The sequence below is a fragment of the Protopterus annectens genome, chromosome 3.part1 (genome assembly GCF_019279795.1).
Source record: "Protopterus annectens isolate FY-2018-M chromosome 3.part1, PAN1.0, whole genome shotgun sequence".
Lineage (NCBI taxonomy): Eukaryota > Metazoa > Chordata > Ceratodontiformes > Protopteridae > Protopterus > Protopterus annectens.
The window spans coordinates 613,434,495-613,578,673 of NC_056732.1; the positions used below are offsets into that span (position 1 = coordinate 613,434,495).

General features: G+C 40.3%; 1 protein-coding gene across 3 annotated transcripts in view; it reads left to right on the forward strand.

Moving 5' to 3' along the window:
- Window positions 1–138,900: 138,900 nt before the first annotated feature.
- Window positions 138,901–144,179, forward strand: part of CTDP1 (CTD phosphatase subunit 1) — a 2,700,378-nt gene continuing 2,695,099 nt past the window's right edge. For 2 of the 3 annotated variants that reach the window (XM_044066995.1, XM_044066996.1), the window contains exon 1: window positions 138,901–139,519. In XM_044066995.1, the coding sequence (XP_043922930.1) occupies window positions 139,182–139,519 (338 nt within the window). In that variant the 5' untranslated portion in view covers window positions 138,901–139,181. The remainder of the gene's footprint in view (window positions 139,520–144,179) is intronic. The other variant, XM_044066997.1, reaches the window with a different exon arrangement.

The following is a 144,179-nucleotide window of genomic DNA, read 5'->3' on the forward strand; positions in this document are numbered from 1 at the left end:
TTTTTGTTGCATGCACACACTATTTGGCAGGTTGAACTTTTATACAGTTGTTTCTTGTCATATCCATTTCAGCCTATGTCACATCTTACAAAACTTTTTGTTTTACTGAAAAGACCTCAAACAAAAAAACAAACACATCCCCAATACCCCCTAAAACCTATTAATAATAACATACAAAACTATGTACATCTTCAAATACTGAAGTTTTACCCTCCTAATAGGAACCAATGTCGTACACTGACAGCCACACTCACTGATTTGAGTTAACCTAAAAGAAAGGTTATCCATGATAAGACACATGGTGCAGCATGTGCTTCTACTAAGTGCTTTCTGCTTTTTTGTTATCTTTATAGCTCTCCCAGCTGGGAAAATAATGGAATGCTTCCACAGAACATTATCTCCTACCCAGTTTCTCTTTATCTAATTGTCTCCAAGGAGACATGAGGGCCAGATACAGAACTGCTAGAAAAAAGCCTTATAATATTCAATATTCTTTTTTATTTACTTGCTTTCTCTTAAAACTCATTACTAGATCAAGATAAGGGCCTTAATCCAGTCTTTCCCCCATGCAAGAATGAAATAAAGCATGTCATTTTTTTCTTTTGTCATGCTCTTTTAACCAGATTTTTTTTATATTGCAGTGCCTACATTTCTTAAAACTGAATAAGAAGAAAGAGAGAAGAAGGGAGAAAAAGAAAAGAAGAGAAAAAAAAGAAGCACCTGTTTACAACAGTATTCTCATTACTCAAAAACAAGTGAGGAAACTTTACTTTATAGCATGTAAAGAAAATAATACACTATAAAAATAGTACTATTAAGAAAAAAATAGGTTTACTTACAGTTAAATTTTTCCCTCCTCTAAGTATTTTTCTGAAAATTAATGACATGAATTAATGCATATACGTTAGAGTAGTTTACACTGAAAGCCTTGAAACTGCACTGGTTGATTATGATGTGGTTTATTTGCAGTTTTCAAGTCAGCAGAATGTTGAACACAACTGTATCAACTATACTAAAGTGAACAGGTAGTGTAATTCAATCATTTGGGTTCAACATTGTGCAGGAAGATCACAGTTCAGTGAGGAACAGGGAATTAGCCCATTTCCTCACTGTAGTGTGATCCTGGGGTTGGTATATTTAATGTGTAGGGGTTGTGGGGGGCACAGGGTGCATAGCCCCCCTGCAAAATAGTAGAATGAATGTACCATTGACTGTAGAGTTTAACAGTACATTAATGTGCATAGCAGGAGGTCAGTGATGTCACCTCCTGCTATGTTGAATACATCTTTTCCACTGTTATCGATGTATTCATTTTCACTTTGGTTTACTTTTTGGCACTCCAGATTCAGCATTTCAGGTCAACATTCTAAAAGGCGGACCGAAGCGGATTCAAAATGCCAATAGTAAACCCTTTAGAGTCCCTCACAAGTCCAACAAAGTCCAAAAAAAGACAAATATTTCCAGATTGTTTTGTTCTATCATATTTTACAAATACAATTATTGTTTTATAATCCCACATTTGTCAATTTTCAAGTTATTGGCTTTATTCCTGTTCATCTCTGTCTCCCACATCCTGTCTCTGCTTTACTTCCAATGTACTCTTGATTCTTCTAGTCAACTCTTCTGCTCCCTTCCTTTTCTCTAGCATCTTCTGTTGAAACATAGGTTCATAGGTGTGTACTAGGCTAATGGCCTTGGAGCCTTTACAAGCCTAGCCCATAGGATTACCCTGGCATCATGCCACCCAACCTTAGTTCCCAGTGCCTCTGTCGAGTAGAGCCACTGGAGTGATCCCCGGGGTGAACTTTCTATTTCCCATCCACTCATCAAGATTTCTCTTGAAGAGGGCAAGTGAGCTGCTCTGTTTGACATGTATGGGAAGTCTATTCCATAGCATGGGCAGTCTCTGGGTTACGAGCCTGTCCTTCCAGCATGTTCGGTTGATTCTGGTAATGAGGTAGAGGTCTCTTTGTGGTGCAGAGGGATTGGGATTTCTTTATATGTAGCATTTCTAACAGCTGGGCAGACATGGCTTTGTATGTCAAGCAGAGATCGCCTCTAAAGTAGGTGATATGAGACAGAGAATAGTTGGAGTTTTTTGAGTCTGTCCATATAGGACATTTAATTACGTGTGATTTTCTTTATGTCATTTCCTGCCTAATTTTTTTTAGGCTAGGTGTTTGCTGTTTCATTTGTATTTCCTCTGATGAAGCTGCAAGTGTCTTGTAGCGAAAACACTTGATGTTAAACTAATAAACTTGTGTTCAGCTTTTTTACACGGACTGTTTGGTGCCAAGGTTGCAGTGGATTTTGTTCTGTTCATATAGGACAAGTGCTTAAGACCTAGGATCCTCTTTGTGAATTACTTTTGTGGCCTCTCCAGTTGTTGCAGGTGTCTAGTGAGGTACATGCTAAATGGGGCACTGTACTTGATGATTGGCCTAATGAGGGAACAGTAGAGGGAGACAATGACCTCTTTCCTTCCTGGATGCAAAACCCTTAGTAATGAGATGTGCCACATAGAAGGATTTTCTGACCACAGTGGCAATGCGGTGGTCAAAAGAGAGGTTGGTGTCAGCCTGTGTTCCCAGATCTCTTATAATGTCTTCTGTGTTCACTGGACTACCATTTATGTGGTAATTCATGGGAACTGGGTTTTTCTCAAAGGAGATGACAACACATTTTTTGGCATTGAGCTTAAGGCCATGGTTCTGACACCAGTCGTTGGTCTCAGTGAGGCCTTTCTGTAGGATTGGAAAGGTTTCTCTGGCACACTGTCTGTGGTCTTTGTTACCAGAAGAACACGAAGCAGAATCTCCTTCTGTTTCACAGCTCACTTTTTGTTGGCCAAACTTTTGTATTTTCTCCTTATGTATGTCATTAAAAAAATTATTTTGTCCTTCCAGGGAAGAATATTTTGAATATAGCTGGGTTAAGAAGTGTGAATTTCATGCCTGCTTCTTGACATTCCCTGAATAGTGGAAAACATTTACTCCTCTTCTGCCTTGTGTACAATGAGTAATCATTCTCCACAAACACTCAGGTGTCTCCCATTATTAGTATGTTGTCTTCTGCTACAGGTTGTCTTCTGCTACAGTTTTGTCAGAATCAACTCTTTCTGCTGGTAGGATTGCATCTTTAATAGTAAAGTCTAGGTTGCTTTCTCATAGACAGGTTTGGAGCATACAAACAATGCGCCCTTTTAATTAACAACTCCTGCTGTGGAATACCAGTCCAGTTGCTTATTTGTGCTTTCATAAAATGAGTACAGTCTGGTACAGCTGAAAATCTCAGGTTTTTCCCTATATGCTCTGCCCTCTATATTATTTTTTGACATGTCTCTTCTTAGGCAATTTCATATTCAGCTAGCCTTTTCTTCATTTCAACCTCTGATTTTTGCAGCTTTATCACCTCAACTGAATATCTGTTTAAAGGTTCTTCCATTTTCCAGCCTTTTGTTGCTTGAGTTGATATAATCCATCAGTGTTTCATTTATATTAACCAGATGTGTGTGCAGTTCTCGTATGCTATCCTCTAGGTTACTGGAAGTAATGTCTGGAGCTTGCACTGCTTTTTGCTGAAAAGATGCAGCAATTTTCCCAGTCAGTGTTTTTTCCTCACCTTTTATAGCTGATTTTCCTTCAGGTCCACCATATGTCTTTTTTCATGGTATCCAGGCAGTGCACTTACTAGCCAGTTACTGAAATTTACCCAGAAACACAAAAGTCCACCGTCCTTCTCTGCTGAGTTTTTGTTTTCACCTTGAGAAAGCTAGAATTAAGCTGCTACTCAATGTGCAGCCATTTTGGAAGTCTCCCCATTAAAAAAGAACCTTGAGTAAACTCTAGGAACTCTTTGTTTCATGGGAATTCCTGGATGGGTCTTCTTGATAGGCTTGTACCTGTGATTTTGCCACTTGTCTTTAATGGGGGTGGGATGTCTGGAATTAAGGATGCTTCCCTTAATGGGATTATAAAGGGAATTTAGTAGGCTCTGGATGCTGTCTCCCTGATCCACTTGTCCTGTAGGGTGGCATTCCATGCAAGAAAGGTGTGGAATGCTCTGACCCCCCCCCCCTCCCAAATGTGTCTAGAGAGGGACAGCTGAGCAAATTCTCATGAATTCTATGACTGCTTCTAAAAGAAAGGGCTGCAGAATCCCTGGTTTTGCAGACTGTCTTTTTTTCTCTAGGTTGGCAACCATTCTGGATCATTTACTATACTGGTTCCTTTTTAGAACACTGCTCAAATGATAGCTGTTGGTTCTTTTTTACAGCATATTGGTTAAAGGGGCCACAAGGAAATTCATTTCATATGTAAGTTCTCATGGAGCACCTTGTAAAGTGTCTCTAGGTGTTTTTTCAGCTAGACTGTGCAGAAGCCTAATCATGTTTATCAAGTAATTCAGACTCTGAAAAAAGGTACCTCATGTCTACAACAAAGTGGTCCAACACCTTAAACTCCTTGTTGGGGAGATGAACTGCAGGCCTCTCCTCAAAGAGCTCTTTTTTGAGGGTGGTAGTCAATGCTATTTAGTTAGTTAAAAAGTTTACTCCAGCATTCATGATCTTTGGCGAGGGCTGGAGGATCTTGTCTGGTCTTAAAGGGATAGGTGCCACCACATCTGGTTCTTTCCAAGCCCTCTGTACAACTAGAAAGTATGTGGTTTGCAGGAGAAGTCATGTAGGAGATCAGTGGGGTGGACTGCAGAATTTCCTCACCTGGGAAGATCACTAAACATCAATTAGAAAAAAAAAACAAAGGTTCCTAACCAAAAATATCACAGGCCTAAAGTTCATGAGTTAACAAGAGAGACTGGAAGCTCTATCCATTTTAGCGTCTTATAGACTTTTTTTTGGGGGGGGGGATTTCCATCTCACTTACAAGGCTATTAGAGATGAGATTCCCCTGGAACTCCTGTTTCTCTACAAGTCCAATATGTCCACCAATACTAGAAAATGGGATCTAAATATTTACCAAAAGATGATAAATAAAATATGTTGAAGAGTCAGATCAGCAACAGCATTTCCCAAGCTTCTGGAATAAACTTCCCTAGCTGAATGTTAAGCAGTGTGACTCAAATTACATGGCTAGATGGAAGATTTCATCTTCCAACAATACAATCATTAATCCAGAAACTCACACAAAGCTCCTAGGTGTCATCATTGATGATGAACTCAAATTCAACCTACATATACTACAATGCATAAAAAGAACACATCAAAAACTAGGTTTGCTATACCACAACAAAAAAAAAAATTAACTTGTACTGCTAGACTCTTTCTAGCACAAGCATTACTCCTCCCCTCCCTCCCTCACTTATGCTGCCCCTATTCTAACCAACATTCAGACCACAACCTTGAATAAATTTCAACAAACATACCATAAAATAGCTAGGTTTATTACAGACTCTCCATACAACTCACACCACTGCCTGTCCCTAAACTCTCTACAATGGCTTAACCTCCCCCAACAACTCCTTCTATCACAATTTCTAATATTACACTCTATTCTATGCAAACCTTCTTCCTGCCCAACCCTCTCATCCATAGTCTACACCTACACCCCACCTCGGACCCTTCGCACCTCTAACCAGCAACTCCTCGATATCTACCAGCCAAAGAAAAATGTAGGTAAACTTCTATATAAATGCTCTGTAGCCCAAGCCTGGAACAAACTGCCCCTACACATACATTCCATCACTCACCCTCCACACTTTAAAAAAGAACTGAAACTTCATCTACTTAATACCAAAATTTGCCCCTGTCAAGACCCAACTTAGCCCACCTTACCCCTGTATATGTATCGAATATAACCCCCCTCCAATTTCTCTTTGTAAATCACAAGGTGCCTACCTACTATACAAAATCAACAATACTAAAAGAAATCTAATATTACATAACTCTATCTTTATCTTGTAAATAATACTATGTGTATATTAGTATGTGCATGCTTTCTACTATGTATATACTTGCTACAATGGGTATGCTTTCTACTTAAGTGTATGCTTTCTACTTTGCATCTTAGACATGTTGTTTTTTCAATTTTACTTTTATTTTTGAACTTCTTAAACACTGTAAATTGTAAGTGGAGCTTTTCTCCTCTGGTCTCCACTGAAAACGGGCCACAAGCCCAGCTGGACCAACCCGGTTAACAAATGTCAATAAATAAATAAATATCCACAAATGTACTTCAGGATTGACTGGTATGGCCCTCCTTAAAAAGGAAGTGTGGCCTAAGGGAGGATACTGGCAAGGCGAGAATAATCATGAGAGTCAGTAGCCTTGGAATATCTATGAATCCTTAAGTCCACTGGCTATGACCCTCATTTATACCTCAACCCCTCAGCACACTAAATCTCAACAAAGCCAAAAACAATGGGTGGACAAAGGCCAAAAATTTGGACACATTATAAATACTGTTCTTATAAATTTAGAAAGTTAATAGAATAACAAGATTTGTGTTAGCATGCATTTTTCTGGGCCTTTGTCCCTCCATTATTTTAGACTTTGTCCAGATTTCTTGTGCTAAGAAGTTCAGAGTCCTCCAAAACACTTAGTGCTAGTACAGTGCCTGAAAAAGGAGCAGAAGATGATGAAGGGAGGAATCCTTCTCTTGCTACCCTAGGAGCAGCAGGGAAAGAGATGAAGCCCATATCTATCTAAACTTTAATCAGCACCCTCATAATTCTACCCTAGTTTATTTGAACAGAGGGACTGCTGTAAGTCCTAAAGGAACAGATGGCCATAGAAGAAGATGCCTTGGACTAAGTATCTAGATACTTATTTTTTTAAAGATAAACTACTTCCCAGCTCTTCTTAGCTGGAGAAGTAGGAATGACAATATACTTCAAGCTGCAAGACCCAAGTCCCCAGTGGTTTATCCTGAGAATCAGAAAGTGAAGTGCCCTAGGGAATGGCAGCCTCCATCTGTGGTGCATTTAATGTCAAGGGAGCACCTATCACAACCTCTGGGCTAACCCTATCCTCATGCTTCCTCTTTTGGAGCCAGAAGACTCAGGATAACTATCCCTTCAAGACAGACTTTGTTTTTCTTTTGTGCAACATCCTGGAGACAAAGGTCTCACATATTTCACATGCAGCATCTATATTTTCTACCCTTAGGCACCACAAAAAAGGACTGGGTAGTTTGAGTGGAAATGTCATGCCCAAATTTTGTGCATTTATGAAAAAATAGAACATTTATCCATACTACCAAAAATACACTTAAACTTCAAAATACACCGACACCAAAATAGAACCGCACCTAAGAATTGTTTGAAGAATACAAATCTAAACTCAACTTTAATTTATCAAATAAAAACAAGATGGCAACTAGAATGTGGGAGGAATTAAAAACTGTCTAAACTAACTATCCATTAACTATATATGTAGAAAACCTAAATTATCTGACCGGAGTAATGAGGAATACGTTCTGAAAGGAAATCTCTCCAAAAAACTGCCTATTTATGCTACCAAGCCTTGAAGCACTTCTTGATGTAGACTTGAAAGTGTCAAATAAAGATATGGGGAGAAGAGGAAGTGTGGTGCATTATGGGAGCTAGTTAAAGAATATTAGAGTCTGGGAGAGTCTTATAGTGATGAAAAAATGCTGCCTGTGGCTAACTGGTCCTGAGGTTAAAGTGGATCATATTAAGATCGTAGAAATACTACAGTAACAGGTAATTATGAAAACAGTGGTTAAATGGAGAAAGAGAAACATATGTAAGGAAAATGTAAGCCAGAGGATAAAGAAGAATAATGACAGAAGGGAAATACTGCAGATCTGGTAGCACAAATAAAGGTGAAACGTGGGGTTCCTGGTGTGAAGTAGTTGTATGTAGACTCCTAGAAATGGGTCAGTGGGACATATTAAGTGACATGATAAAAGCAGATAACACAGAAATTATTCTGAGATCACGGTGAACAGTTACATATTCTCCATTTTCTGGGACATAAGCATATTCAGTTTAAAAATATAATAAGTCTTAGTACAGTTGTTTACTCGTCTACTAGGTGGGAGCATCAATGACTTAGTCCAGGAGAGATAGAGGTCAGACTCGAGGAAGGGAAGAAAAAACAATCATACAACAGTAATTTTATGCTGGAAGAAAGGAAATGGGTTAAAAAACACTGATTTTTTTTTTTAAACTAGAGATACCAAGGACTCCAGTACTGTAAATATCTAAAACTATAAATTACCATTCTACAAGCATTAAAAATACTGAAGTAATACATTAATTTCAAATGTTTTTGATGGTGAGATGCACCTCCCTGTGCCCACTTGTGTAGAGGATTTTGTTTCCACACCCCTAAACTCTAAATATATCAGATCTTTGGTCACACAACCTTGGAGTAAAAGGAAGATTTGGTTTTATGCTGCCACCTTTAAACCCTTTACAGCTCCCATCCTCAAGACTACGACTGTGTATACTATATAGTGACAATTATTTGGAGGTTGTATCCAATACATCAAATCTTTTTATGTCCATAATGATTTGCTGTCATTTCTGGGCCAAGAGTCAGCTGCTGTTAAATTTTGTTGTCATTATCTAAGGAATATTATCTCAGTTAATAACTATTCCAGCTGCGGGTTTTGCCTACAGTCATTTATGCATCAATTATAGACCATCCAAGCAACACCCTTTACTTGGGGCTACCTAGCTCTGAGCCTTGAGAGGTTGGAGTTAAAGCAAAATTTCACAGCCCTGCTATTTGCTAGTCTCTATGTACTCCCATGTTATGACAGTACTGCAGTCTTTCCACTGCTCATTTGTGAAAGCACATAATCTATAAGGTATTCGTGCTTGCTCTTAAGACTACACATTACCAGGGTCTTTCTTCTCTATAGGAACTTCTTGTACCTTACTGGACATTCCTGAACCTGTGTTTGCCTACACTGATGTTGCTGGCAATCCTTAGGATGAAACCAAATACCTCCAGCTTTCATGTTTTTGTATCAGGCTCCACACCTGTGGAATTTGCTACCATGGCAGCTCTGGGAATGTACAAGTAAGGACAGCTTTAGAATGTGTTTAAAAACAAATCTCTGCCATAAGACCTACAGTGATCCTTTTTTACTTTGGTCTTATACTTTCTATGCATCCTAAAGTGTTCACAGTGCAACTTGTGTTTCATGTAACTTTAATTTGTATCCTATTTCATCCATCTGCGTGCTTATTGGTATGTGCTTAGTACAATAAGCACATTAATAAAAGCCATACTTTTCAACCTCTATGATCAAGAAATCTGGACAGAGCCAAAAATATCAGGGGGGGGGGGGGGGGGCAAAGGTTCAAAATCAGAGACACATTTTAAATATTGCTCTTACAGACTCAGAATGCTTCTAGAATAACAGGTTTTACACTATCATGTGTTTTCTGAAAGGATATGAAGTTAAATGTCTGATATTTAGTGACGTCACTCCTCAAAGATTGGCCAGACAAATTTTACGAGGAAACAACCAATAATATGAGACAAAAATCTGGGCATTCTGCAAAAATTTAGACAGCTGAGAGGAATGATAAATGCTGACTGATGTGAGAGACAATTATATTAAGCCTAAAGAAAGGGACACTAAAAGTCCTGCAGGAAGCAGAGACAGGGATATAGATGAAGCTGGTAGAAAATATCAAGAGTGGAGTAAACTGATATTTCAAGTATGTGAGCAAGAGAAGGTAAAGAAAACAAGCCACTGTTTCACAGCAGAAATTAAGATTTCAGGAGCAAGTAGAGGTGTTGAATGAGCATTTTACCCTTAACTTTATCAAGGAGCATCTGCAGGATGTGCTGAGCTGGTAGGAAGAAGTGAGAGAAGGTGAAGCAAGGACAGAGAAGAGATGGATGGTGCTGCCTCACAAAAAGAAAAATGGGGTTATTTCCTTCTGGTAACCAGATAAATGTTACTGACGTTTTGCAACTACTGCTTCAGAACTGACACAGACTATTAATGTGCAAAGAGGATAAGAAGTTCCTGTAGGACATATCAACAAACAGAAAACAGCAACTTGAGCCACACATTCAATGCATATCTTATATCACTGCTACACTGGCTGTAAATAATACATTAGATAGTGTGTGTATATGTATGCATAAGTATAACTTTCAGTTGTAATGGTCCCAAATTTAACTAAGCACCGATAAATATGACCTCCTAAGCAGGGAAAGCTACTTCAAAAGAAAGGAGAATGGAGCAAGCACATTAATATATTATGTTAATCACATCAGAGTCTGGTACATGATAAAAGTAAATACATTAAGAGCTCACCAGCAGAAGCATACAGACTGACTCTTTTCTAGTCAGCATCCCTTCGGGAAAGGATGGGGTTCACACTTCTTAGTACTAAGCTAAAGGAAAACTATGTGCTGAAAATGAAATATATATATATATATATTTTATCTTGCTATGAAGCTCAGTACAATCCAAACCTGCCAGCAACACAATAACTACTTTTAACAAATTGTATTTTTTTTTACCCGGAAGGCCATCATGAGAGCAGACAAGCTGACATGATCTTGTTTTTCTGGAAAGGTAATTATTGGCCATAATACTTTGTGAGGGCACAGCTGATGAGAGTACAGTGCCCTAGTCAGCCTCTAGATCACAGCCCCATTCACTTAGACTAGAAACAGTGAAAATACTATATGAAGTTTGAAGATCCTCAGAAAAATCTGTGATTTTTTTTTTTTTTGGTGGGATTTTCACATATTTACTTCATACATACCTATTATGCCAACTGTTTAAACAATGTTGCTGAATAAAATAAAGAATTAGGTGAGATAATGTAGCATTTTTAAACAATAATAATGCTTAGTGAGTTTAGGATCCTGCCTTCTTAACTTCTTCCTTTTTCATGTCAGCCAACAGAAGGTCATATCTCCTAAGTTGCAAAAGTCAGCTAATCAGCAGAGAAGTTGCTCTAAGTCATTATCATGTTTATTCACTTTCAAATATAAGACTCAATAGAGTTTTGGCCCCAGGGAAAAGAAAGAATGAGCTTTATATGACAGTATACAATGAAAAAGCTGTGAACTTTGAGCCTGCACAACTTTATGACCTCAGTATATTTAAAATATCAATAAATAAAAATCTACAGGTACCTTGCTGTGCATGTGTTTTCATTGGAAAAAAATCAGATCTGATGGGCAAAATGATGCAAAAGCAAGGGCAACAAATTCCTGAAGAAAATGTCATCAGATATTATTCAGCCCCAACATGATGTGTAATGAGGAAGGTGACCAGGATAGAAATTCTACAGTGGGGAAGGAACTGCTAAGTCATGCTTTTTTAATATACTTGTATTATCTTCTAGGGAGGAAAATATACTCTAGGAAAAGTAAATGTGTTTATGGCAAACCTGTCCTTTAATTGACCAATATGTATTTTCATTGTACCAGCCAATCTTTGAGAATGCCATTTGCAATAAGTAACCTGCAAATAATCTGCAGACACTGCTTCCCAGTGTTACTCGACATGACTCGAGTTCTCAGGCAATGGACCTGAAGATAAATAATCCCACTGGCTTGGGCTGGCCACTGTCACTGTGGGTAAGTTATTTAGAGAGTGTACACTTCTAAATATGCCATATTTTTCAATGTTTCATATAGGAACTACATTTAAAATACTACAGCAAATGATTCACAGAAGTACAACAATGTTTAGCCTCATTTTACTTTTCCAGCTAGCAGTACAGACACAAGTGCTGTTTGACTGGAAAAATAAGGGGGCACAGAATCCAGTAAATCTTACAGAAGGCTCTGTCAAAGATTTAAAAAGATAATAAGTACTTATAAAAGAGTTCCACTTTATTTTTGAGAAGTGCTCTACTTACATAAAGAATTATACTGTGTGCTCAATGAAAGTGATCACTTGAAAACATGTGTGAAAGCTCATGTTTTATGTTATTTTATACTAAAATCCTTTGACGTCCATTAGATCCTTGAATGTTTTTTTTGCATACTTTTTATATTATAAGACTAGTGGGATTCACATGAATGACCGCTTTATGTTTTCTTTTTTTTGTTACTTCAGCTCCTATTCTGTCTGTCAAGCTTACACTGTCACTCAATTGGCCTGTTCATTCCTCTTGGGGAAAAATCTCTAATGGCCCTTTCTCTCCCTAGAAGTTGGGGGTCAAGCTAGCTGAGGTACCTTCATCCATAAATCAGATAATTTTTCCATCAACAATGCCCTAACTCCCAGACATGTTGGCTCACTTCCATGAAGTGCATATGGGTGGGTAAAGAGTTGCTGCCAATGGACTGCTCTGACTCTGTGGTGACACTTCCCTAATGTAGGTCCCATCCACCTGCCTTCCCAGAGGGTAATCTTCTGCACTGTCTAGTTTTACTACTGCCAACACCCAGCAATGGCCTACATTCCCAATATACTCTCCCCTACCGCAAAGTAAGGAAAGGAGGCATCAGCATCTTCATTCCTTCTCACCCTACACAAGATCATTTTTTCAGTTGGACAGATACTGCACAGCCATTGACTGATATGTATTGTCCACAAAGAGAATCAGAATAAATGCATGGGCTCTCTATACTGGTGGATGCCAAGGTTTGTGCACTACTTACTGTCAGGATAAATGCATTGTCTCTGTATACTGGTGCATACTAAGGTTTTTGTACTACATACTATCATGATAAATACATGGGCTCTCTATACTGGTGGGAACTAAGGTATGTGTACTACTTACTATCAGGATAAATGCACAGGCTCTCTATACTGGTGGATACTAAAGGTTTGTGTACTACTTACTAGTAGGATAAATGCATGGGCTCTCTATACTGGTGGATGCCAAAGTTTGCGTACTAGTTACTGTCAGGATAAATGCATGGGCTCTCTATACTGGTGGATGCCAAGGTTTGTGTACTAGTTACCGTCAGGATAAATGCATGGGCTCTCTATACTGGTGGATGCCAAGGTTTGTGTACTACTTACTGTCAGGCTAAATGCACGGGCTCTCTATATTGGTGGATACTAAGGTTTGTGTACTACCTACTATACCAGCACATTAACATTCCAAGACAAACAGAAGCCTGCAGAATACTGAAAATATTTTTCTATATATGTGGATGAGCATATCTCTACACCACAGCAGGGAAGAGAATCACCACCATGCATGACTTCTATGATATCACGCACCTCAAACTGCAGGGGGCTCACTATTTAAATCTCAAGACTTGAATTGCCAAGTCCTGTAAGACTGAAAAAGACCAAAAATACAACAGAAGAGCAAATATCAAACATCACTCTTCGCCTTTAAGTTTTTTAGGATGTGGGTGGGAGTGTTTTGGGGGGGGAGGCACAAGCCCTCTATACCTCCAAGATCACCATACCTCAATGAAAAGGGAGTATTCTGAGAAATGGCAGTCTTGGACTTGGCAAATGTAAGTCCAGATTTTTGACTATTCCATCTCCATATTTCAGGACTCAGCAAAGCAGGTTCCAAGATTCTGAATGGTTACCTTGCAGTGTGCTATAGATTGCACACATATAGCAACAAGGGTACCGCCTGGTATCCAGGATTGTGTTATGCCAATAGGAAGGGCTACCAGTCTGTCAGCTGCCTGACAGTATGCAAATTACTGGGGTTTAGAATCAATGTGTCTGCATAGCACCCTAACAATGACAACAATTGCCACATTTGCTATACAAGCAATCTTGACTACATTGCTGGGGACCAAGCTCTGCTGGGCCAATAAAAAGTGATCTGTAGCATCCTTGACTAGTATAGGAGGAATGATTGGTAGGCATATGCATATGGAACAATCACTTCTCACCTTATGGAGAAAATGCCAAGCACCAATTTCACCTTTGTTCTGCTGGACAAAGCAAAAGAAGGGACGGGAAGACTCAACTTCCTTAAACTAGAAATGAGGCTGCTCTTTCTTGACCATCAGTGATTGAAGTAGAAGAGTTACTCTTGGCTTCTTAACCCATGATCAAGAAGGGACTGGGACAACATCTGGTCAGTCATAACTCAGTCCTGTACCTGGGTTACCACCCTGTTGGGGGGATTATGAATTAGTTCTGCAGTACCTGTTCAAGTGTCACACTACTGGCTGATTGTTCAGCTTGATATATATCACCTTCAGACTTGTGTGGCATTCCCAACAGCTAACTCCCTCCCTCATCAGTAACTTGCGACTTCTGCAACAGCTGCTTGTAATCGACGCATTTGTGTTAATACTGCTGCGTGCAGCACAGAGCCACATTGACCCATTCCGCTCAGATCATACACTGGCACTACTGTAGGTGTCTGCAAAGCAGCAAATGGAATCCCCCCAAATGTGTGAGCCAATGTTGGACACACATTTCAATCCTCCCCTTTCCAGTCTCTCCAGTATCTGTTCTGCTAATTGAACAAATTTGTCTAGGTCATAGTTAGCATATGCTTCCTGTATGCTCAGAAACTAGGCTAGAAATTGGAACATTTAGAGCAGAGACTCCCTAACCAATTCTTTTTTCAGTTTTTGTGACAGCTACACTATTTTGTATATGAAGACAGAAAGAAAGGTGGAAGGGGTGACAAGCAAACAGGGTGAGAAAACGTGGAGTAGGGTGATCAGCAGAGGAACACAAACAAAAAAAAAAAAGAGAAGTGGACATGCACACTAGGAGTGGGGAAGCATGGGATGTTCATAGACAAACAGAAGGTAGAAAATTGTTATGGGGAGGCATATGAATAATGTATAAGAGATGGGCAGTGGACATAGCAGGATGGAGTTGCATCTGTCTGGGGATGCTGAGGCATGGGCAGCATGCTGGCTGTATACTGGTCCAGTGGGATGTTAAAGGGTCTACCAGATGGCACAGATGGTTCAAGGTGGCAGGTGCCAAACCCTCCTTTGGTGCCCTAATAGCAAGAGCCCACCAGTCCAGTGAATCTGCTCTAGAAGGGTCAAAGCAATGGCTTCCCCGTAGGCTAATGCCCTGTCAATTATTTCCTCCACCACCTGCTCCACAGAAGGCTTAGCTGCAATAGACAGTTGAGCCAGGCTACGTACCTGAGAGAACTTGGAAACAACCCCCACATGACCACCAAGTCAAGTCACTCTCAGCCTTCTTACTCACCACAGCCATAGCTAAAGGTGTAAAATAAACACAAACCAGCGAAAAAGGCTCCGGACCACGAGGAACACCAAAACCAGATCGTACCTTAACGCAGATTTTATTGAATGCACAAAATTACAGCAGCGTTTTCGCTACTCACACAAGGTAGCTTCATCAGAGGATTTAAAAACCACTTACAGCACACTCTTTTTATAAAGGTGTTGCTAATTGTATAAGTACATGATTACATCACTTCCTGGTGCTGTTAATTCGCAAAAGCTTTTTGTGTGCAAAATAGTAGTCAGTAAACCAAAGACTGTCAATTGAACTACTAGTAAACACCATAATAAAAAGGCACAAATCTGTTAACCTACACACATTTAACAATGTATAACAATATAAAAGCTGTTAAGCTAAAAAATGTCCTAAAAAATGTCTACGCCTTTTAAAACAAGTAGTCGGTGAGAACAGCAAAAGAGTCACTTAAAGTTTAAGGAAGGCATAAAAGCCAACTAGAAAAGTGATGAAGTGTATGTGTATATAATAAACAAGATAAAGCATATGTTCAACATATGCTTACATACGTATGCTAAAAATATTTATGTCCATAAAAATGTATTTGTTTTACACTCAGTAAAAACAAAAAACAAACCAATTGTCAACTCATCACTTCTTATAGTTAGAAGTGAGACAACAAATTTTAAATAAAATAAAATCAATTAGAATGAAATAAAATACAATAAACATAAGGTGAGAGTGTAAATCAACATGAAATTAGTTAAAAAACATTAATAAATGTTGGCTTAAACATCAAAAACTTTCATCTCAAATAAGATTTATACTTGAGGAACGGAGCTATATTACAGCTTTCATTAAGTCCTGGTGCATTAAAAGCATCCAGTTTCAGTTGCCATAAAAGCTCACGTGTTTCCAGTAAGAGTGAAATAGGGCCACCCCTGATAGATGTAGGCAAGTGGTCTATGCCCATAAACAGAAACGCGTGGCCAGGATGATTAACTATATGCTTAGCCAAAGCATTTTCACATTTATTGTTCTTAATGGCATAACAGTGCTGATAAATACGTTCCTTAAACTTTCTATCCGTCTTGCCGACGTAGAAAGCGGAACAGCATGTGCAGGAAGCCACATAAATTATTGATTTTGTATCACAGCTAATTCTATGATGGATAAAAATTTTTTTATCCAAAATGTCAAATGAACTACCTGTCTTTATGTGAATGCACCAATTGCACAAACCACATGCAAATGAACCCTTAGTCCTGTTAAACGCACCTACTGATGATCCACTTTGAAGCAAGTCCTTCATATTTCTACCCCTCTTAAAAACTGTGCGTGGTTTATCGCCCAATTTGCCAGCTAACATAGAGTGAGTAGAAATAAAGTACCAGTTCTTAGTCAGGATTCCTTGAATAACATCAGAATTAAGATTGTATGTCATGATAAAGCTGCAAGGATATTCCTCTAATGCAGGTTCAACAGTAGGATTAGAAACATCTACAGTTGCAAGGTTCAATACAGCACTAGATGGCGAAGCCATACCATCAACAGCTATAGGTAGCTCAGTAAGTAGGGGTTTATAAAAATCATTCCTTCTCTTATTAACTACTTCATTCGTCGTCATCCAACAAACTCTGTGGGTAACCACGATGAAGAAAAAGCTCCTTTAAGTGTGCACCTTCCAGTAAGAAATCATTCAACTCACTACACATTCTTACCGCCCTCACCAATTGTCCTTTCACTATAGCTCTTTTTTGTTTAAATGGATGTGAGCTCGTGAAATGGAGGAAAGAATTAACATGTGTGTCCTTCCTAAAAATGACAGATTTAGGTTTACAGGACAATGGTACTCTTGACAATCTGACATCAAGGTTATCAATCAAGTCAGTGTCAAAGTGGTAAGTGAATTTCAAAAATGTTGTTGTCGAATTCAAATATTCAACAAATGAGTGTGCAAGTGTGGAATCACCTTTGAAAAGTATAAAGACATCTAAAAAACGTGTGTAATAAATCAACTTCTCATCCCATTCCTTATTACTGAATACAAAATGTCTTTCCCAATAGGCCATGAATAAGTTGGCCACCACGGCCCCACAAGGTGAGCCCATAGCTACACCTTGTTGCTGTCTTTTTGGAACATAAAAAAGTTAGAAGACAGAATAATGTCTAACAATTCAGTTACATTATTGATGTCATTTTTTGGAGCCCCGAGCTCTATTAAAAGAAGTTCAATCCATTCCAATGCCTCCTGGTGAGGGATGGATGTATATAAATGGACGACGTCGATGGTAAGAAAATTTGTAGTCTCTTCCAAATTTACATCATTCAGATTGGATAAAAAAGACCAGGAGTCTTTGCAAATGCTAGGGATGATTTCGATGTACTTAGCGAGCAAGGAGTCAATGTATTTAGAACATGGGTAAGAAATTGATGATCTACCATCAATTAAAGCCCTCATAGGGGGGTTGTCCAAGTTTTTGTGAACTTTAGGTATGCCAAACATGACAGGTGTTTTTGGATTCAGGATGTCAATGTATTTAAGAGTGTCTAGGTCTATTCTACCACCAATGAAGAGGTCTCTAAAGTAACCCCTGATTCTGTTGGAACAGACATTCATTTCATTGATAGAAGAGGCCACATAGGCTGGGGAATCCAGGACTTTATACATTCTCTCAACATAGTCAGTTTGTTCGAAAATGGCTAAACCACCCCCCTTGTCTGGTTTAATAATTCTAACTGCGGATGCACGCAATTTGTTGAGGGCTAACAATTGTTCTTTAGAAATATTAAAGTGATTAGACATCAGAATAAATGCCTTATCCATATGTCTAATGTCTAATTCACATGCACACTCAAACATTTTTAAAGCCTCATGTAAAGGCAGATTGAACACGCTTGGAAGTTTTAATTTCATAGTGTTACATCTTGTCGGAACATTGAATAATAATTTTAAATTAAGCTTCCTTACGTAACATTTCAAGTCCAACAGTACTCTAGCCATATCACATCTTCTAGATGGTACAAACGTGTTACCTAAAGCTAAAAGTTCTACAAGTTCTGGCTCTAAGGAAAGGGAAGAGAAATTGTAAATCTTAAAATCGCCACGTTCGTTTAAAATAATGGTAGGTGAGCAATTAATAGGATCACCTTCATTCAAACTCAGTGGTTCCAATTCCTGTTCCCCCTCCGACGGGATTGATTGTTCCTGTTCCCTAAAAAAGAATGGTCCAAATTCGAACTACTAGTTGTTCCTGAGTTGTTACTAGCAGAAGGTGGATCGTTATGCCCACCCTTATTAACCTGCCTGTCCCTGTTTCTATTACTTCTCCTAAGAGGATGTTGACCTTCAGGGTTAGAAGTGTGAGCGTTATTGTTAGAAAGAGTTACAGTGTCTTCACTGTCAGTGTGTGTAGGCACATCATCTCCAGTTTCAACCCGATTGTTGCCACACAATTTAGGATAGGCCCTATCATGAGAATATGCCAGCCTATCCCTATATAATTTGTTTTGATTTATTTGTTTTAATTTTGACCAAGTAAGTGTCAATACTGGAGAAGATACGTGCATAATCAAATGTGAACTTAGAAAAAGAAGCATTAATTTTAATATCTTCATCTAAAGCACACACATCTTTAATCAAATTATCTATACAGATAGAGTAATTCTTCACTAACAGTTCTATCAGTTGCATGCCCTGTTTTTGGAAAAGGCTCTTTAAGTCAGACAAAAAGTCACTACTATCAATGAGATTAGTTGGAGAAAAAACATTTCTTAGACCTTTCGGTACCAGTCCTTCATTCAAGCATTGCTTGAAGTAAGCTACTTCAAGCTGCAGTTTCCTTAGTTTGAAAGTCTTAATGTCTAGTAATTTCAATTTGTCCGACAACGACTCTGGACAGTTCAATAGATTAGTACTGTCAGGCACCGGCGAAGCATCTTATAGTGGTTTAATAAAAGTTAAAAAGTCACCTGTATTCTGGATCCATTCGGATATGGATGCGACGCCCATAAGTGCATCTTCATGTCCAGCACTAACATTTTGTCTGCCAACCGACACGCTAGAAGCTCCAGCCGCCAAAGGTTTTGCTGCAAGTACAGTCATTCTTAACGGTTGTGCTGCAGGTATAAAACCTTGCGAGCCGCTAGACTCTCCAGTCATGCCAGCCGCCAACTAGTTAGTTTCCAGATTAACGGAACCACATGGAGAGTGATTCCTTTCGAAAGACTCAAGCCGTTCATTCATTGAGTCAATTTTCTGTGTTAGCACCAGCAGCAGTTTAGATATGTCCAAATTATCAGGTTTGCTCGACCCGAAAATATTAGGGCTGGTAGGGCTCTCTATAGGTTCCGAGGCCATACAAGACTGACGAAAAAGCAGAAAAGTAAACACAAACCAGCGAAAAAGGCTCCGGACCACGAGGAACACCAAAACCAGATAGTACCTTAACGCAGATTTTATTGAATGCACAAAATTACAGCAGCGTTTTCGCTACTCACACAAGGTAGCTTCATCAGAGGATTTAAAAACCACTTGCAGCACACTCTTTTTATAAAGGTGTTGCTAATTGTATAAGTACATGATTACATCACTTCCTGGTGCTGTTAATTCGCAAAAGCTTTTTGTGTGCAAAATAGTAGTCAGTAAACCAAAGACTGTCAATTGAACTACTAGTAAACACCATAATAAAAAGGCACAAATCTGTTAACCTACACACATTTAACAATGTATAACAATATAAAAGCTGTTAAGCTAAAAAATGTCCTAAAAAATGTCTACGCCTTTTGAAACAAGTAGTCGGTGAGAACAGCAAAAGCAGTCACTTAAAGTTTAAGGAAGGCATAAAAGCCATCTAGTGCTGTACTGAACCTTGCAACTGTAGATGTTTCTAATCCTACTGTTGAACCTGCATTAGAGGAATATCCTTGCAGCTTTATCACGACATACAATCTTAATTCTGATGTTATTCAAGGAATCCTGACTAAGAACTGGTACTTTATTTCTACTCACTCTATGTTAGCCACACAGTTTTTAAGAGGGGTAGAAATATGAAGGACTTGCTTCAAAGTGGATCATCAGTAGGTGTGTTTAACAGGACTAAGGGTTCATTTGCATGTGGTTTGTGCAATTGGTGCATTCACATAAAGACAGGTAGTTCATTTGACATTTTGGATAAAAATTTTTTTATCCATCATAGAATTAGCTGCGATACAAAATCAATCATTTATGTGGCTTCCTGCACATGCTGTTCCGCTTTCTACGTCGGCAAGACGGATAGAAAGTTTAAGGAACGTATTTATCAGCACTGTTATGCCATTAAGAACAATAAATGTGAAAATGCTTTGGCTAAGCATATAGTTAATCATCCTGGCCACGCGTTTCTGTTTATGGGCATAGACCACTTGCCTACATCCATCAGGGGTGGCCCTATTTCACTCTTACTGGAAACACGTGAGCTTTTATGGCAACTGAAACTGGATGCTTTTAATGCACCAGGACTTAATGAAAGCTGTAATATAGCTCCGTTCCTCAAGTATAAATCTTATTTGAGATGAAAGTTTTTGATGTTTAAGCCAACATTTATTAATGTTTAACTAATTTCATGTTGATTTACACTCTCACCTTATGTTTATTGTATTTTATTTCATTCTAATTGATTTTATTTTATTTAAAATTTGTTGTCTCACTTCTAACTATAAGAAGTGATGAGTTGACAATTGGTTTGTTTTTTGTTTTTACTGAGTGTAAAACAAATACAAATACATTTTTATGGACATAAATATTTTTAGCATACATATGTAAGCATATGTTGAACATATGCTTTATCTTGTTTATTATATACACATACACCATCACTTTTCTAGTTGGCTTTTATGCCTTCCTTAAACTTTGTTAAGTGACTGCTTTTGCTGTTCTCACCGACTACTTGTTTTAAAAGGCGTAGACATTTTTAGGACATTTTTTAGCTTAACAGCTTTTATATTGTTATACATTGTTAAATGTGTGTAGGTTAACAGATTTGTGCCTTTTTATTATGGTGTTTACTAGTAGTTCAATTGACAGTCTTTGGTTTACTGACTACTATTTTGCACACAAAAAGCTTTTGCGAATTAACAGCACCAGGAAGTGATGTAATCATGTACTTATACAATTAGCAACACCTTTATAAAAAGAGTGTGCTGTAAGTGGTTTTTAAATCCTCTGATGAAGCTACCTTGTGTGAGTAGCGAAAATGCTGCTGTAATTTTGTGCATTCAATAAAATCTGCGTTAAGGTACTATCTGGTTTTGGTGTTCCTCGTGGTCCGGAGCCTTTTTCGCTGGTTTATAGCTAAAGGTGTGGCAGGGTGGGCAATGGCTACATCACACTGGCATTTCTATGGTCTGTAAGAGGCAGATCTAATGGGAAGGTTGACAAAAGAAAGGATGTCCTACAAATGGTACAATGTTTATAGCAAACCAAATAATTGTAGCAAACTGGTGAAAATAAAAACTGAAAACCACAAATTCACCAGTAGACACAAGTTTAGTTTTCAGGTTAAGCGCTTTCATCAAAGTAAAACTTGAAATAAAATTAAAATAAAAGTAAAACTGACTTCCTCAGAAACTTCTGAGGAAGTCAATTTTACTTTGATGAAAGCGCTTAACCTGAAAAATAAACTTGTGTCTACTAGTCCTACTGGTGAATTTGTGGTTTTTACAATGTTTATAATACAATGCAGTAGATAATATGCAAACTTTCTCTTTCTCATTCCTGTGGTGTGTGCTCTAATTCACCATATTTCTGGAAAATTGTTTTGATTAAGGTTGTAAGCCCTGGTCAAGAAAAAAAAACAGATAAAAACTCTTGTTCACTTCCTACCAGCTTGGCACAATTAAGCTCCTGCATAAATATCCACTACAGTTCTGCCAAACTGCAGTAGTAAGTAAATTTTGTAAGCCCTGGTCAAGAAAAAAAAAAATAAACAAAACCAGATGAGAACTGTTCTTTACTTCCTACCAGCTTGGCACTTTTAACCTCCTGCATAAATATCCACTATGTTTCAGCCAATCTGCAGTAGTCAGTTAATGTTGTAAGCCCTGGTCAAGAAAAAAAAAAAAATAAACAAAACTGGATAAGAACTCTTGCTCACTTCCTACCAGCTTGGCACCTTTATCCTCCTGCATAAATATCCACTACGATTCTGCCAAACTGCAGTAGTCAATTAATGTTGTAAGCCCTACTCAAGAAAAAAAATAAAACCAGATAAGAACTCTTGTTCACTTCCTACCAGCTTGGCACCTTTAACCTCCTGCATAAATATCCATTATGGTTCTGCCAAACTGCGATAGTCACTTAATGTATGTCAATCATTTAGACATTCTCCTGCAATTTGTCTGTTATTCTTAGGCTGCTTGCACACCACCAACCTCTTCCATTGCTCTCACTGCTCCTGTTTTCCCCTGCCTCTACTTAATTGTACCTTCCCCCCTTAATTCCTTACTTTTTACCCGCTCTCTTTGCTAGTGTTTGCTCTGTGCTTACTAGTAAACTCTTTTCTGTATTACAGTCCAGCTTGCTTTCCTTGCCTTTAATCATCTCCTTCACACAATTTGATTACATTTATTTTACAGAAGTATTACTTCTTGCTAGTAAAATATTGCTTCAAAGACTTTACTTACAGTTTCAGAGAGAATTTTTTGCAGTTAGCTGTGATCTGGTTAACCACATGCGGATGTTTACCATACACAGCCTTTCAGCATGACCTGCTGTATTTCATTTTCAGTTCTTACTCCCATAATGCCTTGCAGCATTTAAACTGTCCGTGTTGGCATTCTGTGCCATCATTTACACTTTGGATTAACTTGCTTCAGCCTTCTCATTCGGGTGGTGTGCATGATCTGTTTCTACTCTAATTCACCATATTTCTGGAAAATTGTTTTGATTAAGGTATGTTTTTTTCCTGTGTTTCCTGGGGCAAATATTTAGCTAACTCATTCAATTTCACTTCACTGTATGCAGTTTAGCATATTAGCAGTGCTGCAGTGACTTTTACCTGTACACCAATCAACTCTTTACTCAAGTGACTCAGTTTATGTGCAATATTGTGATATTTTGCTTGTTCATTGGTGTCTTTCATATCACTACAGTTACTCATTGACTGGCAGGTAAATGTAATGCAGTTTTGACTGCAACGCTTCACTACAGCAGTGAGTTGTGATTTTTGATAGTTGTCCTTTATTTTGACTGTGTGTACTGCACACATACGTGTCGGTTTACCTCTGCCTTGTGTAATACTTTATGTTTGGTTCTTTGCTAACATTTCTCAGCTTAGTAAGCAAGGTTACATTTCACCTTTGTTTTGCATACCTATTATTTTAATTATTCTGTTAATAGATACGTATTGTGTACATAGGTGCAGGTCATCTCTGTAGTTACTATTTCTAACTTGATAAAGTGTACCTGTAGTACTGCATTCTGTTTAACAGTTACATTGTATTTGAATGCCTGCTGTTACAAGTGCTTGCTGTTATGAATGACCTTTAATATTATGTCTGCGTTTACTAACATTCTCACTCTATTCCTTACATTCTGCTAGCTACCCTATCAATCTTACAGCCCTTCTTTCCTTATCTGTCATATTTGGTCTATTCACTAACCCATAGTGATAGTAGCTTTCTCCTTACTTTTATAACAATTTATTTAACATTATGTTTATTGGGAAAGTTGACTTGGAATGAGGCAATTTTCAGCAGAGGCCCAGAGAGAAATGTTCCAGATGCATGTCTTTGTAATGTGGGAGGAAAGTGGAGTACCCAGAAGAAACCCACATGAATGCCGGGAGGACATGCAGACTCCACACAGAAGGCACCTCAGCCAAGAATCGAACCAGAGAACCTCTTTCTGTGAGGCGACAACACAAAGTGATGCATCAGTGTGCCTACCTGTAGCCTTTTTATTTCTTTCTGTGACTTACTCTACATCTATTTAGACTAATAGTTATTGGTTGTTTGACTCAACCAATTCACCTCTTCTTTCTTCCTTTTTTTCCCCTAGGTTGTAAGCTCTGGTAAAAAAAAAAAATATAAACAAAACCAGACAAGACCGCTTGTTCACTTCCTACCAGCTTGGCACCTTTAACCTCCTGCATAAATATCTACTACATTTCTGCCAAACTGTAGCAGTCACTTAATGTATGTCAATTATTTAGACATTCTCCTGCAATTTATCTGTTATTGTTAGGCTACCTGCACACCACTGACCCCTTCCATTGCTCTCACCCCTACTGTTTTCCCCTGCCTCTACTTAATTGTACCTTCCTTCCTTTAATTCCTTACTATTTACCCACTCTCTTTGCCAGTGTTTGCTTCGTGCTTATTAGTAAACTCTTTTCTGTACTACAGTCCATTTTGCTTTCCTTCCCTTTAAACATCTCCTTCACACAATTTGATTACATTTATTTTGCAGTTTTGGCAGTTAGCTGTGATCTGGTTAATCACATGCGAATGTTTACCATATGCAGCCTTTCTGCATAATCTGCTGTATTTCACTTTCAGTTCTTACTCCCATAATGACTTGCAGCATTTAAACTCAGTGCGGGTATTCCATGCCATCTTTTACACTTTGGTTTAACTTGCATTATCGTTCTCATTCTGGTGGTGTGCATGAACCATTTCTGATCTAAATCACTGTATTTCTGGAAAATTGTTTTTATTAAGGGTTTTTTGTGTGTTTCATGGGACAAATATTTAGCTAACTCATTCAGTTTCATTCCACTGTATGCAGTTTAGCATATTAGCAGAGCTGCAGTGACTTTTACCTGTACTCCAACGGTTTACTCAAGCGACTCAATTTATGTGCAGTATTATGGGCTTGTTCGTTGGTGTCTTTCATACCACTACAGTTGCTCTTTGACTGACAGGTAAATGTAATACAGTTTGACTGACAGGTAAATGTAATACAGTTTGACTGCACCACTTCACTACAGGAGTGAGTTGTGATTTTTGATAGTTGTTCCTTATTTTTGACTCCATGTACTGCACACGTGTCACTTTACCTCTGCCTTATGTAATAGTTTATGTTTGGTTCTTTGCTGACATTTTTCAGCTTAGTAAGCAAGGCTATATTTCACCTTTGTTTTGCATACCTATTATTTTAATTATCTTGTTAATAGATGCGTATTGCGCACATAGGTATAGGTCATCTCTGTAGTTACTATTTCTAACTTAATAAGGTGTACCTGTAGTACTGCATGCTGTTTAACACTTACACTGCATTTGAATGTCTGCTGTTACAAGTGCTTGTTTTATTTATTGTTTATTAACATTTACTTACCAGAGAAGTCTGACTTGGAACTAAGCCAATTTTCAGTGGAGGACCAGGGAGAAACACTCCAGCTGCATGTCTTTGAAGCATATGAGGAAAGTGCAGCAACCGAAGGAAACCCACAAACGCAGGAAGGACATGCAGACTCTGCACAGAAGGCACTCCAGCCGAGAATCGAACCAGAGAACCTCTTGCTGTGAGGCAACAATGCTACTGCTGCATCAGTGCACCATTCAAAGTGCTACTTGTTGTTATGAATGACCTTTAATATTATGTCTGCATTTACTAACTAACATTTTCACTCTATTCCTTACATACTTCTAGATACCCTACCAATCTTACAGCCCTCGTTTCCTTATCAGTCATTTCTGGTCTATTCACTAACCACCGACTACCCTACAGCCCCTCCTTTCCTCATCAGTCATATCTAGTCTGTTCACTAACCCATAGTAATAATAACTTTCTCCTTACTGTTATAACTCTAGTCTTTTATTTCTTTCTGTGTGTCTTATTCTACATCTATTTATTCTAATAGTTATTGGGCAGTTGACTCAACTAATTCACCTCTTCTTTCTTCCATTTTTCCCCAAGATTGTAAGCCCTGGTCAAGAAAAAAAAAACAAATCCAGACAAGAACTCTTGTTCATTTCCTACCAGCTTGGCACCTTTAACTTCCTGCATAAATATCCACTACAGTTCTGCCAAACTGCAGTAGTCAGTTAATGTATGTCAACCATTTATACATTCTCCTGCAATTTATTTGTTATTCTTAGGCAGACTCCATACCAGCACCCCCTTCCATTGTCCTCACCCCTCCTGTTTTCCTCTGCCTCTACTTGAGTGTACCTTCCTCCCCTTAATTTCTTACTTTTTACCCACTCTCTTTGCCAGTCTTTGCTCTGTGCTTACTAGTAAACTCTTTTCTGTATTAGAGTCCACCTTGCTTTCCTTCACTTTAATCATCTCCTTCACACAATTTGATTACATTTATTCTGCAAAAGTACTACTACTTGCTAATAAAATATTGCTTCACAAATTTTACTTACAGTTTCAGAGATAGTTTTTGACAGTTAGCTGTGATCTGGTTGAGCCCCACTCCATTCACCCTCAATGCGCTTGGGCTCACTCAGCTCCACTACCCTATCCCATTTCCCATACACCCCAGCTACACCTAAACATACATCTCTTAACTCCTCCAACCTACTTAACCAGTCAGCTTCTACACCCAGTTAACCAATCCACAGCCTAACCTGCTAAGCTTACCAAACCAGTCCCCCAACAAACTCTTACCACACACCTCTTCTCCTCCCACACCAACACTCTCATCTGCAACTAACTTCTCCTACCCTCAGCACTCTATAATCTTACTGCTGCATCCCTGTCCACCATAAATAATCCCATTACTTATTATTTTCACCTCACCATCAATTCTCTTTATAACTCTTCCACTCTCATAGTCACATCATTCAATATCATGCTTTTCATTTACCTAATTACCCCATTAATTATCTTTCTCAACTACATATCACACTAAACTACAATACTTAAAACCATCACCTAAACTTACCCTTTACAGCAATGACACTATGCCATCATATTGACTCTCCCTCTTTATATTACTTCTCCTACACACACCTCCTCAAAATCAGACTATCTCACATCTCTCTCTCTCTCTCCGAAACATAAGCTAGAATTCTACAGCTATTACCCTTACTCTCCTCAGCTTACTCTATTTGCAAGAATTCTTCTGCTTACTGGAGGACATTTACCCCAACCCTGGTCCCTTCACCTCTCTGCCCAGTCCCAACAGCCCTCTACCCTTATCTATCCCCCTACCTCCTTACCCCATCCTTCCCTCCTGTCCTCTTCAATCCCAAAAACTTAACCATCCTTTCAATGAACATTCAAAGCATACTCAACAAAACCACTGAAATCCATTCATGGATAGCCCACAACACTCCACACATCTTAACTTTATCTGAGACCTGGCTAAAACCCCATATCTCAAATAATGAAATCTCACCTCACTGATATAACATCTACTGGCTGGATAGAATAAAAAAAAAGGGGGGAGGTGTTCCTATTCTCTATTTTGAACAACTTAACATCTTCCCTTTATCTACACCTCTCCCAAACTTCCACCTGGCAGAACTGTTAATACTAAACGGTCATTTAAAGTCACACAAAGAATTTGCTATTGCTTCCATTTATATCTCACCAGGTAAAAACATCCCCATCCTTGAATACATACTGTCACTCGTCTAGTCAGGATGTAATAGACGAGTCTTTGTGGGTTCTGTTCAAGCAACTTTATAAACATACACAAACTAGCCATTACATTCATACATGCTCACTCTTTAGCTGCACTCTTAAAATGACACAGAGTATAGCATGTGTTTGCTATTTATACATGCACGTTCAGTACTTAAAATGTTTTTTAAAGATACCACACACACACACACACACACACACACACACACACACACACACACACACACACACACACACACACACACTCTGCTCTACATCCTCCCTCTTTGCAAAATAGATCATGAAATACTAATATCAGCTGACATGCAAACAATGCAAATATTTTTTTGTCATGCAACTATACAGAACTAGATACATATATACAAACATGCCCAGGTCACTGTGTGTTTCACACTCGGTCTGGAAATATGACCAAATCATGTGACATAAAATTTAGAATTAGACTTAGCAACTGGGACTCTCTCTGCTGAATGTTCAGCCTTAGGGAAATCAGGAACATCAACAGGAATGGAAGTAGAAGTTAAGACGCATTCTGGAACAGGAACATTGTCTGGATTGCTCTGAGCTCTAGAGTCTGTATCACAGAAACAATGCTGTGATAATGATTCTGGTACAAAAAGAAGATGTCTACGATTTCTCCTGTACTCCACATCCTCAGATTCTACAAAGCAGGATCTCAGCTTGGTACATATATCTGTTACTTGACCAATCCAGTCAAAACCTTTAGCTATTTGTATCCTGTCTCTCCTTCTTTCAATGGATAAAGAAATCTGCTCAATTTATCAAAACTGGACTTCTGGAAAGATCACTGCATGAATAATTGGTTTCTGATGGTTCTGTTCTTAGCTTTAGGCCTCAATAAACTGGAACTAATAGGCAGTGTCATACTGTTTTGCCTGGATAGACGTCTCTAAGCAGGCAAGCCAAGTATATCATCACAGGGTATGTTTCTGAAATAAATAAATTCAAAATGACATTGTTATTATCATGCTTTGCCTTTTCAAGTAATTGCTTTGCACTCTGCACTGCACATTCAGCTAGTTCATTTGACTCTGGATATTCTGGACTACTAGTAACATGTACAAACTCCCATTCTCTTGCAAATTTCCGAAACAACTGACTAGATTGAGTACCATTGTCAGAAATAACTGTGTGGACTACCATGGACTGAGAAATGACGTTTCAACTTAGTAATAACAGCAGTGGGCATTAGATTATGTAGTAAATCAATCTCAAACCAGTTCAAATAAGAGTCTACCAATACTGAGTAATGCTGATTGTTCTACTCAAATACGTCAGTGGCTACTGTTGACAAGGGTAGTTCAGGAAGTTGATTAGCTGAAGTGGTTTTCTTTGCAAATGCAATTTAATACTATTGCATACTGAAGAAGAATGTACTTTATCAATGTATTTTACTAGTGAAGACCAAAACACTAGTTCTCTCACCCTTCTGTTGGTAGATTCAGAACCTGTGTAACCACAATGCAAAATATGGATATAGTCATGTTGTAAAGAAGCAGGAACAACAATTTAATGACCTTTGAAAATAATGCCATCTTCCATCAACATATTATCTCTGTAAGGAAAATAGGTTTGCACTTCAGGTTGTACACTAGATTGTTTTGGCAGCCATCCAGCACTAATGTAGTGGTTGAGCTTTTGCAAAATTAGACCAGTCTTTGTATGGTTTGTCAGCTCATCTAGTCTTGTGGTAGAAAAATTATGCACTTCCATTATGTCAAAGTCAAAATTCTCTGCATCAAGCTGTTCCACTGTATTTCTGGAAGATCCAGATAAGATATCAGCCAGATAAAGAAGTTTGCATTTTGTATAGACCATTTTGAAGCTGTACTTTTGCGATTTGAGCATCATTCTTTGTAATCTTGCTGGAGCTGAATGCATAGGCTTCTTTGGAATAGTAACTAGAGGTTGGTGATCAGTTTCAATCTGAATAGCTCGACCATAGATATAATCATGAAACTTTGAACATGCAAATACTATTGCCAAAAGTTCTCTCAATTTGAGCATAATGCATTTCAGTTTGGGTAAATGTTCTAGATGCATAGGCTACTGGTCTGCCTTCCTGAAGAATAACTGTACCAAGACCAAATTTTGAAGCATCACAGGAAAGAGTGACTGGTTTATTGACATAATAGTATCTTAATGTAGGTGGGGTGGCAATTTTATGCTTAAGGTCTTCAAATGTTTTCTGGTGCTGTTCCAACCAAGACCATGCAACACTTTTGCACGTCAGCTCTCTTAAAAGTGCTGTCAATTCACTGAAGTCTAGTATAAACTTGCCTAAATAGTTGACCATGCCTAGGAAACACTGTAGAGCTTGAATATTATTTGGTGCTGACATCTCAAGAATAGCTGCTTGCTTGGTTAGGTCTGTTCTCAAGCCAGTATTAGTAAATAAATGAGCTACATGGGTAACTTCTGGTAGTCTGAATTTACACTTCAGAGGACTGAGCTTTACGTTCACTTCACATGCTCTGTCTAGACCTCTTAAGTTTTCTGTCATGCTCTGCTTCACTATTGCCTCCAACCAATAAATCATCTACTATTGTGACACAAGGATAACCTGAAACAATTTACTCAATTGCATGCTGGAAGACTTTACTTGCAGAATTTATTCCAAATGGCATCCTTAGGAATTTATATCTGCTAAACAGGGTACTGAAAGTGGTCAGTAATGAAGATTTGCAATCAATCATCACTTGCAAAAATGAACTTTTTTGCATCCAAGACAGAAAAAACAGTGGCATTCGGTATTAGAGCTGCAACCTCTTCAACTGTACGCATTGGATGATGCGGTCTCTTCAATGCTTTGTTCAAATCTCTTGGGTCAATGCATATTCTGATTTTGTCTGAGCCTTTTTTGTGAATGCCTACCATGGACGACACCCATTCAGTTGGTTCTATAACTGGACAAATTACACCTTGCTGCAGTATTTTATTCAGTTGAGCTTTGACTTTATCCTGCATAGCTATCAGAACTTTTCTTGCTGGTCTGACTACTGGCCTGACAATGGGTCTAACTGGAAGTTTGCCCAACTTGTCATTGAAAATATCAGCAAACTCTATGGCTTCAGAAAAATTGGAACTAGGATATGTGCTTATATGATGAACTTCTTTGGTAAAAGAAAGCAGATTCATTCTGACAGTCTCTGAGACCCAGTAATGACTGCACAGGTCTACAAACTACATAGAATAACTAGCTGCAACAGTTCCTAGCCAAATAACATGAATGCACTACTGAGCCTTTGCTTTGAATTTTTCACCTCCATAAGCAACAAGTTTCACACATTGAGTTGTTCATTAGTTCCCACCTTAGCAAATGTGGCTGTTGATATAACATTACACTCTGAACCAGTATCTAGTTTGAGCTCGGTGGATTTACCATTTATCTGGACAGTACAAAACACATTGTTCTTCACCAACAGATTCACTGCATCAACCTTTTCACCAATTATTGATATGTCATCTGCATGGAAAGTAGAGTTGCAGTCTACTTGATCAATTTGTTTTTTTGAGCGACCCTTCTTTATAACTGCGTGAGGTTTACTTGATTTGCAAAATTTTTGAAAATGGTTTCATTTTTTACACTTGTGACATTGCTGATCAAATGCTAAGCATTTCTCTCTTTTAGACTTATGACTGGCACCACAATTGCGATGGTTAACAATAAATCTGGACATGGTTTTGCTGATTCACACTTGTACTGCACTGAGCATGCTCCTTTCTTAGAACTTGCTGGAAAACTACATAGTTTCTCTTGAGAACTAGCAGGGGCTGTGGCTGCCATGTGCTTAGGCCTGCTTCTGTTTGCCACATGTTATATGCTGTCTATATTTGCTCTGGTGCCTGCTGAAATCATGCTCTTATCACTTGCAAGCATACTTGTGTGCCTTTCTGTAACTTTGTGGATCTGACAATTCTCAATAGCTTTACTCAATATTAAAATCACTGTCACGAAGCAAAATCTTTCTCACAGCAGCACTATTAATACCACACACAAGCATGTCCTTTATTAACACATCTTTTAAGCCACCAAACTGACACATTTTAGCTTTGTTTCTCAGGTCAGTAATATAAGCTGCAAAAGTTTCCTCTGGTTTCTGATCTCGTGTAAAACAAATGCCTTTCTAATGTAATATTTGTCTGGGGGTTGCACATTTCTCTGAATTTGATTCAAACACCCAGGGGTCTTCTCTTGATTCAGCCTGTACAACAATATGATAATTTTCACCTTCTTCCTCATATACTGCTGGCGCATACACAAATGAACGTTCTCTTTCAATGGCCTCTGACCCAGCTAGGTTTAGCAAAATGAATGTGCATCTTTGTCAAAATAAGCTGCTTCTATAAAAATATTGTATTCTTGCTCAAATATTCTCCAATTATCTGCAATATTCTGATCAAATACAAGTGGTGAGGGCTTTCGAAGTCCATCTGCCATAGTAACACATGCCAGCGAAGGGTTTTACAATTATGCATGAACACACATACACATACATATGCCAGAAATGTATGCCAGTATTTGTAATTTTGCCCAATGGCACAACAAGCCTCTGAATAATTGAACTTTGCAAAATAAGTCTCTCGGGCACTGTAATACTCTTGAAATTACTGGACTGCAAGAAATCACCCCTTATCAGTGTAAGAAGCACTTCAAAATAACTGCACTGTGTGAATGAACTGGGCAGAAGAAGCTCAGAGTAAGAAACATTTTGAAGTAACTGCACTTTGTGAATAAACAGTACACAGGACACTGAAACTTTCCCAAAATGGCAGTATCCTGCTAGATAATTCTTTGCAGTTCAAGAAACACTCGGTAATGGTGGCACTTCGCGAATAGACACACTCAGCACAAGAAACTTTTTTAAATGGCCGTACTTTGACTGTACTTCAAGAAATAGTTGTACTTTGCACACAAATATACTCTTTGGAATACATGCACAGTAATAATCACACACTGTAAACACTTTTACACACTTTGAGATTATTCAAATAACTCTAGTTATGCCTTTGATACAATACAAAGTAGTAGTTATGCCAAAACACAGTACTTTGCCAAAAACATGCAGTCTCCTTGCTTTATTGATGCCTAACGTGTCCTCTTTTGCCCTTATTATATTCGTTTTGCTCATTTAATCTCTTTTCATGCCCATGGCACTTTTCTTGTGCTCATTTTACTCTAAACATGCCTGTTTTATTTTAAACATAATCGTTTTGCAATTTTTAGGTAATTCCAAACACCGTATGTGCTTTGCCGATAATTATTTTCTCAAATATCTTAATTTTAAACATTTTAATTAATAAACCTTTTGTGCCTCTCACTTGTTTGTGCCCTTTGTAATGCTCCATTTTATCTTTTTTATAAATAAATTGTTCATGCAAGTTTTCATTAACTTTGGTTCTTTTCTGGCCCTTTTTTCATGCTTGTTTCTCTTAGTTTACCTTCAATGTCATCTCTGCACCCCATAGCTCTGAATATATCAGTCTCTGTAAACCCGGTTCTGACACCATGTTGCTCGTCTAGTCAGAATGTAATAGACGAGTCTTTGTGGGTTCTGTTCAAGCAGCTTTATTATGTACAAACACATCACCACTGAAGCTTAATAACTTTAACTTAGGTAAACGTATATACAAACTAGCTATTACATTCATACATGCTCAATCTCTGGCTGCACTCTCAAAACGGCACTGAGTATAGAACATGCTTGCTATTTACATATGTACATTCAGTCCTTGAAATGTTTTTTAAAGATACAGCACACACACTCTGTTCTACACATATTATCTTGGATTTCACACAACATTCACTATGAAAAAGTTATCCTTGGCAATGTAAATATTGACTGAAAAATACTCGGTACAGCCTCGCCTAACCTCAGCAAAAAACTTCATGGCTTCAATCAACTTACTACAACCCCCACACGTGTGAATAAAAACTTAGATACTAGCTCTATCCTTGATTGGATCCTCACAACTGATCCTAATCTCTATCACAGTCCCTGTACTCTACCCGATACCATAAGTGACTATCTGCCCACCCACATCCAAAGACATTCTCTCCAACTGTACAAGTCTCACATATACAAACACTGGCACAAACTCTCTGGTTTTAATTCTGTTACATTTAATAACAGGGTCTCCGCTATCAGCTGGTCCTGTCTCTGTCACCTTCCCCTCAGTGATGCAGTACTATAATTCAACCACATCATTCTAGATATTCTCAACTCCATAGCACCCCTAAGGAAAATTAGGATAAAATCAAACTATGCCCCTGGCTTCCAAAAGACACTCACTCCCTTATGCATAAAAGTGATAGTGCTTGGAAATCCTGGCTAAAAAACAAATCCCCTGTACACCTTCAAAACTGCAAGGAACTCAGAAACCACACCAAAAAAAACAAATTAACAAGAGCAAGAAAAAATTCTACAATAATGCCCAAACAAATCACTACTCAAATTCCAAAAATTCTGGAGTACCATCAACAAACTTCTTCACCCAGGAAGTCCTATCAGCCCAAACCCCTGCCCAAACAACATAGCACAAGAAACTGCCACCTTTCTCAACTGCCACTTTATTGACTCCTTTGGCAAGCTAACTCATATAGACCCTAACACCTATCGCCATCAATATACCAACAAAACCCCATTTTCACTTAAACCAGTCTCCACCACCTACATAAAATCACTCCTCCATAAAATAAAATGAGAAGTTATGTACCTACCATAACGTTCCATGTTAGTTGTCTTCTCTCGCCTTCTTTCTTGCTTGATGGGTTTGGAGCCGATCCTCGGCTCCGACTCAGCACTTTGCTAAGCTCGAGAGTCACTTTTACCAGCTCGAGGCAGCCCCATATCCCATGATGCAAGGCGGTAAGTACCCAGATCTCGTTTGTTGTCTATAGGCAATAACACCTAGCATAAATAACTTCCAAAAGGAAGAAAGAAGGAGAGAAAAAACCTGAAGGATGGTTGGAGGACCAGCACTGTATGGTCTTCAGAAGCATGCTTCCATGTAGAGAGAAAGGTCTGTCCAGGCCAGGGGGAAGGAGGGAGGGTCGTAAGAAAGAAGGCGAGAGAAGACAACTAACATGGAACGTTATGGTAGGTACATAACTTCTCAATGTTAAGTTGTCAATCTCGCCTTCATTCTTGCTTGATGGGACCGTCCTAGCACCTCTATCCTGGGTGGCTCAATGGAACAGACTCTTGAGAACTGTAGAGCCAAAACTGGCTCTGTCCCTGGAGGCCAAATCCAATTTGTAATGGGAAACAAAGGTATGAGGAGTGGCCCAAGTGGCTGCTGCACAAATAGTATCTAATGGAAGTCTAGCTTGAAAGGCTGTGGAAGTGGCTAAGCTTCTGGTTGAATGCGCTTTAGGTTTCGAGCACAGCTGTTTTCCCCTGAGCTGATAAATTTCAGAGATGACAGAAGAAAGCCATCTAGATAAGGTCACTTTTGAGACAGGAAGGCCTTTCTTGTTATCAGCATAAGAAACAAAGAGCTGATCGGATTTCCTGAATTGTTTTGTTCTGTCCAAATAATATCTGAGTTGGCGGTGAACATCAAGATAATGTAATTTTTGTTCCGATCTGTTTGAGTAGTTTGGGAAAAATACAGGAAGATCAATAGCCGGATTCAAATTAGTCTTTGAGGCGACCTTAAGCAAAAAGGTCGGATTAGTTCTCAATGATACTCTGTCTTTGTGGAAGACTAAATAGGGGGGGGCGAACCGATAGAGCATGAAGTTCAGACACCCTCCTAGCTGATGTAATAGCAACCAGGAATAAGGTTTTCCATGAAAGAAATTTCAGGGAACATGAAACAGCTGGCTCGAAAGGAGGAAGAATCAAGGATGTCAGCACTAAATTTAGGTCCCATTGAGGAGGAGGACTCCTGACTGGAGGCTTCAGGAGAAAAATTCCTTTTAAGAAGGCTCTACAAAGCCTGTGGAACATAATGTTGTGGTCTGCGAACCAGACATGAAAGTTAGAGATAGCGGCCAACTGAACTTTGACCGTGGAAGAAGAGGAGCCCGCGTGAAAGATTTCCGCTAAGAAATCCAAAACTGCTTGTACTGGAGCAGTAAAGGCATCAATATTTTTAGCTTTTGCCCAACAAGAAAAGCGTTTCCATTTGCTAGTATAAATCCTCCTAGTGGAGGATTTTAGGGAAGCTACTATGATGTCTCTAACAGGATTAGAGATCATAGGAAGCCTGGCTAAGGAAGGAAGTGGAGCAACCATGCTGTGAGGTTGAGAGAAGGGATAGACCTGTGCAGCTGACCCGATTGGTGAATCAGAAGGTCCGGCAATGGGTCCAGATGCCACGGCTGCACCAAAAGGTGACGATGGAGGAACGGAAACCAAATTTGTCGAGGCCAATAAGGAGCAATGAGAATCATTTTGGCTCTCAAAACGGTGGCTTTCTGGATTACTTGTGGAATCAGCGGAAAGGGAGGAAAGGCATAAAGAAGTCCCTGGGGCCAATCCTGGATCAGAGCGTCTCTGGGGGGATGGCCTGGCAGTGGGAAGAGAGAAGAAGAAGTCTGGGCATTTGCTGTTTTGGGGGAGTAGCAAAAAGATCGCAACATGGGCGGCCCCATTCTAGAAAAATCTCCTCCACTACAGATTGTTTGAGAGACCACTCGTGAGGCATGAGAATAGCTCTGCTCAATCTGTCCGCTAAAATGTTGGTTTTCCCAGGGATATGCGTTGCTACCAGAAACCGATGAGAGGAGATCGCCCATTGCCAAAGTCTGAGCGCTTCTCGACACAAGGGGTAGGACTTGGTTCCGCCCTGTTTGTTGATATACCATACTACAGACATGTTGTCTGTGTGGACTGCAATTGTCCCCAAGGGAAGAAAGTCGTTGAGGGCTTGCAACGTTAAAAGCACTGCTCATCTCTAGGACATTTATGTGCAGGTGGTATTCGAACGGTTGCCACGTCCCATGAACCATCCTGCCCTGATAATGACCCCCCCACCCGATCAGGGAGGCGTCCGTAGTGACAGTGGCTACCGGGGCTGGGGGTACAAAGGGTCTGCCTTGGTGAATCTGAGGAGAAGTAATCCACCATGAAAGATGATTCTTGCAAATCTGTGTCACCAATATTTGGTGACGCATCGGAAGTTGTTGGTAAGACCACTGAGTGAACAACATCCACTGAAGCAGGCGCATATAGAAGCGGGCCAGGGGAAGAAGGGTAATGGCCGCAGCCATGAGGCCCAACACCTTTAGAACCATTCTGGCCTGTACTTTCTTGCTGGCTAGAATGATCCTCACGTGACTTTGAATGTCTGAGATTCTTTGTTCTGTGAGGGTAGCTGACATCCGAACAGTGTTTAAGTTTGCGCCTATGAAAGTAATAGACTGGCAGGGCAATAAGGAGGATTTTTCGTAGTTGATCGAAATTCCCAATTGAGTGCAAAGATTTATTGTGTAATCCCTGGCTTGAAGAAGTTGATGCCTGGTGGTGGCTGAAAGGAGCCAGTCGTCTAGATACGGAAACACCTGGAATCCCTGACCACTGCCATACATTTGGTTAACACTCTGGGGGCTGTAGTGAGACCAAAGGGCAGGGCTCTGAATTGGAAGTGACTGGACCCCAGCCGAAAGCGGAGAAACCTTCTGGAGCGCCTGTGAATTTTTATGTGATAGTACGCATCCTGAAGATCTATTGAGCACATCCAGTTGTCCTTCTCTAGGAAGGGCAGAATTGACTGAAGTGTGACCATTCGGAATCTTGTCTTTCTCACAGACTTGTTGAGTCTGCTGAGATCCAATATTGGTCTCCAGTCTCCTGTCTTTTTGGGGACCAAAAAGAACCTTGAGTAGATTCCGGCTCTGAATGGTCTGTTGTAACTGGCTGAATGGCTCTTTTTGTAGAAGTTTGAATACTTCTAACTCTGCAATTTCCTTAGACCGGGTGGTACATCTGGAAGGGAATTTGAGTGAGAAAAGGACTTTCCTCGAAAGGAATTTTGTAACCCTCGGATATGATCGACTGTACCCATCTGTCTTGAGTGAGGGAACGCCAGGCTTCTGGGTACAGCGATAGTCTTCCCCCGACTGCCTCCAAGGATGGACAGTCGGGCAACATCTCAGGGATGCTGAAAGGGCTTGTCAGAGAGAGGCTCTCTGCTTCCCTGGTTTTGTGGACCCCCTCTGCCTCTAGAGCGGCGTCTGTTATTGTTACCCCCTCTGCCTCTAGGGGTAAACTGACCACGTGTATCCGGTGTGACTCCTTGGGATTTGCGGGACCACATTTTGCCACCCTTCTGTCCTTTAGGGTAAGGTCTAGAAGGGGTGGAAAAACGGACCCCTACGGCAGAAAGAGTCTTGCCGTCCTGCTCACACCTGGTCAATGTGTCCTTCACTTGAGGGCCAAACAAAGCTGCCCCATCAAAGGGAGAGTTTGTGAAGGACGCCTTAAAGGGATCTGCAAAATTACAGAGCCGCATCCAGGCTTGGCGTCTAAGAGCCACACCTGTACCTGTGGCCCCACTCGCTCCATCTGCTGCATATGATATCAGTCGCATGGAGGAGTTAGCAATAGAAGTAAGGGTTCCTAGCTGCGAAGCAATTTTTTCTTGAGCCCCTGCAGCTGTGGGATCCTGTACTACTTCACCTAGCTCCTTAAGGATGTCCCTTTGGAGTCTGGTGAAGTGACATAAGTAGTTCAGCGAGTGCATAGCAAAGGTCGCTGAAGAAAACATCCGCTTACCATACCTATCCATGGTCCTGGAGTCCTTATTAGGAGGATGGACAGGTACGGAAGGATCTGCAAGTTCCTTCTTAGTGGCAGCCGCCACCACCATGGCATCAGCAGGGACACCTTTCGTAAGGAATTGCTTGTCCGAAGGGGCAGTAATAAATTTAGAAGGCCTCCTAGGAACTGGCTCTACAGAGTCAGGAGCAGCCCACGCCTTTCGAGCAATAACCTGCATAAGGGGGTCGAAAGGCGGAGACACCCAGGAGGTGGAAGGCCGAGATCCAAACGCCTCCAGGTATACCGACTCATCCTCAGAGGGTCGATTGAGGGCCAGTTTCCCCTCCGTTTAAGGAGTTCTAGGATGTCTGAAAATGAGACATCCTCAGAGGGGGATCTTGGGGATCCCTCAGACTCATCTAAGTCGGTATCTGAAGTGATAGACTCGGGGGAGTCTACGTGTTTCCTCTTACAAGTCCTCTTGCGCGGAGGTTCCCCTGACTGATCAGGAGAATCCTCGGAAGAGGGGGTTCTTCCCAGTGGGGAAACCTGAGGCGGAGGATCTCTGGGTCCAGGAGCAAGAGAGATGGCAGAGATATCGACAGGCACCGTAGAGGGAGGAGCTAAGGGAACAGACTGCTGACTGAGTCCAGTGGCCAGCACACTCTTCATCACCTCGAAGGCTCCCCTCCCAGGGAGGTCCGAGAGAACCCGTTCCGAAGAAACAGGAACTCCAGGGCCCACTGAAAGGGAAGGCTCCGAGGCAGATGTCGGGGCCGAGCTCACCAAGGCCGAGGCTCCAAGGGGAAGAGTTGAGTCGGACAAGGGTCCGATGCCACTCACCCCCTCGGAGGAGACCAGGGAAGCCCGACCACCGAATCCCTCTAAGGAAGGTCTCGAAGAGGAGATAAGAGTAGAGGCTGAGGGAGCAGAAGGGGGGGGGTATCTGTCCCTCAGCCATAGCAGAAACTATTCCCGAGGACTCCAGCTCCAAACTCTGAGGTAGAGTCGAAGGAGGAACTGCAAGGGGGTGTGGACTAATAGTCTGTTGAGACGGACTATGTAGCATCTGGGCCAGTGCCTGTGATTTTAATAATCTACTGACCACCCTCTCTAAATCATGGTCAGAAAGCCTGGATGACCTAGATGATCGGCTCCGATGGCTCCGTTCCGAGAGGAGAGGTGAGGCCGGAGCCGAGAGTATCTGTTCCAAGGAAGGGGACCTGGACCTCTTCCTCGAAGGAACCATCGGAGCCGACGAAACCATGGATGCAGTCGGAGCCAAAGACTTTTCGGCACCGACAGAAGGTCTTGATGCATCGGCTCCGGCCGGAGCAGATACAGACGTAAAGGTAAGGGTGTCGGAGCTGGTCGGCGCCGACACCGAAGCCTGAGCCACATGGTGGTCGGAACCAATCGGAGCCGACACCGATGTGACCGAACCAGTATCGGCACTGATAGCCATCGGTGCCGAAGGTTTGTGCAAACCAGGATCGGCTCCAGCCGGAGCCGATCTCGACTCTGAAAGAGTCGGAACCGAGGCCGCAGGCTTAGACACAGAAGCCTGGGCGTTGGAAGACTTGGAAGTCTTACTCGGAGCCGACTTAGCCGGAGAGCCCTCCGGTTTAAGTAGGCCCCTTAAAATCAATTTGTTTCTCCTCTCCTGCAGGACTCTCTGGCTAAAGGAATGACAAATTGCACAGGAGTCCTGCAGGTGGAGAGGTCCCAGGCAGTATAAGCAAGAAGTGTGACCGTCTGTCAGAGACATCTTCTGACAGCACGAGTCACACTTCTTAAAGCCTGAGACCCTTTCCTTGGACATGGTTGCAAAAAACACACAACACAGTCCCAAGAACCAGGTATCCCAAAAAAAATAATAAGATAACTAACCTCTCACACACACACACACACACACACACACACACACACACACACACACACACACACACACACACACACACACCCTAACAAGGGCGGGGGGGTGGGCGCGGAGCACGCCTGACTAAAAAAATTAAGGAGTGCGCGCATTTCTAGTCACAAAGGGACTTAATCTAAACTAAAACGTTAAATATAAAGTTTTAAGGTAAAAAAGGGGCAAAAAAAGTATTATTTTAAACACTTACCAGGAGCTGGCAAAAGGAGGACCTCATCAGCGAAGCGGCAAACGAGATCTGGGTACTTACCGCCTTGCATCATGGGATATGGGGCTGCCTCGAGCTGGTAAAAGTGACTCTCGAGCTTAGCAAAGTGCCGAGTCGGAGCCGAGGATCGGCTCCGAACCCATCAAGCAAGAATGAAGGCGAGATTGACAACTTAACATCCATGTTCTCCCTCTACCGATAATTTACCACCTCTCTTTCACCGCAGGCTGAATACCCTATTCAATTTCTATACTAATAAATAAATTAATCCAAGAATCAATAGTCCCCGACATCTGGAAATCTTTCTATACTGTACCTCTACACAAGGGAGGGAACTCTACTGACCCTTCCAAATACAGACCCACAGCTATTCTTTCCCCACTTTCAGAAATCCTCAAAAATGTATACACATTCAGGTTCTCAACTTTCTAATCAAAGAAAACCTTCTGACAACTACCCAGCATGGCTTTTGACCAACCCACAGCACTGCTACTGCCCTTATATCTTTTACTAAGATTGTTGCCGAGGCAAGAGACAACCAGCTTGTCTCTTGTCTGTTCCAAGACCTCTCAAAAGCCTTCGATACAGTATCACACTCTAAGCTTCTAACTAAACTGTCTGATCTCAACCTCTCATCTTCCACTCTTGAATGGTTCTCCAGCTACCTTACCAACAGGCTACAGTCTGTCAGATGGCACACTTTTGCTTCCCCTTTCTACCCATCCAAACAGGAGTCCCCAGGGCTCCATTCTTGGACCCCTATTACTCAACATTTTTACTAACAATCTACACACATCCTGTAGCCACTCCTCTGCTATTCAATATGCAGATGACTCTACTTTTATCTTCTGCACTGACAAGATCTCTCAACTTCACACACTTACCCAAAACTCATTCCTTTCTGTTGAAAGATGGCTTACAGAAAACCAGCTCATCTTAAATCCAAATAAAACCAAACTTTTCTTCCTTCCCAAACCTCTTTCATCACAAGTCCACCTTTATCATTTTGTCACTTAATAACACGATCATTAAAGCAGAATCCCACACAAAGCTCCTTGCTATCATAATTATGATCAATTAAAATTTGACCTTCACATTCGACAGTGTATCAAAAAAAAAAAACGGACCAAAAATTTGGTTTATTTATAGGAACAGAAAATTCCTTACTTTAGACTCTAAACTTTCTCTGGCTCAGGCATTCCTCCTCCCTAGCCTACACTCTATGCCTCCCCAATCCTAATGAACTTACAACCCACATTAATTACTAAGCTCGAACAAACATAACAAAATTGCAAGATTTGCCACAAATCAACCTTACACCTCTCACCACTGCCTAACACTAAAGAAACTACAGTGGCTAGAATTCCCCCCAAAACTACTACGTTTGTAGCTACACATAACACACTCCATACTCAACAAACCCAACCCCCTCACTCTTCTCTGGTGTTCAACTACATCTCAAATCGTTCACTCCATAGCTCTGACAAACATCTCCTAGATATTTACAAGTCCAATAAAACCACTGGCAAAGTTTTATAAAAATATTCTGCATCTCAAGCCTCAGGAAACCAAATATCAGCGTGTAACAAAAACTCCGTAACCAAAAACCACACTGAAAAAACCCTCAGGTCTTGGCAGGCAAACAATACCAATAAATAGCTGAGAAAGAGCGTTGACTAAGTTCACAACAATAAAAGTTTGTTAAAATAAAAACGTGTTTAATCCACAAACCGATAACAGTTTAGCGCTTTCACTCATATAAATTGAGCTTCTTCAGAACTAATCACCATTTTAGAAAAAACAGTTTAAATGCACTTTTTGGCGCCAAAAAAATTTTTTGAAACTCTTTAAAGACACAGTATTCAAAATGAACACAGTATTCAAAGAACTGTGTAAATTAATAATACATAAATAAATTAAATGCCAGCAAATAACTACTAATATATCTAAACTACATATCAATTATACATATAAATATTGTATGAACATGACACTATTAAAATTGTTCTATTATTAACTTATTATTAACTTTAAAATAACATCAAATATCACAACATATATTTGATAGATATTGAGTCATTTAAACCTGGTTCATGTGCAGGATCTGTATACAATTGCCACCAGGTTTCCTTGTACAACAGTTGTTCCTTAAAATTCCCACCCCTGTTATTTATCTCAACACAGTCTATAATACCAAATTTAAAAGAATGAGTCAAATCAAATTTACTAACATGTCTAAACAGCGCATTATTCTCATTTCTAGTTTTTATACAGTACAAATGTGAATATATTCTTTTACTGAACTTTTGCTCAGTTTTTCCTATATAAAAACTTGGGCATCTTTCACATTTAGCTAAATAAACCACCCCCTTAGTATTACAATTTCCTGATTTAAATCTAATGATGGTATTGTTTACATTTCTCAATTTAATTTTTTCTTCTTCAGTAATATTATTACACTGACGACACATACCACATTTCTTAGTATGGTCACCTTCACTATGTTTGATGTCAATTCTTCTCTCCAACAACTTCTTCAAGTTGTTCCCCATTTTATAAACAAAAGATGGTGTACTACCCAGTGTTTGTGTAATACTGTCACCTGCTTGAATAATACTCCAATTATTAATAATAATGTTTTTTATTTTAGCTACGTGTGGACCATACTGTAATACACATACCCTTCCTGAATGTTTTGTTGGTAAACTTTTTTCCCTTTCAATGTTATTGTTACGTGTACCATACACACATTCCCCTAACAAGGGTTTATATTTGATACCCCAGTCTTTAATCAAACTTGTTGAAATTTTCTTAAGCGTTTGACACTCATAACCTCTACTTTTAAATAGGTCAGTGATATAGGAAACTTCATCCAACATATCATGGAAATTCGAAGTCATTCTTATGGCTCTAATAATCTGCCCTTTGAAAATGTTGTTGAACATTTTCCTAGGGTGATTACTTGAAAATTCCAAATAATTGTTGGAAAATGTATTTTTTCTGTACAATTTAGACTCAAAACAATTGTTACCCTTGAACACGTACGTGTCCAGATAGGCCAAACCCTGGTAATCACAAGTTGAAGTGAATTTTAAATAATCACTACTGTCACGAATGTATGCAAGAAATTCATCCAATAATGTCTTGGTGCCTTCCCACTAGATGTACACATCGTCCAAATACCTTGAATAATATTTAATGTGTTTATTATATTCACTAGGAAGAATGACCCTTTCTTCCCAGTCTAACATCACTAGGTTGGCAAATATGGGAGCACATGATGCTCCCATAGCCACACCTCGTGTCTGTTTGAAAAATTCTCCCTCGTGTTCAATATAATTATGTTCTAGCACCAAAGACATTTTAAGGAATTTTAAGGAACAATTGTTGTACAAGGAAACCTGGTGGCAATTGTATACAGATGCTGCACATGAACCAGGTTTAAATGACTCAATATCTATCAAATATATGTTGTGATATTTGATGTTATTTTAAAGTTAATAATAAGTTAATAATAGAACAATTTTAATAGTGTCATGTTCATACAATATTTATATGTATAATTGATATGTAGTTTAGATATATTAGTAGTTATTTGCTGGCATTTAATTTATTTATGTATTATTAATTTACACAGTTCTTTGAATACTGTGTTAATTTTGAATACTGTGTCTTTAAAGAGTTTCAAAAAATTTTTTTGGCGCCAAAAAGTGCATTTAAACTGTTTTTTCTAAAATGGTGATTAGTTCTGAAGAAGCTGAATTTATATGAGTGAAAGCGCTAAACTGTTATCGGTTTGTGGATTAAACACGTTTTTATTTTAACAAACTTTTATTGTTGTGAACTTAGTCAACGCTCTTTCTCAGCTATTTATTGGTATTGTTTGCCTGCCAAGACCTGAGGGGTTTTTCAGTGTGGTTTTTGGTTACGGAGTTTTTGTTACACGCTGATATTTGGTTTCCTGAGGTTCAGTTTTACCCCATGGCATCTGTTAGCGGAGCAACACCACCGCTGAGTCCATCTATTTCACGCAGTGAGTGGAACAGCGTTCAGGCTGAATTAGCCACGCTGAGGAGCGAAATACAAAACATTACGTGTTTACTCAAAGAAATTGGGCGAACCCCTTTTTGTCGCCCAGATTACATTGGTAACATTCAGCCAGCATTGGAAGGTGATTCCCTTCCTATTTTACAAGCAACGCACCCTGCTACAAATGATATTAATGAGAACAATCTCAACAAGTCTAATCTCTCTAGTGTGGAATCTGATGTTATACCCAATGGACAGAGAGGTGAGCGGAATTTTTCAAACTTGATTGACTTGCCAGCAACCCACCAGCAGCAGAGCAGTAGTAGGTTGGGGTTGTCTGATTTCACTTTTGATTTTGTATTTACTGAGAATGAGGATGAATTTCAACGAACGGGTACAAAACCTAAGAGACAGGTACCCGTACGAACATATGCTAATTGCACTAAGGTTAATGGTCGAGAGTGTTGCCCAGAAGTTAACACTAACAGAACAGTACGTACAGGTCAACACCAGTCCCAAGTAGATGAACGTTTGCAAAAGTTTTTACATTATACCTGTGATTTCAACACTAAAAAAGGTACTGAATCATTACATGACAATTCTATGGCTAAATGTGGTTCTTTACGTGACATTATTTACTTGCTTGGGAAGAAATTGCAACTCATTAACAACTTAAAAATGGACAATGCATATTTTTCTAAATGTATTGAATCTAATATAGTCCCGATGGGGCTGAGATTTTTCAAAGTTCCCATGGGATTAGAGTTAACAGAGTCTGTGATGTCAGATTTCAATATTCTGTTTGATTCATTTGGTATTCAATTTATGAAATATTTGATAAAATACAATGATGGTTATCTTTGTAAGTTGTTAACGGAAGTGGAGAATATCAATAATATAATACAATGTGACACACTTTTTCCACAGTGGGAAAAGTTGTATCAAAAACAATTTCAGAATGTTGAAATGTTTTCTAAGAAGGTTTATAATAGAAAGACGCAAAAGTTGTTAAGAGATATTACTCAATACCAAAAAAATGTAGCATATAAATGGAATAGGATTAATCAAAATTTCCAAACACACAATCAAGTGTTGAATAGGGAAAAAGGTAGTTTTTCTAACAATAGTGTTGGACATGCTGGTAAAGGGGATTATTTTTTGGGGGAAGGGAATACCTACAAGCCGAAGAGGTACAAGAGAAGGGAAGAACAATACCCCAGACACCAGCAATGGTAATTATGGATAATAATCCATTGGTTAGTTATGTTACTAACGTGTTAGAAAGGAATGACGATAAAATAAATGATTGTTGTAAATTTAGTTTTACAGTTCAGGGTCGGGATACCTTTTCAGATTTCGTAGATCCTGAAACCTTGATTGATACTTCTGTGTACAACGTAACAGAAGAAGAGGATATATTGAGGGTTGGCAATGTTTTTTCTTACAAAAATTTCAATATTTATAACTATACAGATAAGGACATTGACAAAATTTACTTTAAATTGTTTTCGAAAGGTTTGAAGTTCATTCCCACTGCAAAACCTAAATTAGTGGATACGTTGATTGAATTTAAAAAATACACACGTAAATTAAATCTAGCTATTTTATTTAAAGACGGTGCTGAGACACTGAGTACATCTCAAAATACTACAGGACAGTGTAAGTTATTAAAAAAGAAAAGTAAATTTATTCCGCCCACACATCCTACAGTGTCTGTTTTTGATAGAGTAGTCACTAGACATATATATAAGTTATTCAACAAGATCTATGTCAGTAAACCGGATGTTAATTTGACTACAGCAGAGATTGAGTTATTAGAAGAACTTCGACAGAGTGAAACAGTACGGGTAATGAAACCCGACAAGGGAGGGGGAATAGTTATTTATGACAGCAATGCATATTTTAATAAAATAAATGACATCCTATATAATACAGATAATTATCAGATAATATCTTATAATGAAATCCAGACTTCATATAGGCAAATAGATTACCATATTGAAGAATTTTTGATAGATCATAGAATCTCTGATGAGATATATGGATTCATTAAAGTGGAATATCCATTGTTGGCTAGGATCTTTGGTATTCCAAAAATTCATAAGTGTACTATTGACCCTCCCTTTAGACCTATTATCTCGGGAAGTCACTCAAAGACCTTTCCTATGGGTGTTATGATTGACCAACAATTAAAGCATATCTATGAAATTGTACCCCACATGGTCAAGGACTCTTGGGAGTTTTTAAGAAAATATCCCATAAATATATGGAAATCAGATCTGCTATTTGTCACCGTGGATGTTGTGGATTTGTTTAGTTGTATACCTAAAGCCTCAGGTTTAGAAGCATTTTTGAATAGTGTAAGAAAGTACAGTGGCTTATCTTGGGACAACATATGTCTGATTATGGAATTAATGTCTTTGGTGCTAGAACATAATTATATTGAACACGAGGGAGAATTTTTCAAACAGACACGAGGTGTGGCTATGGGAGCATCATGTGCTCCCATATTTGCCAACCTAGTGATGTTAGACTGGGAAGAAAGGGTCATTTTTCCTAGTGAATATAATAAACACATTAAATATTATTCAAGGTATTTGGACGATGTGTACATTTTGTGGGAAGGCACCAAGACATTATTGGATGAATTTCTTGCATACATTCGTGACAGTAGTGATTATTTAAAATTCACTTCAACTTGTGATTATCAGGGTTTGGCCTATTTGGACACGTACGTGTTCAAGGGTAACAATTGTTTTGAGTCTAAATTGTACAGAAAAAATACATTTTCCAACAATTATTTGGAATTTTCAAGTAATCACCCTAGGAAAATGTTCAACAACATTTTCAAAGGGCAGATTATTAGAGCCATAAGAATGACTTCGAATTTCCATGATATGTTGGATGAAGTTTCCTATATCACTGACCTATTTAAAAGTAGAGGTTATGAGTGTCAAACGCTTAAGAAAATTTCAACAAGTTTGATTAAAGACTGGGGTATCAAATATAAACCCTTGTTAGGGGAATGTGTGTATGGTACACGTAACAATAACATTGAAAGGGAAAAATGTTTACCAACAAAACATTCAGGAAGGGTATGTGTATTACAGTATGGTCCACACGTAGCTAAAATAAAAAACATTATTATTAATAATTGGAGTATTATTCAAGCAGACGACAGTATTACACAAACACTGGGTAGTACACCATCTTTTGTTTATAAAATGGGGAACAACTTGAAGAAGTTGTTGGAGAGAAGAATTGACATCAAACATAGTGAAGGTGACCATACTAAGAAATGTGGTATGTGTCGTCAGTGTAATAATATTACTGAAGAAGAAAAAATTAAATTGAGAAATGTAAACAATACCATCATTAGATTTAAATCAGGAAATTGTAATACTAAGGGGGTGGTTTATTTAGCTAAATGTGAAAGATGCCCAAGTTTTTATATAGGAAAAACTGAGCAAAAGTTCAGTAAAAGAATATATTCACATTTGTACTGTATAAAAACTAGAAATGAGAATAATGCGCTGTTTAGACATGTTAGTAAATTTGATTTGACTCATTCTTTTAAATTTGGTATTATAGACTGTGTTGAGATAAATAACAGGGGTGGGAATTTTAAGGAACAATTGTTGTACAAGGAAACCTGGTGGCAATTGTATACAGATGCTGCACATGAACCAGGTTTAAATGACTCAATATCTATCAAATATATGTTGTGATATTTGATGTTATTTTAAAGTTAATAATAAGTTAATAATAGAACAATTTTAATAGTGTCATGTTCATACAATATTTATATGTATAATTGATATGTAGTTTAGATATATTAGTAGTTATTTGCTGGCATTTAATTTATTTATGTATTATTAATTTACACAGTTCTTTGAATACTGTGTTCATTTTGAATACTGTGTCTTTAAAGAGTTTCAAAAAATTTTTTTGGCGCCAAAAAGTGCATTTAAACTGTTTTTTCTAAAATGGTGATTAGTTCTGAAGAAGCTCAATTTATATGAGTGAAAGTGCTAAACTGTTTTCGGTTTGTGGATTAAACACGTTTTTATTTTAACAAACTTTTATTGTTGTGAACTTAGTCAACGCTCTTTCTCAGCTATTTATTGGTATTGTTTGCCTGCCAAGACCTGAGGGTTTTTTCAGTGTGGTTTTTGCATCTCAAGCCTGGAACAAACTCCTTTTTAATGTAAGAAACATCATGCACATTAAGTCGATTAAAAACAGAACTAATAAACTTCCTATCTAACTCTCGGATCTACCCCTGCCAGGACCCTACATAACTCTCCCCTTCTTTACTTCTAAGAAAATTCTTTTTTTTTTTTTACAACTCTAACTCGCACGAATTCTCAACTATGGGGTATCTCTGTCACTCAAATGTACGATATACCAACCTACAGTTCAATTTAATGTTTCATTCTCTGCTACAATCTATGTAAAAATTGTTTCAATTTTGTATTTCTTCCTTGTTATGTAACAACATATCTCTTAAGTTATGTTTCAATTTTGTATTTCATTGTATTTTTTCTATGCTATGTAACAACATATCTCATCTCTGTTTTATATCATGTCACCAGCTTCTTACTGTTTATTTAGCTTTTCTCCTTGGGTCTCTACTGAAAATGGGCTTTTAGCTCAGATGGACCAACCCAGTTAACAAATGTCAACTAAAGAAATAAATAAATAATCCCCATAGTACTGAAAGTCTCTGCTGCATCATTTAGCAGTCAGTACAGTTGGCCTTTCACTCTACCTGTCCTGGAAGACAAAAAGAGACACAACAGCCTCATCCATATGGTAGGTGAAATGCAGACAAAAGTTCAAAGCTACACTTCCAGATTTACATGCAAGATACAAGAAGTATGGAAAGGTGCCCACATCCTAACAATTAAGCCATAGTCTCAAATTAAAGTACATAACAGCAGAAGCATGAAGATTTTACTCATAGTCTCTTAACAAAACAATAGTCCCACAACTAAATGCTGCATAGCAAACCCTGACATCATAACCCAGTAGCCCACTGTGAAACCCATAGGTTTCCTTACCCATACTGCCTGTGAAGCCTGCCTTTCACTTATATACCCCCTGTGGGACTCTGTGTCATAGCTGCTACAGTTATATACATACATGTCTGTCCTTTCCACTGCTACTATGACACCTGCACAGTGAGTCAATAAAGGTTTGATGATGATACTAAAATACAAAGTGAGTCACCGTAAAATGACATGGGGCTCTATCTCCCTCATGTGTGGTCCTCCAACCATTATTCAATGTATAGTCTCCCCCATACCAGAGCTAGAGATAGTACAGCATGAGTGCTTATCATACTCATCAGGGGGATCTCCTGTGGCTGCCAGTGCCAGCAGTTCTCCTGTGTGCCTGTAACAACGAATAAGCACTCTGCATCCAAAGTTTTATAACTACAATACAGTAGCCCAGAAAGAGTGCCCAGTGCCATCACATGTCACAGTCAGCCCATGACATGCAGGCAGTACTTGGGTCAATCAGCAAATATGCAGGGCTATCATCCATGCACAGTCTGCTGTTATCCATGTTAATGAGGGGGTGACTGGTATGGTGCATGGCATCTGCAAGGATGTCACCCAGCACTGACAATGCCTTGATGAAATCATGGAGTCCACTGATGATGCCATTCTAGGTCTCATGAGTACTGTAGTGGCGCACATTAGTGCCATATCTACCTCCATGCAGGGGACAGCAAGTGTCACCATCATTGCCTTTTCCAGAAGTGTCTGTGATCAGGCAAAGGTACATGCATGTTGAAAAGCTGTTGTGGGGTACACAGTTAACACCTACAAGTCTAGGAGTATCTCACTTTATCATTCCACATCAAGGACAGCAACAACTGCCAGACAACAGGAGTAGTACACATCTCCAGCAAATTCCATACAATAGAGAGCCCATGCATTTATCCTGATAGTAAGTAGTACACAAAACTTAGTATCCACCAGTATAGAGCCAATGCATTTATCCTGATAGTAAGTAGTACCCAAACATTAGCATCCTCCAGTATAGAGAGCACATGCATTTACCCTGATAGTAAGTAGTACCCAAACCTTAGCATCCACCATTATAGACAGCCAGTGCATTTATCGTGATAGATAGTACACAAACCTTAGTATCCACCACTAAAGACAGCCCATGCATTTATCTTAATAGTTAGTACACAAACCTTAGTATCTACCAGTATAGAGAGTCCGTGCATTATCCTGATAGTAAGTAGTACACAAACTCTAGTATCCACCAGTACAGAGAGCCCATGCATTTATCCTGATAGTAAGTAGCACACAGACCTTAGTATCCACCAGTATAGAGAGCCCATGCATTTAGCCTGATAGTAAGTAGTACACAGACCTTAGTATCCACCAGTATGGATAGCCCATGCATTTATCCTGGTAGTAAGTAGCACACAAATCTTAGTATCCTCCAGTATGAAAAGCCCATGCATTTATCCTGGTAGTAGTACCCAAACATTAGCATCCTCCAGCATAGAGAACACATGCATTTATCCTGACAGTAAGTAGTACACAACTCATAGTATCCACCAGTATAGAGCACCCATGCATTTATACAGATTTTGATTGTGGGCAATACATATCAGTCAATACTGTACAGTATCTGTTCAACTGAAAAATGATCTGTCAGCTGCTGGTCAGTTAGCTGGTGATAAGTAATATGCGGCCAGTACTGTTTCCATTTACAACACCTGCCAATGTGTTGTACCACTGGGTGAAAGGTAGCAACACTTAAAGACTGCTAGTGCTGATGTGATGCACAAATTCTGCTGATGCTCTCAGCAGCTTTATTTGTTGCAAATCAGTGAATTCACTTCTGCAGTTCGATCTTCTAGTGAGGTACAACCTGCGACATGCCTATTGTGACCTATGTTTCTTGTTTTTTTTTTTTTTAAACACCTTTACTGAACTATCAGTTGTGACATATGCAAACTTACATTTATATAAAAGTGATCAAACCATATTAAGTTGACAATTACCAACATTGTACATCACATATATTTTATATATCCTATAATGTAAGTAACATTACATAAAGTATTCAGTCCCTGCCTTCTCTTAAACCTGATTTCGCCTCTTCCAAAATATTTTTGTGCATGCATTTTCCCAGTTTCCATTTTTTTTTCCTGTGTAATTTACTCCTACCCTATTCTAAAGATCCCACTCCCTGTTCTTTTGTCCTGTTAAAATATTCAGTACTTCAAGTATAGTTGATGCAGATTTTGATTTCCATTTCCTGCTATTTGCTTTTTGGCAGCCCCTAGAATCAAATGTAATAACACGTCACTGTGTCTCGACAATTCAAATCCTGTATCCCAGCTCAAAAAATAAATAAATAAATAATGACTTTAGTTACACTCATTTGTATTGAGACTGACAAAGTACTCTGTAGGAAATTTTTTAAAGTCTGCCAATTCATTACACTTCCAAAACATATGTTCCCAGTTATCTCTTTCTTCCCCATCACACCTCCAACATTTGCCATCTACCCAAGGAAAAATTCTTTGGAGTATGCTTGTGAACTGCTGACCTATATTTCTTAAGCAGGATCTGTTTTCAGAGGTGCTCATTTGCATATCACTATGTGCTCATTAAACTATGCACGTTCATTTAAATATATGCTTAATTACAAACACCTATTCCCACTCTGTTTTCCTCACTCCTCAGTAGCATGAACTGGTACTATGAATTGCAATACACCTGCTTGTAATCACTTCCTCCTCAACAGTGCACTTTGTACTATTCATGTTCACTATAAATATTTACCACTGTGTAATTCATCTGTTAGTTTTTTTCCGTTATTGATATTTATTTTTAGTAATAAGTTCCCCAAACTGGTGTCATCTCCTACAGTGATGTGCTCCAAGCACAAACTTTCAGACAGAACAGATCAGCTATTACATTCATAGCCAGGTAGAAGTCACCTGTAATAAGCAAAGTGTAAGAAAGCAAATATAATCACAGTTCCTGAAACCCTTCTGAACAGTTGATTTTCAGTTTTAGGATTTTTTTTCTATTAAGGAATTACTGAACCTTTTCAAGTTGTTTCAGGTGGCTTGTTTGAAGGCTATAGCAGCACTCTATTCAATAATAAGTCAAATCAGTGAGGTATGAAAAAGTGCAGTGTTCTCCCTGGAGTATCTGGATATCCACTCTACAATTAGATGGCCACAGAATACGCTTGACTGGCTTTGGTAAGTACACAAATACTGGTCAAAGTTCAAACTGCTGCTGCCCAGTATTATTCCTAGATCTTTAATGATGATGTCACTTTTATGATTATACATCAGTTATTATTATAAAATGAATGCTGTATTTTGAAAAAAACTCTTTTATTGATAGTAAAAGTGAGGTTTTAACTACTGTACCAGGTACCCATTTTTTTTTTTTTGCAGACTATTGTGAAGAACCTTTGCATCTTTACTGAATTAATTATATTACCCAGTTTGCAATCATAGGAGGTTACTAAGCTAATGGCCCTAAAGCCTTTTTTAAACCTAGCCATTCACGCCCCAATTTTCCCAATTATCACTGCCCAAGAGCTAGAATGGCTTTAGTATATGCCTGTACCTTAGGACTTCTACAAATTATCCCTGCCCAAAAGGACCACAGACTACAAGCCAAGTGAATTTGTGATTTCCCATCCATTCGTAAATTGCATTTGAATAGGCTTAGGGAAGAGCTCTGTTTCACATGAATGGTAGGATTCTTCCATAGAATGGGTAATCTTCTGAGATGCACACCTGTCACTCCAACATGTTTTGTTTATGTTATCAGCATATTTGACTATCCAGAGCCCATTTCCTACTTTTATATGTGAGAAGAACAGTTTGGAGTAATGGTCCCAACAGAAAAAGTCCTATGGGAGACAGTGCCCACAACATTGCATGCCAACACCTTCCACACTGCAGAATCAACAGCTGACATGACATCACCTCTATGAGAGAGGCACAGTTGATCACTGCCATGTGGACAAAGACGTCATATGAAAGCTAGTAGACATTTGCTGTCCTCATACTGGATCAAGTGGATGTATGGATTTCTTATCTCAGTAGACACAAAAGTTTATTTAGCATTAACCATCTTTGCTATGGGAGCCTTTCCGCATCCGATAGGGGACATTCTAAGAATTCTTCAAGTCTTGGTCTCAAAAATCCTATGGCAGTTCCTAGTTATGATGTCAATGCATGTGGTGGAGCATATTTAATTTGTATAGCTAGGAAAGAAGAAAATCAGCATTATGAAGGTATTCTACAGCACAGCCCATTTTCTTGAGATTTTGCACCCGCATTGCTATCAAGGCCCCTCCTGTTCCCCATGGTAACAACTATAAACAAGTGGAAGGGCTTCCACTCCATCAACTGCCAGGTGTTGTGCAGTGCAAAAGTGTATTACATACAGTATTTCTGTACACCATCTAGGCAGTTCCTATGATTCTCACATATGGCATACATACAGTCTATACCAATTTTTATGTTGGGGAAGACTTTCCACAGGGTCATCTATTGCATAAATGCAATATTGCTAACCACAGAGACCAGGAAGGCTCAGTCCCATGTACACAATGCAGTGGAACTCTTGTAATGGTGTTTGCAGTTGTGAGTAGCAGATGATACAGCATATGCCTTGAAGCTATGGCTGATGATCCCCCATCCACACCCCTCAGACTGTGGCAGAGACGACGTACAACACTGCACTGTTGCAGACATGAAACATCATTGAACAAGAAGTCATGTACTCACCATAACGTTTGATGTATGTAGTCCATCTCGCCTCACATTCTTACTAAGCTGTATAGGGATCAATCTGCCTTTCATGAGCCCAAATGGAGAATCTCTTCCACCTACTGGAATAAATCTTCCTAGTAGAAGGCTTGTGGGAGGAAGACAGAATATGAACCACCTCTGGTGAAAAATCATGAAGCCTGACTAGGGACGGAACTGGATCAGCCAAGCTGTCAACCTGAGGGTCTGAATGGAGGGGTGGAACTGCCCTGACATACGAGTCAACAGATCTGGCTCTGGGTCCAGAATCCACGGCTCGTCCATTAGATAAGGGTGAATAAAGGAAACCAGATCTGACAAGGCCAGTGTGGTGCAATCAGTATCATTTTGCTTCCCAAGGACTGTGCTTTCTGAATAACCTTCGTTATCAGGGAAATTGGAGGGAAGGCATAGAGAAGACCGGAGGGCCAATCATGAACTAGAACATCCCTGGCTGCTTCCCCCTCTGGGGGAATAAGGGTGAAGTAGCTGCTGCATTTGGCATTTAGGGGGCTGGCAAATAGATTGTAGCAAGGCTGACCCCCATCTATGGAAAATCTGTTCCGCCACTTGTTTGTTCAGGGACCACTCGTGAGGCATCAGAATAGCTCTGCTCAGCCTGTCAGCAATCATGTTGGACTTCCCCAGTATGTGCATTGCCACTAGAAAGCACCGGGAAGATACTGCCCACTGCCACACTCGAAGAGTCTCTCTGCAAAAGGGATACGACCTGGTTCCTCCCTGTTTGTTCAGATACTAGACCACTGACATGTCTGAGTGGACTGCAATTGTCAAATGAGGAAGAAAGCTTTGAAGTGCTTGCAATGCTAATAGCACTGCTCTCATCTCTAAGATGTTTATATGCAAATGGATCTCGTGTTCCTCCCATGTGCCTTGGACAGTCCTGCAGAGATAATGCCCCCCCCACCTGATCTGGGAGGCATCCGTGGTCACATTGGCAATCAGAGAAGGAAGAACGAAAGGCATACCCGCGTTGAGATTGCTGGTCTGAAGCCACCACTGCAGATCCTGCTTGCACCTGTCGGTTATTGCCATAAGGTGGGAGAGCGGGAGGTGCTGAAGAGACCATTGGGCAAAAAGTAGCCACTGAAGAAGCCTCGTGTGAAGTCTTGCAAGAGGCACTAGCATAATCGTGGCAGCCATGCTCCCTAACAACTTGAGGACCACTTTTGCCTTGACCTTCTTCAGTGGTAGTACAGTGTAGACTTGCTGCTGTAAAACCTGAATTCTCTCTTCTGGCAGGAAAATCCTCATGAGCACTGTGCATTGTTGCCCTCGCAGCGTGTTACCTTTATTGGCGCTGAATTAGACAGACTTTTCCCAATTCAAGGTGATTCCCAGACTTTGGTACAGTGCAGTAGTGGCGTCCCTGGTCTGTAGTAGTAGATGCCTGGTGGTGGCAGACAGGAGCCAGTCATCCAGGTACGGAAACACTTGGAATCCCAGACGTCTCAAGTGAGCCGTTACCACTGCCATGCATTTGGTGAACATCCTGGGGGCTGTGGTGAGGCCAAAGGGCAGGGAGTGAAACTGAAAATGACTGGCTCCCAGCTGGAAGCGTAGGTGACTTGTGGATGCCCTGTCCATTTTTATATGGTAGTAAGCATCCTTGAGGTCGATGGAGCACATCCACACATCTTTCCCTAATAACGGGAGAACTGACTGCAACGTGACCATGCGGAACTTGGACTTCTCTACATGAAGGTTCAAATGGCTGAGATCCAAAATGGGTCTCAAGTCCCCTGTTCTTTTCAGCACCAAAAAGAATCTGGAATAAGTCCCTAATCCTGCTTGGTCTAAGGGGACGGGCTGGATGGCTCCTTTTAACAGCAACTTTTGAACTTCTAAGGTTACGGAATCCCTTTGACTGGGTGGGACGTCTGGGATTCTTTTGTTTGGGGGGGGGGGGGAGAGAGAAAGAAGGGGAATATGATAACCTCTGGATATTATCTCTAATATCCACTCGTCTTGGGTGAGGTCTCGCCAGGCTTCTGGGTATAGAGAAATACAACCCCCAACTGGCTCCAGAGATGCACAGTCGAGCCTCCTCTCAGGAACGCTGTTAGGGAGAGCCACAAAAGGAATTGCGGTGCCCCTGACTATGTGAGCCTCCTCTGCCTCTAGGGTGGTGTCTACCTGAATTTCCACCCCCTCCTCTGCCACTGGAGGGGGAATCACTCTGTGCATCGTGAAAAAAACCTCTGCGATTTTCTGAACCACATTTTTCCACCTTTCTGGCCCTTGGGATAAGGTCTAGAAGGCATGGAAAAATGGACTCCCATGGCAGACAGGGTTTTTCCTTCCTGCTCGCACCTAGTGAGAGTATCCTTCACCTTGGTTCCAAATAAGGATGAACCGTCAAAGGGTGTGTTGGTGAAGGTAGACTTGAAGACCTCTGTGAAGTTACACAGGCGCATTCAGGAGTGTCTCCGGAACCTGCAGCCCTGCTCACTCCATCGGCTGCATATGAGATCAGCCTCATGGAGGAGTTGGCAATAGAATTTAGGGTAGACATCTGAGCATTGACTTTGAGCCACAGCATCAGAAACGTTACCCTGTAGAGAATCTCCCAACTCCTTTAGGAGATCTCTTTGGAGCCATGTAAAATGTGATAAGTAGTTCAGCGACCACAGTGTAAAGGCCGCTGAAGAGAACACATGCTTCCCATACCTGTCCACAGCCCTGGACTCCTTGTTAGGGGGATGGATGGTAGATGAAGTTTCTGCAAGTTCTTTCTTAGTGGCTGCTGCCACCACCATGGCATCTACTGGAATGCCTTTTGTAAGAAATTCTCTATCAGGGGGGAGTGGACAAAACTTGTTGGGTCTCCTAGGGACCGGTTCTACAGTGTCTGGAGTTTCCCACACCTTTTGACAAATGAGGTCCAGCAGCTCGAATGGGGGAGAAACCCAAGAGGCGGAGGGTTGGAACCCAAAAGCCTTCAGGAACACCGACTCCTCCTTAGAAGCGGCTTTAGATGGCCAGTCATCTCTCTGTCTCAGTATTTCCAAGATATCTGAAAAAGAGATATTAGAAGATGACTTAGGGGACCCCTCTGACTTCTCAAGGTCGGTGTCAGACATGAGGGACTCATCTTGGGAGACAATGTGCTTCCTCTTGCACACTCTCTTTCTGGATGGCTCCTCAGGTAAAAAACCCGGGGTGGCCTCAAAGCTGGGGACCACTCATGGAGGTATCCTGAAGCCTTACGTCTCTGCTGGCCCTAGATAGAAGGGGGAAGAGTGTCAGTACCGTAAGCTGCAGCTGACGACCTGGCCAGCACACTCCTCATGACCTCAAAATCTGATCCCCCAGGCTCCGAAGGTCGACTAACCGCAGAAGACACCCTCAGAGCTGAGGAAATAAGGTCCAAAGCCGATGTCGGGTCCACGGTCACCCAAGCTGAAGCGCCAAGAGGAAGTTGGCAGACTCCAGGTGGTGAGGTTGTGCTTAACCTGTTTACCAAAGCAGTGAGTCTATTTTTTCCTTTTAATATTTAGCCATTGCTTAGATGGTCCTTGGCTTCGTAGAGCGGATTTTTCTCCATTTACTGTCCTATACTCTAAACTGTTCCAGTTGAACTTGTATTTCCTGTTATTGCATAACTGTACTTAACTTGTTTACCACAGCACTGAGTAGTTGTATTGTTTATGTATTTTAATGTTTCATCATTGGTTAATTTCTGCTTGCCCTTGTAAAGAAGTTTCATTCTAGGTACTGTGCTATTGTCCCAGTTGCATCTGCTTGGTGTCCTCTAGTCTCATCATCTGTTGCATACAAGTGTCACTAGTTGCCACTGTTTTACGTTCCTTTGCTGCATGTTGTCTCTCCTTGCAGGTCCTGTTTAGATAATTGTGTACAAAATCACACAGACCATTATATTTGTGCCTTGATTTGGTTTCTTTTGTATTCCATTTTAAATATGTTTACTTTGATGTTTTGCTTTTCTCAGTTTATTTTCCTTTTTCTATTGGACTGGCAATGGAGGAGGAAAAAGTAAGGCAGTAACCATCATGTTCTGCACTGATCACCGTAAAAACCTTGGGGTACCCTGCAGTCCAAAGTCTGCCTCTTTGTAGGGTGATGAAAATCCCAAAACCTCTGCTGAAAAAGGTGCAGTCCAAGTCACTCTTTCTTGGTAAACAAAACTAAACACAAAAATAATGATGGTCAGTTTGTGGAAAATGATCTGGAGGACTCACTGCTGGCCTCTGTTGTTGCTTCTTTGGTGAATGGTGTAGCTCCTCATTGTAGAGTGACAGGAGTTGGCCTCCAGGATCATCCATTGTGAGGTTGCTAGCTGGTAAGGGCTAAGGTCGATCAGTGGCTCTATGCTCACATTGATTACCTGGAGCATCCCTTAATATAGCTGGTAGAGTCATGTAGCCAGACACTCCTGACCATCAGGCTATCAGAAGCAGATTCTGCCCATGATATCAGCCACAGAGTTGATTGACACCTTGGTCAGTTCTAATCTGGGGTGGCCGGGCAGGGCATCCTCACCCCACACTATCTCCATCATGGTGTTCCCCTTTCTTGTGTGTCACTCCCCATCACCTTTTTCCTACCCAGTTTTAGTCTGTGTATCACCACTGTGGATCCCATTTTTCTGTCACTACATCCCCTGTCATTCTTTACATTTTATGCTTGTGTGTTTGCCCCTGCTTCCATCTCTATACCCTCCTTCCTCCTCTCCTCACCATCATCAGAACAAGGCACCTAACTCATAAAAAATGTAATTGTCTTCTACACCACAATATGCTTCTTGCCTTCTTATTGTCCTTGTGTGTGTTCCTATGCAGTTATATCATCACGTCCCCCTTTCTGACTGCCCTATCACCTCCTCTTCTTCTCCTTTTGGTTTTTCCCATTAGGGGTTAGCACATCAAAACAATGGCCCGCAGAACGATTGGCGGTAGAGTTTTACAGTGTCGAGTTGCCAGCCCAGTGCCCACTCACACCTAGGGCCAATTTAGAGTGTCCAGTCCACCTGCAGCATGTCTTTGGGATGTGGGAAGAAACCGGAGCACCTAGAGGAAACCCATGCCACTGCAAGGAGGACATGCAGAATCCGCACAGAGGGGGACCTAGCTGAGAATCAAACCAAAGAACCTTTTGCTGTGAAGTGGCAATGCTAACTGTTGCACCACAGCAGCCACCCTTCCTATCCCCTCCTCTCCTTCCCATTTATACAATAAAATGGGTGTCATGTTACTGTGTAACCTTTGTATAAGCTCCCAACTGTACCACTATAACAGCTATATGGCATTTTGATGCACATGTTAATGTGATTAGTGTCAGGCACCTACTTGCATGGCAATGTTCCTAAGATCACATGACCACACATAACATGCTCCACACCATTTACATGACTGCAAAGCTTCATTATGCAGCACTATCACTGACATGTCTGTGCTACTCTCCACTTCTGCATATATAATCCCAGTCAGACTGCATCATGCAGTTTGGGTCACAGTATCTATCACAGCTTGTATACCCCCCCATGGTTTGGAATCTGAAATGCTTATACCAAGATGCAGTTTAAAGTTATAAATCAGCTGAATATGTAAGGCTAGTGTGCACAGAAACAGACTGTCAAATAGAAATAATTATGCACCCTGAAAAGCTGCTAACATCAGAAAGAATGCATAGGTAGCTAACCGATACAAACAACACTTTCCGACACTGTGATGACCCCTCTCTGGGCTAGTAATCAAGGAGTCTGAATCCCCAACAATGACACTGGAGAGGGACGTTCACTTGGAATACAAATGGATACACCAGGTATTTCCAGATGCAGCTCTCTGCACCAAATACAATTTCCCTTAAGAGCACACAGGGCACACAATGAGCCCGGGGGTCTGAATTTCTTTACAGGACTCCCTCCAGGTCCCCAATAAGACTCCCCACTGGTACAGCTGTGCGGTTAGGTCGTCAGCTGTGTGTCCAAGCTAAGTCCTCCAGCACCCTCTCTGTGAAACTAGTGCTTTGTATCCCTGCTCCAAGTAGCTGACACACACAAATACTGTGGGATTTGATTTTTTACACACACACACACACACACACACACACACACACACACACACACACACACACACCTGGGAAAGGCTGTCATAGATTTACCTGCTGTTCCCCCTTCTGATCAGAGTATAAGGTAGTTATCACTGCCACCAGACACGCTACAATCAGCTACTCCAAGGTCTTTAACAAAGGGGTGTCCAATTATACTGTGTAATATTAATACTAATACAAATGGTAGTAGCTGACCAAGACAGCTAGGCCTTCGGAAATGGCCCACACAGTGTCACCAAATAAACATAAGTACTCTCAAAGGTTAAATACTTTCTAAAAGGACCAGCCACAATAAAAGGTTTAAATATATTTAATAATAAATAATAAAAGAACATGAAAATACTGAATATATATTTACAGTAAACCACAGAGTTTAAATCACAGGAAATATTGAAAATAACATGAATGGACAGATGCAAACAAAAAAATATCTAAACTAAGCTCCATTATATTTTCATGACTGAATCTAGGAGAATTACTATTATAATGGTCCTTCTTGTTGTCAGGCCCAAGACAGAATACTCAATACTGAGAGATTTCTCTTTGCAATATCTAAACTTTCCAAGATGGCTGGCAGAATGACCTCATCTGGTCACCTGACTCTAGGTTCTCACACTATTCCCCTTTGAAGCTTGAGACAAGATGTTAGCATATATATGTGATAAGATGCATATCTAAAGTTTTGCTAATGTTTATGGCAGTGCCTGGGGCTTTTCCTCTTTTTACTGAGCAAAGACTTCTTCCAGACATGCCATATCTGGTCCTATTCAGAGCTGAGAGATAAGCACTTCCATAGCCCAACAGGTGCTCCAATTAACAGTATTTTTCTTAAAGTAAGTAGTAAGCTGTTTAACCCCTTCTATTCCATTGTCCTTTGTCAACATATATACATAGAGTCTCACATGTATTCCTTTTCTGTCCAGCAGGACTCACTGTTGATGCATTTTTTTAACACTAGCAACTTTACGAACACATTTTGATTTTCAAATCATTTGTACCATAAGCATCTGTACAAATCAGTTTGATATTCAAATTCCATACAGTTCTAATACATTTGCAACACAAGCATCTTGTATAAATCAGTTTGATATTCAAAGGACATATCATTCTTTACAGAACTCCAGCTAGCTATGCTGGCACTAGCCAATATCATCACAGACATAGTGTAGAAAAGTAAATTAAACTGCACTTTTTTTAATACAAAACTTGGTTGGTATAGGACTAATGTGCAGAAATCACTGACTAGTGAACTGCCAGTTTTTAACACACCTGTATAACTAAAATACCACGGAATGTAATGTAGCTGAAATCAAGTTAATCCTCCATGTTTTTTAAGACTCCAACTCTCTTCCCTTTCCACAAACAGCTCATTCTTTAAAATCAGCCTGCTTTTTCAAAGACAAACATACCACTGAAATTTAAATATATGCAAATTCAGTATAATGGTGACAGCAGCAGGCATTAGGGAACAAACAGATGGTCACAGATAGCTACTATCTGCTGATCTCCAGCACAAGTATATGTCAATAAACTGCTTGTGTGATGCCCTTTCTATTAACAACAACAGAACATTTACATGTGAAGATAAATGTAGCAGTCTTATACTATGGAAAATTCCCTTTCCTACTTTAACCTGCAGTGACAGTCTTCACATACATATAAGACGCACTAAAAAGCAGACCACCAAATTCTGTGAGGCTTTGTAACCAAGAGAAAAAGCTAATTTATGCATTCATGTATTCACTATCTTTTAATCTGATTAATCCAATTCACTGTTGGGGACAACAGAGCATCTTCTGACGTGAAAGGTACAAAGCAGAGAAACTAATCATGGATGAGAGCCAGACCATCTCACGACACACACGCATTCATATGTAGCATGCACATCCATGGGCAGTTTTGAAAGTTCACCAATTCACCTTTGGGATGTTGGAGAAAACTGAAGCATCTAGTGAAACACACATGAACATGGGAGAGGGGAGCTATGCAGGCTCCACAAAGAACCCCAGCCAAGAAATGAAATAAAGACCCAAGCACTGTGAGTCAACAAAGTCAACTGCTGTGCCACTATATCACTCTGTTAAGTAACAATGCATATATAAAACAAACCAAAGAAATACTGGCATAATACAAAAAAGCTACTTAACCTTACAGTAACTTTTTAAATATGATATGAAAGATTCCTCTAGCTAGTCAAAGGAAAACAAAATTGAGCAGGAACTTACCATAGTAGTAAATGGTCAAGTAAGTTCTTTCTTGCCCAGGAAGTAGCAGGGGTCTGGTAGAAGCCAAAGCATTGGCCACTTAGGGGGCAAATATTTCCAAGGGATGACAGTCTAAACTCAGTGCCAAGAAATATATAATAGTACAGTTTGGGAAGTCAGTCACCCTAGAAAATTACCTCATCAACAGCACACCCTTAAGAGTAGAACCAGTAGTCAGAGATGTTGGTACACATGTAGATAGTAACCTGTCTTTTGACCAAAATGTGTCTAAGCTAGTAAGGAAATTATTCTGTTACTCAACTTATAAGCAAGGGCATGGCATAAATGTCCAAGGAAGTCATTGTTCCACTGTATCTGGCCCTCTTCCGACCCATCATTAAGTACAATGCTGCTTTTGGTGTGTACCTGACCAGGTGCGGGCAACAAGTGGAACATCCACAGAGGTACCTCACAAGAAGAATGCAAGGTGTAAACATGTCTTATGCAGATCATCTCAAAGTCCTATCTCTCTATAGTTGTTTTCTACTGGCTGTTGAGAGGCGATCTATGCCTGCCATACAAGGCACCCTTGGATCTCACTCTGGTGGACCTTTTGCAAATCCGCAAAATAAAATGCATCAGAATTACTCAATCTAGGGATTTAACATTTGCTTGCAACATAAACAGGATACGTTGGAAGGACAGGTATGTGTCTCAAGAGAATTCCTCTTCTTGGGAGCAGACTTATCTATGTGAGGTAGAGCTCATCTCTAACCCTGTTTAGGAAAAATCTGGACGAGTGGAGGGGAAATTGGAAATACACCCATGCATCTCACATCAATGAGAAGATGCAAAGATGCATTTAGTGTCTGTGTGTTAAGAATGTTAGGAGTGTTGGATAGCGGTAAGGCTGAATTATTTTGTTTGTTTAGGGTATGGATGAAATGTATTCATTCTGTTTAGAGGATTTGCTGAACTATGGCTTCTTGCTTAGGTGTTCAAATTGTCTAATGTTGGATTTTACTGTCTTAGGTTGGGATATGGATGTGGGTATTTGTAAAAAAAAAAAAAAAAAAAAAAAAAAAAAAAGTGTAAATTGTAAAGAGATTGTTAGTGAAAGTGTGGGATGCCAGGTTGATGAGGATATTGTTTTTAATCACAGTTTCCTGTAGTTAAAGACTTGAAGAACTAGGAAATGCAAACCTCCAAGTATAAAAGTGTATGTAAGCATTTATTCAGTGCAGTTGGGGATCAGGTTTGTGAGTGTAATTCAAGTACTAAGCAAAAGGTTTCCACTATTGATACACAAACTCCTTTGCCCTTTGTTATGAATGGGCTAAGTGAAAATCATGATCTTATAGGCTCTGAGGAATTTGCTACACTTAGTGGCATTAAAAATAGGTTTGTAGTTGATGGTGTGTGTGGGATGTGGGTTGAAGCTAGAAAGAAGGGTGAGATGCAATTCTCTGCTAGTTTTTAATTTCTCCAAGTCTTTTAGGTTTCTAATACCATGACGGGAATGGACCCCATTCTAAGTCAAAGTACGATTAAAGTTCATGAAATTAGTACTGCTTCAATTTTTGATGTTAGCCAAAAGTGCTCTTTGCAGCACCTGCAATGTGTCCAGTAATGACTCCTTCTGCAATTCATACAGTGTTACATGAATTGGTAACGTATCTAAATACGCTTGTAAATTCTTTTTTATAAGACTAGTTGCTCCTACTACTACTGGAACTGTCTGGGTATCTTTCTTCCACATGGCTCTCATTTCTGCCAGCAGATCAAGACACTGTAGTCACTGGGTGGGTTGATTTCACTGATCAATGCTACTTTTGTCTTCTTTGTACGGACCACTATATCCGGTTTTCTAGCATGTATCTTTTGAACTGTTGGTATTGGGTGTTCCCATGTGATATAAACTTCACCATTTTCTATGATTCTCTGTGGCTCGTTTCCAGTGTTTTTCAGCCACTTCGATACCATAATATTTGCACAATCTCCAGTGTAACAGTCTTACCACATTATTATGCCTTTCAGTATACAGTCCCTCTGCCATTAGTGCGTCACACCCAGCAATGAGGTGTGTGACTGTTTCCACTTCAGTTTTACAAAACCTACACATGTCTCTTTCTCCTACATGTTCAACGGACTTTGCAAACCAGCATGTACGTAGCCAACTATCTTGGGCTGCCAATATTGACCTTTCATTTCTTGATGTGAATTCACCTCTCCTTAACCATTCCTGCTTTCATTCTTGATCAACATGAGGCTCTTCCAGAAGTTTTCTATACTTGCAACTATATTTATGTTTTTTCCACATTTCTTGCCTTCTCATCTAGTCCTTCACCTTATATTCTTTCTTTTGTTTTTTAGCACATTCAGTTGCTGCATGGTTTTTATCCACTTCTGGTTTGATTTCCATTCCTGCTTGACGTCGATATGCTTCTGATAAATTGAGCAGAGATGTCATCTTAGATTTATTCTCCTTATGTTTCAAAACTTTAACTACATTTGGATCTTGTGAAGGTCACTAGATGTGTGTGTGGAGCCCCACGATTGCAGATCTATACATGTAATCAATTTCAAGGAGGCCCATCCCTCCTTCGGAACGGGGAAATGTATAATCTTGGGGTAGACTGATTTTTATAAATCATTTGGTAAGCATGAAGCATCCTTCTTGTTTTAATATCCAGTCTACCAAACACTTTTTGGGGCCAGTCAATCACTCCAAAACTATAAGTTAGACAGGAAGAGCAAATTGATTTATAGCTTGTTCCTAGATGTCAGTGCTGTTTTCAGGATTAATTTAAGTCTTCTAACGTACTCCCTACTGAGTTTTATTTGCATTTGTTCATGTTTTATTACTGATCCTTCATCAATTCCCAAGTATTTATACACTCCCTCTTGCAAGTTCTTTTATATCACATTCTTGTCCCAAACTGATGTTTTTCTGGTGCTGCAGTTTTCCTTTTTTAAAGGTTGCTTTTGCACATTTATCAAGACCAAATGACATTCCAGTATCATCTGAAAAAGTTTTGACAACCTGCAGCTGTCCTTTCAGTTCCTCATCTGCTGAGCTATACAGTTTTAAATCATCGACAAAGAGAAGATGAGAAGTCATTAGACTTTGTTGTTCTCTAGGAGCCAAATTGTAGCCATGGCCTAAGCTGTTAAGTAAACAGCTTAATGGATTAATGACAAGGCAGAATAACAATGGTGACGAGTCAGCCTGGAATATCCCCTTTTGAATTTTTATCCCTGGGATAATAATCTGCCCTTTATCATGGCTTAATTGCAAAGTGGTCTGCCACTGTTTCATGGTTACTGTAATGTAGTCGGTCAGTGTAGAGTGCATCTTATACATTTTTAAGCACTCTTCTATCCATGAATGTGGGATACTATCAAATGCTTTTTTTGTAGTCAATCCATGCCATACTTAGATTCTTACCCTTCTTACAGTTCTCAACTATAACTTTGTTTAACAACAAATGATCCTTTGTTCCATATGACTTTCTTTTATTGCCCTTTTGTTCTACTGCCATAATTGAGTTTTCTTCTAAATGACTATAAACTCTGTTGGCGTCAATTCCAGTGTATAGGTTATATGTTGTTAAAAGACAAGTTATTGGTCTATAATTTTCAGGGTAGCTTGCAGGTTCACTCAAGTAAGAGCATTGTTTTTCCTGTTGTCAACTAGTGTGGTGTGTGTTCGGGGTGCGCATATAAATAGTTCTTACTCATGGCTAAATCCTCGTGCAAAGAAGTTAATACTTTAAGCCAAAAGTTAGGTACTGCATCTGGGCCTGGGGTTTTCCCATTAGAGGCTTTTCTCAATTTTGTTTCAATCTCTCTGGTTGTTATTTCATATCCTGCACCTTTAAACTTCTTATTCTTTCTTTTTACTTCTTCTATCCATTTAGCATCTTTGTTATTTTCCACAGGAACTTCATAGATACTTCTCTAAAATGTATTGACTTCCCCTTTTTTTGGCGGTCTTTCAATTCCTTTTACCTTATTTCCCAATTCTCTATTAAACTTTTTTTGGGTCATCAATAAATTGCTTATTTTGTGCTTTTTCCCTTATATTTATCTTCTAAGTCCTTCTGCCTGTTTTGAAATTTTTAGCTCGATATCTCCAATAGTGCATAATAGATCCTGGTCTGTTCTAATACTGCAAATTGCTTTTATCACATATATCTTTCTTAGTATTTTTGTTGATCTATTCCCTCTTCTATAATCTTCTAACAATGACACGTCTCGTCTTAGCTGCTTTATAGTTTTCTCTATTCAATATTTCCATGATGTTATTCGCTTTCACCCCCTCTTTTCCCTCGCTACCCTGTGTTCCTGTGGTAAAACTATCAGTTACTAATTTAGCAGCACAGTAATATATTATGTTTACTTCTGTTATATCGCATGGATCTCTAGGGGCAGTCCTAATTTCTGTCTTCATTCGTTTTATCAAGCTTCTGACTTTTGGGGTTTTATTTCTCTCATTGATCTCGATACATCTATCTGTCTATTAAATCAAGCAACTCTTCTCAACTCATTTTCTTTCATACTGAGGGCACATCCTTTCTTCTCAGTTTCCTGCGGGCATTCCATAGAAACTTCTATACCATCTTCCTGTGGCACATTCTCTTCAATTTCATCCTGTGTCATCTGTTCTGTCATATGGGAACTTAACTGGCATATCACTCCTCAACATTGACTGCATCAGAGTTTCCTGTTCCTTTCCTTGCTGTCTAGCTTCAAATGAATGTTTATACTGGTTTCCTGTGGAAGGCAATAAAATATCATGATATGGCACCTGACCAGTTGCTTCCTGTTCCACTGGTTTCCCCTTAATTTGAATATCCATTACTCTATCCTGTTGTGGTGCTTTCTGTATTTGATTTACTACACTGAATCCTTTTCTTTGCAGCCGTTTCATAACCTCAATTTCTATTTCTCTGACTTCTCCATTACTAATCTCTTTTTCTACTTTTCCTCTCTGCTAGCACTGATGGCATGATTAAATCTAGAGATGTAAAAAGAAGGTAAATGTGTGATGAAATCATTTATGATGTAGTGGATGATTTACAGGATGAAGTTAGAAAAATAAGAAGAGCAGCAATGGGTGGTTTTATTAAGCTTCCTGCAGGTGTGTTCAGTGATTCAGATGTAGTTTATATTGAAAATATTGAAACCCTCCCACTTGACCAGGCTGTAACATATTTCAACAAAACATTTCTACAACACTTAGACATTGTCACTCCATTGCGCAAAATCAAGGTTAGAACCTCTACAAACCCCTAGCTCAGTAAAGAAACCAAACAAATCCTCAAGTCCAGAGACACTGCCTGGCTTTACTATCAAAAAACCAAAGAAACACAAAGCCTAACCAAGTACCAAGAACACCGCAACCATGCAAAAAAATGCATTAGGCTGGACAAAAAAATCCTACTACACAATACAAACTAAATACCAACACATCCCCCAAAAAGTTTGGAAACATGTAAACCAGCTACTAAAACCCACACAAAAGGCTACCCCCAAACCAAACACCCCTGACACTAAAGTTCCCATCGAAACACAATTCAACTCCCACTTTGTGAACTCAATTCTATCCTTAGTATCACAGGATAGTTCCTACCTCACTATCCCCCCAACACAAATAACACTAGTACAAGCTTTACCCTCAAAACAGTTTCCACCACTTCAATCAAATGTATGCTCTGCAAACTAAAAACCTCATCAACAGCAGCCGACCTACTCCCCAGCTATTTCTTGAAACTCACAGCGGATGCTATTGCTATCCCAATCTCCACTCTCATAAACAGATCAATTGTTGAAAACTATGTGCCCAAACTCTGGAAAATATCCTATGTTACACCCATACATAAAGGCAGGACTTCCACTGAACTTAATAACTACAGACCCATTGCTTTACTCTCCTCCCTGGCCAAAATCCTAGAACAATGCATCCATACCCAGGTGCTAAAATATCTCCTAGACAGCAACATCCTGTCACCTACTCAGTATGGTTTCAGACCTGCCCATAGTACCACTACAACCCACCTCTGCTTCACAGACACAGTAAACCATCTCAAAAATGAAGGCCTGCAGGTGTCCAGTCTTTTTTTGGATATGTCCAAAGCATTTGACACAGTCTCGCACCAAATCCTGCTAAACAAACTAAACCAATATCACCTATCAAATTCCACTCTTACTTGGTTCCAAAGCTACTTAACTGACAGGTACCAAGCTGTGAAATGGGAAAATTCTCTCTCTCCTCAACTGTCCATAACTATAGGAGTCCCACAGGGTTCTACCTTAGGACCACTACTATTCACAATCTTCACAAATGACCTCCATACCTCCACACAGCATGCATCTATCATTCAGTATGCAGATGATGCTACCTTAATCTGTGCTGCACAAAACATTCCCACCCTCCTGTAAACAACTCGACGAACATTTTCTGACGGTGAAAACTACCTTACCAAATCCCAATTTATCCTAAATCCAAAGAAAACTCAGCTTATGATTATAACCAGATCTAACAAAAACACTGATAACAGTCAATTCACTATCTACTCCACAAATGCTACTCCAGTCGTTCCAATGCACATGCTAAGCTATTGGGAAAAACCATAGACTCCCACCTAAAATTTGATAGTCATCTCAATTTAACTATTAAAACAGTACATGCCAAACTGGGATCACTCTACCATATAAAACCATTTCTTACCAACAACACAAGATCAGCCATTGCTCACTCCCAAGTTCTATCTACCCTACTCTTTGCATCTCCCATTCTGACTAATCTCAACAAAACTGAACTAAGCAAAATGGAAGCCTGCTATAACAGAATTGCCCACTTTGCTGAAAATTGCTCATATAGAACTCATCACTGTACTGCTTTGAGACAACTCCATTGGCTTAAACTGCCCAACCTCCTAACCTACAATCAGCTCTGCCTCTGTCATTCTATCTATTATCTCCCCAATAAGTGTCCTGCCCTCAAAAACCTAGTACATCATCACTCAGCCAAAAGGCCTCTTAGACCATCAAGCAAACTACTACTAGAGGTCACCAACAGCTACAATAGCTTTGGAGACACACTATATAGTAGTTCAGTGGCTAAAAAATGGAACTCTCTCCCCACTAGCATACAAAACACATTGTCCAAAGCCTCCTTTAAAAACCTCATTAGGCAACAACTCAAGCAAAGTTGACAGTGCCATGATTGCTCCACAGGCTAATGAAAGCAGATAAGGTACACATACTAAACCTAGAGTACTTGATAATAGTTTTCACTCTTACTCACAAGCACTGGCTAATCTACAATGTATGTACTGTACCCGTGTACTATGTATGTATTCTATCTATGTTCCAAATTTAAGCTGTACACCACAAATCTAGCAATTATCTTTATTTTTAAATTAAGATTTTCTTATTTGTTCTCTCCAGTGTAACTGGTGATGTGCTGCATAAAACTGTAAAAACATGTCTATTGTAATTTGTGTGTATACTGATTATGTCTAAATGTATCTGTAATTTTTCTATGTGGAGCTTTTCTCCCCAGGCCTCTGCTGAAAAAGGGCCTTTATGGCTCAGTCAGACACCCCGGTTAACAAATGTAAAATAAAAATAAATAAATAAAATAAAAGGAAGCAAGCTTTGGTGCTTGGGTACTCCATGTTAAGAAATATTAAGAATTTATTTCCATGGAAAAATAAGGAGGGTACATGATCTCTTGTTTGAGAGGGTGCAGAATGTATGACATTGTTGCTGCTTTAAAAATATTTTTTTGTTTGTGAAGAGATTAGTTGTTAAGGATATTGGGAGAACTAATGAAGGGAGTTTTTCTCACTGTGTTAAGCAACTGATAGACTTGAGTAAAGAAAAAAAGTATGAATTGATCTTGTGCAATGTTATTCCTTGTTTCAGGCTTATTGAAGCTTTGAGCAAAGTGGCAAGGGGTTTTACAAATATTATTAGAAAGAGTTGTTGCTTACATGGTTTGAACTGTGTGTATGTTTGGAAGGTAATGGGTATGTGTATGAAATTTTTGGGTCCTGATGGAAAACATTTTAGTTATGTGGGTAACAGATTCCTTCTAAATATGTTAATGAGATTTAAGGATTATTTGTTTACCTAAGGCTCCTTGGGGATAAGTGTAATACATCAGAATACCAATAATAGTGTCAGATTTGTATTATGTAATGCTAGGAATTTGAAAACTAATTTTAGCTATTTGAAGGCAGAGCAATAGGAGGAAATTATCAAGTTGTTATGGTTACTAAAACATGGTTTTCTGATGATAATAAACCTTTGCATTTACTAGGATACAAGGCTTGTCAGAGTAAGAAGTGAAGAGAGGGATGGTGGAGTGTCTATTTTTATTCAAAGTGGAGTGCCCTTCATTAATTGTGAGACTGACAATACACATGGAATAATTACAGTTCATCTTCTTTTTTTTTTTTTTTTTAAACACAGTTTTATTTATTCATATCAAAATAAAGCAAAATATACAAGAAAATATACAACATTTGAATACAAAAAACCCACAGAGAAGATACAGGAGGTTCAAATGCAACTAAACTAATATACAATGTGCCAAACTTTTCAAGAGTCAGATGAATCATATCCATAAAGAAACCAAATAGAAAGAAGAAATAGTGCTTGATGTACTACAAATTCACCAACACTTTTCATACCTTCCTATTAACGGGAGTTAGGGGGATAAAGTGAGTAATTAGTACAGAAAGATTACTAGTCATCTGATAAGAGTAAAAAGATGAAGTCCCACAATTTCTGAAAGTAAATCCGCTTGTGAGGGTTAATTACTAACAATTTATGGGATCTAATGTACTGGATAGCTATTACCTTAAAATCTTTCCACCTAAGTTTAGTACGATCCAGTTTAGTTATATAAAATTTAATCAGGAGACAGATAATAATCAGAGCATGTAGTTTGATTTTGGGCAAATGAATGTTTGTAATATGCAGAAGGGCCATTTCCCAGGAGAGTGTGGATTTATGGTATCCCATTTTCTCTAGGCGGACTTTAAGTGAACACCAGATGTTGTGAGCGTATTTACAAAACCACATAATATGTAATAATATCAGCATGTGGGTAAGAACAACAGGCACATGCGGTAGACCGATTAGGATCATATTTGTTTAAGTGGACTGGGGTAAGGTATAAGTTGTTTACAATCATAAATTGTGTATAAAGAAGCTTTTTATATGGCGAGAACATAAGAGTATGTTTAATGGCCTGGTACTTCTGATTCCTCATGAGGTTAATACCTTAGAAATCCCAGTATTCCGCAAAAACTATTTTCCCTAGATTGATGAAGTTGGAAAAAGATTCATAGGCTAATGAGGTCATGTTTTTTTTTGTAAGATAAAACTTGAGGTAAAGAGTTTACCGGTTTCTGTTCATCTGTACTTGGGAATTTATTATTTATGGATAGGGTTATTTCTCTAATTTGTCTCAAAATAGAGACATATTTTTTAGGGAGACCCAGAGCAGTTAGTAGATCAGTTAAGGATAAAGGGTTATGTTTCTGTATATCCCATAAGGTAAGGTTTTTAATTAGAGGAAGATTATCCAGACTGATCATTTTATTGCTCAAAGTTATATTAGGATTAAGATGGAAAGGCTGAAATAGGAGAAGGGCATTCTCTAGTTTGATGTCTCGGAATAAATCTTGAAAAGTTTTTATTAGTCCCTTAAGAGTGGGGTGTAGTTTTAATTTTTTAAGATAGAATTTATCCACAAAAGGTAATGCTTTAGGGTTAAGAGTATTGGCATAGGAATAGTTATACCATAGCTTAACCCATAGTGGAGACCAATTAGAGGAATTTGGTTGATAGTTAGCAATTGTGTAAATTCTGTTTGCTTGAATGATTTTATAATATAGAAGAAGGTTGGGCATAGCCAATCCCCCCATTTTTTTCAGTAAAGTAAGCCTTTGGTAGGAGATGGATTTAGGGTGCCATATAAATTTGGCAAAAGCTTTATGAATTTTGTTAAAAATCGAGATGGGGGAGGAGGAAAGCGAGGAATTTAATAGGTAAAGAAGTTTGGGAAAGACGTTCATTTTAATTATAGAAGTTTTAGCAAGCATAGGGAGGTTCAGTTTTTGCCATCTTAAGATATCCCGGGAAACGGAAGACCATACTTGAGATAGACTGGATTGAAAAATAGACGTAGAGGTGTGGCAATAGTGAATTCCTACTAAATATTTAATGGAGTACTCTACATGGCAGGCCGTATCAGGGAATAGATAATTTCTATGTCCGAGGGGATTGATCGGGAAAATAAAGGATTTATTTTTATTTATTTGATACCCTGCTATATTAGCAAAGGAGTTCAAGGATCTTTCTAGTTTTCCCATGTCAGACATTGGGTGTTCAAAGTAAAGGTTCAGGTCATCTGCAAAAGCAGTCAGGCTAATCTTGGTTTTATAAAATATAGGGATAGAATGATGTGTTTGTTGAGATAGAAGTAGAAAGAGGGGTTCAAGATAAAGGTTAAATAAAAGAGGAGAGAGAGGACAACCCTGTCTGGTGCCGTTTGCAATTTTTATCGGTTGAGAGTACTGACCATTAATATATAGCCTTGTGTATGCGCTGTGATATAGTGTTTTAATAGTATTGATAAAATCAGAGGGGATATTAAAAAATGATAATACCAAGAATAGAAAGTCCCAGTTAACCCTATCAAAGGCTTTGCTAGCGTCTATTACCCAAGCATAGATAGGGTTTCTTTCCCTTCTAGTAATGTTTATAATAGACTCTAGAGTTAGAGAGAGTTATCCCAGGTATGTCTGCTGGGCGTGAATCCTGACTGTTCTGGGGAGATTAGAGTTTGCATCATCTTTTTAAGTCCATTAGCCCGGATAGTAGTAATGAGTTTTATATCCACATTCATGATAGAGATTGGTCTGTAGTTGTCTAGATTAGAGGTGTCTAGGGAGTTTTTAGGAATGAAAATAGTTTTCGAGTGATTAATATATTTGTCAGAGATTCCACTTAGTATAATATGCTCATAAAGTTGAAGCAAAATGGGAGCCAAATTAGTTTTGAAAGATTTATAAAACTCTGAGGTAAGCCCATCAGGGTCGGGAGCTTTGCCTGTTTTAAGATGGTCAATGGCCTCATGGATCTCTGAAATCTTAATTGGGGTTGAGAGGTCGGTTTCCTGAGTTCTGGATAGTTTAGGGAAAGAAAGGTTGGATAGAAATTCCCTCATTTCACTTTGGGAAGATGATGAGATGTTAGAAGCATACAAATCTCTATAGATTTGATGGAATAATTGGATGATTTGTGTATTTGAGTTAAAAAAAAAAAAAGAGTATTACAATGTCTTATAAATGTAATTCTTGGGGTTTTGGGTGAACAGTTCATCAGCTTAGCAAGAGCTTTGGATGGTGTTTGTAAGGATGCAGAGTATTTGGCAATATATCTGAGTTCCAGAAGTGAAAAATTGGAATGTTGGATTTCCAGCAGGTCTTTTTGTTTGATAAATAATTGTTTTTCTAGCTCAGGGGAGAATCTCTCTAGAAGCTTATCGTCCAGGGTCTTTATTTCTGATATTAATTTATCCTCCTGAGCTTTGCTGAATTTTTTAAGATAGGTAGCTTTCTTAATGAAAATCCCTCTCAATACCGTTTTACAAGCAGCCCATCGAACATCAAAAGGAATGTCCCTAGCTCGAGTGGGGGAGAAGAATTCTTTAAGAGTATAGGAAATTTCCTCCTTTATTGATTGTTCTTTAAGTAAATTACTATTTGGTGTCCAATTATAATTTTTATAAACCGGGGGTGGGTTATCATTAAAGTCTATCTCCAGGATTATTTTTGAGCGGTCCGATAAAAATCTAGGTTCCGTTCGAAGTTTGATTCGTTCATTTGTTAAGAAGTTGGATATTAGGAAGAAGTCTATACGTGACCAAGAATGATGACATTTTGAGTAGTAAGTAAAGCTATTATTATTCCCTGGGCCACATTCAAATGAGATGGGGATCAGTCAGATCAAAGTCAAGGATCAACTCTTTTAAGACTAGGGAATCCTGTAGATTCAGGTTTGATGGTTTACCCAATCTATCTGTTAGGGTCAATGACCATATTCCAATCACCCCCCAAAATAAACATATGGTTCGGGAATTTAAGAAGGAAGTTGTAGATCTCCATTATAAAGTCTTGTTGACCCAAACAGGGGCTATACACATTAAGAAATAGGGTAGGTTTGTTTAATTCCTGGGACAAACATACAAAATAGCACCATCTACCCTCTTGATCCATCCCACGGTCAATAATCGTAGGTTTAAAAGACTTGTTGATAATGATAGCAACTCCTCTAGAGTCATTACAGTTACCCGACGTTATAATTTCTTTTACCCATTTTCTATTATTCTCCTTCCCCCATTCGACATCTTTCATATGGGTTTCTTGTATAAAATATAGGTCAGCCTGGGATTTATAAAGCAAATGTAAAACCAAATTCCTTTTACTCTTCATTTGAAGCCCCCTAACATTCCAGGACGTAATATTCCAACAATTAACCATTATTTAATAGAGACTGAGTGAAGATATATAGGTAACTGAAGTGTAGTATAGATAAAAATAGAAGGTAATTAGTGAATTTGTAATAAGTATAAATACATAAGGTACTGGCACATACCTCTCTCCAATCTATCCCCGTGCCTAGCCACAAAATTCCTACAATTGAGAGAGGAGAACTATATACAATATCAGAAAGCAGTTTAATTAAAAGGGAGATGAAGTGAAATGCAAAGAAATACCAACAATATTTACACTTATAGTACAACAGATTCCCCCACAAGTCATCTACAGACCCTTCTTACCATATCCTTATAGCTTCCCGTTCCTGAAGGGTAGTTTATTGGGGATGGATCATTATAAGATGATTATCATAAAATATGGAATTCAGTTTATATATATATATATATATATAGATATATATATATATAGATATATATATATATATATATATATATATATATATAAAAAACCCTGAATATGCTCTTTTAGGGGATTATATTATTGAAATGACACAAGGTATTAGAAACAGCTCCTCTATTATACTTGACTAATGAGATGTAGAGAAAGACATTGTACACCTTAAGAAGCTTCAAATCATACCGGTTTCTTCATAGTAACATAATATTCATATTTAGCCTTTAACTTGTTTGTACAATGACATATTTAAACTAAATAGACAATATTCGAGAGAAACTAATGGAGTCATCAAAAGAGAACAACATATTAACAAGAAAGGGTGAACACATGCATTTATAATGACCAGCTCTAAATTCAAGGCAAACAAAAAGTCACGTATTGATTTTCCAGGGCCGACGAGGTACAGTACTGTTTGTTTAATTGCCTGTTGCTATAGCGGATCAAAAACAATACATCCATCTTGAGATTCAGTTTTCTAGCAAGCACGGATAGTATTATAGGTTTGTATACATAAACGGAGCTCAGAAGCCCCTGAAAGATCAAGTCATACTTGCAGGTTAGTGAAGGTCTCAAAGAAAAGTACCTCAATACTCTATTTAAACGAAGCATTCTCGAGAAGTCCGTTGCTCAGAAATATAGCGAAATAAGCTATCATGTAGCTCCGAGGCTAAAGATGTTGGGACAGCTTTGAAAAGGTAGAGGAAGTTTGTTTTCGGTATTTCCGGTTTTAAGAGGGTTACCTTCTAGATCTTCCTCAGTGTTTATGGATTATTGATCCCCAGGGCAACTGCAAGCAGTGTAAAAGGACCCATCTAGACAACAGTAAAATCCACAAGACAATTGAAGATTTTAACAATTTGCTGATATCGACCGGATGCAAAAGAAACTGATGCCCGAAGGAGCACTAAGAACAACAAGACATCTTAAATCAGCAGACCCAAGACTCCAGGGAGGTTAATAAGTGGAAGGCGTTGAGCCAAAACATTTCATAAATATTATATCCGCTTCCTTTGGATTTAATATAGTTAGCTTCGTTTCTTTAAAAGTGAAAGATAATGAGTGTGGAAATCTCATTTGGAACTTTATTTTTCGGGTGATAAGATCCAAGCAGTAAGGGGAGTGTTTGCGACACTTCTCTCTAATTTCATTAGGTAAATCTTGTGAAATACAGATTTTCTGGTTGTTCCAAGTAAAGTTACTTGATTTTTTAAAGGTTGAAAGAATATTTTGCGCATCCTGGTGGTTAAGCATTTTTACATAGATGGGCCTTGGAGATGCAGAAGCCTGTTGCTTCCGTAGGGCTCTGTGCGCTCTTTCGATGGTGTATTTAGTAGGGGAGTTATTTACTTGAATGAGATTATTAAAAATTTGAGTGATAGTGTCAGTTAATTGGAGAGACTCATATTTTTCGGATAGACCTCTGATGATCAAATTATTTCTTCTACTTCTAGCCTCCAGGTCTGTAACCTTAGCTTGAATGTCAGATATTGTTTTATCTCGGAGTTGGATTTCAGTTTTTAGATGTTCAATCTCTATTTCGTTTGCTTCTCGTTTGCTTTAGATTTATTTTCCACTAGGTCCAGGCGATCAGCAATTTTATTTATTGTGAAACCGAAAGAGGTCATTTTTTGACAGCTCTTGGATCGCTGAATGTAGTAGGAGAAGGGCGCTTTTCAGCCCGTCAGTTTGAAGAGTTCCTTCGCCTTTCTGTTTCACTTGAATTTTTATTGGATCTTGAGTGCATTTAGCAGATCTAGGTCTTTTTGCTTCCTTTTCTGGTGAGTTTGAGATGGAAGAAAATTTTGCTTTAGTAGTTTAAATGTCCATATTTTCATTTTCCTTCGGCATCCTTGAGAAGGGATCCTGGAGGGAGCTGTCAGTAACTGTGATGCTGAGAGTATTAGGCCTCTAAGATCCACGTGTAGGATCACTGTTATCTTGTTGTAGAATACTAGAGCAAAGTTATAATGGTAATCCCCAGCAAAAATGTAAGTTTCAGTGATCAGATTATTTTCCTAGGATTTAGATTTGACAAGATGTAGTTTATAATCAAGAATTCACTAAATTAAGTGTATAATCCATTTACTGGGTAGAGAGCCATGAGGAGAGGGTATGCATCAGACGACCACCATTTTGGAATCCTATTTACAGTTCATCTTAAAAGTGTGACCGGTTAATGGCATCTGAAAAAAGTATCCTTCTCATGGCATTAAATGTTGTGGAATGCCTAGCCAAGTAATGTTCCTTAACTGCAGGCGTAAGAGTAGTCTGATTAACTATTCCTCTAAGCAGTGGCTTCTTTATAATCTACCATGGTAGAGTACAGGCCCTTTTGCTTACTTGGGGCAGCTGCAATTTCAAGAAAGCTTATCACTACCATGGTGCTACCTCTGTTAGCCTTCTCAAAGGATTTCTGTTCCTCACTCTGTTATTGTGAAGGTTTGGAATGTTCATACCCCATCTGGTTGCAATGAGAATATTTTAGCCCAAGACTCTGGGGTGTACTTGAGCCAATGCTTTTCCCCACTACTTGTGGAATGTGCTGTGAAGGTTTAGAATGTCTCTTATACTCATGCACAGTGTTGGGTATCCCCTGCACACGCAGTTGTGCCTTGCTGGTTTGACACATCTCCTTTTTGGCCCATTTCTTTGGCACTGTTACAATACCAATTGATTAACCAAATTCTCATGACCACAAGTATGATACAGAGCGTGTTTTCCCTAATCATGCCTTCTTCTGTAACATTCCAAAAGTAGTAACTTTAGCATCCACTCACCACCCTATGAAAGTGCTTACTTCTGCAATGAAAATCACAAACATTGTCCTTTGCTTTACAGCTATGATTTCTAAGCCGTTTTTAAGATTTTGAATAGTAGACAAATAGATTTTAAACCTTTGAACAGCTTAAACAATTGTCAGACAGACATTTTGCTAAAGAATGCAAAGCTTTGCCTGAAAGAAGAGTGGGCAAAAAACCTCACCCATTGCCTCGGGTCTACTTGGTACTGATTGCACTTTAAATACTGAAATGTCCAAACAAGCCTAACAAAGTCCTCCACCACTTAATACTAAGGAAGCGATTTGTAACATCTTAGTACCCAAAGCTCAGTTTCACCCCATTCACTCACACACTTCTGGTAGGGAATAGAAAGTTCTCTTTTATGTTGCTGCCCCTTATCCCTCATGTACCTTACATGGTTTCATTCTCAGGTGTTTCACTGCATCTCGATTACAGCTCTAGCTCCATTTATTTTTAGGTTAAGTTGCATTCTAATGTTATATGAGGACAGACCAAGTTACTTTGCTACACACAGCACATTCACTGACATGACACTAATCGGTTATCTCTGTGTTCAATGAACTAAATCTTAGCTGCACCCAATGTGGCCATCACCTCACTCAAAGACAGCATTGTTTCCTCTCAGTCTGCATTCATTAATCAGCTATGACACTTTCATCTCTCCCTCTCCCTCTCTCACACTGTCAAGTGGAACCTGCAGCATTCAGCAACAGTGTCTGTAATCACCTTAACTGCCCTCACTGATGTGAGCTCAAACTCCTGCATTATAAGCCAAGGTTTCACCTGTAGGACAGGTTTGCTTGCCATATTCAACACTGTTGGTAAGAGAATATGGTAGGTGTGTTTGCCCAAGGGAGTCATGAGGGAAAGCGGAGTCATACTACTATTGCTCCCTTCTTAAGCCATGCCATATAATGGCACAAAGACAGACTGGTGAGGAAGGTGCCATCAATCATCCATATTCAGGATGTTTGCAGGTGATGCAGGTTGTCCCTGATGTTACATCATCTCCTTCTGAGATATATCAGCTATGACAGCAACTTTTTTCCCACTTTTGTTAGCTACTTTGAAAAGATAGCTGCTATATAGAGTATACTACTACAGAAAAAATACATGCTATGTAAAGTAAACTGTTACATAGGTACCTTATGGCCACAAGGATACAAACACTTTCTGCTGACAAAAACTGTTATGCAGGCTATACTAGTTCAGTTCACAGTATCCACACTCTGCAAACCAATGTTAATATGTGACAAATGGATGTATAAACCCACAGGCCGCCATGTTACATATGATATGCAGGGGCTATGGTCTCAAAAGCTAGATACCTGACCACCAAATAATATACAAGGGGCACATGGCCTGAAAAACATATGGTAAATACATACAGGTAACGATCACATTGCACACACGCACGCTTTATAACTTCAATTTGTAGGTGTACAGTGTAATAAACAGCTCCTCAAAATTTCACTTATCAAAAGACTCAGATCAGTACTTTGTGCAACCTTATTAAACGTAATCAAAACCTGTCCAAAATTATTCTACACACACACCCTACATTCAGAGTGATTAGTGATCTATTGCCAGTACTAAAACCCTCTTTCCTGTCTTTACAGTAACAACTATCAGCTAGAGCATTCTGATAAAGCAAGAGCACAAAATACAGTTTACCTTAAGACAAGTCAACTGACAAACATTGGTAAAGAAAAAACAGCTTAATCAGGAAGTCTTCAAAAGGTAGAAGCCAACAGCTGAGAGAAAGCAAAGACTACACACACATACTAATAAATGAACTGATGATAGTAATGTCTTTTGGCTTTTCCCGGTTAGGGGTCGGCACAGTGGAACTCCGGTCTGCTAATGATTGGCAGTAGATTTTTATGGCGCTGAGTTGCCAGCCCGACACCCAACATTCAAAGGTGGCACACCCATTCACACACGTACCCTATCTGCATGTCTTTATATGTCACTCGACCATGGGGAGAACATGCAGACTCCACACAGAAGGCGGTCCAGCCGAGAATCTAACGGGAGAACCTCTTGCTGTGAGGTGAAAACGCTAACCGCTGCACCACTGCAGCCATATAATAAATAAATGAACTGATGGTAAAACACTTAAAATCAAAATACTCAAATTATTGACTTGAAATAAAGTTAGACAATGCACTTATAACAGCTGGCATAAAGAAGAATCTTAACCTAACAGCTTACCTGCCCTATCACTGCCAGCAGCTAAAAGATCTACAGAATCCCAAGTACCACTGTCCCTGAAGTCTAAAACAGTTGCACAGTTTTACAGGAAATGGAACTTTCAGCATGATCTCAGTGGAAGATTCTACTCTACTGTACATATTTCAGAAGCAAGGCAGTAATGACAGGCTCTCATCCTACCCCAGAATCCCAAGCAGTATGTAGTGCTTTACTTTAATCAGAATGAAGTTACCCATTTCTACAACCCCATACTGCAGAGAAACTGAAATAAGGTTCATAGGTGTGTACTAGGTTAATGGCCCTGGGGCCTTTACAAGCTTAGCCATAGGATTACCCTGGCATTGTACCACCTGACCTTAGTCCCCAGTGCCTCTGTCGAGTAGAGCCACTGGAGTTATCCCTTGGGTGAATTTTTTTTTTTTTTTTTTATTTCCCATCCACTGATCAAGATTTCTCTTGAAGGTCAGTGAGGTGCTCTGCTTGATATGTATGGGAAGTCTATTCCATAGCATGGGCAGTCTCTAGGTTATGAACCTGTCCCTTCTGTTGATTGTGGTAATTAGGTGGAGGTCTCTGGATTGTGTGGTGCGGAGGGATTGGGATTTCTTTAGATGTTGCATTTCTAAAAGAGCTGGGTCAGACACGGCTTTGTAAGTCAAGCAGAGATTGCCTCCAAGTAGGTGATATGAAACAGAGAATAGTTGGAGTTTTTTTGAGTCTGTCCATATAGGACAAGTGTTTAAGGCCTAGGATCCTCTTTGTGAGGTACTTTTGTGGCCTCTCCAGTTGTTGCAGGTGTCTAGTGAGATATATGCCAAATGGGGCACTGTACTCAATGACTGGCCTAATGAGGGAAGAGTAGGGGGAGACAATGACCTCTTTCTTCCTGGATGCAAAACCCTTAGTAATGAGATGTGCCACATAGGACTTTCTGACCACAGTGGCAATGTGGTGGTCAAAAGAGAGGCTGCTGTCAACCTGTGTTCCCAGATCTCGACGCCTTCTGTGCTCAATGGACTACCATCAATGTGGTAATTCATGGGAACCAGGTTTTTCCCAAGGGGGATGACAACACTTTGGCACTGAGCTTAAGGCCATGGTTCTGACAACAGTCGTTGGTCTCAGTGAGGCCTTTCTGTAGGATGTCAACATCAATTGGGAAGTCAATAGCTCCCAACTTGCAATTGGTCTGCGACCTTTGTCAGGCAGGGTCCCTTTGTGTTGGCCTGGACTTCAGAGAAGTAGATGGCTGAGGTTTCAACTCTAATGCTGTACCAGTGGGGGTCTTACTGGGGCCTGGAGAGAGTGAGGGAAAACCAACATCTGGAAAGAGTGTGTTCCCTGTGTGCTCTTAAGGGAAATTGTGCTTGGTGCAGAGGGGTGCATCTGGAAATACTGTGCGTCTGTTTTTGTTCCAAGTGAATATCCCTCACTAGTGTCAGTGGTGAGGATTCAGGTTCCTTGATCACTGGCCCAAAAGAGGGACATCACAATAGTTACTGCATTTCTTTTTCTGAAAGCTCCTACACTTATATTTTATTCTATTTTTTTTTCCTTATAGCTTTAGTTGCTAAGAATATTTGCTGCAATATCTTACTCCATTTTCCATTAACTGTCTGTAGAAAATAAGGCTATACATCTGGATATCTGATTTTCATTTATTCAAGAATTCATTTTTCTGCTATTTTATCCTGTCCAGGGCTGTAGTCGAGCCAGACCCTTCCCAGCATTTAGTTGGTGTAAGGCAATGCAGCAGTCCTGGTTGGCATACATCCACCTCAGCACACGTGTTTATATCTATAGGCCGTCTCCCAGAACGGTAGTTCAACAATAGCATGTTTTAGGGAGATGGGAGGAAACCAAATCACTGGGGGTGAATACAGAGGGGGCATGCAGATAAAGTACAGTTGTATACCTACCATAAATGTAGATGTTTGAGTGTATTCACTGTTGCAGTCATTACAATTGGGTTATCCTGCTGGCAGGCTACCCGGAGTCGGCCCGAGTTCCAAAGTCTAGGTCCGGCGTTGGTTGCTGTCACCTCCTTCCGGACGTCAGTGTGCCAGGGGTATAAAAGATGCAGCAGATGCCATTTTCTTCAGTTTTTCTTGCCCCAGATGTCAGGTGCCCCTAAAATGGTAGGCTAAATTATGCCAATAAGCATGCATACAGAAAAAACAACTTTTCCTTCATCTACAAGCAAATACACCGCATAGGTTGCATAGAATAGAGAAGTACAGATAAGTCTCAGCAAGGAAAAGGAGGATGGTGGGAGGGTAACCTGGACTGCAACAGTGAATACACTCAAACATCTACATTTATGGTAGGTACACAACTGTGCAATGTTCATCGTGTTTCGCTGTTGCAGTCATTAAAATTGGGTCGAATCCCAAAGCTAAGGTTGGGAGACTGGTGCTAAATAGGATTAGGAGAGGCCATCAGGCCCTGCAGACCTGCAGTGGCAAAGCCTGCCCTGGATTTAGAGTAGAGAGGCAAGTGATAGTGCTTTGTAAAAGTATGCAGTGAACTCCAAGTTGCAGCCTCTAAGATGTCTTTGGTTGGTACTCCTCTGAGGAAGGCTGCTGAAGTGGCTGCGGTTGAATGTGGCTTAATGCCCTTAGGCACCGATTTGCCATGCTGTGAATAGCAGAAACGAATGCAGTGGCCTACCCACTTTGAAATAGTCTATTTTGAGATAGGCTTTCCTTGTGATCCTGCAGCATATGCCACTAGAAGTTGTTCAGTCTTTCTGAAAGCTTTGGTTCTGTCCAAGTAGAAGCGTAGCTGCCTATGAATGTCCAAAGAATGTAGACGTCTCTCACCCTTACTCTGTGGGTTTGGGTAAAAGGTAGGCAAATGAACTGTTTGGACAAGGGCCACACTGGACACTACCTTAGGTATAAATGTAGGGTTTGTCCTCAGAGAAACCATGTCAGGATGGAAAATGATAAAAGGTTCCACAGCCATGAGTGCCTGTAACTCAGACTCGTCTAGCAGAGGTTATTGCTAGGAGCAGAGCTGTTTTCCAGGATAAGATTTTTTTTTATCAGCTGCAGAGGCTGGCTCAAACGGAGGCAGCGTGAGTTTTTCCAAGACATAGTTGAGGTCCCATGCAGGTATTGGTGCTCTCCTTAGAGGTCTTATGTTTTTGGGCCCTCTGAGATGCTGCCTTAGTAATGGATGAGAAAAAATAGGTGGTTCTGTATTGCAATGAGCTGAAATGGCAGAGGCATGAATTTTAATTGATGAAAAGGAAAGGCCTTTATCCAGCATCTCAGTTAAGTATTGCAAAATCTGAGGAATATTTGGAACAATCGTGTCAATACCTTGTGCCTGGTTCCAAGCACAGAATCTCTTCCATTTTTCTGCATAAGATTTTCTGGTGCTAGGCCTCCTGGCCTCCAAAATAACATCCATCACTGCTTTAGAGAGAGGTGCGTCTTGAATGGCTACATTATCCGCCATGCTGCCAGGTTTAAGGTCCTGAGTTGGCTGTGCAGTATCTGATTGTCTTGTTGGGTCAATAAGTGAAGAATTTGAGGTAATGTCCAAGCTGGGCATTGAGACAAGCTCTTTAGGATTGGGTACCAGTGCTGGCGGGGCCAGTCTGGGGCAATCAGTACCATTTTTGGCTTCTCTTGTCTGACCTTGAGGAGTACCTTGGGGAGGAGAGGCAGGGGAGGAAAAGCATATATGGTTAGGTTTTTCCAGTTGAAAGATAGAGCTTCCACTTTCCATGCTTGCTTGTGATAAGTCCTTGTGCAGAATCTCTGTAGTTGGCAGTTGTGAGGGGAGGCAAATAGGTCTATGTACGGGCATCCCCAGTTCTTTGTTATCATGCTGAAGACTTGTGGATCCAATTTCCACTCGTGGGGATCCATTAGGTTTCTGCTTAGTTCGTCTGCCAGAGTATTTATCCTTCCTGGCAGGAATTGTGCTTGCAGGTGTACTTGGCAAGTCAATGTTGTGTCCCACAAGTTCATGGCTAGTCTGCAGAGGGGTTAGGAATGTGTGCCCCCCTGCTTGTTTATGTACCACATGACTGTAGTATTGTCCATCTTTATCAGTAGTTGTCCTGGATGAAGTAGATCCTTGAAGGCTGTCAGGGCATTCTGAACAGCTAACATCTCTTTTTGATGGATATGTAGATGCATTTGACTTGCAGACCATGTGCCCTGAATACATCTTCCTGCCATATGGGCCCCCCAGGCGTAATCTGATGCATCTGTTGTCAATGTCTGCCTGGCTGTGGGTAAGGTGAATGGCTGTCCCGTGTTGAGGTGACAGGCTTTTGCCCACCATCGAAACTCCTGTTGCAGGCAGGGAATGAGGGTAATTATTGTTTCCAGGCTGAGGCAATGTTGAGTCCAAACACTTTTTAGATACCATTGAAGTTTCCTCATATGCAGTCTTCCATATGGAATTAGCAATATGCAGGATGCCGTGAAGCCTAAAGCCTGCAGAATTTTTCCTGCAGATAAGTGTGTCTTTGTTGCCAACATTTTGAAATAAGTAGTCAGTTGTCTGTGTTTGTCTGGCGTGAGATAAGCCATCTGGGCAGTTGTATTTAAGCTTGCACCCAGAAATATTATCTCTTGGGAGGGTACAAGTTTTGATTTCTTTTTGCTTACTGTGTACCCTAGACCTGTTAGTAACCTTTTTACAAAATGTCAAATGCTGTAGTAGAGAGTGTCCTTGTTCTCTGCTTGAATAAGGCAGTCGTCCAAGTAAGGATATATTTGTATTCCTCTGTCTGCAAAATGCAATTACTGGTGCCAGGCATTTTGTGAAGACCCTGGGCGCAGTAGATAAGCTAAAGGGCAGTGCAGAGAATTGGTAGTGCATTGAGCCAGCTATAAATCTGAGGTATCTTCTGCATGATTGTCCGATTGGGACATGCAGGTATGCCTCTTTTAGGTCTAAAGTCACAAGCCAAGCCTTCTTGCCCAGCATGGCAGAAGCTGCTGCAGAGTTAACATTTTGAATTTTGGAATATCCAGGAATGTGTTTAGGATAGACAGGTCTAGTATTGGTCTCCAGGCTTTGTCCTTTCTGGGTACCAAGAATAGCCTCGAGTAAAATCCTAGTCCCTGCTCTTGCTGTGGTACTTGCTGAATGGCTCTCATGTCCATGAGGGATGAAACTTGTTTTTGTGCCTCTGCCCATTGATTGCGTGGCAGGTCTGGCATACCGTTTGGCCTTGGCAGAGTGTGAAACTGGAACCTGTAGCCTTGAGATACGATATTTAAGACTCATTTGTCCTGGGTGAGCATGTGTCAATTTTGTGAAAAAAGTGCTAGTTTTCCCCCCAAAGGAGCTGCCAGAAGATAAGTGCTTGGTGCTGGCAGGGGAAAGTCATTGAGACTGTTTCCTGTATGGCTGTGATTTTTCCTCTCTGCTTTTGGAGGTAGAAGCACCCCATTGTTTAGGCCTGTATGAGCCTTGGGACTGTGATCCGCCTCTGGGGCGCCTGTATCTGCCTCTCTGTGGTCTGTTTGACACTGGAAAGGACCAATTCTTTGTAGGCCAGTTCCTGCTAAATCTGGGAGTCTGTACCTGTAAGAAATCCTTCACTGTTTGCATAAATTTAGCTTTGTCCTCTATTTTCTTCAACACCTCTTCTGCAACAAGGTATCATGCTGTAATGGAGCATCCAATAGTTTTGCTTTAACATGATCGGGCAGATTCTGTTCTTTTAACCAAGCATGCCTCCTAATGACAGAACCTGTAACTGCGGCCCTGCAGGCAGGCCTCTAGAGAATCAAAACCACATTGCAAAGTATGCTTTCCCACTTGTTCAGCTGCATGCAATAAAATCCTGCATTTCTTGCACATTCTGAATGTCAACATTTTCTGTTTAAAGGCGGACAAGGGGGGAGCCATTGTTTTAATGGACACTGTATGGTATAATGATAAAATAAAACATTTGTTACAAGATGATAGGGCATATGTAGAGATTAATCCTGTATCTGTTAAACACATAGTCGACAAAGTGCATATGAAGTTAACCACTCTGAAGAACAACTTTAGTATCACCGAAGAGACCTATCAGTTTTTACTGATAGAGAAACCAACAATCCCAATATTTAAGGCATTACCCAAACTGCATAAATGTTTGAATGACCCACCCCTCAGGCCGATTGTTTCAGGCAGGGGTTGGGTAACCGAAAACATCTCTATATGGATAGATTTTTTATTAAAACCTTACATCCAACAAATGGATAGTATCCTAATAGATACAGGGCATTTTTTACAGATTTTGGGGAATGTTGTCAAACCTGCCAGTATAGACAATGTTCTTATGGTAACTCTAGACATTAATAGTCTTTTTACAGTGATTAATAATGTTTATGGTATTAATTCTATAGCCGAACTTTTGACAGATTTGGATGTCTCTGAGAATAAAATAGAACTCATCAAGGATTTGTTAACATTAGTGCTGGATAACAATGTTTTTTTGGGAGCAGGCTCCACGTATAGGCAAGCACAGGGTGTAGCCATGGGCACACCCTGTGCCAATACCTATGTGAATTTGGTCCTCTCTAAATGGGAAATGATGAACATTCTGGGAAATGCCACTTGGAAGGATTACATTTTGATGTATGTTAGATTTGTAGATGATATTTTTATTCTTTGGAATGGAGAACATGATATGTTTAATAGTTTTCTGTCATATCTACACACTACCACCACCTTCCTTAAGTTTAGTGCGAACACTTCCTATCTATCCATAGATTTCCTAGATGTAAAGGTCACACAACACCAGACAGGTTTTTCATCCAGCCTACATAAGAAGGACTGCTGGAAAAACACCTTGCTGTCCTTCGACAGCATGCATCCTCGCCATATTTTCCCAAATATTGTCAGGGGACAAGTGAGTCGTGTCTCCAGGATCAGTACAGATGACAAGCAATTTGAACAAGAGTTAGTGGACCTAACGGGGCATTTTGAGCAAAGAGGCTATGGGAAGAATATGGTAAAGAGAGTCATAGATAATGGTAAGATCCAGAGACAAACCAAATTTAGACCTTGGCTCAATAGGAACCAGCTCCAAACTCCCGTAGTGTCAGTGCAGGATACCCCTACACAGAGAGGTACTAAGCTGCTGTTCACATATGGGAGCAATATCAGTGATATCCGTAAAATTGTTAACAACAACTGGAACATTCTCACCAGTGACACCAGTTTAAAGGGATTCATTGGCAACAGACCTTACTTTCAATATAGAAGGAATAAGAACTTGAGTGACATATTATGTAAAGAGAATGGTCTTTTTGAGAGCAGGCCATTTAAGAGCAGGGCAGACACACTTCCATGTGGTACATGTAAAGCTTGTAGCTTTATCAATAAAGAGGTCAACTTTCTACATAGAACCACTGGGAAGATCATCACTTTCAAAGGTAGAGCCACTTGCAGGACTTCAAATGTGGTCTATTTGGCTGAATGCACAAAATGCCCCAGTTTTTATGTGGGCATGACCACAAACATGTTCAAGGTGAGAATCCTACAACATTTAGGAAGTATAAGGAATAAGGATGACAGCAATGCCCTTTACAGGCATACATGCATACATCCAACACATAGTTTTACATTTAGGGTTATTGTCAACATTAGATTGAATAATCAGGGTGGGGATGTCAGGTTGCAGACTGCTTTGGATGAAACCAAATGGATTATAGACCTAATGGCACACCTACCCCCAGGTTTAAATGATGTTGTTCCTTTAAAGCCCACACTCTTGAGGAGGCGTGTTTTTCATTGAGTTATTTTAAAAGGAATATGCACAGAATGTCTATTGTCTGATGAAGGGTGTAACCCGAAAGCGCTAACCTTTTTATTCTGTCTACACTTGGATTACTTCGTTTATTTGTTACTAAAGTTTTTATTAAATATTTTATTGAGCAGCAGCAGTGTCCTGCCATCTTTTCTTCTGTTCTGTTTAAGCAGTGTCACAAGATATCGCTGATATTTAAGCATATGAAACTGACAATTTAAAGCTCTTACAGCCAAGGCAGCAGAAGTATAAATCTTTTTTCCCCATATGTCTAGGGTCTTTGTATCCCTATCAGAGGGGATATGTTTTTTTTGCAGTGGAAGCCTTGACCCCCTTGGGACCCTGAGAGATAGTTTCTGGGTGAGCAGCAGGGTTTTTGGTCAGCAGCAGGGTTTTTGTAAAGAAATTTATGTGAAATCGGGAACCCTATAGTATCTGTCTGGCTTAACAGGAGCTGGTGGTAAAGTCAGGAGACAGACTGGACTCTGAAAATACATCTACAATGTCTAAAACAGGAGGAATAGCAAGGGGCCTGTGCTGAGGTAGTAAAAGGAAGTCTTGAGCCTTTTCTTGGATTCTGAATAATCTTGGCTCTCCCAGTGGAAATGCTCCCTCATAGTATGCAGGGTCTCCCCAAAAGAATAATCCTCAGGAGGAGAGGCTGAAGGGATAGATTCTTCAGCACCAGAATCCTCATAGGGAGGAAGAGAATATTCCTGGTCAGAAGAGGAATCAGAGGAAATGGAAACCTGATCTGAAGATTAATATTCTATCTCTTGCCTAGGCCTCTTATCAGGAGGGGGATGGGAACCCCTGATCAAAATAATTAGGTCTTCGGCTATTTTAAGCATCTGTTTTTTAGGCATGGAGGCCTGTCCAGGAGAATGCTGTACTTGTTTCTTTATCTTTAGAGCTACTTTAGTCTTTGCCTTTGAAGCTGAAGTTGGTTTTACATATAATTGTGTAGGCCTGAAAACACCCTCAGAAGCAGATGCCTGCTCAGCGGCTCTGGACCCATCTGAGGGAATAGCTTCCGAGAGTCCAATACCTTGAGTTTCCAGCGGCCTAGTCGGCTCCACGTGGGAGTCGGAAGCGGCCTGTGGCTCTGAGGTAGCGGGCGTCAGGGGCTGCGAAAGCGCCTCACTGGAGAACCGGCAACAGGCCTAGCGGAAGCCTAGTCTGTTTTGGACCGCGGATGCCTGTCCTTTTCTTTGCGCTTTTTATAAACTCCGGTAGTCTGCTGTTCTGACGGCATAATATAATTGAATCTTCTGCCAAAGTAATGAAATGCAAAATTGTATCTATGCTTCATAGTGCGTTAGTTAAATCTAGCACAAAACCGACAACTAGCAACGCCATGGTCAGGGCCTAGGCAAGGAATACAGTAAGAATGAAAACCCTTATGAGGTATTTGCTTCCCACAAGAAATACAATTATTAACTTTTTCTGACATCGGTCTGGAGCAAGAAAAAGGTTTCCCCAACGGGGTACTTAGCTTTAATGAAGACTTCGGATCTGAAATTCGAATTCGAAAATCTCAGGAGTCGGCTGACCGGGACTTGCGATCTGCTTTTGCTTCGGGCACTGCGCAGCAAGAAAGACTGAAGAAAATGGCGTCAACTGCATCTTTTATACCCCTGGCGCAAAGACGTCAGGGAGGAGGCGACAGCAACTGACGCCGGACCTATACTTTGGAACTTGGGCCGACTGCGGGTAGCCTGCCAGCAGGATAACCCAATTGTAATGACTGCAACAGTGAAACACGATGATCACCACAAAGTATACACCCCAAATGGGAACTGAACAGGAGAACCAAATGTTGTGATCAGTCAAACAGCTGTATCATTGTACTATCCTCCTTGTTCCCTTGTTTAATTGTAATCACTTGCAATAAGTTGCTTCTGGGTAATTCCCCTAAAACTATCCTTATTCACTCTATCCCATCCTGTCCTAAAATGACCACTTGGCCAGTAATCTTCTAAATTTATCCTGTATTACCTACTTGACCACATACAGTGTACCGTACTCTCCTTAACTTTACATTGTTATGAGGTTTCACGTTACCACTGCCCTATTATTGTAAAATACTAAACTTTTTTTGGTGTAAGCACACATTCTGATCTACCTTTAAATGATTTTTCATAACACTATGTTGTCTGTATCATGACTGTAATATATCTGTATACTGACTATTCATACAGGTGAGACACAGCAATGAATGCTCATGGGGCTTAGGGAGTCGATTTTTTGTTGCATTTGTTGGGTTAGTTGGTAAAAAGCATATTCTAATACAGTCTTAAAAGGCCTTCAGCTAAGTCCAAAACCTTAAAGGTAATACACAGCAGTGCGCTAAAATGATCCTAAATGGCTCTACCTTCACTGAGCAGAGAGACCTAGGGAATTTGTTGGCTGGCAAATTCAGCTCAAACTTCACTCCCCTCCCCCACTCCCGTGAAATCGCTTTTAGTATATCCTCCCCAAACTATCAGCAGGGAGCAGGTCTTGGCAGTGGTTGCCAACACCAAAAAACACTGAGTCAGTGGGCCCCAGCAATGTTCCAGCTTGCTTACTAAATAGTTTAAATATGACCTTTCAGGATGTATTGAGGCATTTTTCAGCCTCAAAACAGGTTATGCATCCAGTGCACGGAGGACTGCAGTGGTCCTCCCTCTTCTCAAAGATAGTCCATTAACTGACCCTGGAAACTATGGATCCATCAGTCTGGCAACTCCAATATGGAAAGTCACAGCACAAATCATCATGGAATGATCAACAAGGACATTGGCAATGCATAGATACTGGGCTCATCCCAGTTTGGTTTCGTCAAGGGAAGGTCTTGCCTACTTAACCCGATAGATTTCCTTGAGAAGGTCACCAAGGTAATGGATGAGAGAAAGACCGTGCATACTGCCCAGCTGGCTCGCAGATAGGACCCAAGAAGTAAGGATTGGTGAGACCACCTCCACCAAGAGACGAGCAACCAGCAGAGCACTTCAGGGATCCATGCTGGGCCATCTCCTGTTTAGCATGCACTTCTCAGAAGTCAAAGCTCATGTCAAAGGGCTCAGGCTCACAAAGTTCAGAGATGACTGTAAATTAGGAAATTTTATAGAATTTCCCCACAATAGTATCCTGCAACATAGTCTGAGGCAGACAAATGACTGGTGCCAAAGCCATGGTTTAAAACTCAACACCAAGAAGTACATTATAGTGCCCTTTGGGAAAACATCCACATAAGCCAATTACTCCATCAATAAAACACCACAGAGTTGACCCAGTAGTTTGAGATCTGGGAACATATGTAGACAGTAATCTGGCCTTCGACCAACACACAGCTAAAGTCATTCTATGTTGCCCAGCTTATATGTAAAAGGTATGGCCATCCAGGCCCAAGGAAGTTATAATAGTTTATTTGGCCCTTATTAGACCCACCATTGAGCACCAGGTCCCCTTCACCATGTACCTGACCAGGTATTTGCAACAGCTGTAATGCCCACAGAGGTTCCTCACCAGGAGAATCAAAGGGATTAACACACTGTCCTACACAGATCACCTTAAGGCCCTCTCTCTATCCTCAGTCATCTATAGGTTGTTAAGAGTTGATCTATGCCTGGCATAAAAGGCAATCTTGGATCCAGCCCCTAAATATCTTTTGCACATCTGCAAAACAAACGGTACTAGAAATGCTAGATCCAAAAATTTATAATCTTCCTCTGACATAAATCAAACAAGCTAAAGAGACCGATATGTGTCTCAGATGATCCCCCTATGGAATAGGTTTCCCATCCATGTGAAGTAGAGTTTATACCTGATCCTATTAAAACATAACCTTGACCTTTGGATGAGAACTAATAAATTCACCCCTGGTCCGTCTCTAATGGACAGAGGCAGACAGTAAGTAAAATATTACTAATATAACCCCCCCCCCCCACAAACCCTTAGCGATCTCCATCCTAACAATACCCTCCTAACAGACACTCAAGCTACATATGGACACTATTTGGCTGGGCTGCAGGGCTAGGTTTATAAAGACCTTGTTGGTCATTAGCCTAGTATATAGCTATGAACCTATGAACCTACTAAACAGGAGAGGACTCAGGACCGAACCCTGTGGGACTCCACCCGTGACTGGTCGGCAGTCTGACTTGGGAGTCAGCTATTTTCACACTGTGGGTTCCAACTGTGAGCTAGTTTGCAACCCACCTAGTGATATAGGAGTTAATGCCTAGCTTAGTGAGTTTTTCTATGATTCCTGAGTGGGGAATTGTATCAAAAGCCTTTGCCAGATCAAGGTAGGCTGTATGAATCACCTTGCCTTCATCCACAGCCATCTCCTGTTTAGCATGCACTTCTCAGAAGTCAAAGCTCATGTCAAAGGGCTCAGGCTCACAAAGTTCAGAGATGACTGTAAATTAGGAACTTTTATAGAATTTCCCCACAATAGTATCCTGCAACATAGTCTGAGGCAGACAAATGACTGGTGCCAAAGCCATGGTTTAAAACTCTGGCACCAAGAAGTACATTATAGTGCCCTTTGGGAAAACATCCACATAAGCCAATTACTCCATCAATAAAACACCTTTGACCAACTCAAAAGAAGTCGACCAAGTTGAGAAGGCATAATCTACCCTTCACAAAACCAAACTGTGTGGGATCCAGAGCTTGGAGATTTCCCTATATCCTTGTTTATTAGGTCCATGATGATGCGTTCCATAGCTTTGCATATCAGCCTCGCCAGGCTAATGGGGCGATAGTTCCCAAGGTCTGTAGTTGCTCCTCCTTTGTGGAGAGGGATGACTGTAGCAGTGCGTCATTCGGTAGGGACAAAGCCTGAGGTGAGGCTGTGATTGAACAGGGCACACAGGTGAGATGCCAGTTCACTCTGTAGTTCATGTAGAACACAGCCAAGGATATTCACAGGTCCCATAGAAGCTGTATTCTTGGCCTTGGACAGTGCTATTTTAACCTGTGCAGCAGTAATACTGGGTGCCTGGTAATCTACTGGTATTGTGATTGGTCCTTTTGGGGGGGGGGGTGGTAAAGTTGGCAATGAATCTGTCGGCCAGTATAACGGCAATATCTGTTGGCTTGGTATAGGAGGTACAATTGTGCAGTAGCTCAGAGCTAATCTGGGTATTGCTGTGGAAAATCTTTACATAACTATAGAAGGCCTTGTGGTTGCCTTTATTATCTGCTGCAATTCTGTTTTCATAGCAAACTTCAGAGAATTTCATGAGGGATCTCAACTTTTTGTTGAGGCTGAGTAGGGAGTTTTTCCAGTCTTGGGACTTCACCTTATTCCGCATCAGTTTCCTCCTTCTGTTGTAAAGTTTGTTTATGGCAGGAGACCACCAGATTGGCTTCTTTTTAGGAGGAGAGGGTGGGGATGTGGATTTCCAAGGTGATTAGTTTGTGGTTGATCTAACCAGGGTGGAACCAACTATTGGTGTAGAGAAACGGTCGCCCATGTTAGTAATGAACAGGTCAAGGATGTTGCTACATTTAGTGGGGGTAAGAACAAGCTGGTCCAGGGCATTGGAATTAATGAACTCCAGGAAATGTTGGGCAAGTCTATTGGTACAAGAGTAGTTTTCCCAGTTGATGAAGGGATAGTTGAAATCGCCTAGTATGAGAGAGTGTTAGGTTGGACCCTAATATTCTCCAAGGTGATTAGGAATGTGGAGTGTGAGTCTTGGGACATGGTTGGGGACCTACAGCAGGTTACGACTTGAATCATTGTCTTACCCAATGTTAGCTGCTCCTGAAGTACCTCTGATACATTATGTTGGGCTACCAGTCTGGAGGTGTGTGCATCCTTTTATGAATATGGAAACACCACCACCTTTGAAGCTTCGGCCCAAGTTCTGGGTCCGAAAGCGGTGGAAAGAGTTACAGCCTGGTAGTGCAGGGGTGCTTTCTGCTGCCTTGAACCAGGTCTCTGTTACAGCACAAATGTTGATGTTCTCCATTGTAAAAAGAGTGCTTCAAGCGAGTGCATTTTGTGATTTAGACTTCTAGCATTGAGCAGTATGACCCTTGTTTTGCATTTGTTTTTATAGCTGTTATGGTGGTAATTTGGTCTTTGGAACACCGCCTAAAAAAGACACTATAGGCGTGGCAAAAGCCTTGGCCAGTATGGCTGGGTGGCACGATACCAGGGTAACCCTATGGGCTAGGCTTGTAAAGGCTCCAGGGCCATTCGCTTAGTACACACCTAAGAACCTATGAAGACAGATTCACCACATATCAAACATGATTTATAGGGCAACAAACTGAGATTAGACCTCACTTTACATGCAGAAACAGAAGTTTTATTCTATTTCTCGTACAACAAAAACATATTCACCTTGGCTTCTGAGCAGAGTCAACTTGCTCCTTATGGGAAACCGGCATTGTATTTCTGTACATATTAGATCATATGTCAGTTAACCTACAGTGGTTCACAATAATAAATTCAAGAAATTTTAATAACATACTTTGGTTTAAAATACATACAGTAAATACACTTCAAAGATTTCACTGCTTCTCAATCCTGATTTACAAGGCAGCACACTAACTTTCACCTAGCATACAGTAAGAGATAATTTCAACAAGTAAGCAAACTTTCTGCACATCAGTTTCACCTTGCCTTTAAAAACGGAGGTCATACACTGCCCAGAGAAAGCCAGATTTAATACCAGATTGAGATACAAAAAAAATCCTCTGAGACGCTTCATTTGGAACCTGTGCGTAAAGCTCTATGTCAATTTCCCTAAGGTAAAGTGTTCTGGAATTTTAAACAAATGTACAAAACACTCACATCTACCACCATACCCCCAAGGATTTCCCTGCATCTCAATCCCCACTTGCATGGTGACACTCTACCTTCTTCAGTGCACATTTAGGCCACACTCCATATGTAGTAAAAAGAGACTACATCTTGTCTGGTGAAGTTTAGATTTTTTTTTCCCCTTTTGGTGTAACAAACTTTGAAACATTTGTATTGCCCCCACCCCAAAGGCAACTAGATACGATGCCAGACAGACACACCAAATGTCCTCCAAAATACTGCATTTGAAACATGTGTACTGGGGCAAACGGATTTTACTGCGATCTGTCATTAAAAGGAGCTGACGTGTTATGCAATTATACTAGGACACTATGGTTAAAAAAAAAAAAAAAAAAAAACACAAGAGTACCATTTCCACTTCAAAACTGCAAGGATTTCACTGCTCTCATACATGGTTTACATGGCAGTGTACAGCCTTTGCTAGCACCAGACATTTTGATTTCACTCTATATGCTGTCTTGTCTGGTAAAATACTTTTGATATTTCTACTTCTTGTGTAACAAAATCTCAGTACACACACATGTTCAGCATATTCTTTCAGCCTGTCTGTTGATCAACACATCATATATTCTACCACTGAAAACTGTATACAATGCCTGACTGACAACAAAAGTCTTAAAACACAGCAATTTGGAACCTAATAGGCCATATGTCAGTTACCCAAGACAGATGTGCATTAAGATATTAGGTATAAAACATGCTCAGCACTGCTACCATAACCACAAGGATATCACTGTGTCTGCATCTCAAACCCAATTTACATGGCAGCACATTTTGCTTTTGTCCCGACACAGTTTAAATTTCAGCCTATACGTAGTAACAGAAATGCTGCATTACCTGGTGAAATATCTATGAGTGTTTTACTTCTGGATTAATGACAACTTGCTGCAAATATGAACTACAGATTATTTTCACCCGCCTTTCAAGCACAGGTCATATTCCCTCTCCAAAAGAAACCAGGAATATTACCAAACACACCAAAAGTCTTATGAAACACTGCATATCAAATCCAAACCACTTCCCCAGCATCAAAAGAACCGTTTAAAGGACAGGTATATTTCACACAGGATACGGCTGCTGTGGAACAGACAACCCAGCAACATAAAACAAAGTTTACCCCAGTTCATTTTCATGTTCAACTTAGATCTATGGATGGGAAACAGCATATTGACCACAGGACTGCCCCCTGTACCACTAATGGGCAGATGCATCTCCTAAATGCTTTATCCCATGTATGGGGCCCCTCAAATTATCTATAGTATGATCTCAGTTACTCTCATTAGGGATAACATACAATTACCATCAACCACTACATAGGCAAGACCAATCTATTACAGAATGGGATATGCTATTTTCAGCACAAAAAGGGAAAATGGCTAGGATGGCCCGCAAGGGCAACTTGTCTATTACATATCTATGAACATAGCACATGTATGAGGCCATAAAAATGCACTCAGTCATTCTACTCTACAGGGTTTTACTGCATATCAATTCTGATCTACATGGCAGCACACTGCCTGTATCAATACATTCAATTTGGGATTTTATTTTTAATCTAATGATAAAGACATTCTGAGCAGAAGTTGTATACTCAAACTTAATGGAACTAGAGCATAGTGTAATCTAGCACTTTTGAATGGCAATACAGGCCTACTGGTGGAGATTACTGGCATAAAGATGCATTTCTGATGAAATTTCTGGACAACAATTTTGGTATAAACTGTAGCTAGAGTGTGCTTTTAGGGGACAACGTAATAGAACAGCTGCTGCAAAGTGCGTTTCTAAGGGTCAAATCACAATTCCCAGTAATGCTAACCCTCAAGAAATAACATTTTAAAATGCTTAAAAGTATTACAAGACAAAGAAATACATTTTTTTTTCTTTACACATTACGCAAGCAAAAAAGGATTTATGATTTTATGAATTCAGCAATTTGCCCCAGCTGAGAAAAAGTTAAAAAAAATCTGCATGTCTCACATAGTACCATCACAACCTCGAATCATACACATAAACACACAAAGACATACTCGGAGGCTCTGATCAAAAATCTACCAAAACAGAAGAGGCCACCAAAGCAGACACCCAAACAACCATCATCTCAGAACACAACACCTGCAACACATAGACCTCACAGTCAGAGTGTCAAACAGTCACAGCCCTTAAGGCCAAACACAATGCCAGACACACTAGTTATTGGTGACTCCATAGTCAGACACACTGACGTCCCGCTCACCAGACTGAGTAAGGAGAGAGTTACAGTAAGCTGCCTGTCGGGCGCTAGAATCCGCCACATAACGCAAGCACTCAGGTCTCTCAACAGCAGGTACAAATACGACTCCGTCATTGTCCACGCTGGTGTAAACGACCTGAGGCGTACCTCCTTGGACTACATGAAAAGAGACATTGAGGAGCTCTCTGATTATGTAGCCCAGGCAGGTATGACCCTGACCTTGAGCAGTATCCTACCTTCACCAAGAATGATGCCACAATACAGAGATAAGATGATCAGCTTTAACAATTGGCTTAAACTCTGGTGTCATTCAAAGGGGATCCAGTGTCTGTCTGCCTGGGATGACATGCTGGACAAGCCACGCTGCTTCGCAAGGGACGGCTTGCACCTGTCACCCTGGGATTCGGATATTGGCAAAGGCTCTTGCCACCCCATAGTGCCTTTTTAGGCAAGGCTCAAATTCTAAACCTACCACCCTAGAACACAAAAAGGAAAAAACTAAGGGTAATGCTGCTCAATGCCAGAAGTCTAAATCTCAAAATGCACGCACTCGAGGCCCTTCTCAGTATGGAGAACATCGATGTCTGTGCTGTGACAGAAACCTGGTTCAAGGCTCCTGAGAGCACCCCAGCACTATCAGGTTTTACCTCATATCATGCGTTCCGCCCCAAAATCCGGACAATACCAAGAAAGGAGGGTATCCATATTCATCAAGGACACCCACACCTCAAGACTGGTGGCAACGCATGATGCATCGGAGACCATCCAGGTGCAATTAACCATAGGCAAGACTGCTCTGCAAATTGTAGCATGTTACAGGCCACCCTCACAAACTCAGGAACCTCACATGGCTTTCCTGAAAACACTGGAGGGGATAAATGTATCTCCAAACACCATCATACTAGGTGACTTCCATTACCCTAATATAGACTGGGAACACTTCTCAAGCCCAAACACCCTAGCCCAAAAGTTCCTGGAATTCATAAACTCAAATGCCATGGAACAACTAGTCACCATCCCCACAAGAGGAGAAAACATACTTGATCTCATCATCACGAACATGGGAGCACAATGTTCAACACCGGAAGTATACCCCTCACTGGTGAGATCAGATCACAAACTAATCTCGCTGGAGGTCCTCATCCCACCCCCACCTGAAATAAAAAAGACCACAGTAAAGAACTTCTCGAAGCCAACTTCACACTTCTAAAGACTAGTGTGGTCTCCTTTAAGGCCGCCGAGCCGGTGGAGAACAGTACTCAAGCCGCTGAATCACTTACAAATGCCTTCTACCAGCACCTGCAGGACTGCATGGATAAGGCAATCCCAAGCAAAACAAAGACTCTTTGTACCAAAGGCAAGCGTCCAGTCTGGTGGACCCCAGCCATAAACAAACTCTACAACAAAAGGAGGAAGCTACTACAAGATAGAGCAAAATCCTTAAAAGGTAAGACACCTTTGATCACTATAAGTAAAAACTAAGAGCTCTCATAAAATCATCCAAAGCAAATTTTGAGAGAAAAATAGCTAAAGACTCAAAAGACAATCATAAGGCCTTCTTTAGCTATGTTAGAAACCTGGGAGGAAACTCCCAGATATGCTCAGAACTAGTTCAAAATGATGTGAAGATTACTGATCCTACAGACATTGCCAACATACTGGCTGACAGGTTCAGTGCAAACCCCCTCCCCAAAAGGAGAAATATCTATACCAAGCGATTGCAGCCCCCAAACATCTCTAACGCCCAAGTGAGAACTGCTCTCTCAAAGCAAAAACACAGCATCCATGGGACCTGATGGTGTCCCCGGCTGTGTGCTCCACGAACTCAATGAGGAATTAAACCCACAGCTAGGACAGCTGTTTAATCATAGTCTCATCTCTGGATACGCACCAGGAGTGGCGCACTGCGACTGTGGTCCCACTTCACAAAGGCAGTGCCTCCACCGACCCTGGAAATTACCGGCCCATTAGCTTGACAAGCCTTATCTGCAAAGCCATGGAGAGGATCATAATGGACCTCATAAATAAAGACATAGGGAATTTGCAGACTTTGGATCCAACCCAGTTTGGCTTTGTCAAAGGCAGATCATGCCTTTTAAACTTGGTTGACTTTTTCGAAACAGTCACCAAAGCCATTGATGATGGAAAGGCAGTCCATACAGCCTACCTCGATCTGGCGAAGGCCTTCGATACAATACCCCACTCGGGTATCATTGAAAAACTCATCAGCTTAAATGTTAACCCATACATCACAAGATGGGTTGCAAACTGGCTGAGTGACAGAACCCACAGGGTCAGAGTTGCTGGCGCCATGTCAGACTCAAAGCCTGTCACAAGTGGTGTCCCACAGGGTTCAGTCCTGGGCCCACTCTTGTTTGGCATCTACTTTTCCAAAGTACAAGCAAACACAGGAGGGTTATGGCTGACAAAGTTTGCAGATGACTGCAAACTGGGCGCCGTAGTCGAAAACACATCCGACACAGATATCCTTCAGAAGGGTCTCACAGAAACGGATAACTGGTGCCAGAGCCATGGCCTAAAGTTAAATGCCAAAAAATGCATAGTCATACCCTTCGGGAAAAACAGGGTTACCCCTAGCTACCATATAGGTGGCAATCCACTGAGCACAGAAGAAGTTATCAGGGACCTGGGGACCCAGGTTGACAGTAGCCTGTCATTCGACACCCATGTAGCTAAAGTAGTCAGGAAAACCTTCTACATTGCCCACCTTATCATGAAGAGATTCACATCTAGATCAAGGGAGGTCATAGTCTCCCTATACTCATCACTCATCAGACCAATGATTGAGTACAATGCCCCATTCGGAATGCATCTGACCCGACACTTGCAGCAGCTGGAGAGGCCACAAAAGTTCCTCACCAAAAGGATAAAGGGTCTCAAAAATCTGTCCTATGCTGCCCGACTGAAAGAACTCCAGCTCTATTCAGTCGCACGCTTGCTCAGAGGTGACCTTTGCCTGACATACAAGGCCATGTCAAACCCAGTTTTGATGAATATGCTTCACCTCAAAAAATCCAGATCCGTCAGAGCCACAAGGGCGGGAGACTTAAACCTCGACACTGCTATAAATAGGACGTGCTGGAGGGATAGATTCATCACCCAAAGACTCCCTATGCTGTGGAACAAAATCCCGGTATATGTGAGGCAGAGCACCTCGCTGGCCTTGTTCGAGAGAAATCTTGACCAATGGATGGGAGATCGCAGATATACCCCAGGGATTACCTCAGTGTCACTGCTCGACAGAGGCACAGCAAAATAATGGGTATAGTTCCCCATACTAAAGGGGTGGCGTAAGCCACAAAACTATGGGCTAGGCTTGTAAATGCCCTCGGGCAGATAGCCCAGTATGAACCTATGAAATGATTCTAAAGAGAGAAAGTAAACAAAAGTAAAAATATGCAAGTCAAAAGTTGGGTTGTGTCTTGACGGTTTCTAAAATTGCAACAACCAGCAGCAGGAACTATAACAAAAAGAAAACAAAAGCTCCAGAGCACCCTAGGATGCCTAAAATAATTCCAACATACAGAAAAGCAAAACCACAGACTGTGCCTACCATTTACTTTAATAAAAAACTTCATACACACAAAACAACACTGCCTCTAAAAATAAAACAAAACCAACCACCTATAAAACAAAATTCCTTCATATTAGGATTTCCTGAACAAACAGTCTTGCAAGAGCTAGTCAGCAAAAAGGCATCACTGGTGAAACAGATCAAATTCTAAACGGTCTAAACTAAACAATCATAATTAACTACAACTATAAAACATGACTAAAATGTATTTTAAAAGAGATTACTTGTTTTCCTCTAGCTGATTCCAAGTGATTGCTTTCACACCTGTTGAAGACTTCAAATTATAAATTAAAGTATTCCGATACACCTTTCCAAGTGATTGCTTTCACACCTGCTGAAGACTTCAAATTATAAATTAAAGTATTCCGATACACCTTTTCTGCAGTTAGAATGTACAATTAAAATTAGGGAACCCTACCTATAAAGCAGAAATGTAATATGTTCTCAGACAGGGACAAAAACTCTTGGCCAGAATCAGCTGAAGAACATAAAACAAATGGATATTTCCAAAACATTTTTCAGCACCTTGTTTTACTGCTGCAGGGATGTGTCACTAAAATCTATGTCCACTATAACACTAAATACAAAAAAAAAAAAACCAAACAAAAAGGAACTACAAAAAGTACCTTAGAACTAAACAGCAGAAATCCACACACAAAGACACATCGTAAATAAAAACTATGCAAACTTCCGTACACCCAACTCCGGAAGGAACTGGGCAACCAACTAACAGTCAAATGTAGTAATTAAGAAGTTATGTACCTACCATAACGTTCCATGTTAGTTGTCTTCTCTCGCCTTCTTTCTTGCTTGATGGGTTCGGAGCCGATCCCTCGGCTCCGACTCGGCACTTGCTTTAGCTCGAGAACTCCTTTTACCAGCTCGAGGCAGCCCCATATCCCATGATGCAAGGCAGGAAGTGCCCAGATCTCGTTTGTTGACAAAAGGGCAATAACACCAAGCATAAAATACTTCCCAAAGGAAGAAGAAACTTAGATGGAAAAAGGACCAGGTTTGAATGGTCTTTAGCATAATAGTTTCTTATACAAGGTCTGTCCAGGCCAGGGGGAAGGAGGGAGGGTCGCAAGAAAGAAGGCGAGAGAAGACAACTAACATGGAACGTTATGGTAGGTACATAACTTCTTAATGTTAAGTTGTCAATCTCGCCTTCATTCTTGCTTGATGGGACCGCGTCCCTAGCACCTCTATCCTGGGTGGCTCAATGGAACAAACTCTTGAGGACTGTAGAGCCAAAACTGGCTCTGTCCCTGGAGGCCAAGTCCAATTTGTAATGGGAAACAAAAGTGTGAGGAGTGGCCCAAGTGGCCGCTGCACAAATAGTGTCCAAAGGCAGTCTAGCTTGAAAAGCTGTAGAAGTAGCTAAACTCCTAGTTGAATGTGCTTTAGGTTTTGAGCACAGCTGTTTTCCCTGAACGTATAAATTTCAGTGATGACCGAAGAAAGCCATCTGGACAAAGTCACTTTAGAAACAGGTAGGCCTTTTTTATTATCCGCATAGGAAACAAAAAGTTGATCAGATTTTCTAAATTTTTTTGTTCTGTCCAAATAATATCTGAGCTGACGGTGGACGTCAAGATAATGTAGCTTTTGTTCAGCTCTATCTGAATAGTTAGGAAAAAATACGGGGAGATCAATGGATTGATTCAGATTGTTTTTTGAAGCGACCTTAGGTAAAAGGATGGATTAGTTCTCAAGGATACTCTGTCTTTGTGAAAAATCAAATAGGGGGGTCGAACTGAAAGAGCATGAAGTTCAGACACCCTCCTGGCAGATGTAATAGCCACTAGGAATAAAGTTTTCCAAGAAAGATATTTCAGGGAACAAGAAACAGCTGGCTCGAAGGGGAAGAATCAAGGATGTCAGCACTAAATTTAGATCCCACTGAGGAGGAGGATTCCTGATTGGAGGCTTTAGTAGGAAAATTCCTTTCAAGAAGGCCCTGCAGAGCCTATGGGACATAATATTATGATCTGCTATCCCGACATGAAAATTAGAAATAGCAGCCAACTGAACTCTGACTGTTGAAGAAGAGGAGCCTGCATGAAAAATCTCTGCTAAGAAGTCCAGAACTGCCTGAACAGGGGCAGTAAAAGGATCAATATTTTGGGCCTTAGCCCAATAAGAGAAACGTTCCATTTGCTTGTGTAAATCCTCCTGGTAGAGGATTTTAGTGAAGTTACTATGATATCTCTAACTGGGTTAGAGATCAAAGGAAGCCTGGCTAAGGAAGGAAGTGGAGCAACCATGCTGTGAGGTTGAGAGAATGGATTGACCGGTGCAGCTGACCGGACTGGTGAATCAGTAGATCTGGCACTGGGTCCAGATGCCACGGCTGCACCAAAAGGTGACGATGGAGGAACGGGAACCAAACTTGTCGAGGCCAGTAAGGGGCAATGAGAATCAATTTGGCTCTCAAAACGGTAGCTTTCTGGATCACCTGAGGGATCAGAGGAAATGGAGGGAAGGCATAAAGAAGTCCCTGGGGCCAATCCTGGGTCAGAGCGTCTCTGGGGGGATGGCCTGATAGAGGAAGAGGCTGAAGAAGTCTGGACATTTGCTGTTTTGGGGAGTAGCAAAAGATCGCAACATGGACGACCCCATTCCAGAAAAATCTCTTCCGCTATGGATTGCTTGAGAGACCACTCGTGAGGCATGAGAATAGCTCTGCTCAATCTGTCCGCTATAATGTTGGTTTTCCCAGGGATATGCGTTGCTACCAGAAACCGATGAGAGGAGATCGCCCATTGCCATAGTCTGAGCGCTTCTCGACACAAGGGTAGGACTTGGTTCCGCCCTGTTTGTTGATATACCAAACTACAGACATGTTGTCTGTGAGGACTGCAATTGTCCCTACGGGAAGAAAGTCGTTGAGGGCTTGCAACGTTAAAAGCACTGCTCTCATCTCCAGGACATTTATGTGCAGATGGTACTTTCGAGCGGTTGCCACGTCCCATGAACCATCCTGCCCTGATAATGACCCCCCCACCCGATCAGGGAGGCATCCGTGGTGACAGTGGCTATCGGGGACGGAGGTACAAAGCACCTGCCTTGGTGAACCTGAGAGGATGTGATCCACCAAGCAAGATGTTCTTTGCATGTTTGTGTCACCAGAATCTGGTGACGCATTGGGAGTTGCTGGTATGACCACTGTGTGAACAGCATCCACTGAAGGAGGCGCATGTAGAATCGAGCCAGGGGAAGAAGAGTGATGGCCGCAGCCATGAGACCTAATACCTTTAGAACCATTCTGGCCTGTACCTTCTTGCTGGCCAGAATGATCCTGACATGAGTCTGAATGTCTGAAACTCTTTGTTCTGTAAGGGTAGCTGATATCCGAACAGTGTTTAAGTTTGCGCCTATGAAGGTAATAGACTGGCAGGGCGATAAGGATGACTTTTCGAAGTTGACTGAGATGCCCAAATGAGAACAAAGGTCTATTGTGTAATCCCTGGCTTGTATAAGCTGATGCCTGGTGGTGGCTGACAGGAGCCAGTCGTCGAGATACGGAAACACCTGGAATCCTTGACGTCTCAGGCGAGCCGTGACCACTGCCATGCATTTGGTGAACACTCTGGGGGCTGTAGTGAGACCAAAGGGCAGGGCTCTGAACTGGAAATGACTGGACCCCAGCCGAAGCGGAGAAATCTCCTGGAGCGTCTGTGAATTTTGATGTGATAGTACGCATCCTGAAGATCTATTGAGCACATCCAGTTGTCCTTCTGTAAGAAGGGCAGAATTGACTGAAGAGTGACCATTCGGAATCTTGTCTTCCTGACAGACTTGTTGAGTCTGCTGAGGTCCAATATTGGTCTCCAGTCTCCCGTCTTTTTGGGGACCAAAAGAACCTTGAGTAGATTCCGGCTCTGAATGGTCTATTGTAACTGGCTGAATGGCTCTTTTTGCAGTAGTTTTGCGATTTCTAACTCTGCAATGTCCCTTAGACCGGTGGTACATCTGGAAGGGAACTTGAGGGAAGGACTTTCCTCGAAAGGAATTATGTAACCCTTGGATATGATCGACTGTACCCATCTGTCTTGAGTGAGGGAATGCCAGGCTTCTGGGTACAGTGATAATCTTCCCGACTGCCTCCAAGGAGGGACAGCCGGGCAACACCTCAGGGATGCTGAAAGGGCTTCTCAGGAAGAGACTCCCTGTTGCCCTGGTTCTTCGGACCCCCTCTGCCTCTAGAGCGGCGTCTGTTGTTGTTACCCCCTCTGCCTCTAGGGGTAAACTGACCACGTGAATCCGGCGTGACTCCTTGGGATTTACGGAACCACATCTTCCCACCCTTCTGTCCTTTGGGATAAGGCCTAGAAGGGGTGGAAAACGGACTCCAACAGCAGAAAGAGTCTTGCCGTCCTGCTCACACCTGGTCAAGGTCTCCTTCACCTGAGGGCCAAACAAAGCTGACCCATCAAAGGGAGAATTTGTGAAGGACGCCTTAAAGGGATCCATAAAATCACATAGCCGCATCCAGGCTTGGCGTCTAAGAGCCACACCTGTGCCTGCGGCTCTACTCGCTCCATCCGCAGCATAAGATATCAGCCGCATGGAGGAGTTAGCAATGGAATTGAGGGTTCCTAGCTGCGAAGCAATCTTTTCTTGGGCCCCTGCAGCTGTAGGATCCTGAACTACTTCTCCCAGCTCCTTCAGGATATCTCTCTGGAGTCTGGTGAAGTGACAAAGATAATTCAGCGAGCATAGCAAAGGTCGCTGAGGAAAACATCCGCTTGCATACCTATCCATGGTCCTAGAGTCCTTATTAGGAGGATGGACGGGCACGGAAGGATCTGCAAGTTCCTTTTGGTGGCCGCAGCCACCACCATGGCATCAGCGGGACACCCTTGGTAAGGAATTGTTTGTCACTAGGGGCAGTGATAAATTTAGAAGGCCTCCTAGGGACTGGCTCTACAGAGTCAGGAGCTGTCCACGCCTTCGTGCAATAACCTGCATAAGGGGTCGAAGGCGGAGACACCCAGGAGGTGGAGGGCCGAGATCCAAACGCCTCTAGGTATACTGACTCATCCTCAGAGGGATTGTTGGTGGGCCAGTTTCCCCTCTGTTTCAGAAGTTCTAGGATGTCTGAGAAGGAGACATCCTCAGAGGGGGATCCCTCTGACTCATCAAAGTCAGTATCCAAGTGACAGACTCAGGGGAGTCTACATGCTTCCTCTTACAAGTCCTCTTCCTAGGAGGATCTCCCGAAACATCAGGAGAATCCTCGGAAGAGGGGGAAATTCCCAATGGGGAAACCTGAGGCGGAGGATCTCTGGGTCCTGTAGCAAGAGAAGTGGCAGAGATGTCAACAGGTACAATAGAGGGAGGAGCTACGGGAAGAGACTGCTGACTGATACCAGTGGCCAGTACACTCTTCATCACCTCGAATGCTCCCCTCCCAGGCAGGTCCGAGAGAACCCGCTCCAAAGAGCTAGGAACTCCAGGGGCCACCGAAGGGAAGCCTCCGAGGCAGATGTCGGAGCCGAGCTCACCAAGGCCGAGGCTCCAAGGGGAAGAGCGGGCTCGGACAAGGGTCCGATGCCACTCACCCCCTCGGAGGAGACCATGGAAGCCCGACCACCGAATCCCTCTAAGGAAGAGGAGATAAGAGTAGGGGCTGAAGGGACAGAAGGAGGTATCCGTCCTCCAGCCGTAGCAGTAACCATGCCCGAAGACTCCAACTCCAAACTCTGGGGTAGAGTCGAAGGAGGAACTGTAACGGGGTGTGGACCAACAGTCGTCTGCTGAGACGGACTGTGTAGCATTTGGGCCAGTACCTGTGACTTGAGCAATCTACTGACCACTCTCTATAGGTCATGATCTGACAACCTGGATGACCTTGAAGATCGGCTCCGATGGCTCCGTTCCGATAGAAGAGGCGAAGCCGGAGCCGAAAGTATCGGCTCCAAGGAAGGAGACCTCGACCTCTTCCTGGAATGGGCCATCGGAGCCGATACTACTGATCCTGTCGGCACCGATCTCTCGGAGCCGGCAGAACGTCTCGATGTATCGGCTCCAGCCGGAGCCGATACAGCTACCAAGGTAACGGTGTCGGAGCCGATTGGAGCCGACACCGATGCCTGTGCCACATGGGTGTCGGAGCCGACACCGATGCCCGTGCCACGTGGGTGTCGGAGCCGATCGGAGCCGACACCACAGTGGTCAAAGCAGATTCGGCACCGATAGCCATCGGCGAAAGCTTTGTGGATCCAGAATCGGCTCCAGCCGGAGCCGATCTCGACTCTATACGAGTCGGAGCCGAGGCCGCAGGCTTAGAAACAGAAGCCTGGGCCTTGGCAGTTTTGGTTGATTTTGTGGAGCCGACTTAGCCGGAGAGCCCTCCGGCTTAAGAAGACCCTGAGAATCAACTTATTGTCTCTCCTGCAGGACTCTCTGGCTGAAGGAGTGACAAATAGCACAGGAGTCCTGCAGGTGAAGAGGGCCCAAACAGTACAGGCAAGAAGTGTGACCGTCTGTCAGAGACATCTTCTGACAGCACGAGTCACACTTCTTAAAACCTGAAACCCTCTCCTTAGACATGGTGCCTAAACACAACACACACACACACCAGTCAAAATAAATTAAACTAATACCAAGAGGTATTTAGTAAAAAACACCAACACACACACCCTAACAGGGGGGGGATGGGATAGGGAAAATTGACTGACTAAAAAAAATTAAAAGAGACAGGGATTTCTGTCAGAAAAAGGTTACAATTAAAATTAAACTATCAAAAAATTAGTTTTAACTAAAAGAAGGGGCTTAAATATCACAAAAGTGAACTACTTACCAGGAGCTGGTAAAGAGAAGACCTCCCAAGCGAAGTGGCAAACGAGATCTGGGTACTTCCTGCCTTGCATCATGGGATATGGGGCTGCCTCGAGCTGGTAAAAGGAGTTCTCGAGCTAAAGCAAGTGCAGAGTCGGAGCCGAGGGATCGGCTCCGAACCCATCAAGCAAGAATGAAGGCGAGATTGACAACTTAACATTTATTATTTTTGTGTATTTACTTTAACACTAGTCTACACTAAAAAGAGAAATGGAAAAAAAAGGATTTAAGGGAATTGCTCCATGTGATACATAAAACAAAAAAAAAAATATTCCAAACCACACATCCCAGCACCTAGCTAGCTGCATTGTATACACATGTAAGTAAACATCACACACACATCACTGAAAATACTTTCTGAAGTGGGGAAAAGCTAGTACAGCCGAATAAAAAAAAAAAAAACTGATGAAACTACTTGCTTTTCCAGAGAGATTGCAGTACAATGTGGAGTGGGATATTTGCCCTTTTTTCCGCTGTGGTACGATTCAGAATTCTCATACATAAATTAGCAGCAGGTAGTGGGGTGCAGCTTCCCACATGTGGAATGCAGGAGGGCTGGCCTCCAGCAAAAAACACAGATGTCTTCTTTTTGCTGGTCGATCTTCTGCAAAAAGTTGTGTTTGATGATTTGTAGCTCGGTGTAATGACATTTTGCTGAAATGTCATACATCGATAAACACACATATGAGATAAATATGTTCGTGGGATACTAGGCTATTGGCCCGGATGCCCTTATAAGCCTAGCCAAGAATTTTTGCCCATGCTCCTACAAAAGTCAGCACCCATTTCCCCTGTCCAGCAGGGACACAGGTGGGATCCCAGGGTTGTATTTTCTGTTTCCCATCCAGTCGTCCAGGTTCCTCTTAAAAAGTGGGCTAGACAGGTACTCTGCTTGACATGGAGAGGGAGTCTATTCCACAGATGGGGGAGTCTTTGGGACACAAATATGTCCCACCAACAAGTTCTATTAACGTCACAGACCAGGTTGAGGTCTTGCATGCAGATTGCGTGAGTAGAGTTTGACTTACAGATATGCAGCAAGTCCATCAAGGCTGGGTCTGAGGTAGTACTGTATGCCAGACACAGGTCACCTCCGAGTAGTCTGTACAAGACTGAGTAAAATGACAGGGCTTTTAGTCTATCTGTATAGGATAGGTGGTAGAGACCCTAGACTTTCCCGGTCAGGGACCTCTGTGGTCTCAAGAGCTGCTGCATGTGCTTGGCAAGGTACATGCCGAAGGGGGCACTGTACTCAATGAGTCTTATAAGGGAGGAGTACAGGGATGTTATGACCTCCTTGTTCCTGGATAAAATGCCCTTACTTATGAGGTGGGCCATATAGAAAGCCTTCCTTACAACAGAGGCAACGTGGTGGTCAAAAGTCAGGTTGCTATGAATCTGGGTGCCCAAGTCCCTCACGACTGATTGCATGCTTAATACGTTGTTATTAATGTGATAATTAGTGGGGACACCATTTTCCCCAAAGGGGATAATGATGCATTTCTTGACATTCAGTTTGAGGCCATACTTCTGGCACCAGTCATTAGTTTGGGTAAGGTCCTCTTGGAAGATGCTTACTTGACCTTTCATGTACTTAAACCCTGCACCTACTGCACTGCACGAGGCCATGACTCTGCCCATTTAGCTATGTGGATATATTTCAGATACAATCCCTGAAAGACAGCACCAAGAGAAACATCCAAAATGATCAGATCCCAAAATGGCTTTGCTTTATTTCTGTACTACTGTGAGATCATAGTCGTTTCAGCCCTGTTTTAACCTTACCAGGTGCACTCTTTTCCCTAACATCAGGCAACCTTGGAACTAGCATAAGTAACTCCTCATATGAGGTGGCAGAGTGCCTTGCCCATGGCAAAAATGGGCGGTTTTTTTTTTTTTTTATTAAGCTGAACATTCACGGAGGTGTGAATTTGGGAGTTTTCTCCCAGGTGACGTTTGTATACACAGGACATCCATGTATACAAGTAGGACATCCAGTTTAGACTCCTCTCTGTGGATCTCCCTACACTAACACACCCCTTTATATTTTCATATTATACATATGAATATCAAAGCGTGTGTGTATGCGTTTATTATACATGAGGGTAAGACATGCTTTTTTTTTTTTTTTTTTTTTTTACACATCATATGTATGAGTATGTTACACATCATATGTATGAGTATGCATGAGAGAATATACATATAAAAATGTACACACAAACATATATACGTATACACACTTGTATACCAGACAGTTCCGAGAAATGTTTTTTGTGAAAAAAATCTGAGCAATCAGTTTTGGAAGCAAGACAACTGTCTGTATAATACACTAGAGAAGAATTCAGTATTTTGTCAGCAAAAAAAAAAAAAAAAAAAAAAAGGTCTTGCAAAACTACATTTTTCAAACTCTAAAGAAACAAGCTCATAAGTAAAACCTGGAAAAAGAATCACTCAAAAAATATTTAATTTTAAATACTGTTTGCTTGTGTCCCCAAATATCCAGTTCTAAAAGTATTCACAAAGAGCAAATATTTCAAAAAGAACGATATTTCTGGATATCTACAAGGGAAAGTAGAATGGTTAGGGTATAAAGCATGAACAAAAGCATTTTGGTATTTCATCTCATTTACTGTGGCATCACCCTCATTCATGTAATTTTATAGGTACCTCACGAGACACCTGCAGCAGCTGGAGAGACCTCAGAGGTTTCTTACTAAGAAAATACAGGGACTCCATACCATGACCTATGTGGACAGGCTAAAAGCCCTATCACTTTACTCTATCTTCTAGGCTGCTGAGAGGTGACTTGTGCCTGGCCTATAGGGCAATCTCCAACATTGCCCTAATGGAAATGCTGCACATCTGCAAGTCAAATGACAAGAGCCATCCGTTCTACGGACCTCAACCTAACTTGCTACATTAAACATGCTGGCGAGGCAAGATAAGTTTCCCAGAGACTGCTTCTTCCCTGGATCAGACTTCCTATTCACGTAAAACTGAGCTCCTCACAGACCCTATTCAAATCCAACCTAGATAGTTGGATGGGAGACTGCAAATTCATCCCTGGGGGGGTGGCACCCATGTCCTTCATGGGCAGAGATATCCTGTGTTGATCACAGACCCACTCCGTTCATAAATTTGTTCTGTGACCTACCCAAAAAGAGCAGATGGGGATACTTGCAATTAACACGGCTATGCTTGTAAAGGCTGTAGAAGAGGAAACCATGACGATTTCTACAAACAAGTACAGTATGGTCTTGTTTTCTACCTAGTTAGAAGCAATGCCTGTAGCCTAAGCTTAGTTCTTTGCCTGAAGTGGTCTTCCAATATTGTTGGAAGCAACAACAGTAAGTATTTTACATTATCTTTTAGGAATGAAGAGTGCAATTCTCTTGGGGCCAAATGAAGATTTATTTTCTAACAAGTACTGGAACATATAAACGCTGAACGTAACCATTAATTACTTAAATTAACAGAATGCTTAAGATTCTGGATTAGAATTGCTTACCAAGTTATCTACAATTTAAAGGTCACCAACGTTAAGGGTTACTAGACTCATCAGCAAAAACTTCACACAGTACACACTGGAGGCTACCTTGGTGAATCCATGAAAAGTGAAAAGTCATTGTATGTATTTAATACAAAACAAAAATGAACAGGCAAACTACATGCATCTACACTGATAAATATTAATTTTAACCGTATGAAACCTATGCTATTATCAATATCCAGGAACAAATCATCACTAATGTGAAATTCACTTCTGTTTAAGCGCATACCTAAACTTTAGTAGAGTTTGGAAAAGAGATTTAGGACTGTGATAAAAGGAGATGTTGCCAATACAGCTAGCTAGAATTTTGTAAATAATTACGTCATTTGTGACGATCAAATTAAATTTATACAAGATGCTGGTGTTACAAATGTATTGGAATTCTATATATCATATAAGATGCTTGTGTTACAAATGTATTAGAACTGTATGTCATATGTATATCAAACTGCTCTGTACAGATGTTTGTGTTGAAAAGGTATTTGTAAAGTGCTTGTGCTTCAAATGTATCCACAGTGTGCCTTTCTGGAAGAGAAAGGAAATGTGCATGCACTCTTGTAACTGTTTAAATGTATACATTTTAACAGTGAAAACTGGAATACAGGAGGTTAACCTCAGTACAGCAAACTTTAGAAAAATATCTGAAATTAAATTACTTTATAGGCTAGGCCGTGAAGAGGCTGACAGGTTTCAACGCAGCTAGAGACACAAAGTCTGTCCTAGGAAGCTTTCTGTACTCTCTTTGGCGTGAACTAATTGCTAGTCTGGAAGCATGAGGGAATGCAATTGTTTTATGACTTCCAGAATCTGCCAAAGATCTGAGCAAAAGCCCTTGTATGAGTATTTTTGTAGGTAGATGCTAAATACTGCTAGCTTCAGCAATGGGGGGGGGGGGGTTGCCTGGGAACTAGAAGTCAAATGACAAGAAATGATGTCATTCTGCAAGCTATCCCAGCAGTAATATTTTAATATTCTATTTTGAGAAGTCTTAAGTGAGACAGAGCATTCTGTATTTGGTCTTGAACCTGACAAGAAACATCTGCCCTGCTCTATTAGTAATTTTTTAGGGTACATCAATTCTCTTAGAGTCAGGAATATAGTGAAGCTTAAATAGTTTTCTTTAAATTTCTAAGCCTGTACTGCAATGTTATTTTCAATATTTCCTGTAGTTTTGAACTCTGATGTCACTGTGACTATACAGTTAGTATTGTCTTGTTCTTTCACTATTATTAAATATATTTAAACTTTTCATTGTAGCCGATCGGTGTAGAGATAATTAAGTTTTGAGAGTACTTGCATATTTATTTGGTGACGCTGTGTAGGCTGCTCCCAATAGCCTTGCCTTTGGTCAAACTAGCATTTGTATTAGTATTAATATTACACAGTAAAATTGGACACCCTTTGTTAAGGGCCCTAAAGTAGCTGACAAGTGACTAGTGGCAGTGGCAACTACCTTATAGTCTGGGCAGAAGGGGGCCTAGCTATTAAATCGGTGTCGGTCCTTCCCAGGTGTGTGTCTCTGTGTGTGTAAATCAAATCTCAAAGTGTGTGTGTCAGCTACTTAGCCAGGGACACGAAGCACTGGCTGGACAGAGAGGGTGCTGGAGGTCTCAAACTCTACAGCTGTGCCAGTAGGGAGTCTTACTGCAGATCTGGAGAAAGGAGGGAAAAAAACAGCCCTGAACCGACTGTGGTTTCTTTGTGCTCTTAAGGGAAACTGCACTTGATGCAGAGAGGTCCATCTGGAAATAGTGTGGGTACCCGTTATCCTCCCAGTGAATGATCCCTGACAGGTGCCAGTGGTGAGGAGTGAAGCTCCTTGATTACTGGCTGGAAGTGGTGGGTTGTCACATATTAACTGGTGGGCAGTGAGTGGTGGGATATCCACATCACATACAGAGATTCGGTGTGGATATTGAAGTCCTGTAGCCTGTAAATGGTGGTCACTAAAGAAGGTGTATGTACTCTCAAGCAGCCACACGAGTTTCATATCACAATAGTGTTACGTTTTGTTAGATCAGTTAGTCAGGAAGAGGCAAGGATGTCAGAGGATTATGGCAAGCAGACAAGAAGGACCAAATTTTCATTTTCCAAGATGTGCAAAGTCAAAAGGCTGGTGCATGCCAACTTGACTAAAGCAGAAATTATTGCAGCCTTGGTCACAGCTGCACCACAAGCCAGCAACTAGGAAGACAACCAGACTGGCCTGGGGATGTACAGCTCTCAGAAGATAGACAGTTCAACTTTTCCTCAGAGGACTTAAAAATCTGTCTGGAGTTAGAGACTTGAACGGGAAGCCAAAAATTTGGAAACAAAAATCAGAGAGACTGCGGCATTTGGTGGCTGATGAAAAGGAGAAACAGATGGCATTAGAATCAGCAGAGAAACAGACAGACGTCTGGAAGCTGAAGAAAATGCGAGGCAGAGGCAACATGAACAAGGAGACGCTGGCTCTTCGCCAGGATCATGGAGGTAATGGGAAAGGGAGTAACCGAAACCCAGAAGCAATAAAGGTCAGTAAATTTCTTCCATAATTTACAGAAGGTGATAACTTTGATAGTTTTATTCAAACTATTTGAAAGGGTATGTAAACAGTATAATGTTGACCAAGGGCTCTGGGTATGGTTCCTGACCCCCTTACTCCATGGTTAAGCTGTAACTGCTGTTTCTAAATGGTCTGATATTGATTGCTTAAGTTATAACATAGTTAAAAATGGTCTACTGGAATGCTTTAAGATAACAGAAAAAAAGTTCTGTGAGCACAGATGCAAGGCAGATGAAAGTGTGTGATCATATGGCTGAAGTAAGCATTTTTTTCATAGGTGGGCAAGTTGGCATCAGACTACCACTTTTGAAGGGCTGGCAGACGTTTTGGTGAAGGAACAATCCCTTAGCACTTTGCCTAAGGACATGAACGTCTGATTGGCAGATAGGAATGGAATGCAATACTGCAGATGAGTTGGGGGAAAAAGGAGACCTATACCAAGCAAGCAGGGCATCATTGCACAGGAAAGGGATGTCCAGTGTGACACATGGGTATAAGGGAACCCATGACGGGCAACCTAAACCACCCCAACAGAGTCCGCCAGTAACAGAGGAATGGAATGCAATACTGCAGATGAGTTGGGGGGGAAACAGGAGACCTATACCAAGCAAGCAGGGCATCATTGCACAGGAAAGGGATGTCCAGTGTGGCACATGGGTATAAGGGAACCCATAGCGGGCAAACTAAACCACCCCAACAGAGTCCGCCAGTAACAGAGGAATGGAATGCAATACTGCAGATGAGTTGGGGGGGAAACAGGAGACCTATACCAAGCAAGCAGGGCATCATTGCACAGGAAAGGGATGTCCAGTGTGGCACATGGGTATAAGGGAACCCATAGCGGGCAAACTAAACCACCCCAACAGAGTCCGCCAGTAACAGGGGAAGCTACTAGTTCAGGTGCATGGCCAGGATCAAGGGTTAAATGTTTTAAATGTAGCCAGTGGAGCCATGTAGCATACAGATGTTCATGGAGGCAAGGTGGGGAACAAAAGGAATGGGAGCCAGCAAGCGGGAATAACAGAATGCCAACTGTAAGTTATCTGGAGACAACAAGGATACCAAACTACCACAAGAGATTATATTCTATCTTAGTAGATAGGAAACAGGTCACTGCTAAGAGAAACAGAGCCACTGACCTAACCATTGTGAAGCCTGCAATGGTTAAAGAGGAGCACTACTTGCTTGGGGGTCTACGTTAGTCAGAGCTTAAGTTGGGACCCCATTCCAAATACCTTTGGCTAGGGTTAACCTTAACTGGGAGGGTGGAAAAGAAAGCAAGCAAGTTGGTGTATTTGAGGATATCCCTGCAGGTGTCCTGAAAGGGAATGATTCTGATAATGCAGTACCTTGTGTGCATGCAGTTACATGCAGTCAGGCTTGGAGACAAGCATGTGGGTCTGGTAGCATGGGGGACCCAGACAGACCGCACACTTGAAGCCAGGACTGGTGAGGTGGTTATGTCAGAGATGGAGCTACCCTGCGAGACTGAAGGTAAGCCACACCTGTTTGTGTGTACTTATGTTCTCTTGGACAGAGTGACTGCAAGGGCAGAGGCGAGTAGTACTATCCAGACTGACAGTAGGCACCGCTGTCAGAGGATACCAGACTTCCTGTGGAAGGGGAAGCTGTAGGAAGGGATACAAAAAGAGAGTAGAGACAGGCTCAGCTCTCAGACCCTACATTAAAAGGCTTGAGGGAGGCACCTGATTCTCAAGGAAAAGGGGAATCTGTATACTGGGACAAAGGGTTACTGTATAGAGAGAGTGGATCCCTGAAGGAGGGCTCGAGGGTGAGAGAATACAACAGTTGGTAGTGTCCACAGCCTACCATCTGGCACTTCTAGCCAAAGCGCAGGACATTCCCTTTACAGATCATATGGGCATAAAGTGCAGCAAAAGACATATTATGCAGAACTTTTATTGGGTCTGTATTAAAAGACCAAAAAATGACAACCGCGAATGCCTAAAGAGTGAAAGAAACAGAACCTTGAACTTGCTATTGTGGGGGGCTGTGCCCCCCACTAAACATATATTCCAACTCCAAGATCGCACTACAGTGAGGAAAGGGCAAATATTCCAATCTTCACTGTACCGCGATCTGACAAACAGCACTTCGAGGTTCCGTTTTTTTTCACTCTTTAGGTGTTCGCAGTTCTGCTCTTTTGGTCTTGTAATACAGACCCCTTTTATTGGCCTGCAATTTCCAGGGATAAGAGTGTACTTGCAGGACCTGTGAGCAGTGCCAAAAAGTAGGCAAAGTCAAAGCTCCTTTACCTGTGAATGAGGAGCCGTTTGAGAGGGTAGCTATGGATATTGTGGGGCCTCCGAGTACTCAAAGTTCCACAGGGAAGAAGTATATCCTAGTGGTAGTAGATTATGGTACCAGATACCCTGAGGCAGTGGCCCTGTCCTCCACTGAGGTAGAAAAGGTGGCAAATGCTTTGTTAGAGATTTTCAGCAGGGTAGGTTTCTTGAAAGAAACACTGACTGACAGAGGTGCCAATTTCATGTCACTCCTGCTGGTTTGTCTGTGGACGCACTATGGGGTGAAGCACCTGAATACCACAACCTACCATTCACAGACTAGTGGTCTTGTGGAGAGGTTAGACTCTACATTAAAGACCATGCTACGAGCATTTGCAGACAAGTTTAAGAGTGAGTGGGATAAATATTTGCCCCATCCGTTTGCTTACAGAGAGGTGCCCCAAGAATCCACAGGTTTTACACCCTCTGAGTTGCTGTACGGGCATAGGGTGATGGGACCTCAAGATGTGATTTGTGAAAAGTGAGAGGGTGTGTGTGAATCCGATAAGGAGTCTTTTGTGGCATATGTCCTAAACCTCAGGACAAGGTTCAGGAAACTCATGGGCTTGGCCCAGGAAATCCTGTCAGGAATCCGTCAGGAACCCAACAGCAGAAAAAGGTCTGGTATGACAGGAATACTTGAGCCAGAGTATGTTGTGGGGCAGCAAGTTATGGTTCTCATTCCTGTCGGACACAAGCTGCAGGCAGCTTGGGAGGAACCCTTCAGTGGTAAGGGAGGCCAGTGATGTTAACTACATGGTAGGACTGCTAGGCAGGGGCACAAAATGTACCATGTTAACACCATAAAACCTTACCATAAGAGGGAGGCCCAGGTGATACGTATTTGCAGTACAGGCAGGAGGAGTCTGAGGGGGATGTAAGGTTACAGGGAGCCAGCCAGTCAGCAAATTTCCAAGTTACTATGCTGGAGCCTGGGGTTGCAGGCATAGGATATGACAGTGCAACACTGTAATCGGGTTGGCAGTGCAGAGACACCTGGGATCTCAAGACAGGGTATGGGGTAATGTATTCTGAGATTGGCTCATTTCTCTCTGACATGTCTCAAGGGTCACTTGAAAAACTAGCCTGAGTCTTCGAAGGGGAGTGGGGGGAGAAGTGTGACAATAGGAGGTACTGTTGGAACAGCTATCTGGAATTTTGTAAATAATTATATGCCATTTGTGAATATCAAACTAATTTACACAAGATGTTGGTGTTACAAATGTATCAGAACTGTTATGTCATGCATATATCAAACTGCTTTGAACAGATGTTTGTGTTGAAAAGGTATTTGTAAAAGTGATTGCGCTTAAAATGTATCCACAGTGTGGCCTACTGGAAAAGAACAGAAATGTACATGCACTATTGTAACTGTTAAAATGTACATATTTATTTTATTTTTTCTCATCTTGAGGTGTGAAAACTCTCACTGAAGTAAAAGATCCTTGCTGTATCATGTACAGGTGACCAGTACTACTGGAAAGGACTCCAAAGTAAGTCAGTCGGTCTGCTATATCCCAATGCCTTCAATGGGAAGGTTTTTTTTTTTTTTTTTTTTAATTCTGCCGTGGTGGTGCAGCGGGTTAGCATTGTCGCTTCACAGCAAGAGGTTCTCCTGTTTGATTCTTGGCTGGAGCGCCTTCTGTGTGGAGTCTGCATGTCCTCTCCGTGGTTGAATGACGTCTAAAGACATGCAGGTAGGTGCTTGTGTGAATGGGTGTACCTTCTTTGGAGGTTGGGCTTCGGGCTGCCAACTCGGCACCTTAAACATCCACTGCCAATCATTAGTGGACCAGAATCCCACTGTGGTGACCCCTAGCTGGGAAAAGCCAAAAGAAGATCATTCATGAGAGAGAAAAATGTGCTGTACTAGTTCCTTAAATTATTTCAGTCATGTGCACCCCCCCCCCTTTTTTTCTATTTTGCATTTATTTAAAGTTAAATGCTCCCAGGACCCTTTTCAGCCACGAACAAGGCTACATCGGCAAAAAGTAATTAAATGCACTTAGCAATACAAAGAGAAAAAAAAACTGCCATAAAGACAATTGACAGAGATTGCATGTACAACACGTAGTCAAGGTGCGACACTGAATAATCATTAAACATTTACTATGATGTATACATGAATAACACTTACGTCTACTTTGTTAACTTTATTATAAATAAACTATATACCCATATTGCATAACTCACAGCTCTGTAAGATGTGACTATTTTCTAAAATGACTGGGAATCAGCAAGTGAGTATATTTGCATTACTTTTGCTGTCTTAAGATAGTATGAAAAGATATTAAACCTACTAATGCTGGAATGGAACAACTACAGTGAAGCCTGATAACCAATATGATGAAAAAAAAAAAAGGGACATGTACAAAGGAGAGAAAACGAGGTCGAGCAAGGTGATGACAATTATATAACACATACATACATGCATGCATACTGTGGGTATGTGTCTGTGGGTATACATTTGTGCATCTGTTTGTGTGCGTTATGTACATGTACACACTCTCGCTCTCTTACACATCCACGTATGTGCATGTTTGACCACTTACAAAAATATTTGTTGCACATCTCCCTAGATGTATTCACACTGTACCGCATCCCACACATATTATACACGATATACATTATATAATTACACACACACACACACACACACACATTTGTATAAAATGTAGGTATCTATAAATATGTGTGTGTATATGCACATATAGAGTTGCTCAAAATTTCCATCTTGATTTGTATTTATTTAAAAAGGTCGAAGTACACAGACAAGGATATAATTATTTCTCCATTTTATGCACACACTCATATGTTTTGTACATACTACACAGACATAGCATGTATTATACATAAACACACACACACACACACACACACACACACACACACACACACACACACACACACACACACAGTCAGATTTAAACACAGTGAAGTACTTCTGATTTCCTTTTCTTAATGTTTTATTGTTAAGGGAACATAGTGTTAAAGTACATTCAGCAGTATATTATGATTGCCATCAACAGTCATTTATTTTGTGGATTACAAAATGCTCATGCACTCTACCAATGTAAAGAGTGACTCAAAGTCAGTGGAAATCTCTTACCATGGATCAGTGTGTACTAGATACACATTCACTTCCGGAAGGATGTCACAAAAAAGCATAAAAGACCTTTTCATGAACAGCATTTTTTCTGCAGTTCTGTCCTGTGTGTGTGGGAGGGTTGGCTTTAAAATGATAAATGTGGTGATACTTTACCAAAAAATATTTTCTGACTTTTCTCTAAAAGTCACAGAAATCTTTGATACTACATTTAAGTTATCCTAACCTATAAGCCATTATAAATAACCAACATTTAAAGCTTAGCATTTCAATAGTGTGATGCTGCTTAAGTATGCAAATTAGTCAGAAGAGGTGACAACTGCCTTTAAATCCCTGACTGATCTAATTGCTTTGTTTTGCTATGAAAAGGGATCTGCAATAAAACAGTGGGAAACAGTGCCACAGCTTTCAGTCTTTTATAGCAGCTGCTGTCCTCCTGACATTAGCAGGATTAATTGCTCATCCAAGACTGACAGCAGTACCGGACAGGGTAAACTACAGCTTTATCCATATCTACTGTATGCCATGCAGATGGAATCAAATTCCTTTGCAAAGTCTGTGAGAAGTTACACTTAAAAAATATGTAGGTGGGCTTTCCCTTCCTTTGATTCAGAGACAAGGGAATTAAAGTTTTAAAAAATACAAACAGGTTTCTGGCACCTACACAATACTGGAACCTTAATGTAGGGAGAAAAGAAACCCCAGGGTGAAATTAAACTGTAGGAGAAGGAGTTTTTCTGTAAATGTTCTCAGCTTTATGTAAAAGCTTTACTCACTAAATCAGGTCGTAACCTGAAAATTAACAAGCTCATACTACAGTGACGTTGGAGGTACTTTTTTAAAATTGTCCACTGAGGAATAACTTCAGACTTGATAGTATGAGCTTGTTAATTTTCAGGTTACGACCTGATTTAGTGAGTAAAGTAAATCCTAAGGGTGACAGGTGCAGGCCATCTCTGGCAAAGCATTGTGGACCGTCAATCATGTCGTCCCAGGCAGACAAATACTGGATCCCCTTAGAATGACACCAGAAGCTTAGCCAATTGTTGAAGTCAATCATTTTGTCCTTGTACTGTGATATTCTGGGTGATGGCAGGATGCTACTCAGGGTTAGGGTCATACCTGCCTGGGATACAAGATCGGAGAGCTCCTCCATGTCTCTTTTCATGTAGTCCAGGGAGGTACGTCTCAGGTCATTCACACCAACATGGACAATGACAGTGTCATATTTGTACTTATTGTGGAGTGACCTGAGTGCATGCGTTATATGTGCCGGATCCTGGCACCTGACAGGCAGCTGACCGTAACTTTCTCCTTGTTTTGTCTAGTGAGTGGAACATCAGTGTGCCTGACTATAGAGTCACCTATGACTAGAGTGTTGGGTACGTTGTTATGCCTTATGGGCTGTGGTTGAGTGGCGCACTGTGTTTGTGGGCTATGTGTCATTTGGGTTGTGTTGGGGGGTGGAGTTTGCTTGCGTTTATGCTTTGGATGTCATTGTTATCCCCTTTGGTAAAAACTCTGTACCCATGAACTACCACATAGCTGGTAGTCTACTTAATGCCAAAAATTTGATAAGAGACCTTGGGATACAGGTGGACAGTAGTCTCTCCTTTGATAATCACATCGCCACAGTGGTCAGGAAATCCTTCTACGTGGCTCATCTCATCACAAAAGGATTCTCATCCAGAAAAAAAAAAAGAGGTCATTGTTCCCCTCTACTCATCACTCAGACCCATTATAGAGTACAATGCCCCTTTTGGTATGTACCTCACAAGACATCTACAACAACTGGAAAGACCACAGAAATACCTCACAAAGACGATTACTGGCCTCAAACATATGCCCTATGCAAACCGTCTCAAAAAACTACAGCTTTACTCCATCGCATATCGCCTACTCAGGGGCGATCTCTGCCTAACATACAAAGCTATGTCAAACCCAGAGCTGTTGGAAATGCTCCACTTAAAGAAATCCCAATCCCTCAGAGCTACACGCTCTAGGGATCTTAACCTTGTCACCACAATAAACAGAACATGCTGGAGGGATAGATTCCTGTCCCAGAGACTTCCCATACTCTGGAACAGACTACCTATGTCAAACAGAGCTCCTCATTAGCACTCTTCAAGAAAAAATCTTGATGATTGGATGGGAAACGGGAAATTCACCCCAGGGATCACTTCTGTGGCTCTGCTCGACAGGGGCACAGAAAAATAATTTTCTTGGGTGGCGAAAGCCAGGGTACATTTTTTGGCTAGGCTTGTATGGGCCCTAGGGCCGATAGCCTAGTACCTACCTATGAACCTATAAAACGTGGCACAAGTATAATACAAGTCATGTAAAAAAAAATCCCATATGTAACAGGAAAACAGTAACCCACCAATCCTGACAGAAAAACTTTAACTTAAAAAAGTATATACTACATTTAGAAAAAATCTCTAAAAAATCCCTAAAAAAGTTTAAAGTTTAGACTTCCAACATCTACTCACATAAGATTTATGCCAGTAAATGGAAGGACTGAATGACAAAGTGAACATTTGACCTTATTTTAAACAGAAAAATATTTATAAATGATGCAAGTCTACTTAAGAAAATTAATTTGCTGTGTTATCTGCATACTCTGAATCACTTACGTGCGCCCATGCACAAGTGCATACATGTCAGTGCATATGCACATGTCTAAGGGAACACGATTAGTTAACAATCCAAATTGATGTTTCTTGTAAGACGATTTAGGTTGTCTTTTCACAATGATTTATCGTGAAGAAGACTTTGAGATGAAAGCTCAAACATTTTTCCAGCAGTTGTGTTCAGCTGCTTTTTTTTTTTTAAATTCCATTCAGTACTGTAAATTGCACTTACTGTTGGTAGCTGTATTTTTATACCCAAGTGGTACATTTCAACCTTCTGCATAATAGTCTCTGCCTCCTTCTCTGACAGTGAGATAGCATTTCAAGTCTGAAGAGCCAATATTTGTGCCAGAGTACAGTTCATTGTAATCCATTTCTCTCCTGACTGACATTTCTCCAACATTTCCTTAGACCACCATCCTTTGCCTTATGTTGTCCAATCCACCATAACACATCCCTCTCTAGCCATTTTTCAACATTCTTCTTGACCACTCATCCTTTACTTATGGGTGGCTCCTTACAACTTTTTCAGGCATAGCCCCATCAGGCTATGGGTCACCAAGCTAACAGACACTTGCCTGTGAATTCACCCCCAGGCTTGGCTTTAACAGTGGGATCTTGATATTTTTATGCCGATAAAAGTTCTTATTATTTGAAGGAGCCATTGCTGGTGATCATTTTCTAGATATTTTTATTAGATCAAACAGTCAAAAGTGACACTACTAGTAGCACACAGCTACAGCTGACACAGAAACCTCTTCATCATGATAAAAGTTATAATCTCTGTAAAGGATGGCCATAACAATGTATGGCAAATGTGCACTACTGTCTTGGGCCATCACTGCTACCACCAAAACCAGTCACAGTGTACACAACCAGACAAGCTTCATACTGTATGAATGAAGGTCAGAGTTGTAACCACTGCCTTCCCAAGAATCCAACCTCTTCACTTTCACTTAGTGCTTTGCAGTGTTACCTTGCCAACACTACCTGTATTATGGCTTATAGTACTACACACAGTTTTTCAGAAGGAGTTAACACCTTTACAGTGCCACCACCCCGCTTCAAAGGTACCATGCTGTCATCTGCTAGACCAGTATGGCACTCCAAGGTCACAATTAAATGAGCACTCTTAAAACTAAGCCAACCATACTATGACAGCTTTTGTTAGCTGTACCAAAAAGCAGTCTCTCTTCAAAGGGAAGTCACCAAGTTATGTTTCACCATGTCTGAGTAATCACCGTTATTCACATAATTAGCCAGGTACACACTTTTGTAACTGAATAATTAAACATTTAACGTTAAAGATCTCCGATAAATATACAGACAAAAATACATACTTTACAGGGTAATTCAAATAAAAATTTGAGTAAACATTTTTGGATACTTTCAGAAAAATACTACTACCATCTAGCTGGTCCTACACCAGTCACTAAAAGATGACTGGAAATGCCTATTTCCAAAATTAATTTTACAGTCACATATAAAATTATACAAATATGAGCTCACTATATCCCTAGACAACAATCTCTCTTGCTTTTATTACTTTAATATTAATGCAATTCATTTAAAAATATAATTCACTATTGTCAGTTTTAAAGTTCATAAGTACATAAAAGAAACTAGAGTGATATCAAGTGATGGATACGTCTTAGTGGCAAGGGGCACAAAACTGGCTGTCCTGGTATTTAACAATGGCAGATATCTTTCTAGTACTAATCAACTGACATGTCCTCTTTTCTCTATGGTATAGCTCCACTATGATTTCACTTCTGGCTAGGTCAAAATTTCAAATCAGTACCATTTTTAATTCATTTAAAGTAAATTACTTCTCAAACAGGCATCAGCATCTCCGATATTTATGTGGGCATACATGTGTGAACAGTTTAATTCTCAACATTTTTGCTACCTAATACTTACAACTATCTCAGTTCTGATACACATTTTATTAAAATCCACAAAAGGAGATAGATGTTCAAAAATACAAAATGTGCAGGTGTGTAAATATATACACAAAAACACACTCATACATACCTCTTTCTTGTGTATTCATACCTAAAAAATGAGCAAACAACTACACATACAAAATCACAACTGTATGTATCCACCCATTTTACTTTTGAACCAGTCCTTTTGTCTGACTCGGCATAAGTTGGACCATGTTTAAAATTATATTATTACTTAAGATCAGTACTCAATGAATAAATATTGGTAAGGATGCCATTAAGACATAAAAAGTCATGACAGAGACTAATATCCCTCCTCTACATCAACCCCCCCACCCCCCACCCCCAGCAGCTTCACACACTACTTTAGCTGTGAAAGCACCATGGCTTTCACTCTATTGTTCCACTAAAATAATATTTAATGGACTTATTTCTGCTATTCTGTGCTACCCAAACAACCTGGAATCCACTTCTACTGAACATTTGTAAACAGAAAATACACTGCTTAAAAAACAGGCAATATGCATTACTTGTCTGTTATGTAACCAAGCACAACTGTCTGTGACTGGAGCTCACAAGACATTGGGTTTTATTAAATGCCTTCAACAAACTGTCAAATAGAAAATATTTAAGCTTAACTATTAGATTCACTGACTTAATACAATTAAATTAAATGATAAACAAAATTGTTATTTGTGTTATGCATATATAAATTATCATTTTTACATGTTGCAAGCTGCATCTCTAGGCAGGAAAAGCACAATGTTATAACATTATTTGCATTTGATTGCATTGCATTTTTCCATGGAACTTTTTCAGGCTCAAATCATGAGCCGCATCTGGTTAAGAGACTTGCTTAGAATCACAGAGTTAGGCAATGAAGGCTGATGGAATCAAACCTTGCAGCACAGGAAACAGCTCGTTAACAACTCTTTAACCCTCGAATACTAAAAAGTGTATTCAGTTGTTAATAAATCATTTGGGAAAAGGACAATAATGTGAAAGTTCGATGTAATCAACAGCCGGGGGGAGATCAGTGAAGACAACCGTTATGCACTTACCTTATCTCTAAACTGAATTGAACAGACTTCTGACACAGCTCAAAACATTCTCTCTCTCCTAAAAACGTCCAAGTTTTCTAACATAACTGTGATAATTACAGTAAATAGTAGCAGATTTTTTCCCCTTAAAATCAGGCACAAAGCCAAAAATACTCATGGAAATTGGTTCAAAATGAGGGACATTTTTAAATGCTGACAATTGGCTAATGGTCAAGATGTTTGCCTTACAGACACAGGGTTTGATTCTCACAGGGAGTAATTGGCTAGGCTTAAAATGGGCCACAAGGGCAGTTAGCCTAGTACTACTCTTAACTATGAACCTATATCTATGAACTTAGCCTAGTATGAACCTATCTGCCCTAGGGCATTTATAAGCCTAGCCAGAGTGTGTTTGGCTTTCGCCACCCATTTTAAATTAATTTTGCTATGCCCTTTTTCGAGGTTAGTATACTGTGCCTCTGTCTAACAGTGACACAGAAGCGATACCCGGGGTAAACCTACGATCTCCCATCCACTCATCAAGATTCCTCTTGAAGAGAGGAAATGAGGGACTCTGCCTAACCTGGACTGGGATTTTATTCCAGAGTGAAGGGAGCCTCTGGGTTATGAATCTGTCCCTCCAGCATGTCCTATTTATTTCAGTGCTGAGGTTCAAGTCTCTCGAGAGCGTAGCTCGATGGGATTTGGATTTTCTGAGGTGCAGCATGTCCATTAATTCCGGGTTGGACATGGCTTTATAACGTCAGGCACAGATCGCCTCTGAGCAGGTGGTATGCCACTGAGTAGAGCTGGAGTTTTCTTAACCGGGCAGCATATGGCATCTGTTTGAGCCCTTTGATCCTCTTGGTGAGGTACTTTTGGGGGTCTTTCCAGTTGCTGCAGGTGTCTGGTAAGGTACATCCCAAAAGGGGCATTGTACTCAATTATGGGCCTGATGAGGGATGAGTAAAGAGGCACAATGACCTCCCCTGATCTAGATGTGAATCCCTTCATGATTAGGTGGGCTATATAAAATGTTTTTCTAACCACTTTGGCCACGTGGTTGTCAAATGAGAGATTGCTATCAACTTGGGTCCCCAGGTCCCTAATTACTTCTGTACTTAATGGATTACCACCTATGTGGTAATTTGTGGGCACTTTGTTTTTGCCAAAGGGGATGACTATACACTTTTTGGCTTTTAGCTTGAGGCCATGGCTCTGGCACCAGTTGTCTGTTTCTATGAGGCCCTTTTGGAGTATGCTCGTGTCGGCTGGAGAGTCGATTATGGCGCCCAGTTTGCAATCATCTGTGAACTTGGTCAGCCACAGTCCTTCCGTGTTTGTCTGTAGCTCCAAGAAATATATACCGAACAAGAGAGGTCCCAGGACTGAGCCTTGTGGGATGCCACTTGTAACTGGTTTGGAGTCTGACATGGCTCCAGCAATTCTAACCATGTGGGTTCTGTCCTTGAGCCAGTTTGCAACCCATCTAGTGACATAGGGGTTTATATTTAAGCTGGTGAGCTAATCTATAATGCCCGAGTGGGGTATTGTATCGAAGGCTTTTGCGAGGTCCAGGTAAGCTGTGTGGACCACCTTCCCCTCGTCAATGGCCTTGGTGACTGTTTCAAAGAAATCGACCAGGTTTAAGAGGCAGGATCTGCCCTTAAAGCCGAACTGGGTAGGATCCAGTGTCTGTAGGTCCCCAATATCTTTATTTATGAGGTCCGTGATGATACTTTCCATAGCTTTGCAGACCAAGCTAGTCAGGCTTATGGGGCGATAGTTTCCAGGATGCGTTGAGGCACCACCTTTGTGGAGAGGGACCACTGTTGCTGTACGCCACTCTTTGGGTACATATCCTGTAGTAAGGCTGAGATTGAACAGTAGTTTTATGTTTGGGTTTAGCTCTTCTTGGAGTTCATGTAGGACGCAGCCCGGGACACCGTCTGGTCCTATTGATGCTGTGTTTTTTTGCTTTGGAGAGGGCGGCTCTTACCTGAGCATCTGAGATGTCAGGGGGGCAGCACTCTGCTGGGATAGATATTCGCCCTTTTGGTGGGGGGGGGGGGGTTTGCGCTAAACCCGTCAGCTTGGATGTTGGCAATGTCTGTGGGTTCGGTGTATTTTTTGTCATTTTGGACTAAATCTGAGCATATCTGGGAATTCCCACCCAGGTTCCTAACATAAAACTAAAGAAAGCCTTGTGATTATCCTTAGTGTCCTGTGCAATTTTTCTCTCGAAGCTGACCTTAGACGATTTTATGAGTGCCTGTAGTTTTTTGCTAATACTGATCAGAGATGCCTTCCCTTTTTGGGATTTTGCTCTATCATGTAGTAGCTTCCTCCTTCTATTGTATAGTTTGTTTATGGTTGGGGTCCACCAGACAGGACGTCTGCCTTTGGAGGATTGGGCCTTGGATTTATTTGGGATTGCATGATCCATGCATTCCTGAAGGTGTTCATAGAATGCGTTTATAAAGGATTCTGCGGTCTGGGCTGTATTTTCCACAGGCCCGGGAGCTTTGAAGGATTCCACCTCGGTTTTGAGGAGTGTGAAATTTGCTTTAGAGAAGTTTTTCACTGTGGTTTTCTGGGCAGGGGGTGGGGTCGGGATGTGAATATCCAGTGAGATTAGTTTATAGTCTGATCTTACCAGTGAAGGATACACTTCTGGTCTGGAGCATAGAGTCCCCATGTTGGTGATGATCAGGTCCAGTATGTTTTCCCCTCTTGTGGGAGTGTTAGCAAGTTGTTCCATAGCATCTGAGTTTATAAATTCTAGGAACCTTTGGGCTAGGGTGTTTGAGCTAGAGTAATGCTCCCAGTCTATGTTTGGGTAGTTGAAGTCACCCAATATAATGGTGTTTGGAGAGACCTTCATATTTTCCAGTGTTCTCAGAAGGCCGAGTGGGGTTCCTGGGTTTGGGAGGGTGGTCTGTAGCAGGCTATAAACTGGAAAGCAGTTTTACCCACTGTTAGTTGCACATGGATAGTCTCTGATGCTTCGTGCTGTGCCACCAACCTGGAGGTGTGGGTATCTTTGATGAATAATGATACCCCCTTCCTTTTGTGGTTCGGTCCAAGTTTTGGGGCCGAAAAGCATAGTATGAGGTATAACCTGGTAGTGCTGGGGTGCTCTCAGGAGCCTTGAACCAGGCTTCTATTACTGCACAGATATCGATGTTCTCCATGCTAAGGAGAGTTTCGAGTGCGTGAATCTTGAGGTTTAGACTTCTGGCGTTGAGTAGCATTACTCTTAGTTTCTTATCCCTTGTGATACCTATGGAGGTGGGTTTGTCTTTTGAGCCTTGCCTAAAAAAGGCACTATGGGGGTACAAAGAGCCTTTGCCAATATCCGAAAGCCCTGGGGTGATAGGTGCAAGCCGTCCCTAGCGAAGCATCGTGGCTTGTTGAGCATGTCATCCCAGGCTGACAGGCATTGGATCCCCTTTTAATGACACCAATACTTAAGCCAATTGTTGAAATTGATCATCTTGTCTTCATATTGTAGCAACATTCTTGGTGAGGGTAAGATGCTACTCAAGGTCAGGGTCATACCGGCCTGGGCTACATGCTCAGAGAGCTCCTCTATGTCTCTTCATGTAGTCCAGGGAGGTACGTCTCAGGTCATTCCCACCAGCATGGACAATGAGTCATATTTGTACTTGCCTTGGAGTGACCTGAGTGCGTGTGTTATGTGGCGGATCCTAGCGCCTGACAGGAAGCTCACCAAGACCTTGTCCTTGTTCAGCCTGGTGAGCGGGACATCAGTGTGCCTAACGATAGAGTCACCTATTACAAGTGTATCAGGTGTGTTGTTTAGCCTTAAGGGCTGTGACTGTTCGGCACACTGGCTTTGTGAGCTATGTGTTGCAACTATTTTGTTTTGGGGTAGCGGATGCTTGGGTGTCTGCTTTGGAGGTCTCTGCTGCTTAGGCAGATTTTTATTTAGAGCCTCCGAGTATGTTTTTGTGTGTTTATGTATTTGGTTTGCTGTCGTGCTAGGTCTATGTGAGATTGGAATTGTAGTGAGTGTGGTTTCCTTCTCCTCCTGACTGGTTACGCCAGTACTGAGTTGAGAGAGCTTAGCCTCCAGTTTGGCTATATGGTTGCATCTCTCACATGTGTTGGAATTTGTTGGGAGGAGGAGAAGGTTGTCTGTGTACATGAGGCAGTTGTAACATTGCCTCAAGATTCCCAGATTCACCAGCTGGACCGGAGAGGAGATTGACAACTGACCTTTGGACATGCTAGAATAGTATTGGGAATTCCTTTATAATTGAAAAAAGGGCCAATGGGGAACAAGGTACTCAAGGGGAGTTTGTGAGGGTGTAGTGCTTTTAATTTTTAGTGCTGACTTAGTGAGCAAGTGCCAGGTAACTTAAATGCAAAAACGACAAAAAGTAACTTTCTTTCAAGTGAAACAAGGAAATAAGTACAGTAAGCAATGCAGATATCACTAGGGATCCACAGAAGTGCTGAAAAGCCGCATTTTAGGTGGAATTAGCGTTTCAGGGAAATAAGCAAACAAACAACAAGCATACAAACAAAGCTAGATTCAGCAGGCCTGGATCTAGTATATGCTACAGCAAACAAGGTGTACCAGTTTCAGTAAGAAGCAGTTCAAATATGCAGGCACTATAAGCCTTTAACCAGAAATTCCCAGCTCAGAAGGGCAGAGTCCAGCCTCTCCTCCCACAAGAGTGTAGACCATGAACCCTCTTAATGTAAAATAACTGGCCTGAAGCCCAAGTGCTTAAACCAGAATTAATACACTTTTAGAATAACAGACACTGAGCCCTCAATCAGCAGTTCCCAACTTAGAAGGATGTAAGCTACCTGTTCTACCACTACAGTGCAGACCACAAACCTTAATGTAAAACAACTGGTCTGAAGCCCAAGTGCTTAAACTAAAAGGCTTAGAATGAGTTACACCAAGCAGTAATAAATACAACTGAGTACTTTTAAGATGACGCAAAAGCAAAATAAAGTAGGAAGAAACACAAATACAGTAAAAGCAGATAAAAAAAATTAAGTGGACAGAGAGAAAGGAGTAGCAGAAACTAAGCTGATTGGCCTTCTCAAATGTTCTCCCTGTACTGGGTAAAATGAGGTAATGACACTAGACTGGGAGAAGTGTCCCAGATCAAATTTACACTAGGGGCGGGCAACTGCAAAGCCGCCAACTACAAAAACACTATACCAACAGGGAGGGAGGCAAACAAACTGCAGAAATGTTTCTCACAGATGAAAAGCAGAAGTGAGCCTTTAAATGAAAGTTTTAAAAAGCTAAAGGAGCCTCTAGAAAAGAGAGTTTAACTGCAACAAGTTATCAGAAACAAACAACCCAACAGATGCTTAATAAAAGTGGACAATTTCCAGTTAATACCTCACACACAGTGAAACTAGCTAGAAAAATACACAGTACACAAAGTGCTACAAATAATAAAGAACAAAATAAACAAAAAACAGGATACTTAATGTTATATATTATAGCTCCGAGTTTCCTCAGTGTCCTTCCTTCGATAAGTTCAGTGTGAAATCAAACTGATGACAATAAAACATGTATTTCTTTTCATACATCTTGAAATAGTTATGCTATACTCCTGATTATTGACACTATAACATTGTACTGCTACTTAATGCCTTCTAATAATAATCCTGTAACATTGCTGTTTAATGCCAATTTATAATGAAAATTGTAGAATATGTTGGAGCTTTTCTCCTCGGCCCTCTGCTGAAAAAGGGCTCTTCAGCTCAGTCGGACAATCCCGGTCAACAAATGTAAAATAAATAAGATGTGTTACAATACTCTTTCTAATTAATGAGAAGGCTGTAGCTGTATTGTCTGGAGTTAAACAATGACTTTAACTCATCACTTATGAAGGACATAGCAAAATGAGGAGGCAAATCAGGGAGAATTGAGACACGCTACAAATAAGACTACTTACACTTCAGAAAATGTAAATTACTGTAAATACAATTAATCAGCACATGTGGCAACTTTTTGAATATGGTGACCCTAAGATGTTCCTCTAGTGGTAGGTTTGGGTGGAGCTTTGGAAGATTGGGCAAAAGGAATGTATTACACAAAAAAACTATTGCATGGGGAAATTAAACAGGAATTTCCTTTAGCTTGTAAGCCACCAATATGCTGTACCTAATGGCTACCAATAACTAAAGAAGCTAGGCTCATACACAGGAACTTCTGAGAGACTTAACCCTGAGAGACGTAGAGGTTTGGGAGAATGGGTAGGATGATAAAGGGTAGGGCTTTGGAAGAGAAAGTAGTGTCATTCACTTAAATAAACACGCACAAAAGATAAGGAACTAGTCGACAATTAATAAAAACTTCAGCAGCTTGTTCCTCACAGCATACACACGTCCACACCGACACCAGCGTATATTCAAACACTTGTTTAAAACAGATAAAAAATACGGTTGAGCGCTTTCATCTAAGTTAATTAGACTTCATCAGAACAGTTCTATTACAATTCTACACAGCTTAAATACTTTTTTAAAAACCAATGAAGTTACACGTCATAACAACAATTACATGTTTAAAGTGCCAGTGTGCATACTCTTATAAAACCATCCTTATTGTTTCTTATATCAATAATATATTAAAATCACTTCAAAAATTAAACTAGTTTAAAATTTATAAGTAAGTGTTAATGAAACTTCTATCTGGTATATGTAATGAAACTATAAAAAACCTTTATATTCCCTTTTAATACCAGTGTCACTTCCTTAATTTACTAAATTCTCCAAAATGGGCTTTATGGATATATGATCATTGAGTCCCGGGTGAGTGGAGGCATTTAGTTTGATTTGCCACCTGGCCTCAAGCTCACCTAATTTCTTTTTAATACATCCACCCCTCGGGTTAACTTTGGCTATTTCCAATATTCCAAAGTAAAACTCATTACAACCATTGTCCTGGGCAATATGTCTCCATAATGCATTCTTAGTATCTTGCCTTTTTATATTATAATAATGGTCGTATATCCTTTGTCGAAGACACCTATCAGTCTTCCCAATATAATAACAGGAACACTTTGTACAATGGGCCAGGTAGACTATATGTTTTGTCCTACAATTACCTTTTTTAAAGATAATTTTTGTGTGATTTGTGTCTTCCAACATAATACTATGCTCCTTTATAATATATCTACATTGGTTGCAGGTGCCACAACTAATTGTTCCCCCTGTAATCCCTAATTCTCTATCATTTCCTTTTCTCTTTTCTATCTCATTCTTCATATTAAACCCATTCCTAGACACGAACCTAGGTACTTTTCCAACTATATCAACATTTTTTCTATCTGTCTTAAATAAATTCCAATTATTTGAAATAATTTTCTTTACCTCTCCACTCCATGCGGTATATTGTACTATACATGCTCTATTATAATCAATACTTTCTTCTTCGTTCGCTTTTTTTCCATTGTTCTGTTCCCTAAGGGGACCTTTACCTAATAGTGGTATGTATTTTTTACCCCATTCTTTCCTTACATATTCTGTTACATCCACTACTAACCATCTGGGGTATCCTCTTTGAAGGAACATTTCAGCTATATTACTCAACTCCAGTACCAAATCAGCATAATCGGAAGTCATCCTGGCTGCTCTAATACATTGACCTCTAATTATACTTCTTTTCTGACTGAAGGGATGACAACTTGAAAAATCTAAGTAACTATTACTAAATGTTTCCTTCCTATGTATACTATTTCAATCAGAGTGTCCAAGTACGCTATTTTATTTGTGTCACCATTAAAAGTAAATTTAAGCCAACTACATCTTGAATTTAAATAGTCTTTGAATTTATCTAGTTCCATAGGGGTACCCTTCCAAATCAGAAACACGTCATCCAAAAACCGAAAGTAACATGACATATTACTATACCATTTAGTTTTTATTATAAATTCTTCCTCCCAGTCATATAAATAGAGGTTTGCATATATAGGGGCGCATGCCGCCCCCATTGCGGTGCCTCTACATTGTATGTAAAACTCTCCTTCAAATAATATAAAATTATATTTTAAAACTATTTCCATAAATTCCAGGATTAACATTCTCTTGTCATTAGTTAAATGACTGGCCTTTTGCATCTGTGTTTCTAATCTTGATAGTCCATCATCATGGGGTATGCTGGAAAATAAATCTACCACATCTATGGTAACCGGTGTACATCCGGGTGTTATCATTTCATTTTTAAGTCTACCTAAAAAATCCCATGAATCAATAATGATATGTTCTATAGACTTATATATGGGTTTTAACCAAGCATCCACCACCTTTCCAAAATTAAAGGTTTTGGACCTATTACCCGATATTATAGGACGAAAGGGTGGATCTAATAAGTTTTTATGAATCTTGGGTATGCCAATTATCGTGCTAATAATGGGTTTCTCTATTTTCAAAAAATTATATAAATCCGTACTAATCCTTTCTTCAATTAATAAATCTTCTAGGTACAAATTGATTTTATTGTACCCTATATTAACTTCATTCTTAGATGATGGACGGTAGTTACCAGAATTAAGTAGAATGTCATTGATCTTATTTTTGTAATCCTCTTGATGAAATATAACTACCCCACCCCCCTTATCGGGCTTCATTATTCTAATAATTTTATTGTTTTGCAATTCTTTCAAAGTATCCGCTTCCTTTTTGTTAATATTATAGTTAATTTTATTATTGTTCACTTTTCTTAAAGGCATAAAGATCATCCACTACTATCTTTTCAAACATTGCTAGTGTACCATTCAGTAAGGGGGTATATACACTTTTTTTCTTAAATTCTCCTCTTATTTCATTATTGTTGTTGCTATTTTTATCGTTGTTGTATAAAACTGCTAAATTTAACTTTCTAATGTATTTTTTTACATCAATAATTGCATCCTCCACATTAAATTTCCTTACTGGTACAAATTTCATCCCTTTGCTAAATAGGGTGAAATGTTCTTTATTTAATTGCAAATCAGTGTAATTATGAATATGAAATTGTTTATAGCCACTAGTAATCGTATTAAGTTTCACTATCTCTTCTTCGTCCACCCTTGGTAGTGTTGATGCATATACCCTTCCACATTTTCCCTTTGATGGTAGTGTGTTTGTTTTTGCTTCTTCTTTATTTCCTCCCATTCGCACTCTTTCTCTAAAAAAACATCATTATTACTTAGATTCGGCCTATTATACTTCTGTCTATAGGTATTGGTATTCCGATTCCCTTTCTTTCCATCTTGATTTATCCATTTTTTTCCATTTCCACTGGTTTCCCATCTATATACTGTACCCTTTGCATATTGTTCCAAATCCCTATTAAATTTCTTACATTTTCTATCAAATATTTTATCTACTTGATTCTGTACCCATATGTACTGTGTGTCCATACTGTATTCAAATTCATCATACATTAAATCGTTGACTATATTTTCATTTAACTCCTCTAATTCATTCATTAAAACACATATTTTCTTATCATTACAGCTTATGATAAACCGCATAAACGAAAACCCAAATTCATCAAATAATTTCATACATTGCATGGTTGTTTCATCATCTAGTTCTATCCCCATAGGGTATTTAAAAAATCTTAACCCCATAGGCACAATGTTAGTATCCAAACATTTTTTCAAGTAGCCATTCTCAACTTGCAGACTTTTACATGCTTTCAGTTTTTTTCCAAACACAAATTAAATCCTTCAGTGATTTACTGTCATTTTGCAACTCATTATTGTCCCTTTTATCATCGTTTTTGTTATTTGTACATCTTTGATCAAAATCATAGTTATTAGCTACAAAATTGTTAAAATTAAATTTATTGCAGCCAGCGTTAGTACCATTTGCATGGGCATTGAAGGAAATAGTTTTAAAATATAATTTTATATTATTTGAAGGAGAGTTTTACATACAATGTAGAGGCACAGCAAAGGGGGCAGCATGCACCCCTATATATGCAAACCTCTATTTATATGACTGGGAGGAAGAATTTATAATAAAAACTAAATGGTATAGTAATATGTCATGTTACTTTCGGTTTTTGGATGACGTGTTTCTGATTTGGAAGGGTACCCCTATGGAACTAGATAAATTCAAAGACTATTTAAATTCAAGATGTAGTTGGCTTAAATTTACTTTTAATGGTGACACAAATAAAATAGCGTACTTGGACACTCTGATTGAAATAGAAAACTACAAGATAAAAACGAATATACATAGGAAGGAAACATTTAGTAATAGTTACTTAGATTTTTCAAGTTGTCATCCCTTCAGTCAGAAAAGAAGTATAATTAGAGGTCAATGTATTAGAGCAGCCAGGATGACTTCCGATTATGCTGATTTTGTACTGGAATTGAGTAATATAGCTGAAATGTTCCTTCAAAGAGGATACCCCAGATGGTTAGTAGTGGACGTAACAGAATATGTAAGGAAAGAATGGGGTAAAAAATACATACCACTGTTAGGTAAAGGTCCCCTTAGGGAACAGAACAATGGAAAAAAAGCGAACGAAGAAGAAAGTATTGATTATAATAGAGCATGTATAGTACAATACACCCCATGGAGTGGAGAGGTAAAGAAAATTATTTCGAATAATTGGAATTTATTTAAGACAAATAGAAAAATTGTTGATATAGTTGGAAAAGTACCTAGGTTCGTGTCTAGGAATGGGTTTAATATGAAGAATGAGATAGAAAAGAGAAAAGGAAATGATAGAGAATTAGGGATTACAGGGGAACAATTAGTTGTGGCACCTGCAACCAATGTAGATATATTATAAAGGAGCATAGTATTATGTTGGAAGACACAAATCACACAAAAATTATCTTTAAAAAAGGTAATTGTAGGACAAAACATATAGTCTACCTGGCCCATTGTACAAAGTGTTCCTGTTATTATATTGGGAAGACTGATAGGTGTCTTCGACAAAGGATATACGACCATTATTATAATATAAAAAGGCAAGATACTAAGAATGCATTATGGAGACATATTGCCCAGGGCAATGGTTGTAGAGTTTTACTTTGGAATATTGGAAATAGCCAAAGTTATCCCGAGGGGTGGATGTATTAAAAAGAAATTAGGTGAGCTTGAGGCCAAGTGGCAAATCAAACTAAATGCCTCCACTCACCCGGGACTCAATGATCATATATCCATAAAGCCCATTTTGGAGAATTTAGTAAACTAAGGAAGTGAAACTGGTATTAAAAGGGAATATAAAGGTTTATTATAGTTTCATTACACATACCAGATAGAAGTTTCATTAACACTTACTTATAAATTTTAAACTAGTTTAATTTTTGAAGTGATTTTAATATATTATTGATATAAGAAACAATAAGGATGGTTTTATAAGAGTATGCACACTGGCACTTTAAACATGTAATTGTTGTTATGACGTGTAACTTCATTGGTTTTTAAAAAAGTATTTAAGCTGTGTAGAATTGTAATAGAACTGTTCTGATGAAGTCTAATTAACTTAGATGAAAGCGCTCAACCGTATTTTTTATCTGTATTAAACAAGTGTTTGAATATACGCTGGTGTCGGTGTGGACGTGTGTATGCTGTGAGGAACAAGCTGCTGAAGTTTTTATTCATTCACTTAAATGAAAGACTACATTATATAGGAGACTACATTCGGCCAACAGATTCTTGCAGTTCCTGTGAACATTTACTGCACAGTCTGGAATGTAACGCTGGCACACATTCGGGGGGGGGGGGGGGAGGTTACAGTGTCAACCAGGTTTCTACTTAAAAGTCCCAAAGTACTTCCCCGCAACCACTGGACTCGCGTTCCAAACCAGCATCTACCTCCTTAACGAATTTGTTGCAAAAATCTGTTGGCCGAATGTAGCAGTACCAAACCTAAGAAATCAATCTGAATTGACGCCAAAATGGATTTAAATAGTGTGTTTATAATTGTTTAATTGAGTCTGAAGAAGTCCACATGATGGTGGATGAAAGCGCTTAATTCTTTTCTGAGTTACACTCTGGTTCTGTTTGTTGGTGAGCTGTAGTCTAATAAAGGACGTATTATTGCTTCTGCTGACTGTTCTTTCTGGACTTGTTGGATATTTTTAAAACTGCAATAACATGGTCTTTGGTTCTTTAAGGATAAGGAGTATTCAGATTAGTGTATAGAGAGAAAGTTAGTCAGGGTTAGTACAGGGGCATAACCAATGTGCACTGAGAAATAGTTTTAGATTCTGTTAAGTGTCAATGAAGACAGAGATACGAGTTCAGTGGGTAGAAGATTCCAGTGCTTTCCAACAGTATTAGAGAACAGAGTGTCTCCTGCCAAGTTGTTGTATCTGCTGTTGTTGATAAGAGGTTTATTTGAGGAGTGTAATTTTTTAAGATTGTTGTATGGGGTAATGAGGCTAGAGAGTATTGGAGTGTTGGTGGGTTGATACAGGGTGGTATGGGCTATGGCAAGCTGGTGAAATTGAAGCTGGTTTAGAAACTCTAGCCATCCTAGTTGCTTTAGATTAAGACAGTGATGAGTTCTAAAAGGAGAGCTAGTGGCAAATCTAGCAATATTATTACAGGAGATTGAAAGTTTGTTGAGGTTGTTCTTTGTTTTTAGAAAGATTGATTTGAACCAAGTGCCTCCAGAATAATACCCCCAGACCAACAAGCCACTTTCTTTACCACTAATTTCAATAGTAAACATGCACTGCTTCTTTCTAAATTAATAACTATATTAGCAATTTTTTTATTTAAAAAAGTGTGCTATCTGCAACAGATGAGACAACATTCAGTATAGGTTAAAACAGCAATCCTGATATTGTTATTGGTAACTAATACATTTGTTGAAATGTTACACCAGATAAGAATGGGTGGTCTAAAACATTATACCGACGAAAACCGCACAGGATTTAGACGCTATTTCTTGCAGTGCGTACTCCACAAGATTTCTGAATCCAGTTTTTAAGGCATGTGTTGAGGGGGAAAATGCAACTGGAAGCCAGAAGCTTTAGTTTACTTTTATGAAGAGAGGATACTTAATCCACTAAGAACAAAAATGAAAGGCATTCTTTTGATCAGTCTAACTGCCTACTAATAGTCATACTTCACAAGGATGCAAATTAAAACAAAAAAAAACTATCTTAAGTCGTAAATGCAACTAGAAATCAAGGGAATTAATACACAGCTTTGGAAATACACGTCAGGAATGTACTGACGTTAGGATAACGCAAAATAAAAAGAGAATCACTCACCGAACCGGATTTCTTGATAAATATCCTGATTGTCGGGAAATCATTTTGACATTTTTCTAAAACTGGTAACAGTTCTACAGACAAATCCTGGGAGTTCTTAAGCTAGCAGACATACAATTACTGATAGAAACCCTAAATGAAGTACTATGTTTGACTATACCATTCTCATACTGGTAATTGCCGTTAGGCTTTGTATTCAATCCTCAAGACAGATACGAGATGCCCATTAGTAAGTTTTGATCAGGTTCGTGAGCCTTTTAAAGAAAAACGATTCGTCAAAGACAGCGTCTTCATAGCAAGGTTAAATCTCTCACTGATCGAAAGGCACCAGTCCGATTTCCACCTTACTATCCCTTTCATTACCCTGAAAAATGTTTCTAAAGATAGTTACAATTAAGGTTGCTATGAATGCGCCATTACAACTCCAAACATCTGTATACCTGAAAAACTAGAAATAACTGATGGAATAAATAACACCTGCTCAGCCAACATCAAGTAAAAAGGCTCTACATTCTATTAACATCTTTCACTTTGCTCAAAAGAAAAATATTGCGGGAGCAAAAATGTACCACAGCTAGAGAGTACCGGGTAGGAAATGACAGACGCGCTCACTCTGTATCCCGGAAGCTGCTGGCGCTTCACTTCCTGTTGACAGGCGGGAAGAGCAAACCTCTGATCCCTATCTATTTTGTTGCGTACTAATGCCAATTTGTAGTTTGGAGTATTATCTGTATTGAAGTGTTGAACACCTTTCTCTCCACGGGTGCACTTCTGATGTGCAGATTCTTTTCTATTTGCAGCGGGCGGGGTCACATCGTGCAGCAGCTCCAAGTTCCGGATAGCTCCCTCTCTGTATAGGACGACTTCTATATTACCCTCTACTATCCAGCATCCCATGGAAGAGAATCCCGCGGTAGATTCAGGTGGAGGTGCTTCTGGTCTTAGCACTGGGGCTCCAGCCATTGCACGTCCAATGCCACCAACTAGAAGCTACGTCACCATGATCGACATTCGCTGCCCTGGCCCCAGGCCCCTTCGCTTGGTGGAATGGAAAGTAACGCCGGGGACAGCGGTGAGGATGGGTTCGGTATTGGCACTGTGTGTCCCGGTGGCTGAAAGAGGAGCTGGCCAGAATCATAGGTCACAGAGACCAGTGGAAAGGAAAGTCAAGTCTGACCGAGTTGGAGTTGTTCAGGAGTTATGCGGACAACCGGGACAAGTCTTCCCTCCGGGGTAAGTGCACTAGGACAGCACAATATGTGATGTGCGCACCTGGCATCTTGATTTATTACTATTAATTTGGGGTTGCAGCATGGTGGATCTTGTTAATGCTGACAATTTCTTCACATTAGTTTTTGCTTTTCTATCAGGAGTTAGCTACTCTAGGTTCCTTAGTTGTACGTCTTTGCAAGACATGTTTTGACAAGTCGGCATGTGACTGTGTTGACTTACATGACTGAGTGAAGTAACTTTTGTGATTATTTGGTAGGACTTGAAGATCATATAACACAACATTGTTGGTAGTAAAAATTCCAAGTGTGCTGGAGTTGTATGGCACTCACCCTTACTATCACCTTAGGCCTGTTAGTAAACAGTTCTGCAGGCGGGACAGTGGGTGTGTTAGAATCTCTAAGTTTGGTTGTGGTTTGGGGTTAGGTGAATCGCGGGGCTGGATCTTATTTCATTTCAAGCTGTTAGTTCGTTCTCAAAAGTTATGATTGGTTTAGCGGCACATCTGTGAGATTACAGTCCAAAGAGGAGAGGAGTTTATAAGTGTGGGGGCGGAGCGGCTCCACCACGTAATGATCTGGCCAAAATATCAATACAAATGTGTAGCTCAGTGGAAGGCGTTTCAGTGTTTCATTTCTCTCTCTATTCATCTACAGCAGCAGTTATGTTTTTTGCTTGACTTTCACTGTTTTAACGAAAGTTTGTGGTTTTGTTTGTGACCATATTTCCGATTGTCTTTCTGTAGTTTGCAAACTTGGAAGGAGGCTTGATCTTTATGCTCTTAATATTATATTATGGAGGAAATAGAAAGGAAACGTGCTTGTGGGCGTGTTATAGTTACCTTCCATTTCTTAGATTTTTTGCAACTGTAGATCGTTCTCTTGGTATTTTGGACAACGTTTTAAATTCTGTTTGAAAAAAAATATATCGGGTACCACTTATTCTTATTTTCTTTTTACAGCATACAAAGCTTTTACTAGATTGCAGAAGACTATGTGTTTTTGGTTTAATTTCGCCTGACTATACCTGTGTTAATTTTTTTGTGCTCGCAAGTAGTCTGAATAATTAAAAATGAAAAGCGTATTACTCCCACGTGTAATTGCCTATATAAAGCATTACTCTAAACCGTTTAGTGGAGGTTTTACAGTTCAGTTTATTTATTTTTTTTTAGAAATTAAATGCTGATATACAAGAACTTTTATCATGCAGACAGTCAACGTTTGGACTAGTAGCACCATCTGTCAGCAGCATTACAGTATCAGAATTCATTTCTGATTTGTCTTTGCATACTGCTATTTGCTAATGATACAGTACATATATTATGAATTATGTCTATTCTCATTTTTTTTTTATTTTAATGAGAACAGTACAAAACATTCTATTTACAGTAATAACGAAAAGGAACTGTGTACAAGGTCAATCCGTTTCTATATGTATATGTACAGGAAATTACAATTTTCGCAGTAAAGAATGCAACTTTTCCTAAGCAATTAATTTATGCATCGAGTTTTTTTGTCTTAAGCTTTATGCTTGACATTTATAACATTTTGGCTAAACAAATTCTTGGTCAAAAGAAAGAGGATGGTTATTTTTCCAGATTTTGTTACAATCTTTCTTGCTACAGCAAGTATTGACCATATATGTAGTTTTGTCTATTTTTAAACATTGTGTTAGCAGGTATGATGTAAAATAGCCTTGCTTTATGCGGTGGGTATGGCACAAATCAAACTACCTTAGTTAACCAGTGTTACAGGGGCCCATATACAATAACCGTTGACTGACGATTGATAAGAATATCATTTTATGTAAAACGTCACTGAGTGGATAGTGCTTGTAAGGAATGTGGGTGTCTAGCTTGTGTTCTGGATGGGCAAAATGTGGTCTTAGTGCTGCACAAGAAATGCATCATTACACTGTCCAAGACTGTTATTTGCAGGGTATTTGAAAGTCCCTTTCTAAAAATTGTGTGTACTGTTACAGAAAAAATATGGCCATAATACTGGACAAGGAGTGCTTTGTTGCATAGTACTGATTCTGCAGGATAGTTGAAAGATCATTTTCTAGGAATTGTGAAAACCGTTACAGTTTGGATGCTAGTTCAGAGATAGGCAACAGAACTGTGGTGTGATAAACTATTTTATTTAGTTTATTTTTCTTTGAGAGGGTAAGGTAAAGTGATAAGATGACTGTCACGACAGCAGTGTACAAACATCCTAGCAGCGTGAAGAGAATAGGAAGGGGTGATATTTTTATCTAATAGGACTTATTTTTTTTTGTGATACTTACCGGATTGCTGATATGTGGGGTGTTTCAGCTGACATGACAACAGTATTCAAATATCTCAGCAGCACGAGAACAGGAATTGGTGGCATTTCACTAAAAGGGGTTGTGTTTTTTGGGGCCATGCAAAGACTAGAAAGAGCATACAACCCAATCCATCTAACACCCCCCCTACACACAGTGAAATGTTTCTGGTGGCATAAAATAGATTGCGTGGTGGAACATAACTCAAAGGGATGGCTTGGAAATTGGCTTAAGAAGGTTGACCCAGACTGCATAGGATATGCAGGTTTTGCAGTCTGATTTTGTTGTAAGTAATCTGGGTGGGTATTCTTATTCTTAACTGCCATTAGTTTACAAATTTGTTTGATCTGCTTGTCCAATTTTTGCACATTTGTTCTTTGAGGAACAGTGAGAAAAATTAATAATTTTTATAGCTTGCTACATGTAATTTTTGAGCCAGTGGTTAAGGTGTCTGCTTAAAGTTCTTTTCATTAGTGTGATGTCAAAGGTTGAAAGCACCTCCTTATAGGGCCCATTTCCAAAAGTCTTGCTGTTGGTATAATTGACTTACTGTGGTGTAAGCTGCTTTATGGATAGGCATTATACCGAGAGCAAGTCTTTTGGAATATGACCTTAGTAAGTGAGATTTTGTGTGAGGGGATTGGCATTGGGAGCAGTTGTAGTTTTAAGGAGTCTTCATTTGTGGCTGCATAGCAATCATTTTTAACATTGTAAGGGTAGCATAGGCTGATAAGCATGTGGTTGTTCATTAATATCTGAGTGCACACAAGTGTGCTTATCTGCCGTCTTTGTGTGTGCACAAAATCTACCTCTTGCTGTAGGTGTCTTGGATGGCACATAACTAGCAGACATTGCAAAACTGTGGCAGCTTTGTATTTCAAAAGTAATTTAGTTGTCATGGTAGTTATTCCCTCAAGACTCTGCATGCCGAGTGAGGCCGTTCTGTTGTATAGTTTTCATACTACTCCATGAGCTAACAAGTAATTTTTGTGGTTAGTAATATTGTACTGTTTGGGAATGAACAGTGTTTGTGGTGTGCTTGCTGAATCATCTTGGCCATTATCATCAGTGGCATAACCAATAATGATACAGCTGTATTCTGCTTCAGCTTCTTTAATCTGGACTGCTTTTAAATCTTGTTTGTGTAATCTCACATGTAGCTTTGTCACAGGGGAGAATTACTGAGAAAGAAAAAAAAAAGCATACTGCAAGTTAAAAAGGGGGGAAAATGTGCAAGTGAAAAAAAAGAGTTGTGTTATGGTTGGAGTGCCCGGGTACTGTGAAACAACACGACTAGCAGACTGATCAGTAGAAGGAAAAAGTGATCATTTCTTCAGTACGGTACTCGTTAATCCAGACACCTTTTTTGAGAAAATATCATTTCATTAAATATGATATACCACAATAAACATGTGAACTCACATATTTAGTCTTAGAAAAGTGTATTTAAATGGTTATTTTCTAACAACAGTTAATAAATCTCTTGACTTAAAAATGACAAAGCATCACTCTTTTTGCAGTGTTCTTCTTGAATTGATACTGTTGGTTTATTTCTTACCAACTTCTCTTGAGGGCACGTAGTCATAGAATGTTTGTTTTTTCAGTCACCTCCTAACCCCATGACTGTCTCAACAAACTGGAAATGCCTATTAGAAGCAAATTTAGTATTGTCCTTTATTTTATCTCAACCATCTGTTCTATAATGCCTCATTCCTGCTAGGTATTTCACATATGTGTTTCTTCTACTAAACTCTACATATGATGCTCTTTTTTAACAGGTGCTTCTGTTCACCATCTGCAAAAACCTGCTGTTAGCACCCAAGCAAGAATAATAAAGAGAAAAAAATTGCTCCAGTGTCATGGATATGTTACTTCCCGGGTATTTTTAAATCACTTTCATTCCAATACTTGTGCATTCTATTTTATGTCTTCTGTTTTCAATCACATTTTGTAAGACAGAGAATGACTGAGTACATCTCCTAAATTTTCTCTGAGTAGCAAGCAAGGTATATCCGTTTCATAACACTGTCATATTACCTCACCAGTATATCAAAGCAATGCCATTATCCATTACTCCACATATTAGCCAGTCCATTCAAAATTTAATAAAACCAACTAGGGGTTATCCTTTCCGTTACAGTGCCAAATGAAAGACAAGTGGCTACATCTATAACAACACTGCATCGTAATTAATTTAACCAACATTATGTCTCATTTTATGGATAATATCACTGTTTTCATCTGTGTCAGTTTCTTCCCAGATTTAAAAATTTCCTGTCTTTACCCATTCTCTTGGTGTGTAAAACAATGACTTGTTAATATTCTGGATTAGTACTGTTTTCAGTCTGGCTGCCCATGA